The sequence below is a fragment of the Vombatus ursinus genome, unplaced genomic scaffold (genome assembly GCF_900497805.2).
Source record: "Vombatus ursinus unplaced genomic scaffold, bare-nosed wombat genome assembly UNPS02014798.1, whole genome shotgun sequence".
NCBI classification, from domain to species: Eukaryota; Metazoa; Chordata; class Mammalia; order Diprotodontia; family Vombatidae; genus Vombatus; species Vombatus ursinus.
The window spans coordinates 27,277,644-27,421,822 of record NW_020954576.1 but is presented as its reverse complement, the minus strand read 5'-3'; the positions used below and the strand labels follow the sequence as shown (position 1 = coordinate 27,421,822).

The 144,179-nt window shown below is 38.1% G+C and overlaps 2 protein-coding genes across 2 annotated transcripts; both read left to right on the top strand.

Annotated features, from left to right (window-relative positions):
* The first annotated feature begins 50,573 nt into the window (after window positions 1-50,573).
* On the top strand, window positions 50,574-112,385 carry LOC114050031 (F-box only protein 28). Its single transcript, XM_027871558.1, has 5 exons — window positions 50,574-50,840; window positions 64,318-64,427; window positions 81,147-81,285; window positions 99,559-99,754; window positions 106,707-112,385. The coding sequence occupies exons 1-5, from the start codon at window positions 50,574-50,576 to the stop codon at window positions 107,099-107,101; spliced, it is 1,107 nt and encodes a 368-aa protein (XP_027727359.1). The 3' UTR covers window positions 107,102-112,385.
* An 11,938-nt stretch (window positions 112,386-124,323) lies between these two features.
* On the top strand, window positions 124,324-134,421 carry LOC114049868 (sphingolipid delta(4)-desaturase DES1). The gene is made up of 3 exons (XM_027871313.1): window positions 124,324-124,459; window positions 128,860-129,602; window positions 133,801-134,421. The coding sequence occupies exons 1-3, from the start codon at window positions 124,378-124,380 to the stop codon at window positions 133,945-133,947; spliced, it is 972 nt and encodes a 323-aa protein (XP_027727114.1). The 5' UTR covers window positions 124,324-124,377; the 3' UTR covers window positions 133,948-134,421.
* The last annotated feature ends 9,758 nt before the right edge of the window (window positions 134,422-144,179 follow it).

Genomic DNA, 144,179 nt, shown 5'->3' with positions numbered 1-144,179 from the left:
GGGGGGAGGCAGTGGGGTTAAGTGACTTGCCCAGGGTCACACAGTTATAAGTGTCTGAGGCCACATTTGAACTCAGGTCCTCCTGACTTCAGAGTTGGTCCTCTATCCACTGTGCCACCTAGCTGCTCCACCCTTTTTTCTCTAGTGAGACTATTTCAAACTTCTTCTCACTTGACATCTTCCAATGTATCCTCCATGTATTCTCTAAGTTGCCAAAGCTTGCCAGTTCTTCCTTCAAACATCTCTCATTTCCACCTTCACATCTGAGGACCTCATTTCATACTTTATTGAAAAAATAAGAGACTGTTTTATTATAAGTCTTCTCTTTTCCCCCTCTTTACATCTACCTTATCCAGCAGTCTTTTCTCCACTTGAGTCTCTGAAGAAGAGGTGGCCCTTCTCCACAAAGCCCACCACTCTACACATACCTGTGATTCCATCTCCAGCTTCTGTTGTTTCGTCGTTTTCAGTTGTATCTGACTCTCCATGACCCCATTTGGGGTTTTCTGGCCAGAGATGCTGGAGTGGTTTGCCATTTCCTTCTCCAGCTCATTTTACAGCTGAGGAAACTGAAGCAAACAGGACTTGCCCAGGGTCACCTAGCTAGTAAGTATCCGAAGCCAGATTTGAACTCATGAAGATGGGTCTTCTTGACTCTAGGTCTGGCGCTGTATTCACTGTGCCACCTAGCTGCTCCATCTCCAGCAGAGAGTCATGAAATAGCTACAGTCATTCCCTTTCTTATTCCAGTAATCTCTGGATTGCTAAAACTGATGGGGTTTTTTTTTACTCAATCCTAATCCTTTTTTATTTATCTACTGTATTTGACGCTGTTGACCGTACCCTTACTCCGAGACACTCTTTCTTCTCTAGGTTTTCACGATACTCCTCTCTTCTGGGTCACCTCCTACCTGTCTGACCATTTGTTCTCAGTCTCCTTTGCTGGCTCATCATTTCTATTATGCTCCCTAACTGTATGTGATCCCCAAGGTTCTGTCCTGGGCCCCTGTATGTGATCCCCAAGGTTCTGTCCTGGGCCCCTTTCTCTTCTCCCTCAATACTCTCAGTAACCTCCTCAGCTCCCATGAGTTTAGCTATGATCTCTAGGCACATACTCTCATATTTACATGTCGTGCTCTGATCTCTCCCCTGAGTTTCAGTCCTGTATTTACCTATTGGATATTTCAAACCAAATGTCCCAGAAGCAGACCTTAAATTCAAAATGTCCAAAAGTAAACTTGTTATTGTTTTTCCTAAACCCCTCTCTCCTTCCAACTTTCCTGTGCAACTCCGCCTCACTTAACTCCAATTCACATACAAGTCAAGACATCATCCTGTGATGTCATCGGTCCTCTTCAAAAATGAAGGACAAACAAACAACAACAATCATTTCTTTCAAAGGCACCACCATCCTTCCAGTGTCTCAGGTTTGTAATCTCAGAATTAAACTTTACACTCTGCTTTGCCCCATATATCTGATCATGTGCTGAATCTTGCCAATTCTTCCTTCAAACAACTCTCATACTAATATGGAAATAGGTTTGACATGATTGTACATGTATAACCTATATCAGATTGCTTACTGTCTCAGGGAGGAATGAGGAGAAGGAGGAAAAAATAGAATTTGGAGCTCAAAACTTGAGAAAAAAACCAAATGTTAAAAATTGGTTTTACATGTAATTGGAGAAAAAAATTATTTAAAAAAAAACCCTTGTATATGACCCTTATCTTTACTCACACAGCCCCACCTTAGTCTAGGCCATCATCACCTCTCACCTAAATTATTGCAGCAGCTTCCTAATTGATTTCCCTGTCTTAAGTCTCTCAATAGTTCAGTCCTTTCTATAGACTTCACCAAAGTAAGTTTCCTTAAGTACAGGTCTGACTATTTGACTTCCCTTCTCAGCCAACTCTCACAGTTTCCTCTTGCCTCTAAAATAAAATATAATTCCTATGTTTATCTTTTAAAGCTCTGTACAACATGGCCCCAATTTACCTTACCAATCTCATCACCCATTATTCTCTTTCCCACATTCTTGGATCCATCCAAATTAGCTTTGTTTCTATTCCTAATTCCTGACACTCCATTTCCTTACCTCCACAACTTTGCACTGGCCATTCCCCATTCTTGGATTGCACTCCTTCCTTGCCTCCACCTCAAAGACTGTCTCTCTCTTCCTTTAAGATGCAACTCAGATACCATCTGCTGCATAAAGCCTTTCCTGATTCCCCTCTTCCCAACAACTAATATCCTCTGTTCCATAGTACCTTTTATTTAACTACTGTATGTATTAGCTTTATATTTTTGTTGTATACATTTTAAGATGTACCTGTTGTCTCCCCATTGAAACAAGCTCATTGTGAATGGAATTTATTTCATTTTTTATACTTGTATCCCCAGTGCCTAGCACAATGTCTGGCACAAAGTTGGCACCTAATGAATAGTTATTCTTATTGTTGTACAAAGACAGTAAGTGAAACCATAGGTACCATGGTTATGACTCAACTTTATTGGGTGGAAATTAAAAGACATAAAACTTTCAGGGACAAACCAAATCTGCTAATCTTATACCAGGGACTACAGACTATGTTGTAACTTCTTTTGTTAGCAGATTTTAAAAAGAAAATATGAAGGAGAGGCAGAAATACAGAGAGATTATCACTTACCATCTCCATGTCCCTTTAAATCTGCATGGCAACTAATTTGTGAAATTACACAGAGAAAGAGAAGCTAAGCCACTGCTGTTCCCTTCAAGTCAATAACACTTAACCTCTTACCTTGACCTAGTTCTCACACGGTGTTCTCAAGATTTTGTTTTTTGTGACAGACTTATCCAAATGTTTGCCTGAGTCATTGTAAATCAATAAAAATAACAATTCTCAAAATGAATGTCCACAGTTTGACAGAGTATGCCCTCTTTTCACCTGTGCATTAAGTATCTCTAAATGACTCATTCTATCTAGATCCAGTACCCTGCACTCAACATGCTGCCTGCCTTAAAAGCCTGTATGCCCAACCACTCCACAATCAATTTACTTCCTCAGAAAGAATCAATTAAAAGGCCATTTGTTTCATTAACTTGTGCTTTCATCTCTGTCATTCTCTCTAGATTCACTTGATATGCTAGATTTGCAGTAGTTTCCAAAATGGACTCTATGTCTACAACAATCTGTCAGAAAACCTGCTTGGGACAAAAATAAGCTTACAAAAGGTACACAACATGGTGGGGATAAGGCTCCAAGAGTTCTGAGCTATTATCACCCTCTGATCAGGGGCTCCTGAAGAATGCCAAATCAGATGAAGTTAAGATGTCATAATGGAGTCCACAACCAAAAGAAATGCCTTGCTATTGGCCATCTCTGTGTTCCTTCAACGGATGGACATGTCAGGATAAAGCAAGGGTTCTTAGCCTGGAGTCTGTGAACTTGTGTTGTTTTTTTTAAAGAATTAGGACTATCTCAATGTAAATCATTTCCTTTGTTGTCATACTGTATTTTATTTCGTTTTTGAGATAGAATCTCCCTAAGTTTAGCATCCACTATGGGCTTGATCCCAGCACTGATCAGCTGAAAGCTTTAACTAGATCTCTTTTTTTTCAACCTGCATCAGTTCTCTTCTCCTTAGGCAGCTGGTGGCCTGCTACAGTGAGATCATCGTAATGATGCCAAACTTAGTACAAACACCTGATTAACTCAGAAATCCCAACCCAACAGTCTCCCTAGCAGCAGGCACTGTAACCAGGTGTGCACCAACATGACTGACCAATCTGTTTCATTTTATGCATTTATAGGGGCATCTGGAGGTACTGCATTTTGACCATGTTGGTTATATGTGTCCACATGAGTTGAGATGTGGCTTGTAGGGAGCTAAGAATCAATATCTCAATACCCTAACCCCACCCTTCTCCAAGGAAGAATTATTCCTTCTAGGAGGGGAAGCAGGAGGTTGGGGCCAGGGGTTGGCCACTCTATTCACATTAGAGAGAGGAGGTAGTGGGATAGAATTATATCTGTCTGACTCCTTAAATCTTGTTAGTCTAGGGGAAATATTTTTTAAATTCAAGCTATGCTCCTGATTACTATCCCTTAACAGGAAAAGAGTACCCCAAGCTATATATTCAAGACTTGACTCTCATCCCAACAGATGCCAGTTCCAAAATGAACACGTATAGCAAGTAACAAATAAATCAATTTATCCAAACAGATAGCATGCAGTCATCAAGAAAGTAATACATAAAGAATATATACCAGGCAAGATACAAAGTAAATAAGGTGTCTCTTTAGCAGTGAAATAGCTCAACTCAATCAAGACAGAGATTCTGATCTTACTGAAAGGGAAATTTCCAAAGTCTCTAGTGTAAACTGGGAATAGGGACATGATTAAAGCTTCTGGCTCCTCTACAAGACTCTCACAGTCTTTTTCTCCCTTCAAAGACCTGCAGAAAGTTTGGGACCAGGTGTCTTCTCTCTCAAAACTGGAAACCAGAAGACCAGGATCTTTCTTTTTTCAAACTTTCACCAGCATAGTCCTTCACACAGATACGGAGCATTGAGCAATGGAGCTGTACCAATCAGGAGAGTCTTATGCAAATGTCTTTGACCCAATGGCTACACATTTAAAAGATATTATTCTGAAAAGAGGAGTTAGAAGACTTCAACAGACTGTGAAACAGGGCCAAAATGTAACAAATTGTTATAGGCAACAGGGCCAAGGTTGTACAGTGGGCATGTTTTCATAACAACAGCCTGATTCCATGTTTTCATCCTACATTCCTCATTGGTGTAGTCAGGAGGACCTGAATTCTCAGTCGGTCACTTACTAGCTGTGTGAGCTGGTCGCTTTCCTCAGTTTCTTCAACTATAAAATGGGATAGTAATAGCACCTGATTCACAGGGTGGTTGTGAGAATCAAATGAGGTAATGTTTGTAAAGTGCTTAGCACAATATCTGGCATACAGTAGGTGCTTAATAAAACCTTTATTCCCCCTTGTTCCCTTCAATGCAACTTCAGAGAAGCAGTCAGTGTTGTAAAAACTATTAAGTCCCTAGTATGTATAAACAGTCTAGTGAACTTAGAAATTTTTCAGTGAAGCTGAAACTCTCCTCATATTTCTCAACAAATTCCTAAAGCTACTAGCATGCTTTTTTTAAAAAGTATGTTAAAAATAGGGCTGTGTATGTTACAGGTCGTACATGGAAAAACTTCCAGTTGTCCATGGGCTCTCTATCCCTTTCCACCTCTATCTTAGAGTTGTTTTTGTATATGCCAACACATAGATACACAAACATATTCACACACACACACACACTCCCTCCTTCCCTCTCCCTATTACGATTCTCCAGTGAACTTTTCAGGAATGACTTAATAGTGAATAGCAAAGTAGAGATCAGCTTAGTCTCACAGAATCTCAGTTAGAAGGGACCAAAGGGGCCATCTAGTCCAGCCCATCTCTTCTTACTCCAAGGGGTCCCAGTGTCTGCTGGGAATCTTTAATCCCTATTAGAATGTAATTTCTTTGAAGGCAAGGACGGTTTCACTTCTGTATTTGTATGCCCAGTACCTGGCATGCAGGAAGCACTTGTTAAATACTGTTTTATTCATGCATGAGGGCTACATAAGGTGGAGTAAGATGGTGTTAGCAGCGCATCATAATCCCAATGCCTAGCACAGCATCTGTTATAATAAGTACTTAATAAATGTTTATTGAAGTAAATTAAATGGAATCCCCTGGATTTCAGAACAGAAAGGAGGGCCTCTACTTTCTCCAGTAAACTTCAAGCAATTTTATACAATCAATTCATAGGTCATCTAGGTCTAATTTTAAAATCAGCAAAAGGTAAAATTATTCTATAAAGTGAGAAAAATGTGACAATAATAAGACATCATGGTTTAATATATCCTGATTGCTCTTTTACCTCTGACTTTGTTGTGTGCCCTAAGCCAGTACTTCTGTCTGTGTCTGTGAAACAGCGAATCCTCACCTTCTTCAGAAGGTTACTGAGTTTATGAAGTACTTTGCAAATTCAGAGTTAAGGGCAATTCTTATATTCAAAATGATCCTTTCCACAACAATGGCTATGTGTAGGGTTATTCTTTTGGGGCAGTGAAATGGAAAAGCAAATTCAGTAAAGGAAACCATAGAAAGAATTTTTCCACTGGTTAGAAAAAAACACAAACTCTAGCTCATTCATCTGCAAACATTATAATATGGCAACTAGGACCAGTTGGATGTAATAATGGGTCAGTATTTAGAAGGGGGCAGGCAGGTGAAGGGCAGGGTGCAGGGAGGTAAAAAGATGGCAGAATGCTTGCTGTAAATTAGAATTACAAGACCCACACCTGTGTAGTTAATTTCTGTGGAGTTAAAGGCCATCTTGTGGCCAGTAAAGATACAGACCACTGCTCCTGTGAATGAGGTTGGATGGACCAGACGATCATAAATTTAGAGCTGGAAGGAAACTTAAAGACTATCCAGCCAAGCCACCTTATTTTACAGCTGAGAAAACTGAGGCACAGAAAGATTACGTGACTTACCTATGGTTGCATTGTTATTAAGTGTTTAGGACAGTATTCAAACTCAGGTCTTCATAACCAATCCCAGCACTCTATCCACTGTCCCCTAGCCTACTTTAATGGCACCAAAAAGAAGCAAATAAAGAAAGCCCTAAATAGGATTTAATTTTACCACACTCTGGACCCACTTTGTTCCTGAATCATAATAAAATAAAACAAAACCCACCTTATTAATAGACTTGTTTTCCCCTACAACATCTCTAATTTAACATGTCTCAATCTGAGGCAATTTTTTTCCCTTTAAAACTACTCTTCTTTCTGATTTCACTATTTCTGTCAGTGTTACTTCCATTTGCCAAGTCTCTCCTGTTTAAAAACTGGGTATTATTTTGGGTAGCTACATGGTGCAGGACAGAGCGCCATTCAAATCTGGCCTCAGACACTTACTAGTAGTGTGACCCTGGGCAAGTCACGGAATGCTGTTTGCCTCAGTTTCCTCATCTGTAAAATGAACTGAAGAAGGAAATGGAAAACCACTCTAGTATATTTGCCATGAAAACCCCAAATGGGGTCAACAAAGAGTCAGAAACAACTGAACAACAAATTATTTTTTACTTTCTTCTCCCTAAACTCATATCCAACCAATTACCAAGTGTCAATTTTATTGTTAACAATATCTCACCTATCTGTCCTCTCTATTACCATCATCCTGCTATCACCCCAGTAGAGGCCCTTGTTACTACCCACCTGAGCTATTGCAATAGAAAGAATGAATGAAAGCTTTGGAGTCAGAGAATTCAGATTTAAAGCCTACCTCTGCCCTGCCACTTTTCCCTGTGTGGCTTTGGGCAAGTCACTTTCCCTCTCTGGGTCCTAAGATGACCACAAAAGGCCCCTCCAGACCAAATCTATAATCTGATGGTCTATGATCCTTCTTCCAGATCTTCTTGCCTCCATCTTCTCAGTACCCCAACACATCCTTCTCACCGCTACCAGATTTACTTTCCTTCTGTATGTAAATCACTCTATTTTCTGCCCCAAACTACTCAACAACCCTCCATTGTCTATCAAATAAAATTCAAATATCTTAGCATATTCTTTAAGATTCCTCACTATCCAGCACCACATTAACTCTCCAACCTTATCTCATTCTACTCCTCTCAACCTACTCTATAATGTAGCCAAACGGACCTGTTCTCTGACTGCACCACTGTCCCCTCCACACAAGTTATCCATTTTCCTATCAATGTGCTTTTTCTTTTTTGTTTGAATTCAATTTTACTTTATTTTCATTTTTGAATTCTTTCTCCCTCCTTCCCCTCCCCCAACCCTTGCTTGACAAAGTAACTAAAACAAAATGCATTATAAATATGTATAATCATGCAAATCAAAATTCCCATATTAGCTATGTTAAAAAAAGAAAGGAAAGAACTTTTAATAATAATTATTAATCATGCAAAACAAAATCCTGCATTAGCCATGTCAAAAAAAAAGAGAAAGGAAAGACCTTTTAATAATACTAATAATTTATTAATCATGTAAAACAAATTCCCACATTAGCCATGTCAAAAAGAAAGAGAGAAAAAGAAAGAGCAAGGAAATTATGCATCAATCTCTACTCTTGAGTCAATAATCTATCTATCAGGAGGTAGATAGCATGTTTTGCATCCCATCAGTTTCCAATTCTTTGCTATTGCTATTTGCTATGTATTTTTTTTGCACACATGGGTCCTCTTCCTCTTTCACTCATCCCTTTGGGGGTATTGACCTAGCAGTGGGATTGCTGGGTCAAAGGGTAAAAACAATTTAATAGCTTTTTGGACATAGTTTCAAATTGCTTTCTAGTATGGCTAGACAAGTGCACAGTTCCACCAACAGTGAAATAATAAGGTCTTTTTTTCCATGCCCTTCTAGCATTTGTCATTTTCCATTCTTGTCATTTTAGCCAATCTGATAGGTATGAGGTGATACCTCATATCAGCATGTTTTTCCCACACTATTCTCTAGGCCTAGAATACTTTGTCACCTCCTTTTATTCATTGAATTCCTACCCTAAAGCCCAACTCAAAAGCCAACTTCTCCAATGAACCTTTCTTAATTACCCTAGTCAGCCATGACCTTAGCACAATCCTTGGCATGAGGTATGTCTTAAGGAGATGGGAGATTTGAGTTCCAATAATAGAGTAGTCTAATTAACCAGTATATGAAGACAAATAGTATGAAATGTATGGGAAACCAGCTGGGAGGTAGGTACTTTATTATTATTATTATCCCCATTTTACATATGAAGAAATTGAGGCAAACAGGTTAAGTGACTTGCCCAGGGTCTCACAGCTAATAAATGTCTGAGGCCAGATTTGAACTCAAATCTTCCTGATTCCAAGCCTGGCACTTGATCCACTATGCCACCTAGATACTTCGTATGCCAAAAAGTCAGTTCACTGAGTCTAAGGTTATGAACCATTTAGTGATTTTTCTCACATAATTCCAAATTGTTTTCCAGGATAACTATATAAATTCACAGTCCCACCACCAGTGTGCCTGTCTTCCCACAGCCCCTCCAACATTGACTCTCCATTTTTTTCATCATCTTTACTAATTTGATAGGTGTGAGGTGAAACCTCAGAGTTTTAATTTTACATTTCTCTTATTAGTGAGCTTGCCTAGATTTTACCTAAGCAATTGAAAAGGTCTCTCGTGTTATTTTTGTGGAAAAGATGGACAGAAGTGAGAAACAATAGTTATGTGGCTTCAAAACTGGTTGAATGGCTATATCCAAAGCATAGTCATCAAGGGTTTAAGGGCAACTTAGAAGGAGGTCTTTAATGGAATTCATCAGGAATTTGTTCAGGGCCCTGTGAAATTTAACATTTTCATCAGTGATCTGGATGAAGACATACTGATATGCTTATCAAATTTGCAGATGACATAAAACTATTAAGACGAGCCACCACAGGGAATGACAGAATGAAGAATAAAAAAAAAAATCTGGACAGAATAGATTGCTGGGCTGAATCTAATAAGATACAGTTTAATAGGGGTGAATAAGGTAAAATTCAATAGACATAAAGTAGACTGGACAATTCCAGGTAAGTGTAAGTTCATTTGTAAAGTTTTATGGAGGACGGTGGAAGAGTATGAGCAGTATCACCTCATAAAACAAAATGTAGCAGTACCAGAGAAAATGAGCTTAAAGAAAACTTGGGAAGAGATCCAACTAAGCAAAGTCATCCAAAGGGCATTTAAAAATAAAACTGGAAGGAGAACAATAAACAGCAAAAATGGAAAAGTTCTGGTTGATTTCTGTCATCTTTTTCTCCTTCAATGACAGTGTTACTCATATTTAGATGCTAACAGTACCCCAAGGTGCTGTATGAGGAAGTAGAAATAACTCTAAAAAAACAAAGATGGGGAAAAGCATCTGGGAGCAACACAATTTTGAAGAAGTTAAGATCAGTTCTCAAGGTATTGAGAACCCATATTCCTAATTTCCAAACCCCACAAAAATTTTTATAATTATTATCTACTTATACATCATGGGCATCCTTGCCGAAGGTACAAAGAGGGAACGGATAGGTTTTCACAAATAATCTCTACAGCAGGTTACAACCATCACACAATTGACCGAAAGTTACAGGGAACTCAAGATACTACTGTGCCATTTGCTTGTTGCATATAAAAAAAGGCATTTGATTCTATAGGTCAAAATTCTCTCCTCCAACAAAGTGTCTCCTATGCATATTTTCAAAATTATAAAGAATACTTTGACAGATAGGATAAAGGTAATTTGCTACAATGGCCCTCTAACTGTTGTTATCAAGTGAGTCGTAAAAACAGGGAGAGATAAGCTCATCAAACAGGCTTGCCTCATTATGGAGGACACCAAGTGAAGTGTTCAAAGGTAAGAGGGATTCCCTGGAAATGGTCGCATCCTCCATGTATTCCTGTTTATAGATGGCATTGTGCTTAATGCAGCAAACCTCAGAACTACAGAACCTAAATGAGATCCACAATCACTTGAAAGAGTTTAGCCTTACAAAACTGTGAATACCATTTAACCCAGCAATACCACTACTAGGTTTGTATTCCAAAGAGATCAAAGGAAAAGAACCTATATATGCAAAGATATTTATAGCAGCCCTTTTTGTGGTGGCAAAAAATTGGAAATCTAGGGGATGCCCATCAATTGGGAAATGGCTGAACAAGCTGTGGTATATGATTGTGACAGAATATTGTGCTATGAGAAATGACGAGTAGGATGGTTCCAGAAAAACCTAGGAAGGAAGTCTTATATGAACTGATACAAAGTGAAGTGAGCAGAACCAAGAGAACATTATACACAATGACAACAATATTGCGACAACAATCAATTGTGAATGTCTTAGCTGTTCTGATTAATACCATGATTCAAGACAATTCTGAAGGACTCATGATGAAAAATGCTATCCATCTCCAGAGAGAACTGATGGAGTCTGAGTACGAATTGAGGTACAATTTTTTACCTTATTTTTATTCCCTTCTTTTGCAACATGGTTAATATGGAAACATGTTTTGCATAATTTCACATGTATAATTGACATCATATTGCATATAGGTAATGCGACGAATAGAGTGATAGACTTGGAGTCGGAAAAACCCGACTTCAAATCTGGCCTCAGACACTTATTACTGTGTGACCCAGGGCAAGTCACTTACCTATTCTGTGCCTCAGTTTTTTCATCTGCATAATGGGGATAATAATAGCACCTATATCACAGGGTTGTTGTGAATTAAAAAAAAAAAAGTAATAAAGGTATAAAAGAACTGCAGTGGTTCCCGTAAGGCTCAAATGAGATAATATTTACAAAATGCTTAGAAAACTTTGAAGTGCTATGTAAATGCTAGCTATTATTACTTTTATTATTATCATTATTAACATGGACAATGATGGGAAGGAAAATGGGCTGGATTGCCTTTGGGATATTGTGCAGCACTCATTAGTACTCCAAATTCTCCCTGAAACAAAAGGCCCTTTTAAACAACAATATTCTTCCAGTGATGCTAGATGCCTGAGTCATGGAATATCATAGTCTCCAAAGAATTAAAATTGTGGGTCGCCCAAAGGGCATGTATAGGACATGAGTAGGCTGTAACATATTATCAACCAAGAATTATGCAAGAGAAGTGACCTAAAGGATGTCATCAGAGTACTGTATGTCTTGAAAAGAAAATGGGTTGGTCATGTGTTAAGAACAAGGGATAATTGATGGGTAGCTGTGTCCTCCACAGGTAACCACAGAATATCAAGGAGAAAAGCCCCCAGCACACTAATTAGAGTATGCTGTGGAGGCTTTAAGGGAGGATGAAGGCGAGAGGTGCCCTGGATGACAGGTTGTGCATGGGTGTGACCTGTAGCCATGAAGACAGCAGCCACATCAATTGGGTCATAGATCAGTTGAAATAGTAAAAATAAACGTAAAGTTTTATCCTTAGCTTAAAAAAAAAAAGTCAACTGCACATGTACAAGATGTGGGAGGTTTGAGTGGGCAACAGTTGGTCTGGAAAAGAGGTGAGACTTTTAAAGGACTGTGTGCTTAATACAAAGTCAACAGTCACCATGATATGAAAGCCAAAAAATCTGTGATTTTAGCTGCATTAGAGGAATAGTATCCAGGACTAGAAAGGCAACAGTCTAGATATGATCTTCCCTGACCAGATCATATCTGGAGCTCAGCTCTGAGACTTACATTTTATAAACAAAACAAAACAAAATATTGATAAGGTAGAAAGTGTCCAGAGAATGGTAGCCAAGATAGCAAAGGGCAGCATGGCACACAGACCTGTGTTTAAATCATGGGTCTGATATTTACTATCTATGTGACCTTAGTTGAGTAAACAACCTCTTTAGGGTTCAGTTTTCTCATCTGTAAGATAAACGGCCAGACTAGATGACTTCTAAGGTTCCTTTCAATTCCAAACCTGTGTTCCTATAGGGGTTAATGGCCTTTGGATTATGCTACAATATAATCAGTAGAAGCAGTATTCAGCTTGGCAAAGTAAAGAATTGGAGAGTGAGTAGGGTGTGGTATGATGGCCATGTTAAAGTATTTGAAAGGCTGTCATATGGAAGAGGGATTAGACTTGTTCTTCTTGGTCCTTAAGGGCAGATTTAAGAGGGTAGACATTACAGAGGCAAAATAAGGTTTAATAGAAAGAAACTTTTCCTAGCAATTAAAACTTTTCAGAAGTTCAGTTGCCTCAAGATGTAGTAGACTCCCACTAAATGGAAGTCTTCAAGCAAAGGCTGGATGATTGCTTGTTGGGTGTGTTATAGAAGGTATTCTTGTTCAGGTATAGGTCAGACTTGGTGATCTTTGAGAACTCCTTCCAACTCTGAGATTCTGAAAAGGAAGGAAAGAAACAAGCATTTGTTAAGTACCTACTATGTGCCAGACACTATGTTAAGTGCTTTATAAATATTATCCTATTTAATCCTTACAACGTTACAACATGATGTATTTGCATTATGTATTTGTATCCCCAGTGCTTAGCACAATGCCTGGCACATAATTGGCACTTAATAATGTTTATTGACTGACTGACTGTTAGTGAACAAGTCACCTCTCTCCCTCAGACCTAAATACAGCCCAAAGTCATGGCTGGTACTAACTTATGTCCTTTGAAGATGCTGTCAGTTCTGACTATATGGCCAATGATAAAAGGCTCCTCCAAATATGGTAGGCCAATGCATATGCTAGTCCTCCAGTTTCCCAGAATCTGTTTCACAGCATCTTCCATGAGTATGATGACATGTTAAGGCATGTGGGAATGTGCAAGACCTCCATTACACAAGGAAGAGCTGAACCAATGAAGAAACCTCCTAATTGTGGTTGGGTGAAGTAACTATAGTGTAAGGGGCACGTCTGAATAGCTAGTAATCCTGAACTATGTTTTTCAGCGGCTGCCATTAGTGGATTCTTTTGGCATAGTTTCAGTGCCTATATGTTACAGGACTGGTCAACTTGTGATTGAATGGTGGTATAGGCTGGTGCAAACTTGTGTGATAAGATACAAGTATGGGAAGCTCCAAGGTAAGACAGAGAGTAGGAAGAAGAATGCAGAAATGGGAAGAAAGAAACATAACTGCTATTGTGCAGAAAGAAGCCCTGGGAGATGAATGCTATCCTTTTGGGGTACAATAGTTATTAATATTATTCCATTCCTGCCAATGATGGCCTTGAGGGCTGGTGAGGCAGAATGATGGCAAACCAGCGAGGCTTCTCTTGATCCTGTTGATATTAGAACTGACCACTTGATGCAGCCATGCAGCCCTTAAGAGCTTACTTTTCATGTGGGCTATTGTTGTTGTTTGTCCTTTATACTCAAAGAGGACCGATGACATCACAATGTTGGGGTCAAGGTCCTGTGTATTCGACTGTGGCTGATCAGTCCAGTACAAGCTCGGAAGGCTCTATCTTCATGTGGGACATTATGACAGAAGGACTGTAGGAGAGCTCACTTATCTAGTGGCAAGAGACAACGCCGGCCAAGGAATCACCATGTAGGACCTTGCTAATCATATGTTCAAAGTCTGACCTCATCTCCCCTACCTGAGAGATTGAGGGTAGCTGTAGTTTAGCTATTTGACTTAGAGACCCAGACTCAGAGAACAAGTCTGAGGGCTAGGAGTCAGAGGCACGGGAGAAAGTTGTTTGGGGCAATGAAATTAGATTTGTTTATTTCATTCCATTTGCCATTTGATGCTTTATATCACAATGCTTTCTACACTAAGTAAATTGTTCCTGTCAGAATATGAATCATGTGATAAATTGTGACAGGATCAAACAGGGAAGATTCAGTGGGTATGGGGGCCAGAGCATTATTGTGAGTAATATTGAACTTCAAACAAACAGTAATAGTTTGGAACCTGTTTAATAGCAAAAATGCCAATACTTCCTAAACTAATTTATAGATTTAGTAAAATACAATGAAATAAAATAGAATACTCTTCTATATAATCACATATTCACAACAAAATTCATATATGAAAGTAGACAAATAGTAATATAAAATAACTGTAAAAAAGAAAACAAGTGAAGGGAGATGAGTGCTACCAGATTTCAAAAAATACAATGAAGAAGTAATTTTTTAAAAAAACCACAACTGTCTGTTACTGGGATGAAAAAGAAATAACTCAATGGAACAGAACAGAAAACCCAGAAATTGTTAAAGGGGACCTTGGTGATCATCTTTTCCCTCTCTTTCACTTACCCTCAATCTCACCCTGTCTATTGGCTAATTCTCTATTGCCTACAAATATTGTCCATGTCGCTCCAATCCTCAAAAAACCCTCAGTCCATCCATCTGGCCCCACTAGCTATCCTCCCATATCTTTCCTTCCTTCTGTAACTAAACTTGAGAAGATCATTTCATCTGTGATAGGTGCTTCTACTTCCTTTCCTCTCATTCTCTTCTTAACGCTCTATAGTCTGGCTTCTGACCTCATCCTTCAACTCCTCTCTCCATTTAATCATGCAACAGTAAGATCAGATTTTACAAAATAATATTTACTTCAAGAGCACAGCAAGAACAAGCATATAAACATCCCCCTCCAGCATCTGAGGACATAATCCTCCATACACCCCGTCGGTCTCTGGAGAGGGGAAGAGGATTAGGTTCATAGTTTCAGTTCCTATATGGCACAGTCCCACCCAGTTCCAAGTCCAAAGTCCACCCTGGGCCTATGTTCTGATACTCTGGCTTCTCAGGGCATCCCTGCTGGGTTGGCAGCAACATCTGGCCTAAAATGCTAGCTCCAAGGTTACCATGGCTCACACGCCCAGATCTTGGATGCCACTGCCTGTGTCTAGAACCAAAAAGGACAAACAAAATAGATAAAAAAAATCCCAAGCCCATCTTGTGGGGCCACAGAATTTAAAGGGAGAGCACGGTGTCCATGCTGTAGGTGAACAACAGACCTTCACATCATGTGTGCTGCTATCAAGAGGGACCAGGACTGATCCAATCCTGTAATTTTAAAGATACAGTTATCCCTTCCATATCACAACTTTCCCCATCGTGGTTTTGATATATTATGGGTTGGCATAAGAAATTAAATGGGAATTTTGGGGGAATTTTGTGGAAGCTGCAGACGACATGCGAAGGCCAGCAGATGATACAGAAAAAGTTTAGAAACTCAGAAATGTATAAAAGATATGTATAGTACTGTATAATGTCAATATATTTTATCTCTTAATACCATAAATATACACAGTTTCTTTTTTAAAGTTAAAATAAGTAAAAAGTTAAAGTTTGCCAAAAGAACACAAAAGCCAGAAGTCAATATACAAAAGCTGGAAAATGTCTTTTGTAATAAATGCAGTATGTTCAATATTATTCTCCTCAAATTTGTTTCATTTTTAAAAATTTCTTTTTCATGCGGTATTTTTACTTAATATTGCTGAACATACAGCCTGTGACCAAATACTTTACCCAAATTTTACAATAAGGTACTGTAAACACTCCATGAAAGAAAAAGAAAAAAATCAGACTTCTTCTCTGGTACAAAGGGAAGGCCAAAAAATTTTACACAGATTTTCTAGATCAAGCTGGGGCACCGTGCTCCTAACTCCGACAATGTAGAAGGGATAACTAAATAACTTACAACAGCTATGTAACCAATGGAAAGCAGTTGTATCCATCCACATAGTAGAAGAACACAGAATGTCCTCTACTAGAAGTAGATCTCTCCCATCTCCCACTATGAGTGCCTCCATCTTAGGTGATCTGGGAATGCACAAAGCCCTATGGCGTTTCAAATACTACTGACAAGTGGCTCAGCAATGATATCTGCCAATCCGTTTAGTACCCAAGAATACAGTTCATCTGGGTCAGGGGGTTTGAATTCATCAAGGGCCTCTCTTACTATTTCTTTTCTCATCTTAGGCATCAACTCCATTAGCCATTTTTGTTGTCATTTCTTTTGCACATTCACGTTGGCAGAGAAAACTAGCAGAATTTTAAAAAATAAGGGTCACACAAAAGCAAGCCTATACCTGCCTCTGGTACTGTGTAACAAGTATAAGGTATTCTCTTTAGATACTATTTTTCCCATGAAGCTCCAGGCCCAAACCTGGGCCAGATGACAGATCAGCTAAGATTTCAAATTCCTGTGAGCCTTAGTGTAAGGGACTTTGGACTGTCATGATGGAGAAGAGACAAGGCAGACGTAGCAGCTGGGCCATGAAGGTCCCAAGTTATGAGGTCTACCAGTATTGGAACCAATGATACTGCTCAGATTTCTGGCTGATACATAAGAAGAATGTGAGCCAACAGATCAAACTGCCAGGGTCAGCCTGTGCTTTATGGAGGCTGAGTAGAAATGCATCTGGGGGTAAGGAAACAACTGAGAGATGTGAACTGTGGGTGGCTGAGAGCATGTAAGAGCAGAGAATTGTCTAGGTCCTGACTTTTGAGGTATGCAGCTGGGTCCTACGTGGGAATGCCCTAGGCTGCAGAGACTTTGCACTGTTCCTAGGTAGGAACCTAGAAGAAGGAAGCTTCCTGCCAAGATTATGCTAAGGAAAAGCGGAACAGAAGGGTCCTTATTTCAGAAATGGGTGCTAAGAATTGTTACATTGTTTACATTTCCATTTCTGTTCCAATTAAATGCTTTTATAGATTTTATGCTCATTTTCCTGGGTGTTTGTTAGCGGGGTAATAACCAAATATGTGCCCAAGTTGACTTTAAAAATCCTTAGTCCCTATTTTGTGGGGAAATAGCCAAGACAAGTAATTTACCAGACAAATCCTCCCTCAAATACAAACCATATCTGAGAAGCTATGTTGATTGGGCACATAGGTGGCATAGAAATGAACTAAACATACCTTCTTACCCCTACAGGTAATTTCTGTCTCTCTCACAAGACAGAGTCCTCCATGTTCAACATTATCATCATCAAATGGCATTTATCAAATATGTAATTGACTGGATATTATGCAATGTTGTAAAGCATTATCTTAACTGAACAGCAGATTTCATTACTATAATTATCAGTCATTTTATTAAATAATTTTCATTTGCTGATACTTTACAAGATACATCACTCACCATATAAAAGATGAAAAATCATTATCAATCTGATGCTTTTATTATGTTTGTTATGGTAGTGGGGGCTTTGGAATGTTGCTAATGGTCATGAAGGTGAATGAAGTAGGCAATATGGCGTGTTGAGATCTTGATCAGACATTAAAGATGCCATTGCCAGTCATCTTGACTTTTGCCTTGCATTGGAACTTCAGTGACTCTGGAAGAGAGAGTGAGACTGAGAACTTTGTGCAATTTTGTCTCACTTAAATCAAATTCACTCAATAGTCAAGACATCACCCTGTGATGTCACTGGTCCTCTTTGAAAACTAAGGATGCACAACAACAACATTGGCTGTTGTAGTCATTGTGCTTACCTATCTTACTTCATGTTACTCCCTTTAATATATTCCATGTTCCAGCCAAATTGTATCTCCCACAGAATGTAAACTCCTTGGGGGCAGGGACTCTTTCATATTTTTCTTTGTATCTATTATACGACAGGCACACAATGCCTGTCATGTAATAGGTCCTTAATGGATATGTTCATTTAATGATTGCCATATGCATTTGCACAAGTTGCCCCCTGTGCTAGGAATTCTCTCCTGGCTAATCATGATCTTTTGGAATCCTTTCACTTTAAGACTCAGTTCAGGGTCCACTTCTACCAGGAAACCTTTCCTGATCCTTCCAGTTATTAGTATCCTCATTCCCCAATATGCTTAGACTTTTTTTCTAATTTCTCCTTTACCCACTCCATTTTTAACACTGTATTATACTTTTACATATTCTTCTTGTATCCCCTTGTATTGTATCCTTGTATTGCCCCTTGAAGGCAAGGACTGTTTTTTTTTTAAATTTATATTTCCTTGGGAGTAGGAACGATATTGTATTTGTCTTTGTGTCCCCAGCACCTAGCACAGTGCTGATATTTGTAAAGCACTTAGCACAGTACCTGGTACATAGCAGATGCTTAATAAATGCTTATTCCCCTCTTTTCCCTTCATAATGGATGCCTGTTTATCGATTGTAGGATTGGGTCTTTTTCCAAAGCTTGCTGCAGTTTAGTTTTTCCCTACCTATTGGTTCCTTTCCTGCTTAGCACAAACACCCTGTATCTCCCTTATCTTTAAAAACCTTTGTTTTATCTTGTCATCCCCATTCTCTCTTCAAAGTTACCAGGGACTTTTCTCCAGATTACCCAGGTCCTAATAGGTCAAAGAACAAATTATAGAAACAATAGAAAATTTCATCAAAGAAAATGACAGTAATGATACTATATATTAAAACTGATGGGATTCAGCAAAAGCAGTTCTTAGGGGGAAATTAATATTTCTAAATGCTTTCATCAACAATAGAGAAAGAATAAATTGGTGAATTGAACATGCAACTAAGAAAAAAACTTGAATAACAAATTTAAAAACTCCAACTAAGCAACAAAGTAGAAACCTGAAAATGAAAAAATAGATTAATGGAACTGAAAGCAAAAAAATTATAAATAAAACTAGGAACTAGGGCTTTTTTTTAAAGCTAATAAACTAGATAAAGAATTGCCAAGTCTGATTTTTCTAAAAGAGAGAGAAGATAAACAAATTATATCAATATATAAAAAAGAATTCACAATTGAAAAGTAAATAAAGAAAATTAGCAGAAATAATCTTGCCTAATATGCTAACAAGACTGATAGCTTAGACAAAATGGATATTTAAGGGGCAGCTAGGTGGCATAGTGGATAGAGTTCCAGCCTTGGAATCAGGAGAACCTGAGTTCAAATCTGGCCTGACACATGACATTTACTAGCTGTGTGACCCTGGGCAAGTCACTTGACCCCGATTGCCTCAACAAAAAAAGAAAAAAAAATACATGGTGTTTCAAAATGGATATTTACAAATATATAAAATATGCCCTCCCCCCCAAAAATAGTCCCTTTTCTTAAGGAACTCACAGTCTAATGGGGGAGAATTTAAAGCTTTTCAGCACCTGGCTCTTTTCCTACTTTTTCAATTGTCTTACCCCTTATCCCTTCCATGTTATGATCTAATTATATACTGCACCAGGGCAGCTAGGTGGCATCAGGCCTGGGGATCAGGAAGACCTATGTTCCAACACTTACTAACTGTGTGACCCTGGGTAAGTCACTTAACCTCTGGGGATAGTAACAGTACCTATCTCCCAGGATTGTTGTGAGGATCCAATGAGAAAGCAATGTTAAAGTGCTCAGCACAGTGCCTGGCACATAGTAAGCTTTATGTAAATGTTAGCTATTATTATATACTGTCCTGTTTACATTTCTGCACACAGTACTGCAACTTCTGACTCAGTGTCTTAATTTCCTTATCTGTAAAATGAAGATAAAAATAGCTCTACCTCGCAGTGTTATTGTAAAGATCAAATAAGTTACCATATGTGAAGTGGATTGTAAACTTAAAGCACTACATAAATGTTAGTTGTCATCTGTTTACTACTTGTGTGACCTTGGGCAAGTCATCTAACTTCTCTAGGTCTCAGTTTCCTCATCTGTAAAATGAGGGAACTGGGCCAGATGGCCTCTAAGGTTCCTTCTCACTCAAAATCTATGATCCTATGTGGTTAGACATAGGGGAAGAATTCAGAAGGGAAAGGACAGAAACCATGATCCAAAAGTATTAATTGAGGGCTCAAGGCATTGTCCCAGGCTATGAACCCAGAGAAAAAAGTTGAGCCTTTAATCCTGTTATTTGGTGAAATATGATAGGTGGGTCTTTGAACAATGTGCAGAGAGACTGTGAAGTGTTATTATCACTATCATGAACAATAATCATCATCATTTCATGAACTATGGTGATGTACTATGCAAACTACAGAATTAGACACAAAGAAGAGGGGGAGCTTGCTGTATGCACCTCTTTTTTGAGTCTGCTAATGCTCAGAGAACAAATCAGGACTGAGCAAAGCAACAGCACCTTCACTCAAGGTTTGAAAAAATAATGTGAGGCAATTGCTGTTATAGTTTCTGCAGAAATCAAGCACAAAAGGCAATGACTCATCTTTTGTGCAGAGAAAATTGTTGAAGCCTAAACAATAGAGAAGCCAGAGAAATCTCAAAATGTCATCTTCCTGATGTGATATTTAAGGGAAGTAGAAGGTAAAAGAATGAAAAAGTGCTTATAAATGTTTAACCTAATCAAACCATATACCTGTTGCAAAACTAGCTGCAGTCTAACCAGAAAGCTATTATTGAAGCTTAGTTGTTCTCAAGGACAGCTTTCTTCTACTTCGTTTTTTCTCTCCCCCATGCCAACCTTATTTTTTTTCTTTTGGGTGAAGCAATTGGGATTAAGTGACTTGCCCAGGGTCACACAGCTAGCAAGTGTTAAGTATGTGAGGCCAGATTTGAACTCAGGTCCTCTTAACTCCAAGGTCGGAGCTTTATTCACTGCACCACCTAGCTGCCCCTCAACCTTATTTTTTAAAAACAAGAATTACTAACCTTACAAGTAAGGCCGACGAAAACAAGCAATTTTGTTCTAAGTGATGCATTATGTCAAACCAGGACAGGAAAGTCACAGCTAATGTTTTTTAAAAGTATGTGTAGATGGAAAGATAGACAGACAGACAGGCAGATAGATATTTGTATATTTTTAATATTTTCATTGGTAGTGAGAACACCCATTAGGAAATTCCCTTAACCAATGAAGATTGCCCCTTCTTTGCAACTCATGGTCTTAGTTTCCTAGGGCACTAAGGTTTAGTGACTTGCCCACAGTCACATGATCAATATACATCAGAGACTTGAAACCAAATCCTCCTGATTACAAAGCCAGTTTTCTATATTGCCTCTTTGCTGCCAAGTGTTTATCTCAGAATTGAACTATAGTGAATAGAAGAATGTAACCTGTACTCACTGAGGACAGCACAATCATCCACCTCTCTCACTGAACAGTTTTCCTTCTGTCTGCAAATATATGTCTGTCCCCAAGGAGGTCATTGATAAGAAAAAAAAAAAAAGAATGGTCTGATATACACTAAAATATTTATAGCAGTATTTTTTCTAGTAGCAAAGATCTGGAAATACATTAGATGCCCATCAATTAGAGAATGGCTAAGCCAGGGGTGGGGTAATCGGCAAATGATGGTATATAAGAAACAACAAATAAGATGAATAGAGAGAAGCATAGAAATACGCATATGAACTGATGAAAAGTGAAGTAAGCAGAGCAAAGAAAACAACATATACAGATGACAACAACAGAAATGGAAAGAGCAACTACTCCAAACTGCCAAAAATCACTGTCACAAAATTACAAAGAACAAGTGTGGTCCCAAAGAAGGTATATGACATGATACTCCTTTGCCTTGCTTTGCAGGTCCACAGGCATAGAGAATTGCATATATCATCAGATTTTTTAAAATGTACTGATAGTTTTCACCAAATTTTTGCTTAATTTTCTCCTTTTCTTTTTTCTTCTAAAAATTACTTGTTACATGGAATGTCTCTGTGGGAGAGGGAAAGGATACAGGGGAAAATTAAGACAATGTTAAAACAAAAGATATAAAAAATTTTTTAAAGAATATGTCTTAATGAATGTTCATGAAAAGTACATGAAAAGATATATTATATATAATGTTATATATTTATTATATGTATTTACATAATATAAACACACATATATATATGTGTGTGTACATACATATATATATGTGTGTGTACATACATATACATATATATATAAAAATATCTTTTTTTTAAAGCTAGTTGATGTTAGGAACTGGGGTGCTACTCACTGGCACTTCGGGTGTGTGTGGGGAGTATAGCCAGTGTGAGATCAACCTGATGGCATTAGAGAACGAATACCCACCAACCCCTCAGGATACTGCTAAAACTGAGGGGAAGATTCTGAGAGAGAGAGCCAGAGCACACTTACTGCATATGGGAGAGCAAATGGTGGCACAGAAGATTATGACAGGTGATAGGACTGGGATTGAAGCTGGATTGAAGCCAATAGTTATTGGTGGCTAAATGGTACAGTGGATAGAGTGCCAGGCCTGGAGTCAGGAAGACCCAAATTCAAATCTGACCTCAGACGCTTACTAGCCGTGTGACTCTGGGCAAGTCTCTTAACCCTTTTTGCCTCAGTTCCTCATCTTAAAATGAACTGGAGAAGGAAATAGCAAACGACTCCAGTATCTTTGCCAAGAAAACCCCAAAATGGGGTCATGAAGAATCAGATATAACTGAAATGACTAAGCAATAACAACAAACGTGCCAGGCACTTGGCTAAACACTAAGGATAGTTAGCTAGCTAGCTGCATGGATGGATGGATGGATGGACAATTAAATGAATGAATGAAAGCAAAAATAGTCCCTACCATGTAAAAACTCATAAAAAGCATCAAAGAAAATGGGGGAGGTATCAACTTATAAATAATTAGGTACATATTAGATATATACAGACTTGATGGAAGGTAATCTCAAAGAGGAAGGCACTAGTAGCTAGGGATTGGGAAAGGTCACCCCACGAAGGTTATGTGAGCTGAGTCTCGAATGAAGCAGGGGAAACTAAGAGGTGGAGATAAGGGGCAAAGTATTCCAGGCCCAGGGAGCAGTGAGTACAAAAGCACAGTCTGGAGTTGAAGCATCATGTGCAAGAAGCAGCACCTAAGAGGTGAAACTGGATTGTAAAGTACCTGCAGGAGTAAAGCGTAAGGATACTGAAAACATAAGGAAAGAGCCGAGTTCTAGAAGGCTTCAAATAGCAAACAGGGGACTTTACATTTGATCCTTGAAGCAACAGAGAGCAAGTGGAGTTTATTGAGCAGCAGACGGATATTGTAGAAAAATCATTTTGGCAAGAGTCCAGGCTAGAGGTACTGAGGACCTGAACTAGGGTGGTGGTTGTGTGAGTGCGAAGAAGGTCATGTAACAAGAGGCATTGCAAAAGTAGAAATGAAAACATTTGGTAACAGATTGTACATGTGGAGTAAGGGCAAATGTGGTGTTGAGGATGGCACTGAGGTTTTGGTCATGGGTGACTGAGAAAATAATGGTGCCCTAAATAGTATTAAGGAAATTTGGGGAAAGGGAGAGTTTGGGGAGTAAAGATAATGATTTTTGTTTTGGATATGTTGAGTTTGAGATGTTTATAGAACATCCAGTAACATGTTTATTATTTAGACATCAAGATATCTAAAAAGCAGGGCAGCTAGGTGGCACAGTGGATAAAAGCTCTGGCCTTGGAGTCAGGAGGACCTGAGTTCAAATCCAGACTCAGACACTTGACACTTACTAGCTGTGTGACTGTGAGCAAGTCACTTAACCCTGATTACCTCCCCCCCCCCCAAAAAAAAGATATCTAAAAAGCGATTGGTGGTATACAACTGGAGGAAAGGAGAGAGAATACAGCTGGATTGTATAGATCTGGGAATCATCTGTATAGAGATGATATTGAACCTATGAGAACTGATGAGATTACCAAGTGATATAGTATAGAAGGGAAGAGAGTGCAAGGACAGATCTTTGGGGGGATACTCATAGTTGGTGGATGTGACTTGAAAATCCAGCAAAGCAGTCTTGAGGAGCGGTCAGACAGTGAAGAGAAAAACCACTAGAGAACAGATTCACAAGAATCTAGAAAGATGCAATATCCAGGAGGAGGGAGAGTAGGTGTCAAAGCCTCAAGTGTCAAAGGCTATAGAAGGGTCAAAATACAGCAGGACTGAGAAAAGACCATTAGATTTAGCAATAGAAGTCATTGGTAAAGCTTAGTGAATCAGAGGGCCACAGGGCAGAGAGAAAGAATGAATTAATTAAAATCTTGTTTGATTCCATTTTGAACGAGTGACCAAAGGTTGTTATGAAATAATTTCCTCTGGCAGTGATTCTCACATGTTTTAGTTTCAGAATTACACTTTTAAAAATTATTGAGAACTCCCCTAAAGAGCCTTTGTTTATGAAAGTCCTATCTGTTGATATTCACCATATTAGAAATGAAAACATTTTAGTATTTTTTAAAAATAGTTCTAACCTCTCTTGAAAAGGTCTTGGGAACCCCCAGAGGTCCCCAGGCCACATTTGAGGACTTCTATGTGATGGACACCTTTAAGGATATGAAGGTACCTGAAACTTAGGACTTTAGGTGGAAAAGGGAATAAACTACATAGCCTCTGAAAACTACCTAGCCCTTCTGTACCTATGTTTTCTTGATTCTATTTTTTTCTCCAGAGTTTCTATAATAATCAGGAAGGATACTAGGAGGAAATAGTGATATTCAAGTTTTGCCAAAACTCTCATTTGCCAAGATCAAGAGGAAAAATTATACTTTCTAAAAATAAGATGAGCCTAAAGAGAGAAAATGAAAAGGTTCATAAAGAAGAAGGTTCATACTCCTTTATTCAATCTCCTTTCATCACCGTCTGATTTACTCTAATAATAATCTGGCTGTTGATGGGATGACTCAGGGAATTGGTCATGGGTTATAGAGCATTTTGCCTCTTGGCCACTAATCCTGTCTATGAAGAAATAGGTATTAAGTCACTGGAAAGACAGTACTCAATGAATCATATCCTCTTCCTTCCACTCCTGCTCTCTCCAAATGGTCGATAATCTTCGGCTCTCACCTCTACAGGAAAAGCAAGGAGAAAAAAATACTGGGTATATTAGAGGCATTGAGGATTTTTTTCTGATGTTCAGACAAGTTGTTTCATTTTTTTCTGCTTGTTTCTGAACTTATAAAATAGGTGTAATTATTTTTGACCTTGACCTATATCCCAAAAAGATTGAAAGTGCAAACTAAAAAAAGAATTCTACATGTGAAAATGAATTAGGGGATATTTCAGCAAGAACAATGTATAACTTAATAGAATAGATGTAAAGTATTAGATTATAATACCCAGGGCATCCCTCACATATGCGTCCTCTGGAGACTACCTGAAGTTCAAGGTACATTGTGACTTAGCATCCCCATAAACCCATAGCTTATGAGCCCCTACTGATGTGTTTCTTTTTACCAACTAACTAAAGAACTTGCTGGTTCAAAGCAAAAGACATTTAATTAAACAGCATAGCAAAAGAAGTGACAAAAAAGATTCCTATGCTCATAGAGGTACACTTACCTAAAGGTTACTACTGTGCCACCAGTAGAAGATACATAGAGAGAATGCATATTCTAGAAATCATGCATGGAAGGGGAATAGGGAACACACACAGCTAGGAAACACAGCCAACACAAGACATGCTCATGATCACAGAACTTGAGAGTTAAAAGGGACCTCATTGTTCATCTAGACCAACCCATACACCAAAAGATTACACCCCATAACATACCTGAAAAGTGGTCATCCAGTCTCTCCTTGAAAATCTCCAAGAAGGGGTGACTTGCTACCTCTCAAGGCAACCCATTCCACTTTTAGAGAACATTATTAGGAAATTTTTCCTAAAATCAAGCCTAAATTGGACTCTTTACAATTTCCATCCTTTTTCTCCTGATTCTGTCTTTTGGGGAAAAACAAGTCCAATCCCTCTTCTACATGACAGCTCTTAAAATACTTGAAGAGAGCTAGCCTATCTCTCATAAATCTTCTTTTTCCAGATTAAACATGCCCAGTTTCCTAAACCAATCCTCATATGTCATGAACCAGTTGTCCTTTGGACACTGCCCTATGACAGTTTAAGAACCATGGCACCCAGAACTGAACTCAGTAATCCAGATGAGGTCTGACATGAACAAAATATGCAGGAATATCATCTCTTTATTCCTGGAAGCTCTGCCCCCCTACCCCTATGCAGCTCAAGACCACATTAGCCTTTTAGTTGCTATATCACACTGCTGACATATGATAAGTTTTTAGTCCACTAAAACCCCAGAACTTTTCCAGAACTGCTGGCTATTCAAGCCTCCCATATCTTTTACTTGTGAATTTGATTTTTTGTTCCTAAGTAAAAGAATTTATATTTATCCTTATTGGATTTGACCAAAAGCTCTAGTCTGTTTTCTTTTATTTGTTCTCTTTTTTCATTATTTTTAAAATAATCTTGGCTGTCAACTTTTTCATATTGTTTGCTATTTTTTAATCTAATTCCATGAAGTAGTCTATTGATATTTGGGGGAGGTATTTTATTAAATCTGTAAGTTAAATTGAAAAATATTGACATTTTTTATTATTGTAGCGGGGTCCCAGACTGCTATCCCAGATATGTACCTTTATCCATTGAATCTACCCTTCCCCCAGTCACAATTTATCATATGGCTTCATCTTGTGTCAAAACAAAAGCAATTTATTTAAAATAGAATGCACTGTGATAGAGAAATGCAACTGTGTGACCCTGGATGAGTCATTTAAACTTTGTCTGCATCGGTTGCCTCAACTGTAAAATGAGGGTATTAGCACTTCCTATCTCCCAGGGTTATTGTGAGGATCAAATGAGATAATATTTGTAAAGTACTTACCACAGTGCCTGGCACATAGTAGATGCTCTATAAATGCGCATTGTCTCCTCCTCTCTTTGTTGTTTACCTACCTAAATCCCTAAGTGCGGCCCACTTAACCCTCATTTGGACTGCCTTAAGCCTTAACCTTCTTCCTATTATCAAGTATGTAACCTGGAGGACTCTCCTGGAGCCTGGTCTGGCTCCACCTGGGGCTCCCTGTTCCCCACAACCAGGACAGCACAGATAAGAAAAACTTTAGATCAAAGAAATCACAAAGAGAAGTTCATCCTTTTTTATGTGGGCCAGCATCAAAACCTTTAACACTCATCAAAAGCATATGTCCCTGTCTATTTCAAATGTTAGACCTAAATCTATGGAAAAATAGCCTCCCAATGTTAATGAGAAACTGTTACCAAAATCAGAGAGGCAAATCAGTTGATCTGTCAGGGAAGAAGGCAGTAACTGCTGCCTTCCTAACAAGGCTACCAGTTTTCTCCCTGCTTCAGGGCTGCCTATAGTCAGAAGATAAAAGTAGATACAGAACATCTGGGCTGGTATTTGTTTTTACCATAGTTGCCATGATGAAAGTAATGCTGGTGGAGTGTGAGCTCTGGTAGGTCTTGACAGACCACAAAAGCTTCAAGCACAAGCCCAGTGACAAACAATTGCAAATCAGACATGATGAAGAGTATAGAACCTGATGCTTAACAAGCCTGGTGTAGTCAGAAAAATGTTGCATTTGCAGTCAGGAAGACATAAGTTCAAATCACCTCTCTCTTACTTACTCTTCCTACCTAGGAAATTTAGCCTCACTGGGGCTCTGTTTCTTTATCTGAAAAAAGAGATAGTTGGACCCAGTGACTTCTGGGATTCATAGGTTCATAGACCAGAACTGGAAGAGACCTGAGTGGTCATCAAGTACAGTGTGACCCCATTTTGCAGATGAGAAAACCAAAACCTAAAGAGGGTAGGTGACTTGTCCAAGTCACCCTACTGGTAAGTGCCTAAGGTGAAATTTGAATTCAAACCCTCCTGACTTCAAGTCCAGTGCCCTTCCAATTCTAAATCTATTTATCCCAAGATTTCAAAAGAACCAATTTCAGGAGGTCAAAGTCAAGTCAGCATTAGACAAGGTCTTGTTTAGGCTTCAGGGAACATTAAAAATAATTCCCAGCTTTCTTGGAGAATACATAAAATAAGAGCAGAAGATGAGCAATTGATAGATATTAGAAGGATTAAAAAATTTTGTAACTAAGCCTGGAACAAAAGCTCACCCTGGGGGGCAGCTAGGTGGCACAGTGGATAGAGCACCAGCCCTGGATTCAGGAGGACCTGAGTTCAAATCCAGCTTCAGACACATAACACTTAACTAGCTGTGTGACCCTGGGCAAGTCACTTAACTCCACTGCCTAACCAAAAAAGAAAAAAAAGTTCATCCTGACTTAGATCATTAGTGTAGGTGTGTTTTCTTAAATGTCCAGAATGGTGGTGCTCCTTGTGAACTCACTGAGCTAAGAATAAAAAGTGGTCCATCATAGTGTGGTAGTTAAAAAGAAGAAATTATCTTCTGCAAGATCTTTCAGTTTTGCCTTAAATCTTTTCTCCTCCTCAGACATTCTGATGACTAGAGCCAAGGAGTGATAGAAGTAGTCTGGTATGCTGAAATAAACATTGAGAAAGCCTTTCTGTGTCATAGCAATGGCATTCAAAGAATGGGTCCTGAAACAAATATTTTGCAGGCAAGAATAAGTATGATGGGCTATGTAAGTGCCTACAGGCGTTTGGACTATTTTTTTCTTCTGTAGCTACAGAGATGAAGGTGATATCTCCAGGCATACCATTACACTATGAGAATGTCAGTTTTTATGACAAAACCCATTTATTGCCAGAGTTTAAAGTTTAGTCTTAAAACAACCCATGAATGGTTGGAAGCTTGACAAGCAACTGAGATTATATAATACTAAGAACAAATGACTATTTCACAAGGTTGGGTGGGGGTTTTTTTTAGTTCTTTTTTTTCCTAGATCATTAACTTGTATTAATCCTCAACAAAATTATATTTTTGTAAAAATATACTTGGGCCTTATGTGATCCCTTTCACTTGAAATTTATGTCTACTTCCATTCATCCTCAGCACAATTTTGGGAGGTAATTAAGTGAGAAGGATTCTTGGCCTCTTTTTATAGAATAGAAAACTAAAGCTCAGAATCATGAACCAAATTTCCAAAGGTCACTATTTGGGGGAATAGTTGGCAAAGTCCAGCAATGTCAGCAACTCTCACTTATGATCTCAGAGACTAGAAATGGAAGAGCAAATAAAAGTGCCTGAAATATTAACATTCCCAAGATTACTTCAGATCCTTTTGCACCTTTCAACATCAATACTGGACATTATCTTCTATGTTCAAAGATAAAGTTGCTGGTATTATTTCTAACTATATACGAGTCACTGAAAATACAATGAGTGATAATAATTCACATTTATATAACACTTTACAGTTTACAAAGCACTTTCCTAACAATTCTCTATTATTATTATTATTGCTATTTTACATTTTATAGATGAGGAAACTGAGATTCAGAAATTAAACAATTTCCTCAAGGCAAATCACACAGCTAGTAAATGGCAGAGTATTGTTCCTGGGATGACTTTTGGGAACCAGACTGGTAAGCAATGGTACGATCGAAATTAAGAGTAATTTTCTGACCATAACTTAAATCTAGGCACTGGGCTAGTGTTAGAATGATAAAAGTGAAACAATCCCAGCTCTCAAGGTGTTCACTTTAAATTTTTATTTTTATTCTAAACTTCCTAAACACATAATGGGCAATTCTATATACGCAGTAGAACAGAAAAAGAGGATTGTACATGAAACTGCAGGTCTTTATTATGTACAGATTGCTTTTCTTTTTAATTATATGTTATAGTGACTACCCTGCCCCCAACTGCCTGAAGATCAGGTATGTTACATTTCACCCCTCTCCCAGGGTTCTCTGGTACCAGTAAGGATGTTTGGGGGAGAGTGTCTGGTTTCTGTCATTGGTTCAATCCCTCACTGATTGAGTAACCTCAGTTTTAGGATTGCCCTCTACCTTAGTTCCATTTAACCACTTAATGGTCAGATTAGCTTTTACAAAGGAACACTTACTTTAAAGGTATAGCAAGAAAAAATATACAAAGGGGGGTGGTGGCACATAGTCCTCCCATGTATCACCTCAGCCTCTGGAGAGAGGAGGGGGATCAGGTCCATGGCTTAACGCAGTCTCACAGAGTATGGTCCTACAAAGCTTCAAGCCCAAACTCTCCTTGGGCTTGAGTCCTGGAACCATGGCTTCTCAGGACTTCGCTACTGGGCTAGCAACAACATCTGGACTGGAACTCTGGTGCCAAGGTCAACACAATGCAAGCTCCTAGGTCCAGGGACTCCAGTACCTTTGCCTTGAATTCAAAAGGACAAATAAAACAGAACAAAATTCAAGCTTATTCCTCAGCAGAACCTTCATCCCCTTAGATGTTGCCAGAAAGACTGTCCCTGACCGTAGTGTTTTTTTAAAATTTTTTAATTTTTTAAAAAAAATTTATTTTCTTTTTGCTTGGCAATCGGGGTTAAATGACTTGCCCAGGGTCACACAGCTAGTAAATGTCATGTATTGTGTGTTTGAGACCACATTTGAACTCAGGTCTTCCTGATTCCAAGGCTGCCCCCTGTCCAGTAGTGTTAAAGATGGAAATCTGTTCCAACTATGCAGTTACTGGGAAAAGGCTACATGCACCCACATGGTAGAGGAGTGCCAGCTCACTTCTCCCTGAAGCTGGCACCTGCCATCTCCCACATGGGTGCTTCCATTTTAGGTAATTTGGGTAAGCTCAGCAAATACAGCCCAAATACACTCTGAGGATTCTTATCCCAACTCTTCATGCTCACAGGATTGAGTCCCTCAGCAAAGCTGTATCTCTCCCTTCAGGGATGGGCATAAATGTAGCCTTGAAGGGTTGGGGTGATTCTTCTCTAATGCTCTCAATTCCTGTGTGTTTCCCCAGTGTTAAGTCCCTAGTGATTAATGTCCCAGTTTCACTTAACAAATTAAAATCAATTAGCTTTTACAAAGAAACATTGATTGTAAAGATATAGCAAGAACAGAAATTATAAAACATTTCCCTCCCAATACCTGGGGACAATTCTTCTTGCTAAGACCTCAAACCCTGGGAAGAGAGACCTCAAATTTAATGTAGTTTTTAAAAAGCATTTGCGCCAAAGGCCTCATGATGGAAAATACTATCCACATCCAAAGAAAGATCTATGGAGTTTGAATGCAGATCGAAGCATACTATTTGCTATTTTTTTTCTTCTTGTTGAGTTTTGTTTCTTCTTTCTGGTGGTTCCTCCTATTGGTTCTAATTCTTACTTACAACCTCACTAATGTGAAAATATGTTTAGCAGGAATGTATATGTATAGCCTATATCAGATTGTGTGCCGTCTTGGGGAGAGAGGGGAACAAAAATTTTAAACTCAAAAGCATATGGAAGTGATTGTTGATAAATCAAAATAAATTAATAAAATAAAAATAAATAAAAAGCATTTGCCCCTATCGAGTTCACTTTTAAATGTGTCATAGTCAACAAATTAATCTCTGTCACTCCTTCTTGTCTGTCTTCGATATATGTGAAGTCAAACAGGTTGCTCAACATTTCTTTCCCTGTGACTGGCTGCAAAATCTTTCATGAGCTCAGGCTCCCAGACTTCTTGGAGATCATCATTCCAACCCCTTCAAATCTCACAATGTAGCTGTCTCCAATAATCTACCTCAATAAAGGAAGAATACATACGACAGAGACAGAAACAGCAGCACAGCCACGTGTTCATAAGTCACATAGTAGCAGCCGTAGTGGAGAGATAAAGGCATAAGACTTTTACAAGGCCTTAGAGCAGGTCCTTGCCTCATCACTTGAACAGAGCTAATGCTGTTTTGAACGCATTCCAGTTCCAGCTTAGTGGTCAACCATCAGCCTATCTCTTCCCCTGGAACCAGTTATAGAAATAGGTAAAATTCCAAATTGGAGAGCAAGGCCCTTCCATCATACTTCATCATGCATTTCTGGAAGGAGGATCACCAGCTGGCAGCAGGCTGAGCATGCTGAGCACTGGAGATGGAGCTTCATTACCAGACCCCTATTACATATATAATTCAATCTATAGCTTTCAAAGCTGTCCTACTTGAGTGTGATTCTTTGTTCTCTTCTGTACACACAAAAAACATGCTCCACTTACTTTATTTTTGCTATCCTGTCCCAATGTCCCCTGTTCTTTTTGTTTCTTTGTTTGTTTCTATCTCATCTCTTCCTCCAATCACTCATCATTGGGAGAAAGAAAAAAACAAATATACATAGTCAAGCAAATCAAATTCCTAAATTGGCCATGCTGAAAAAAATGTAAATTATTATCATGCGCCTTGAGTCCAGCACCTCTTTGTCAAGAGGTGAATGGCATGCTTCCTTAGTCTTCTGGAATTGTATTGATCAGAGTTCTCAAGTTTTTCAAAGTTGTTTTTCATTATAATGTATTAAGTATTCACCTGTCCGCCCATTTCACTGCATCAGTTCATATAAGTCTTCCCAGGTTTCTCTGAAACTATCTCTTTCATCATTTCTTATGGAACAATATGATTCCATTACAGTCATATTACCATGATTTGTTTAGCCATTCTCCAATTGATGGGCAGTGCCTTAGTTTCCAGTTCTTTGCCACCTCACACATATACAAAAGCCACTATATACATTGTACATATGTTCCTTTTCATCTTTCTTTGATCTCCTTGGGATATGTCTAGTAGTGGTACCTGTTGGTCAAAGGGTATATATAGTTTAGTGATTTGGGGAGGCAACAGTTTGAATTGTTTTCCAGAATGGCTGAATCACTTGACAAGGAGCCTCGATTTTAATGAGGGGAAACACACACACATATATAGTTATATAAAACACATACAAGGTAACTTTGGATAGCAAAGCACTCATAGCTGGGAATGGGGTGTAGGAAATCCTTCCAGCTGTAGAAGGTTGCCCTTGAACTGAGTCTTAAAGGAAACAAGGGATTCCAAGAGAGGAGACAAGGAGGAAGGGCTTTTTAGTCATGGGTAACAGCCAGCACAAAAGCATGAGAGAGGAAATGGACTGCCATTTGTGAGGAATAGCAAGAAGGCAATTGTGCCTTGATCACAAAGTACATGAAAGGGAATAAAGTATGAGAAAACTAGAAAGATAGAAAGGAGCCAAGTTGTAAAGAACTTTACATACCAAACAGAAGAGTTTATATTTGATTTTAGATGTAGCAGGGAGCCTCTAGGTTTTATCAATTGGAGTAGGGTAGTAGAGGATAGCTACAATCTTGCAAGATTTTAAAGGTCGGAGTGATGACATCTGGGAGCCTGAGCTCACGGAAGATTTTGTAGCCAGCCACAAGGAAAGAAGAGATGGATGATATGGTCAGAATTGTACTTTAGGAAAATCATTTTGATGGCTATGCAGAGAATGGATTTGAGAAGAGAGATTAGAAGTCAGGAGACCAATTAGAAAGCTATTGAAATGGTTCAGGTGAGAGGTGATGAGGGCCTAAGCTAGTGTGACGGTCATGTGGGTGCAGAGAGAGAACTGATATAAGAGATATTGTTGAGGTAGAATTGACCAGATTTGATAGTGATTAGATATGTGGGGAGAGAGAAGAGTCAATTAAGACACCAGTCATCTACTATGTGCTAAGCCCTGTACCTAATGGTTTCTCTGGCTATCTACAACGAGGATTTGAATCACAAAGAGCTGAAATAAGCCCTTACGTTATAGACTCAAAAAAAAAAAAAAAAAGTAAATCTGACCTTCCCAGGGAAATGGCTACACAGCAACTGAACACCTGAAGACGGCAACAGAGCAACTCTGCAGACGGCAGCAGAGCTCACAACAGAGAGTAGTTCAGTGGAGAGAACAACACAAAAATATCCCCCTTCAGTGGAGAAAGTGTCTTGCATTCTAATGATACGGGCAGCTAAGAAGCACAGTGGATAGAGCACTGGGTTTACTAGTTGGATGACCATGGGCAAGTCACTTAACCTATTTGCCTCAGTTTCCTCATCTGTAAAATGAGCTGGAGAAGGAAATGGCAAACCACTCCAGTATCTTTGCCAAAAAACAACAACAACAACAACAAAAAAAAAAAAAAAACAAATGAGGTCACAGAGAGTTGGACAGGACAGAAACAACTCAACAACAACAAATGATACGGTCCCAAGGCATCAATAGCTCAGAGGCTCTACCTCACCAAGCCGCTCCCTGAGCATTGGTCAGTCCTGGGTTTATGACCAATCTACCTGCCAAGCAAGGCTGCCTTTATTTCCCTTTTGGTGGCTCAGTTCCTCCACCCGGCACAAGATTGCTGCCACTGTTGAAGCATGTGCTTTACCTCTTGGTGGCTAAAAATAAAACTAATGTAATTTCTGGAAAGAAATTTGCCCAGCATATCAGGTAAGAAGGCAAAGTGTAATAGAGAGTGATGTTAATCAACAAAAAGCCCCATCTACGTGTCTTCCTGATTGTAATTAGTCCTTTCTTTAAGTCATTCATTTGGAACAAGACCAAGGGTATAGCACCTAAATGTGGAATTAAAGGACTTGGGCAAATCTTGACTATACTTGTATAATCTTGGGCAAGTCACTTTCCCATTCTGGCCTCAGTTTCTCACTTTTTAAATGAGGGGATTGGGCTAGATCTGTGGTGTTAAATTCAAATAGAAAGGGATCCCTAACACCACATTTTGACTAAGAAAACATTATGTTTCATTGTATTTTTATTTATTTTGTTAAACATTTCTCAATTACATTTTAATCCTATCACCTGGCCTTTCATTGTGGCTACACCCAATGTCCCAATTCTGTTACCCTTAACCTAGCCTAGCCCTCCATTGTCTTACCTCCCTATAGCCCCAGGCCACTTCCCACCCTTAATCCTATCTAGGCTCCATTCTCCCTTGGCCACAGTGGTCCAGGTCCCTGGTGTACTTTTACCCCACAGAACCCCCCCCCCCCTTACTTGGCCACTCCTAGATCCCTCCCATAGTCTTTCTGTATATAAGGTTCATCTTGTCTCCATTAAAGTGCTCAGATTCTTAAAATCTAGCCAATAGCTCACTAATGTCCAGACTCCTTAAGAGTCTGCCCAATATGACAGATGTTCTAATAAACCTTGTTTTTGACTGAAAGAAGGCTTGGGTCTAATTCTTTCAGGCAGGATCCATGTGTTGTGAGTTTGGGGTCCCAGCACCCTTAAACCCCTAAACCTCAACAGGCACATGATAAATGCTTATTGCTTTGGATTGGAAATAAATTGCAGCTACTCTGGTTGCTTCTCAAAGTGCATAAACCTTTCTCTTGACCCACTGCTTAAATATTAGGATATTGGAAAGCATTAGGTTCCAGCCATTTGATCACTCTAGTGTTTTCTCATTTTGAAACAAAATGCTTTTAAGTCTGCTTTCACAATGAAACCTAAATCCTTGAACACTAAATTCAGAAACAAAGCTGGGAAAGCTGTATCATTGATGAAGAATCACTGGCCTATTTGAATGCTAATGACTTGTTAGGATTCCAATGACTTAGTAAATGAAGTCATTATATTATGATGATGGAATGATGGGGATGGGATCTGGGCCCCAGAAAAGAAAAGCCCTGGACTTTCCCACATGGCCAAATCTCTGGTGTTTGCCTGGCTATAATCCCATCAAGTGGCCTTTCATTGTGGCTATACTCAGTCTCCCCTCCATTGTCTTACCTGCCTATGCCCATCCCCCCCCCCCCATTTCCCTTCCCATCCAGATCTCCTTAGGCCCCTCCTCCTGTCACCCCAAACTACTTGGCCACTCCTAGATCCCTTCCACAGGCTTTCTGTATATAAGGTCCATCTTGTCTCCATTAAAATGCTGGGATTCTTATAATCTAGCCACTGGTCAGATACATATAATCTAGCCAATAGCTTACTAATGTTTAGACTCCTTAAGAGTCTGCCCAATATGACGGATGTTTTAATAAACCTTGTCTTTGACTGAAAGAAGGCTTGGGTTGAATTCTTTCGGGCAGGACCCACGTATTGTGATTTTGGGGTCCCAGCACCCCCAAACCTCTAAACCGCATCAGGAAGAAGTATTCAAAATAATTTTTGGAAGCCTAGAGACATGAAACAAAGGGCCTAGTAATTGCTTTGTTCTGGGATTGTTAAATGTTTGGTGTCTGTATTAGGCCAAGTACTTGAATTGTAAGAGTAAGATGAAGCAAAATGAGGGACAGCTAGGTGGCACAATGGATAAAGCACTGGCCCTGAAGTCAGGAAGACCTGAGTTCAAATCCGGCCTCAGACCAAACACCTGACACTTACTAGCTGTGTGACCCTGGGCAAGTCATTTAACCCCAATTGCCTAAAAGTAAAAAAGAAAAAAAAGATGAAGCAAAATGCTAGCCTCCTTTCTTGGAGCACCTAAAACCATATATAGGTATCATCAGTCCCTTTCCAGGGGTGGGGAACCTGTGGCCTCGAGGCCACATGTAACCCTCTAGGTCCTCAAGTGTGGCCCTTTGACTGAGTCCAAACTTCACTTTCAAAGGCCCACACTTGAGGACCTAGAGGGCCACATGTGGCCTTAAGACCCTGGGTTCCCCACACCTGGTTTAAACCATGTCACTATCCTAGTTTTCTAACTGAAGTGTTACAGAAACCATTTTGCTCTTTGATCATTTCAATTGTTTTTAAAATCTTGTTGAGATTCAAAGGTACCTCAAAATGTTGGGGTGCAAGATCGTCTTGAAAGATTTCATACAGGCTGTCTCCAAATCAAGTAAAAGAATTTATTGGGGTAACACAATACAACACAACTCAACACAACACACCAAGCAGGTTCCTTCGTGCCTGAAGGGAAACACAGCTTAAAGGGAGAGTGTGTGGCAGTGGGGGATACCCTTTAAGGGAGACCCTCGCTTAAGGGGGATGCCATCCCATTAAGGAAGATGTCCACTAGCCAGAAGAGGCTAGGGATTCTTATAGAGTAAAATCTACTGGGGGCAGGATGATAAGGTGACCAGGGAGTTTAGGGCATTATCTATTCCACTATTCACCCCAGGGCAGAGGGGTCCAGTGAGTTTCAGTATTTCATTGACCAGCCTAGTTGAATCTCATTGTCTCCTAAAGTGGCTTTAAGTGGTACTTGAGATAATGTGCTTCTCATTGACCATTCCATCGGAATCTCTTCATTGTTGTATAGCATAAACTTTTCAACATAAAGAAGAAAATATACTTTCAAACATAGGAATAAGAACTAGACCTGATATTTCATTGGTATTAGGAAACTCCTACCAGTGCAGGTCAACACCTTCTCTGCAGCTTATAGCCTTAGAGAATTGCCTAGGGCACAGAGGATAAGGGGGGGGGGGAGATAAGTGACTTGTCCAGGGTCATACAGTATATATCAGAGGTTTGCTTGTCTATCTATTCCACCATATTGCTTCTCATCATTTGAGATACATAGGGATTAAAAAGATGACTTTTAATATATTGTATATTTTTACATGAGACTAGTTTATTCAACAAGCATTTATTAAGCAACTACTACATACTGGGTACTTGACACACAAATGTAGCAAGGTACTAGAATTACATTCCTAACCCATATGTGTAAGAGGCTAGGAATCTAGAGTAAAGCTACCCTTCAGGATCCTAGGGGTACCTCAGAGGGACAGTACAATTTTAAAAATAAATTGGCTTAAGCCCACATTCTAGTGTGTTTTTCTCAATATCAACTGTCAATTATCTCTTTTGTGTCATTAATACCATTGATTGCCCTCTACTATCAATTTAACCAATTAACATCAATTTGCTTTTACACAAAGATATTCACTGAAAAGATATATCAAGAACCAAAGTATAAAAAGCTCTCTTACACCCCAAAAAGGTGGGGGCATACTCTCTACCTTCTATCATGCCTATCCCTATATTCTCAATAGTACCTTTTGTGCTAACAAGAAAGTGGATAACCATCGATTGGGGGATGGTTGAACACATTGTGGTACGTTAACATAATGGTATATTATTGTGCCATAACAAAAATGAAGATTTCAGAGAAACATGGGAAAATCTGTATAAACTGATGCAGAGTGAAGCAAGCAAAAACAGTAGAACAATACATACAATGACTATAATATTATAAATGAAAACAAAGAAGGCAGTCAAATGGATTGATGGTTATTACCAGTCTTGGTCCCAGAGGACAGAGGATGAAACATATTTTCTTCCTCTTGGTAGAGAGATGGAAGGCAGTTAACAAGCATTTATTAAGCACTTACCACCGGCCAGGCACTGTGCTAAGTGCTGGAGATACAAAGATAGGCAAAATAGTCTCTCCCTTCAAGGAGTTCACATTTTAATATTCAAGATACATACAGGATAGCTTGGAAATAATCTCATTGGGAAGTCACTATGATGAGGATGGGAGCTAAATCCCAAAAAGGAAAAACTCTGGACTTTTCCATTTGGCCAAATCTCTGGCATTTGCCTGAGGCTATAATCCCATCAACTGGCCTTTCTCTGTGGCTATACCCAATCTCTTAATTCTGTCACCCTTAACCTAGCCTAGCACTCCCCAAGGCCCCCAGCCATTTCCCACACTTAATCCTAGCTAGGCTCCATTGTCCAGGTCCCAGGAGTCCTGTTCACCCCAGTTTACTGGCCACTCCCATTCATATCTTCCTTAGACACCTCCTCCAGTCACCCCACACTACTTGGCCATTCCTAGATCCCTCCCACAGTCTTTCTGTATATGAAGTCCATCTTGTCTCCATTAAGGTGCTCAGATTCCTAAAATCTAGCCGTTGCTCAGATTCTTAGAATCTAGCCAATACCTGTGGACTCTTAGATTCCTCTAGAGGCTGGCAATACAGCGGATCTTTAATAAACCTTGTCTTTGGCTGAAAGAAGGTTTGGGTCAAATTCTTTCAGGCAGACTCATGTGTCATGATCTTGGGATTCCAGCACCCCTAACCTCTAGACCTCATCAACTAGCATTAAAGAGAAGCCAGAAAGGCTCCTTTAAGAAGGTGGGTCTTTGACTATGACTTGAAGGAAGCCAGGTGGTAGAAACTGACAATCATATACCAAAGTTTGGTCCAAAGAAACAAACAGAATCAGTTTCCCCTTTAACCAAAGACTTGCTCAAAAACCAACACAATGGGGTCCCCCCCTTAACCAAAGGTTTGTCCAAAGAACAAACAGAATGGGGTTCCCCCTTACCAAAGGTTTGTTCGAGAACAGGCAGAAGGGGGTTCACCTTACCAAAGGTTTGATCAAAAGAACAAACAGAATCAGGTTGTACGAGTGCTATAATACACTTATTTATTCTCATTAAGTCAGAGAATCATGCATGCATGGGAGGTCAGACTAATTCTGATCTCTCTGAAGGAATCATTTGTAGGAACATTTATACCCTCAAAGCAAAGTCAATAAGTTTCCCCTCCTTCCTGACTCAGGATGCCTAGGTCAGTCAAAATTACAGTTCCCATATATTTAATTATACTATGAGAAAGAAATTTCTTAATGTGATAATTTTGTAAAACAATAAGAGAGATGTCAAAGTGTCAATTGAAATTTTAGTTCCAGGATGTCTGTGTTTCTTCTATCATAAACATAACACAACACAATGTAACACAACAGTGCTCATAAACAAATGTAAAGAAAGAGGCTGCTACCCAAGATAGAGGCTAACAAAGGAGAGTTATAGAACTTAAGACAAGAAAAATGTCTGGTGGGCCAAGTTCTTGGCAGAAGAATGTTCCTAGTCAACAAAGTCCAGTGGGACAGCTTGGGTTCACTCAGAGCAAAGTAAAGCACATCTGTTATGCCAGAGCACACAAAGCATTATGATACGTTAAGCTCAGAGTGGGCCAAAAATGTCTTTCTCCTGATTTGCCAATCCAGGTTTTAGGTCTTTCTCAGGTGAGAGGGGCTTAAGCTGGTTGACAAGACAAATATTGTCTAGAACTCAGAACTGCTAAAACTGCAACTTTTGTTTTGTCAACCATTTCCAAAATAAACATTGGCTTCAATTGTTGAAAGAAAGTGTCTTTTGAAACATTCTGGTGGGGGAAAAATTAAATTCTGATCTCTTTGGGAAACAGAAAGCCCAAATCCTTTTAGCCTAGAACACAAAGACAGAACAGCTGAAGAAATTGAATTGTAGGAAGTTATTCAAATTGTTTGGGTTTTTTGAAGTTATATTACATTGTTTAGAGCAGCATAGACGCTAACTAATGGAAAATATTGCTTTCTGAAGGGCTAAGGATGAGACAGAGCACTCATTCAAGGCAATTTCCACTCCCAATTTTTAACTAACTCAATATTAGATATAAAAATCTGAATTTACTAAATAGAGAAATTAAGTTGTGATTTATTCACCCTACAAAAGTATTCTCCAAGAGACTCCACACAGAGAACTCCACTGGTTCATATAAAGCATGATTCTGTTTACAGAAATTTGATTCACCTGTTGTTATTCAGTTGTTTCAGTCACATCTGATGTGACCCCATTTGGGGTTTTCTTGGCAAAGATACTGGAGTAGTTTGTCATTTCCCTCTCCAGCTCATTTTACAGATGAGGAAACTGAGGCAAATAGGGTGAACAGTGCCTGGCCCAGGGTCACACAGCTAGTAAGTGTCTAAGGCTGTATTTGAACTCATGAAGATGTCTTCCTGATTCCCAGTGCTCTTTCCACTATGCCACTTAGCTGCTCCAATTTACCTACAACTTTTCAAATTTGCACTTACATTCAAAACTGCTCAAAAGAGTCAAACCTCATGAATCCTACTAGAAAAACAAAGTGGATGAAGAATGTACACTGTGCAGATCACAAGCATGCTGGCTGATGGGCAGCACTGAGTCAGTCTATCCACATTTATCTTACAAGATCATAGATTTAGAAGTAAAATGGACCTCAGAGGCCACATAATCCAATCCTCCCATGTTACAGATTAGGAAAATGAGGCAGACTTAGGCTCATAGATCTAGAGTTAGAAAAAACCTCAGAAACTTTTTATAGATGAAGAAACTGAAACTTGGGGAGGCTATGACTTGCCCAAGATCAAGGAGGCAGTAAGTGGCATAAGGTGGAATATGATCCCAGGACTTCTAACTCCAAAAGCAGGGATCTTTCCGCCACACTGCCTCTTAGTGCTTCCCTTGAATGGGTATTGCAGATGAACAATGAGGTGAACCCAGAAGTGACTAATAGGAAGAAAAGAGAGGGCTAGGTTATCTTTGAAAAATGATGTAGTTGGGGGCAGCTAGGTGGCGCAGTGGATAGAGCAGAAGCAGTAGATAGTCAGGAGGACCTGAGTTCAAATCTTGCCTCAGACCAAACACTTGACACTTACTAGCTGTGTGACCCTGGGCAAGTCACTTAACCCCAACTGCCTTAAAAAAAATGATGTAGTACTTTCAATAATCTCAAGTTTTACCCTGACACAAAAGCCATTTTTTAAAAATGCTGATATTCTCCTGATGGAGGGCACAAGAAGATATAGTGAAGAAAGTGCTGAATTTGCAGTCAGGAAGACCAGGATTCAAATCCTTCCTTAGACACTAGCTGTGTGTCCCTGGTAAATGGCTTTAATACTTTGAGCTTCAGTTTCCTTATGTGGAAAAAATGTGGACAATAATATCATCTACCTGACAGGATGCGGTGAGAATCAAAAGGTATGTTTGGATTCTATGTGTAAGACACTATTATAATGGATAGAGAGCTAGCCTGCAAGCCAGAAAGACCTGGGTTCCAGTTCTGCCTCTTGATCATACTATGTGACCAAGGGAAAAGGATTTCACTTCTAAGAGCTCTGAGGCAATTTTCTAAGATTATAAATTACAGAGTAGTTGAAGATCTACATTGGTAAGGTAGTTTCCATGGGGGGGGGGGTGTGGAGGAGAGGGGTCTCCTATGATGATGAAATCACATCTAAGCAAACAAAAAATTCTCCTAATGATGGTAAATAGCTATGAATTATGAAATACCATAATCTCTGAAGAATCAAAATTACAAATAACCTAAAGGGCAATGGAGAAAAGCATAGTGGGGGGTAAATAAACTTTTACCAGAATATTATTAATTAAACACATAAGAACAAATAATCAAGGTAGAAAGCTTACTATGGATTTTTGCAACAGTTCAAGTCTAAGAGAGCCTTGACTATTTGCCCAGTCAATGGAGTTGTTACTGTTTAATCGTTTCAGTTATGTCCCACTATTTGTGACCCCATTTGGGGTTTTCTTAGCAAAAATACTGTAGTGGTTTGCCATTTCCTTCCCTAGCTCACTTTACAGATGAGGAAACTGAGGCAAACAGTGACTTGCTCAGAGGCACATAGCTAATAAGTGTCTGAGGCTAGATTTGCACTCAGGTCTTCCTGAATCCAGGCCCAGTACTCTAGCCACTGCACCACCTTGCTGCCCCCCAGTCAATGGAAAAAGAATACCAAATCTCTGAACCCAATCTTAGTTAAGTCCCTTTACTTCCCAACCTTCCTTCACCTTGCCACCTCAAATTAATTTCTCTGCCCATTTTTTCACTTGCTCTTTTCTCCCATAAGTGTTTCAATGTTCTATTCCTCTTTCATTACTTTTATGGCTTTTTTGCTTACTTCTTTTGTGAGCCTTCAGACACTATGCTTTTCTGATACTATTCCAGGAATCCAAAATGAACACCTTACAAGCAAAAGCTGTATTATACTTTTCCCAGAGGAGAACACGGTTGTGTCTAATTGCATTTTGTTACTGCTTTGCAAACTTTTTTTCATAATAAGATACAAAGAAGCAAAACAGTTGAGAACATTTAGCAAAATAATTAAACCCAATACATACCTGAGGTATCATCATTATTATTTATTGAACATCTGTTGACAAGAAGCGAAGTAGGAATAAAGTTAATTAACAGGAAATTATGCCTGGCCTCAAGGAATTTTAATCTAAAAACCAAGGACTTTGCAATCTACAGCCTGCTGACCTAGAGACTACCACAAAGGGAAATAGAAGACACAATTTTTATACATATGCACAACTTTCATGACAAAAAATTCTCTGTGACACGTAGGCATTTCTTTTGTGATAAATCTAATCAAGTATTGAAATAAGGGCCAAAAGCCTTCAATGGACACATAAACAATATAATGTCTAAGTCTTGCTTAAGGTGCACAGATTCTTTGTCCCTATTCTATTCCAAGTTTAGAAAAAGTGATATATGATGATCATCAGTTTAGTTTCTTCTTCATAGGTAAGGAAGATTTAGCGATTGCCTTTCATTCATTTGCCATGGGGGCAAGGGGTGCAAAACTGTCCTTTCAAAAGTGTGCCCTCCCACCCCCACCTGCCATGGAAACTTTCTTCATTGATACAGATCAGCACCTCTTTTGCAACTTAGCCTTATGTAAGGGGACTGGCATGCAGAGGTATTAGGAAAAGTGACACAAGGCAAGAATCAAGACAATGCTGCTGAAGAACTCAAGTTCCAGTGCCCAGAAGATATCCTGCTATTGACACAATGGCAGAGGTTGGAGTTGTGTAATGGAGTACTACACTGGACCATCACTGGTGACACTCACAGCATCAGGAAGCAGTTGGTATTACCCTGAGTCTACTGCCCTGTAGCTGAAAAGGCTTTTTAAGGTGGCTCTGGATATACGGCATAAGATAAGAGAGCCTGCTAGAGCTGCTAAAGGACAGATTTTACCGGTCCAGGATTCAAATATCACTAAGAAGTGCAAGACTTGCTCTTATGTGAAAAATAAAGTGCTGCCAAATTGTACTTGGAGGATATAAGCACCAGTAAATTTTAGAAACCTGTCTATATCAACTTTCTATCTTTAGCAGGTGATAGTACATATGTACCAGTACATAGTAAAGCTGGGGAAAGCCAGGTGGTAAAGCGGACAGAATACCAGACTGGAATAGGAAGATCTAAGTTCAAATCCAGCCTCAGACACATATTAGCTGTGTGACCCTGGGCCAGTCACGTCACCCTGTTTGCCTCATTTTCCTCATCTATAAAATGAATTGGAGAAGGAAATAGTAAACCACTCCAGTATCTTTGCCAAGAAAACCTCAAATGGGGACAAAAAGAGTAGGACAAGACTGAAACGATTCAACAATAACAACATTAGTACATAGTACGTATCTTTGGTTGCTTATAGAACATACGCCACATTTTGATGGTAACAATTCAGTAAGAGTGCACAGGCATACCCAATTAGGAACCAGAAAACCTTCATGGTTGCTAAAGTATCTTGGAAGAAGGATTTCTCAGTATATGGACTTTCAGGATCCATTTTGACCGTGATTGAGACTTTAAAAACATACCATTCAGAGATATTAGTTTTGACTGGCATTGAGGAGTCTAAAACTACACTTTATCAGCCTGAAGAAGACTCACAGCCTGAGTGTTAGACAATGGACAACGAATGGACACATGACATGCCTTGTACAGTCTTTTTAAAAATTCATTTTAAACAAATACAAAAGGAAAAAAGGAAAAAAAATTCCCATGTACACAGCAGAACATAGAGGATTCAATATAAAACAATAAATTACCATTTCAAATGGTTTACTTTTTTAAAAACCTACATAATAAATATTACACATTGTTTTCAAAGCTACCCAGATTTTCTGTGCTTCCTTCTAAATTTTATTTTATTCTCTGCTGAGCATTATTTTATTTTATTTTATTTTATTCTCCTTCCTTCCCTAAAAGGGAAGGCTTGCCCTAGGGAAGGCTACAATTAAACAAGAATACACACACACACACACACATATACATTTATATCTATTTGCATACATATATACATAAACATGCATATACATATGCATAAAACCATACTATCAATCTTTCTATTTGTTAATTCCTTCTCTGAAGGTGGATAGCATCTTTCTTCATAGGTCCACATCATTCCATGTTTTTCTAAAATCCACCAGCTCATCATTTCTTATGTCACAGTAGGATTCCATCATAATCATATATCAAAATTTATTTAGCCATTCCCCAACTGAACAGCACCTACCATTTTAGCCTGATAGGTGTAAGATGATATCTCAAAGTTGTTTTCATTTGCATTTCTCTATTCAAAAAGGATTTGTAGCATTTTTTCATATGACTGTATATAATTTTCATTTCTTCATCAAAAAACTGCCTGTTCACGTCCTTTGATAAATATCAACTGGGGAATGATTTGTATTCTTACAAATTTGACAAAGTTCTTTATATATTTGAGAAATGAGATCTTTATCTGAGAGATGGTCTATGAAAGTTTTTCCCCAGTTTTCTGCTTTCTTTCTAATCTTGTCTACTACATTGGTTTTATTTGTATAAGAACATTTTAATTTAACATATTCAAAATTATCCATTTTACATAATACTATCTCTTGTTTCTTCATATATTATTCTCCTATCCATGAGTCTGATAGGTAATATGTTTCATGTTCTTCTACTTTCCTGTAATATCTCCCTTTATATATAGGTCGTGTTATCTATTTTACCTTTATCTCGGTGCGGTTTAAAATACTGGTCTATACCCAATTTCTGCTAAACTGCTTCCCAGCTGTCCCAACAATTTTTACCAAATAATGAATTCTTATCCCCAAAACTTAAATTTTTACATTTGTCAAACACAAGGTTACTATAGTCCTTTACTACTGTGTATTATATGTCTACTCAGTTCCACTGATCTACTTTTCTATTTCTTAGCCTGTACCAGATAGTTTTAATATTTACTGCCTTATAGTTTAAGGTCTGGTATTGCTGAATCTCCTTCCTTTACATTTTTTTTCATTAGTATCTTTGAAATTCTTGAACTTTTGTTCTCCCAAATGAATTTTGTTATTACTTTTTCTAACTCAGTGAAATATTTTTAAGTAATTTAATTGAGATGGCATTGAATAAATAGATTAATTAGGTAAAATCGTCATTTTTACTATATTGGCTTTGCCTACCCATGAACAATTAGTATTTCTTCAATTATTTAATCAGACTTTATTTGCATAAAGTAGTTTATAATTATGTTCATGTAGTTCCTGGAGTTTTTTTTTTTTTTTTGGCAGGTATACTCTCAGCTATTTTACACTATTTACAGTTATTTTAAATGGTCATGTCAACTGGACCAGAACCAGTCCCAAACCTATAGGTGACCAAAACCAAAACACAGCAGGCCAGAGACAGTTGTATCAGGACACACACAGAAGTTTAATTAATTTCAGAGTGAGGAAGATGACACCTGCAGGCTGAAGCCACTCCTCCTAAGAAGAAGAGCTTAACATGCTGGACCAAAGGTAGGTCTTACATATGTAAAAACCACAAGTGGGCTGGAGTATGACATAATCATTTTTAGGTCTTGAGTTACTGTTCCCATGGCTGGCATTTCTTGGGACAATACAGGTGTTCGTGGGTCCTGTGGGAATAGTCATGGTCTCAAGTCTTGGGGGTTTTGATTACTCTTGGGTTCAGAACCAGAGCTCTGTGACAGGAACAGGAGTACAGTACAAGGAATAGGGACTGTGATATATTTAATATATTATAATATATTTAATACTCCCCCTGATTTCCCAGAACCATCCATTATATGGGCACATTTTGCTTAAGTCAGGATGTTTTGATTCAAAATGGCGACGAAGATTGTATTCCTTTGGAACAACTATTACTTCTCAGCAAACAAAGCACAATATTTTGTCTCTTGTGTAAGTAAACAAGTTATCTATTTGTCCACTCCAGATTAAACACTCTATGTTCTGCTTGGATCTTCCATTTCTTTTCATCACCCATTTTACAAAGTCACCCCAAAAACTTTAATGTTAGAACCAAAATATCTCCAAGGCAACTGCTCACATACAAAGAAGTACTGAACTGAGTGTGTGACCTTGGAGAAAGTGCCAGACATTCAGGTAATGTGGAGGGCAGCCATGCAGTGAGGGAGGGGAAGAAGCCCTTGCATTGTGGCTGCTCTTTGCATCGCAAGGGTCAGCTGTGTTGGTGCCTGGCTGCATTCACTTTGTCTCTGTTCAACACCAGTAATGACGGAAAACACATCGAAAAGATAAACTCTCACTCCTCTGAGTCTAGAGACAGACTGATGATGGTTGGTTGCCTTGGGTCATGTGACAAACAGGAGCGAGGGCACACTCGCCAAGTTCCATGATGGCCACAGCAGTGACTAGTGGTAGGTGAGTTAAGTGGGGCATGGACAAAGCATTCGTTATAGCTTTACTTTCTTTTACGTCCTCTACATTTTTCGCAGGCAGCCTGAAATCCTTTGGCCCAAGGGCTACATGTGGTGCAGGCCTGTTCTGGACATTGTGCTAAGCACTGAAGATTTTTGTTGTTGTTCACTTGCTTTCGGTCACATCTGACTCTTTGTGACCCCATTTGAGGTTTTCTTGACAAAGACACTGGAGTGGTTTGCCATTTACTTCTCCAGCTCATTTTACTGATGAGGCACTGAGGCAAACAGGGTGAAGTGACTTGCCCAGGGTCACACAGCTAACAAGTGTCTGAGGCCAGATTTAAACTCAGGAAGATGAGTCTTCTGACTCCAGGCCCAGCCCTCTAGTCACTGCACCTCCTAGTTGCCCCAAAGCACTGTGGGTACAAATAGGCACAAAACAAAACAAAAACAGTGTCTGCTCTCAAGGAGCTCAGTCTAATGGGAGGCATGATATGAAAACAATTATGTACAAATAAGGTACAAGATAAATTGCAGGTAATTTCAGAGGGAGAGCACTGAGAAGAAAAGACTAAGAAAGACTTCTTGCAGCATATGGACTTTTAGCTGAGAATTGAACTAAGCCAGGAAAGTTAGGAGACAAAAATGAAGAGGAAGAGAAATCCAGCCATGAGGCATGGCTATTAAAAATTCACATAGTCAGATGATGGAGTGTCTTGTGTAAGGAATAGCAAAGAAGCCAGGTCACTGGATCACAGTGTAAGGTGTAAGAAGATTGCAAAGGTAGAAGAGGCTAGGTTATGAAGCGCTTTAAAGCCAAACAGAGGATTTTAAGATCAATTTGACAGTTGAGTGGAAGATGCGTTGGAATGAGGAGAGACTTGAAGCTGGGAGACCAACCAGCAAGCTATTGTAATAGTTTAGGCATGAAGTGATGAGGGCCTGCACTAGAATGGTTGCAGTATAAGAGGAGAGAAGAGATGTATACAAGAAATGTTACTAACGTCAAAACAACAGGATTTGACAATTGACTGGCTGGGTGAGATGAGACAGTGAGGAATAGAGGAGGATAGCAAGGTTGGGAGCCTGGGCAACTAGGAAGATGCTGGCACCCTTGACAGGAAAAGAAAAGTTGGGAAGTGGGGAGAGAGAGTGAGTGTGTGTGTGTGTGTGTGTGTGTGTGTGCGCGCGCACGCGCACAGTGTGTGCAGGTAATGAGTTCAGCTTTCCACCTGTTGAGTTTAAGACGTCTAGCGGACATTTAGGTCAGGATGTCTAGGCAGCTGAAGATATGTCTGGAAATCTGAGTCATCTGTATAGAGGTAATTGAAACCAGATGACAATACAGTGTTTAACTATGAAAGATATGTCTTGCATGTAATTGAATATGTTCATTGATGAACATGGTAATTATTGCATATTTACATACCTTAGATAATTTGCCTTTTATCCATGAATAATTTTTCTGCTTGCATATTTGATTATATGTACTATTATTTATGCATATCTCGTCATATAAAACTACTCATGTTGTTACATTGCTTTGTTTTACTGATCATATGTATTTGCTTATGGAAATAAATGTACTACTATAACATGTACATGTGAAATGTCCTGCATGTCATTTAGATCTTCAATCACTAGAGCTATCCAGGATTTAGTACTACATACAAATATATCCAAATGTATCCCAAATGATTTGCTAGGGACTAGGGAGAGTTAAAAGAGTTAATATTTAAAAGCCTAAGACCTAACAAAATAAAAAGGAGCTAATAATGAAATAGTAAACTAACTTTACGTGGCCACTTCAGGACATCTTTTTATTAGGGGATTACTTAAGTCTCTGGAGTGAATTAGAGGGTAATATCAAAGGACAAATGATGATTAGCCATGCCCCTAGGTGACCCTTAAGAGATGATCCAATTCAAGAGTCAATCAGTTCTAGTACTTTCAGGCAGAAGCAAATCTTAAGGAACCCATTTCCTGATGAGATGTATGATAGATGTATGGAGCTAGAGGAGGGAAAGCCCCAAGAAGCAAGGAAAGCAGAAACAGAGGTGAGGCAGCCTCCTCAGGAGTGGGTCCGTGGGTCCATGGCTCCGGGAGAAAGGCTGTGTAAACCAAATAGTCAAGAACAGTGTCAGACAGACAACTAACACCACCGACAGCAAAGTGGTCATTCTGATTCTTCTTTCCCTCCTTGGGCTCCCTCATGGGACCCTGAAGCTTTTTCCTCTTGTAGAAGGAGAGTCTATTTGCCTCTGTTTTAAGAATTTACTTTGTCTTTATAAACAGTTATCCACAAACATTTGCTATTCTGAGTATACTTACTGGGAGAAGGCAATGGGTGTGGGGCGAGGTATGAGGGGGATAGCATCCCCAGAGAAGAGAGACACTTTAATCAAGAGGTGTTCTGCCAGAGCATAAGTGGCATATATACTAGGAAATCCATACTTACCACCCCATCTCTCCTAGGATTAAACTCAAGAGAATCACCTGGTTAAGTGACTTGCCCATGGATATACAGCTAGGATGTATCAGCGAGGACTTGAACCAAGGTCTTCCTTACTCTAATGCCAGGCCCTCATCCACAATTCCACACACAGTCTCTCAAACATAACAGGTCACTGAATAACTTTTTGTTTCATGAATGAGTGGCCTTACAGTTTAATGTCCTCCATGCACGGAATGTTCTCCCTGATCTTCTCTGACTCCTGATCTCCCTGGCTTCAAGTCCCAAGTAACACCCTGCCTTCTCCAGGAAGTCTTCCCCAGCCCAGCTTAATTCCAGGCTTACTATTATTTCCTATTTATCCTGTATATAGTTACTTTGTACACATTTGTTTGCAGGTTGTCTTCCTCCATTGAATTGTAAGCTCCTTGAGGGCAGGTGCTGTCTTTTGCTTCTTTTTGTATCCCCAGGGCTTAGCACAGTGCCTGGCACACAGTAGGCGCTTAATAATTGTTCTGAACTGAACTGAAGCTGGAGGCAGAGGATCTAGGTTCAAATCCTGGCTCTGCCCCTTACAGTGCGGGCGAGCTAGGGCAGATGGCTCCTTTTCTCCGGGCGGGTCCTCGCCTGTCAAACGAAGGGAGTGGCTCGGACCTCGAGGGTCCCTTCCATCCCAGAAAGAGTCCCACCCACCCAAAGTAACCTCGCCTTCTGGGGGAACCCCCCTTTCTGGGCTCCTGGCTCTCACTGCAGTGCGCCCCCACCCTCGGAGGAGGCGAAGAGGGAAAAGGTGCAGGAAGTGACGTACAGGAAGTGTCCCTTTTCCCCTTGCAGCAGGGGGAAGGCATCAAGCCCTCCCCCCAAGATGGCGGCGGTGACGGAGGAGTGGATGGCGGAGGAAGGAGGCGGTGGCAGCTGCGGCGGCGGCTCTTCTCTGGCCGCTGGGGCGTCCCAGCGACTGTCGCCGCTGCCCCCGCCGCAGCCGGCGCTGCTGGGACCCCAGTCGCCGGCCTCCCCGGCCCTGGCCTTGGACCAGCTTCCTCACAACAACACGCTGGTGGCGCTGCCCATCGTGGCCATCGAGAACATCCTCAGCTTCATGTCCTACGACGAGATCAGCCAGCTCCGCCTGGTGAGGCTCTCCCCTCCCCCCCTCCGGCCCTCCTCTCTCCCAACCCCCTCCCCCAACGCCGTCCTTGCCTCCGCGGGGCAGGCAGTGGGGGAGGGACGCCAACCCCCCACACACCCCCGGCCCAGCGTCCAACCACCGAGAGCTCGGAGGGAGGGGCGTGTCCGGCTCCCCCTCCACTCTGGGCCCACCCCTACCTGGGGAGGTGGCGAACCCCTCCTGGACAGCCGCGGGGACGTCCCCTGTACCCCCCTCCTCCAGCTCCCAGGAAGGGGAGACCCAGTCGTCTGCACCCCACACTCCTGCAGTCTAGTCCCTACCACGTCAGGGGGTCCAGGCTCTAAGACCAGTGCCCCCATTTTCATCCACCCCCCCTAAGGTTGTTTGTTAAAAAAGAGATACTGTGATTGGCTGGCTTCATCTTGCTAGAATGTGAGGTATTGTTCCCCACCTCAACTCCCCATCCTAGAGTATCACAGTACTCTAGCGAGAGTGGGTTAAAGCACCTCTGTCATTTCCCAAGAACCTTGTGAAAGGGTCAAGACACGACTCTCAGCAGCTTGAGTCTGTTTTCTTACCCCAACACCCAGTGTCCTCTTGACCCATAAAAACATCCCTGGAAAACAGGCTTTGAGACATCTGCTGTCACCCTTGACACTTTCTCCTTGCCCCCAACCAACTTGCCGTTTGTCGATCTTGCTCTCCCTTGCAATATCTTCTAACTAGAGTAATTTACTTCTACCCCTCTGGCTTTGGAATCTTTTATATCCCGTAATTGTGTCTAGCTTCGTCCATGAGTTTCATAAATAGAATCTGTCATTAGAACTTGACTTCACCCAAGGGGCTTGGCTCGAGATTTGACAGTGATTCAGTTCACTCATGTTTTGCTTCTTTTCAGTGATTTTCTCTTTGAATGGAATAAGGAAAAGATTAAAGAAGGTGGGCATTTTGATGTGTGGTTTGAAAAAACCACATATGAGTAGAAGCTAAAACTGCAGTCTGTTTTCAAGAAGACAAAGACATCACACTTGAGTGTGCATAGTGCCTTTTCTTTCGAAGAGATAGAATAGATTAAGTTGTATATTTATTAGAATTTTGTCTTTATGGAAATCATACCAATTTGAGGAAGAAAGCTCATGAAGTCACAGAAAAAATACTAATTTGAAATGATAGCCAGGTTTCTAGTCAGCAAAATTATCAAGCTGTGCCAATCTCTGCATGATACAAAATTCTTCAACATTAGAATAATTTTTAAAGTAGGTTGTCCTTGTATTTCAAGTAAATGTCACTGTAAATTTATAATATTTAAATATTCCTTATTTTCCCCCCAAAATAAGAATTCTTGCCTGAGATCATGTACTTTTGTGATTTCTGAAAATGGGCATAACAGTACTTTTGTTCAGTGGCTTTGGAATTTGTGTTACTGTCAATTTTCAATGTGGGGGGAGGAATTTTTGAAGTTTAGAATGATTTTAAGATAGCTTTTCTCTAGAGGGGAAAACCAGTTTGTTTTGAGGTTAATATTAAAACATCTCATAATCACTGGAAATGAGTAGTCTTATATAAAACCTATAGATTCATACTCTCTTAATTTTTTAATTGGTAAGTTTAGTCTTTATTTCAGGCATTAATATACAGGTCTGCATATAAGGATTCTCCCCTCCCCCATCCCATAAAATTCTGCATCCATTTTCTCTCATCTTTCTGCAAAAGTGTTTTTTCCCTAGATCTTCACAGTGCACATTCTTATTCACATATATAAAATATGACATAATGCTCATGTTGTTTATCTTTTGTGAGGAAGTTGAGGTGAATCATATAAGCCTTTACTCTGAAGCCTCTAATATGGTCCATGATCCCATACCATTTTCAAAGAGGTTTTCTCCTGCCAGTAGATGTCAGCACTGCCTTGATTATTATCTCTTTCTTTTTGTGGAAATCGGCAGGAAAATACACCTAGTTGGTGGTAGGGCTTTATTTGCCTTTGAAGCTAAAGTAACAATTTATACAATAAGCTTAGTTTACAAAAGATAAAAAATTGATTATATATATTAGTACATAAGTTTCCTTGTATTGTAAACTAGGGGTTTTTGAGAAGAATTAAGTCTATTTAAAATATATAATATTTTGCCTGTTTCTGAATACATTCCTTATAATTATTGTTCTGTCGGTTTAACAGTCTTTTATGGGTTATTATGACCTCTTTCTTCTTTTGCCATTTTTTTTAGAAATTTTACTATAGCACCCTAATTAGGTGGTAATCAGATATAGGTCACAGGGGCCACATTCAAATTCTTATTCATGTCTATGTTCTTTAGATGATCTGATAGAAGAAGTTGAAATTGCTAAAATGAGGTTTTTGCATTATTTGTATAATTTAACAAGTTGACAGACTTTTCTTTGTTTCTCCATACCACGGATTATTGAGATTTGACTATTTATGCAATGAATTCCAAAAAATTGTCAAGACTCTTTAGTTATCTTGGGATTTTGTTGTATTTGTGTGCTTGTTCTCCCCTCCTCTAGAACCTTGCTTTAGTAATCATGTTTTTTCACATATGTTCAATCTCTCCCTTTCTGGTTTCTTATCTATTACATGTTTCTGATTCCCTAATCCTAAAAAAGCATTTCCTTAACTCTTCTGACCTATCAAGCTACCATCCCATCTCTTTCCCTTTGAATACCAACCTTCTTGGAAAAAGCTATTTATACTAGATACTTCATTGTTCCTCCACCACCCTCACTCTACTGAAACCATTCTCTCTAATGTCAGCAATGACCTGCGCATTGCCAGATCCAAAAGCATTTTTTCCTTCCCTTTTTATCCCTCATCCCTTTGCACTATTGGCAGATTTTGAGTCTATTGAACAACCATTTCCCCAAATATTTTCTTTTTCCCTTGGATTTTGGGACAGTATGCTCTTCCTGGTTCTTCTACTGTCTCTGTAACCATTCTGTCTCCACTATCTCTTCCCTGCTCCTTTAATCTTGGTATTTCCCAAATTTGTACTCAGTCTTCTTTATTTTCCCCATTCATTCATTGCTTTCCAGGTCTCTCTAGCTTTGACTTTTCATCTAAACTTTGTACATGTCTCAGACTCTATATGAAATCATCGTGTGGATATGCCATTAGTAACTCAAAATCCCCAGTGTCCAAAACTGAACATGTTTCTCCAAAAACTTGTTTTTCTTCTTACTTGACTCTCTGTCAGTGATACCACCATTCACCCAGTTGCATATGTTTGAAACTTTGTTATAACTGTTGATTTTACCCCTTCCCTCAGATGGACCTCCAGTCATTGTCAAGTCCTGTTGATTTTCTCTCTACATCTCTCAAGTCCTTCTCATCTGTATTCCTAGTGCCAATACCCCAGTAGTGGCCCTCATTACCTAACACTTCAACAACAATTGTACACTTCCCATTTCTGCTCTCCCCTCCAACATATCCTGCTGCCAGTTTAATTTTCCTTGTGGACATATCCTAACATATCACTCTCCTCTGCTGAAAACAATCCATAGGCTTCTTGCTACATACTAAATAAATTCCAAACTATTTAAATTGTCATTCAGAGCCTCCCGTAATGCTTTTTGAGCCTTATCTCATACTATTGCAAGTATGCCAAACTGGAGTAGCCGCTGTTTCCCATATATCACTATCCATGCTATTGTTTTGCCCGAAATTCCCTCTCCTGCCTCTTTATTTGAAATTGGAACCTTCCTTTAATTCTCAGTTGAAAAGCTATCTTCTCTCTTTTCTCTCTCCCACATTCCCATCAGTAATAATTCTTCCTTCCTTTGAACCTCAAATAGCACTTGTTTGAACCTCTCTTTTGTTTCTTGCATATATCTTTTTGTAAAGGATGGAGGAACAAGTATTTATTAAACACCTTCTATGTACCAGCCACTGTGCTACCATGTGCATCTACACTGTGCCAGGCACATAGTCTCACTTGAGATAACATTTGTATTACAATTGCTTGTGAATCTTTACTACTCTATGAAGTTATAAATACCACAGAGACTGTTACTACTTTATTTGATCTTTGTACTTTCCCTAGCTCAGTGTTCTGTACATAATAAACACTGAATAACTGTCTGTTGATGTTAAGCCATAATGGATGTTGATTCATTAACTGCACCTAGTCCTTGGAAATCTTGGCTATACAAACATTTTGTTTCTTGTCATATAGATATCCCTTGTTTTAAACATATTCAAAGTGTGCCTCATAGCATTCTTTTGAATAGTGTTTCTCTTCCCCCCACCTTCCTACTCTCAATGCATTTAATGTTATTTGTCTTACAGATTTTTTGGATGACCCATTATCCGTAGGACATGTACTTTGAATTGCTTTTCTAATAGAGCTAATAGATTTTGTGCTGCCCAGTTCTCTTGAGATGGGGGACAGAACAGGGCTATGAGGGCTACATAGAATCTCTTAGTTAAAAGTGACCATAAAATCAATGTAGTCCAACCTGGAACGTAACAGTGGTTGGTCATCCGTTTTTGAAACAATTGACTGAGGCCCATGGCCATAGAAAAGATGAAAACTACTTTGAATCTGTAATCTTGAATCAAATGTACCATGCTTTGACCCATTTAAGAGTATAGCAAATGTGGAAAGTTTATTTCATAGAAATGTCCTATAGAGAATTTCTTCTAGACCTCCATTTTTTAACGTAGTCTTTTTTGTTTTTGTATATGGAGGAACGAGCAGGCATAGCACAAAGCATTGGGAAATATAAAGATAATTTATGTTTGGCTTTGAAAAATGTAGACAGCTTGATACTTCATTCCCTTCTTGTCTTCGACTATTGGTGGCCTAAAATCCAGTTAAGACAATATATGGGAAGAGCAGATTTCAAATTGCTATAGATAATTAAATTCTACAGGTTGTGTGTGTATGGTGTGTGTCTATGTGTGTGTGCATGCGTGCATACATGTGCCTACCATATGAATGTCACTCTATTAGAAATTCACAGATATTTGAGGGTTGACTGTACTTTTCTCTCTCTTTTTTTTTTTTCTTGGCTATGCAGTGGGATTAAGTGATTTGCCCAGGGTCACACAGCTAGTAATTGTTGTGTGTCTGAGGCTAGATTTGAACTCAGATTCTTCTGACTCCAAGGCCAGTGCTCTATCCACTGCACCACCTAGCCGCCTCGGGTTGATTGTACTTTGCTATTATAAAAATTATTTTCTTTGAAGTTGAATAAGTGTAATTAGATCAGTCCCACATTTCAGTTGTGGTCTTTAAGAACTTTAATTCTGCAGTAAAGATTATTCAAGTATATTCATGTAATAGAAGAATTTAAAAATTTTTGAAGTTCAGACTTCTCGCTTCTTACTTGTGAGTTTGGGTCAGTATCTGAACATCTATAGGAAATGGTTTTGACCACATTCAGTGCAGTTCAACAAAAAGTCCATACTTGAAGCCTTTCCAGCTTGGAAAGATTTAACAGTGTTTATGCTCTTTTGAGAATCCAAGGCCACTTGCACTGCACAATAAAGTATCTGGGTAGAACTTTAGGGTCTTATTAATAGCATTATTTGTATGCTAATAATATACATATGCAACAGACATTCTTCATGTTATGCTTATTTACAGTGTTAATGGATAGTGCTTCTACATCTGTTCTTTTTTCGCATGAATTATATATCAAATACAAGCATTCATACCTTTTTTTTGGTATCCTCAGCGATTTGCATGGTGTCTGGCACATAGTAAGTTAGTAAATGCTTGTTGATTTGACTTGTTCAGGCACAGCTAGTGAGTGATAGAATCAGGACTAGAATCCAGGACTCCTACCTCATAATCCCATACTTTTTTTCTAGTATTTTCAGTGCCAGTATCAACAGGACTTAGGTCAAAGAAGTACATACTGCTCTTTTCAGTGATAAAACGATTTTCATTCTAATCTTTGAAAAATGTAAACAAAATACAGTGATCTTGACTAACTAGGTGGGAGTTAGTTGTAAATTTTCCATAGGAGTTACTGTAAATTCTTGAACAGGAGGAGAGAACATAGAAATTTGTTTTTCTACTGTTTAGAAGGGGAGATTAAGGAGAGCGAGAGTGCTATTGTAAACTAGGTATGAGATAATGTCACTACCTGGAATAAATGTAATCAAGAAATGAGATATTATCACTACCTGGACTAAAGTGGTATGATTGTAGACATATTAGAAGCAGCTCTATCTCAAATGCTTCTTGAAAGAATTGGGAAATGGTAGATTGAATGTGGGTAGCAAAGAAGAGAAATTAATTGAAGTTGGCTCCAAAGTGTTAGTCTGGGGTATCTCTACATTTATTTCTTAGGTTACAGAATCCAAATTATAAATTTTTGCTATAAAAATATTCTATTACCTTTAATCTTGATTTATGAAGAAAATTTTTGTTACAATGAAATTTCTTCATTGGTGAATTATTTATTGTTTATAGACATAGAATTTCTCTGCATCTGAGAAAATAGTGCGAGTAATGTATCATAAGTTTATATCCTATTATCCAGTGAAGTGTTCTCAATGCTGAAAGGTTTGAAGCCAGCCTTCCTGTACTCCCTAAAAAACTCGCAAACTGTGGTGTTAAAGCTAGAAAAGGTGTTAGGGATCATCTGGTCCAGCTCGTTGGTTTTACAGAGAAAAAAACAGACTCTCGAGAGGGAAAGTGACCTGCCCAAGCTCACCAATAAAAAGGAAGGCTTATTCAACACTTACTGAAAGTGGAGCTAAAGTACAAACAAGTAGGACCCAGATTCGGACTCATGAGACATTAGAACCAACTTTGTTCAACTCCTTCATTTTACAGAGGAGGAAATAGAGACCTCCAGTTAGTGTCAGAGCAGGTACTGGCATTTCTCCTGACTTCTGTGTCAATACACTTTTAAGCCAGAATGTTGAAAGGGACTTGGCCTCCCACTGTTTGGGTCACAGGCACTTCCAGAGCATCAGACCTTAGTTGTGTTACTTAGAACAAACAACTTCATCTGCAAAATAATGTCAAGGCCTAGATTAGCGAAGTGGCTCACCCCAGATAGTAGAACTGGGATTTATTTATCCTTAGATACTCTGAATTTAAATCCCGCCATTTTCCCCAGTGTCATACTGCCTCACCCATTTATCATCCCATTTCAGGCAAATTCTTTTGGAGAGAAGAGTTATGAATTGAACTGGCTATAAGTTTTTTGTTTTTGATCTTTCCTCCATTGGAATTTAGGAAGTACCTATATTGGCATTACTCCCTTATTTTGCTGAGGTATTTTTCTCCCTCATGTGAGTTTTATATTTTCAACCTGATCCTCCTGCTTAGCTGCCAAGCTCTAAGATTTCTGGGGGAGAAAAATTCAAGGGGGAAAAAAAGCTTTAGGTTGGGGGAAGCCTCTGTGACTTTTCCCTTCTGCGTGAGCTCCTTTCCTACTCCCTCTGCTTCTAGTACCCTCTTCCCAAAACTACTTTGTATTCATTTTGTAGGTAATATGCATACTTATATGTATGCACATTGTTTCTCCCTGTAGTAAGTTGCCTAATAAGTATGTGTTGAATGATCCTACAACTTCTTCCTAACCAAAAGGGATCCATCTCCCTTACTACTATGGGCCAGTTGTGGAAGTGGGAGGTGGGTTTCCTGGTCTGTGTGGCTGCTGGGCTGTGAGAAGGATTTGGAAGGGGCTCCTGAATCAACCAACCATTTTATCATGTGCTTTCTATGTGCCAGGAACTATGCTAAATCCTAAAGATACTAAGACAAAAAAGAAATAGTACCTTTTCTCGAGGAGTTTATATTCTGTTGGGCAAAATAACATATCCTCATATAAATAGTGACAATACATACAAAGTAAATGCATAGTAATTTCATAAGGAGGGCAGCTAGGTGGTTCAGTGGATAGAATGCCAGACCTGGAGTCAGAAAGACTTATCTTCCTGAGTTCAAATTCAGCCCCAAAAACTAGTTGTGAATCCCTGGGCAAGTCACTTAACCTTGTTTGCCTCAGTTTCTTTATCTGTAAAATGAGCTGGAGAAGGAAACGGTGAACCACTCCAATATCTCTGCCAAGAAAATCCCAAATGGGGTCATCAAGAGTCAGATGTGACTGAAATGACTAAACAACAACAACAAATTTCACAGGGAGCGTGGTGCAGTAAGAGCTAGAGAAATCAGTAAAGGTCTCATTAGGAGGTGGCATTTCAGCTGAGTTTTAAATAGACTTTAGATTCTAGGAGGCAGAGGTGAGAAGGGAATACATTGTAAGCATGGAAGACTTCCTGTGTGAAGGTGTAGAGACTGGAAACAGTGTACAGTGTAAAGGAACAGCTTGTTTGTTTTCTATGTTTGGGCCAGCTGGTGGCACAGTGGGTAGAGTGCTAGGACTGGAGTCAAGAAAGCCTGAATTCAAATCCAGCCTCAGGTACTTACTAGCTTTGTGACCCTGGGCAAGTCACTTAACTTCTATTTGCCTCAGTTTCCTCAAATGTAAAATGAAGATAATAATAGCACCTATTTCCCGGGGTGGTTGTGAGGATCAAATGAGATGAAAATTGTAAAGCACTTAGCATAGTGCTTTATAAATGTTTTTTATAAACTGTTGGCCAGTTTGGCTGAATCTTATAGTGCATGAGGGAGAGTAACACATAATAAGTCTGGAAAGGAAGGCTTCAAATATATTGTGAAGGGCTTTAAATGTCAAACAGAGGAGTTTATATTTAATCCAAAAGGCAAGAGGAGCCACTGGAATTTCTTGAGCAGGAAAGTGACATGATCAAACCTATGCTTTAGAAATAACCATCGAAGTGATAATTAAACCAATGGAGCTGATGAAATCACTGAGAGCATAGAGAGGGAAGTGGAGAGATCCCAGGACAGAGACGGGGTGAGACATGGACGATGATCAAGAAACAGAGACTGTAAAGGAATAGTCAGACAGGCATGGAGAGAACGAGAGAGAGTCACAAAAATCCAGGGAGACGAGAGTGTCCAGCATGATGGTCAGTATTGCCAAATGTTGCAGATAGGTTTAGAAGGTCTAGGACTGAGAAAGGCCATTGAATTGGTCATTAGGTGATCACTTGTAATTTTAGAGAGAGTAGTTTCAGTTGAGTGGTAAGGTCAGAAGCCAAATTGCAAGGATTTAAGTAGTCAGTGAGAGGAGAGGAGAGGTAGATAGCTTTTCCTAGTGGTTTGGCTGAGAAAAGAAGTAAAAGTGTAGAACAAAACAATGAGGTGGTTTGTTTTGTTTTTTTAAAGAGGAAGATCTGAATGCGTTTGTAGGCAGGATGGAAGAATCCAGTAGCTAGCAGGAGACTGAAGAAGATTATACAAAAAGAGACTCAAAAGCAATCAAACATAGTAGCAATGTTAGGTAAATCTAAGAATTACAACTACTCTGGTAAGGATTCATGATTTGACAAAAAATGTTGAGAAAACTGGAAAGCAGTCTGACAGAAATTATTTTTAGACTAACATCTGACACATTATGCCATAATAAGCTCCAAATGGATACATAACCTAGATAGAAAAAGTTATATCAAAACAAATTCCAGAAACAAGGAAAGTGATCCCTTTCACTATCATGGATAGAAGAACTCTTGACCAAACAAGGGATGGAAATGATCAGAAGAGATAAAATGGATGATTTTATTCACAAATTTTTGCACAAACACAATGCAGTTAGAAGAGAAACAGTGAACTGGGAAAATTTTCTTGCAGCAAATTTTTCTGACAAAGGTCTGTTGTGGAAAATGGAAGTAGCTTAGCTGTCTCTTATAGGTCTGATATTTAAAATACATAAGGAATTGATAAAATATATAAAAACAAGAGCTATCCCCATTAGATCAGTAGTCAAGAGCTATGAATAGGCAGTTCTAAAGAGAAGAAAAGCAAATTATCAATAATCATTTGAAAAAATTGTTCCACATCACTAATAATAGAAATGCAAATTAAAACGTCTTTGAGGTGGAAACCTCAAACTCATTAGATTGACAAAGATGACAAAAAACAGAAACTGACAATTTTGGGAGAGATTATAGGAAGATAGGCATACTAATACATTGTTAGTGAAGCTGTGAATTGCTCCAACCTTTGAAAGCAAATTGGAACCATACCCAAAAAGTTAGTGAACTATAAATACCTTTTAACCCAGTGATACCACTACTACTAGGTCAGTGCTCCAAAGAGATCAAAGAAAGAGGGAAAGGACTCCACGTTTTTGGTTTTGTTTTGTTTTGATGATGATGATGATGATGATGATGATGATGATGATGATGATGATGATGATAGTAGCTCTTTTTTTTGTGGCAAAAGAAAAAAAAAGACCCTGAAATCTAAGAGGATGTGAGGAATGTCTGAACACATTATGGTATATGAATGTAACAATGTTGTGCTATTAGAAATGATAAAAGGAACAGTTTACTAGAAATATAAGAAGACTTCATCAAGTAGTGAGGGTACAGTGATGAGAAGCAGAATTTATGCAGTGACTACATTGTAATGGAGAACAGCTGTGAAAGACTCAAGACCTGTAATCAATGCAGTCACAAGTCATGGCTGCAGAATACTGATGCTGTGTCATGCTTCCCATGGAGCATCCAAGGACTAAAGGTGCAAACTGTGACTTATATTTTCAGACACAGTCAATGTATGGATTTGGGGTTTGTTTTTTTGTTTTGTTTTGTTTTGTTTTTTTACTATACTTAACTTTCTACCAGGTAGTACTTTGGGGAGAGAGGAGTTAATAGAGAGCAATCGCAGATGGTGATAGTGAGACTAAAAAAGTGTCAGTGAAACATTTTAAAAATATACATACACAGAAGAGTAAAAGGAAGTTGAGAAGGGGACACAATCAGGACAGTGTTGTAGGAGTCAGGAGAATCTAGGAGTTAATTTAATTTATACTTTTAAAAAAACAGGATTTTTTTAAATGTGTATATTAGAGGATCACAATGTTGCATGCAGTCCTCATTTCCTGTTCTTTATGTAAGGAAATGTTCCTATTTGTTGATGTTTGACAAGTCCATAATAACAAAAAGGGAGTGTGGAGGGGGAGGAGGATTGTTTGTTGTTTTTTGTTGTTTTTTTTTTGGTTAGGCAATGGGGTTAAGTGACTTGCCCAGGATCACATAGCTAGTAAGTGTTATGTGTGTCTGAGGCTGGATTTGAACTCAGATCCTCCTGACTCCAAGGCCAGAGCTCTATCCACTATACCACCTGGCTGCCCCTGATTGTTTTATAATAGAAAGAGGGGATGATTCGGGAGGGGACAATCTGCTAGAGAAGACTGGGAGGGGATGGGTTCACGGGCACTGGTAAAGAGATTGACCTTGTTGAGAGGAAAAGCCACCTCTGCATCAGAGATTGAATTAAAAGGGGAAAGGATGGAAGATGTTGTCAAGGAGGTTGAGATGTAGAATGGGGGAAAGACAGGGAATTCTGGGGGAATGACTTCTGTTTTCTCAGTAAAGTATGTGGCTAAGTCCTTTTCCAACACTGGGGGAGGTGGGAAACTTGAGAAGACATTTGAAATTATTTCTTAGAAGAATGCAGTAGCCAGTTAGCAAAAAAGTAAAAGAATTGCCTGGCAGTGAGGATCTAGTTGAGATTGGGAAACATAAATTTATAATGATCCTTGAAATGCCTCCCTCCCTACTCCTAGGCTGGCGGAGTGTTTCCTTAGGACTTCCACAAAGTAATCAAGCTGCTTGATCTCCCTAACTTCTTCCTTAGGCATAGATGTTGACAGAAGTTCTTGAAATTACCTACCCAAATTTACCTGTCCTGGAGCAAGGCCCCAATCTCCTCTTGTTTGATATGTCACTAATGTTCATTATTATAATGTCATTTCATTTCACTTTTTTCCTTCTATCTAATGAGTTTTTTCCCTTAATTTACTCAATTACCCTAAGACTTCTGGCTAGAGGAATTGAGTTTGAATACTAGCTTTGTTACTTACTAGTCTAATTTTCAGCTATAGGCAAATAAGTTAGCCTCTCAGAATTTCAGTTTCCTTAACCACAAAAGGAGGATGATATCCCACAGGATTCTTTTGAGGAAAGAAGTTTACAAATTTTAAATGATTATGTAAATGTGAATTATTGTTTTCCAAGCAAAGGGTGAAACAAAGGACATCTCAGCTAATTTCTAAGTTAAGAAAACTGAATTAACTGGAACATACTGTTCTTCCACGTCTGATGGTTAATTAAGGCTCTGCTGTAACCTGATAGTATGTTAGGACTTGGGGTCAGAAGACCTGAGTTTAAGTCCTTTCTCTGTGACTTTGGGCTTGCCGCTTAATCTCTGAGCGTCAGTTTCCTCATATATAAATTGGCGTTAATGATAATTACACAACTTTCGTCACAGGGTTGTCATGGGGCCCCAAGGGGATGAGAAGAAAAAGCTGTTTAAAGTTCTATGTAAATATATAATTGTGTTACTCAGTAATAATATCCCTAATAATTATAATAATAGTGATTAAGAGAAGTGATAAATAAGATCTTATTTTTAATGTGAAACTGCATTTTAAAATTTTTTATTGATTTTTTTCCTTACATTGTATATATTTCCAAATATATAAAAAAGAGGGGGGAGGAAAGTTCAGCAAAACTAACCAAGACAGTTAATTCCATCATTATATATAATGTTTGACATATAATCTTCACATAGTTTCCCATCTATGCAAAGAGCGGGAGATATATTCTCATATGTCTTTCTTGGAGCTGGGCTTGGTCATTTTAATTTCTGTGTAATTTCTATGCTTATAAGACTTAGAATAGACTCAAATATAAGTTCATAGTATTTAGAGTTGGAAGAGACCAACGCAATGAGAAAAGTACTGAACTTGAAGTTAGGAGACCAGAGTTTGAATCCTGCTGTCCAGGTCCTTGGGCAAAAAATTTTTCCTCAGTTTCTTCATCTCTAAAATAAGAGACTTGGACCACGTGAGCTCTAGGGTCACTTCCAGTTCTAAACCTATGATTTCATGATCTAGTTCAATCCTATTAGAACCTGTGACTAAATTTAGGACTTTTTAATCAAAGCATTTAGCAACCACTTATTTGTATATCACCATATCTCCACATGTATAAAGGAGCTACTCCTCTTTTACAAGGATTTTATCTGTGCCACAAAATTCCATCAAAGACACATTCAGGATATTACAGTAGAAAACTGTAAATTCCCTGAGGGGCAAGGATTGTTTCATTTTTGTCTTTGTATCTCCAATATAGCACGTAGTACTTAATTATTTGGTGAATTGAACTGAGATATAAAGACTGATTTTATCTTAACCTTATTTGCAAACAAACGGAAAGTATATTTGGAGTGTTATGAGGAGAGTATATGGCAGAGGATTTGCTTAATTGGTAAAGAACCAGACTGGGAAGCTAGTGGAAGTGGTAAAGAGGAGACTGGAAAAGTGCGAGAGAACTTTTTGTCCAGTATTGTATCTGAACTAATAACATGTGGTTTTTCTTTATCCCTCCTCCATCTTGTAGGTTTGTAAGCGAATGGACTTAGTCTGCCAGAGAATGTTGAATCAGGGATTTCTGAAAGTGGAAAGATATCACAACCTGTGTCAAAAACAAGTTAAAGCACAACTTCCAAGGTATGTAGAGAGTAGAGCAAAGAATTAATGTTATTTTTTATTTTCTTTTAGCCTTGGCAAAGGTCCATTTGTTTAAGGAGTGGTGTCTAAAGGTTTTCTAACAAAGGCTATATTAGTAATTTTTGCTGTTGTTTGGCCTTCTTTTTCTCTTTTTTCTTAATTAAATTTAATCTTTTTCAATTAACAATTTTTTCTCTTTCCCAAATTAAAAAGAAAAACCCCTTGTAACAAATATGCTTAGTCGAGCAAAAATAATTCCGACATTGGGTATGTCCAAAAAAATATATCTCTGTCTGCACCCTGAATCCATCACCTACTTCTTTCATTAGGTGATGGGAAGAGTGTTTATGGGTCCTGTGGAAATGTGGTTGGTCATTGTGTTGATCAGAGTTTTTATGTGGACTTCTTTTTCAATATATTTTTAACAGTTAATCATGGTCCAACATGATTAAGGAAAAACTTTAATCATTTGACTATATTTTTTCATTTTTCTCCTAACTCAGGATATTTGATCTTTGATCATTAAGGATTTTATTAAGTAGTAAATAGGCAACCAAAAGTTGGTTTGTATATATTTTCCCATATATGTACATTATTTTAGTAGGCTAAATAGGCTAAAAAAACAAACAAACAAACGAAAAACAGACCTCTGTAGTTTTTTGTTTTAAACACCTTATAAATTATCCCACTACAGGTACCTTTTTCCTGTTTAAGAGCTGTGTATCCATTTTTGGACTGTGCTTGTCTTTTGTCTTTTTTTTCTTTATGTTGTCTGTCAGTTAACTGTTAGCAACTCTTCTAGTTAGTTAAGGGAAGAGCAAATGGATTTATTTTTCCACAATTATCAGTGGATTTTAGTCACTTTGATTCGTTATGATGGGTTGTTGTAGCTAATGAGGTAGAAAAACAAAAAAAATAGGTAGGAATATATTGGTTTCCAATAGCCTATATGAATGTTAATAACAACAGCCTGCACTGCTGTATCACCGAATCTTAGAAGAAGAGAGAAGGAACCAGTGAAAAAAATAAGAGAAAACAGCAAGGGGGAGTTTAAATGGAGACCAAAAGAACTGGCAGAAAGAAAATCATACCTTCATCTACTGCAGGAACTTCTATAATTTATTCCCTATTTCAAAGGAAAGGTTCAGGAAACTATAGACAGTGTAGTTCCTCGATGTCCCTTTCTACTACGGCAGTGACTGTTGGTTCTTAAGTCATCAGGAGCTCGGGTCTTACATTTCCCTCATTCATAACTTTTTTCATGAGTTAGAAAAGGTAGCAAGAAAGAGGATGGAATGAAAAGATAACCCTGGGAAGGACAAGAATAAAATTTATTGAGCAATGAATAAATTAAGTAAAAATGCTGGTAACATAAAGAAATTGCAAGATAAAAGGTCAAGGGATAAAATTTCTTCAGTGATGTAGACTGAAACATCAGTAGGAGCGTTGCAAGTAATATGAGTGGAAGAAACAAATCTAATAGTAGGTTTGTTGATATAATAATCCCATCCATGGTACTTAACTTACAGGATTGATACAGATAAAAGGGAGATCTTCTATGGAGAGTATTTCATAAAATTTTAAAGCCCTACACGTAGACGTAAAAAAAAAAATAGACTAAGACTAATTCAATCAAAGGCATGGGAAGAGATTATAAAAGAATGATTATAAAAATAGAAATAAGAATATGAATAGAAACAATGAAAAAGCAGAATAAATGTACTTAAGCAAAAAATCAGTAGAAAATTCAAGTAAAAGAAAAATCCCAGAATGTAACAGATTAAGAGCAATTAATGGATGAACAGTCCAAAATAAGACCTGAAAGACGAAACAAAAAGATCAAACCTGAGATCACTATGAATTCCTTTTTTCAAGAAAAAGAATTAAACATGGTATTAAAAGAACTACCGTATTTCATCGCATAATTGTCACACACTGTTTTTAGGTCCAAAAATTAGTCTATAACCTTTCATCACATAATCGTCGTATGCTATAATTCTGTTTCTCATGTCTCTTAAAAGGTAAACAGAGCAGCAATATATTCACCAGTGGCATATGGCTAGGCATTTATCTCTCAGCTTATTGCCAGCCATGAACCTAGAATTCTCAGTTCATGTGCATTGTTAGTATATTTCCAAAAGCTGACTTGCTGGTTTGTTTAGAGTTTTGCAGACTAATGGTATTGTCACTCAACCCAATGAAGAGTCATAGGCACAAGGGGAACAGGCAGGTGGGCAGGCGAAGCAGCTATGAGTAAGTCACATGATATGGTAAGACTTGCATCTTCCAGATTTTAACACATATTCACAAGTATTCTATGCATCCTAATCTTGCACCGTAGACAATTTAGTAATAAATGATTTTAAAGTAACACTTGCACAATTTTAAAAATGCTTCACATGATGGTCTCTCCCCACTTTTTTTTTTTTGCAAAAAATTGTCATAAAATCTGTAACAATTATGTTGTGACATACGGTAATTGGAGAAAGAGCAAATGAATAGAAAATATGCTACAATTAGAAATAGTTCATAAGACTACAGTGTGAAAAGATCCAAAATACAAATTTCTTGGGAATGTAATTGTTAAATTTTAGAGTTATAAGAACAAAGAAACCTTAAGCATTGAGAAAGACAAAGAAAATTACCTATTAAAACCACCAATTGAAGTGTCATCATAAATAAGTCTAAAAGGCATGATAGTTTTTAAAGTTATTTTTGATGCAAATTTGAGCGTGTCAGTTTGAAGATAAGAGTATAACATTCAAAAACTATCCTCAATAAGTTCAGTAGAAATCCAAATTGAAAAAATACTTTGATATTTAAGCATTTATTAATATTTAGTCCCTAGTACTAAATCAGTTCAGTGATGATATTAAAAATAATAGTATATGTTAATACTGTTATTACCTATAGTTAAAAATCACTAGAGATATATATATATATATATATATATAAGCCTTTGTAAATGAAATAGAAGCAAATTAGTGTCTGTGAATTAACAAAAAATAGAATTAAACACCCTTACTTGTAAATAAAAGCAATTTGTAATTGACAGGCAATAATAATAACTAACATTTATATAACACAGTAACGTTTGCAGAGCACTTTCCATGTTGTCTCATTTGATTCTCACAGTCAAGGAAACTGAGGCATAGAGAAGTTAAGTGACGTGTGCAGAGCTGGAGCTGAGTCTTCTGGGTTCTAAGTCTAGCACTCTTTTCACTGTACCACCTAGCCACTTAGAAACAACAAATAAAGAAGAATAAAATAATAAAAGAAGTATAAAAAGAAAGGTCTTGGTCATCCCCAAAACAAACTTCCTGCCATTAACTAAAAAAGAAGTAAAACATCAAAGAATTATAAAGCAGCCATAGTATTCTAAAAGACAAGAGTTTTGTTAAAGTTAATTAACTTTAATATAAAATAGTTATGATAGAAAAAAATAAGTTAAATTACATTTCCCCTTGACATTGAGGAAAAAATAGGTAAAAAGAAAAAATCAATAAGATAAAATTGATGTTAACGTTTTAGATATTATATTTGAATGACCTGAATTGCCCTTTTTTTTTTTTTTTGAGGCAATTGAGATTAGATGACTTGCCTAGGGTCACACAGCTAGTGAGTGTTATGTGTCTGAGTCCGGATTTGAACTCAGGTCCTCCTAACTCTAGGTGAATTGCCTTTTAAAAGTTGTGTCATAGGGGCAGCTAGGTGGTGCAATGGATAGAGCAACAGCCCTAGAGTCAGGAGGACCTGAGTTTAAATCCAGCCTCGCACACCTGCTAGCTGTGTGACCCTGGGCAAGTCCCTTAACCCTAGTTGCCTCCAAAAAAAAAAGTGCCATAGATTAAAATAAACCCATCAATTTACTACCTACAATAAACACTTTTAACATGAAAATATAGACAAATAGATTTAAATTAAGAGGTTGGTCTAAAGTATACTATGCAACTTCTAGTGAAGGAAGACCTACTACCTCCTGAGATAGCCCATTGCACTTTTGGATAGCTCTGATGGTTAGTAAAGTTGTCCTTTTATCAAACTTTAATATTGTTCTTTGCAGCTTCTACCCTTTACTCCTTTTTCTTCCCAGTTGGAGTCAGTACAGTGAGTCTAATATCTCTTTCACATGATAGTTTTTCATTTACTTGAGGACAACGATCATCTTCCTCATAAATCTACTCTTCTCTGGGATAAACATCTCAATCAGTTCCTTAAACTAATCCTTCTATGGCATGAACCTCAACCCTGCAGTCATCCTGATTGCCTTCCTCTGGACACCACCCAGCTTATCAGTGTTCTTCCTTTGTTGTCAAACTATGACAAATCTAATGAAAAGACTAACAAAGAAATCACCTATCTGAATTCATTAAATAAACTGATAACAGATATATATAGACATAGATATAGATATATGTGTGTGTATGTATATATGTGTGTGTTTGTGCATGTGACTAAAAAGAAAAAAAGGAAAGTAGAAAAAGTGATGATAAAGTTAAGACAGAAATAAAGTAAAAAATTGAAATGATAAATACATTTGAGCTCAATTTTAAAAAAGACTGATAATATTTATAAACCATTAACAAAAGTAATTTTTAAAAGGAGAAAGAAAACATGATCACCAACATTAGAAAAGAAACACAAAAGAGGCTAATATCACCAGGAAATATTAAGTACAGGTATATTCTCTTAAATTTCTTTAGATCTGTGATCTCATTGACTTGTACACAGTTTTCACCAGAATATCAAGACTTACTCATGGCTTCTCATCCTATGTGACTCTTGTCCATGTTTTCTTATAAATCTTCTATAAGAGTTCACAAATATGCTGCCTCTCCTCCTCCTCCTTTTAACATTTCATGAATATAAATGGAGAATTTTACTTATCCATTGGTAACTGCTTATTCTTACTACATGATCAGTCCTCTTCCTTTTTTAGTCATGTGTCTCTGATGACATCTTTTATTTTATATAATTCAACAAGCATTTATTAAGCACCTACAGTGTACAAAACTTTAGGCACTAGAGATAGTGATTAAAAACACAACATTCTCTGCCTTTAAGGAGCCGTGTTCTACCGAGGAGAAACACATGCAAATAAATAAAATGAATACAAAGTAAATTCAAGGAAACAAGGAGGAAAACAAAACAACTGAGCAGGGGGGACGATCAGAATGGCTGAGTCTAGAAAGTGACAGTTGAGCTGAGCCTTAAAGGAAGCTAAGGATTCCAAGACTCAGAAGTGAGAAGGGAGAACATGACATATGCAGGGAAAAAAAACCTCTGCAAAGGCACAGATGTGTGTACAGGGAATAGCAAATAGGCATATTTGACTGAACACAGAATATATGATGGGGAGTAATGTGAAACATGAACCAGATTGTGAAAGGCTCTATGCACCAAACTTGTATTTTATCCTAGAGAGAATAGGGAACCAGTAAAGCTTCTTGATCGGAGTAGGAAGATGGTCAGGCCTTGCTTTAAAAATACCAGCAGCTGTGTGAAGTATAGATTGAGGGTTGGGGGGTAGTTGGAGCCGGGGGCAGGGATACCACTTAAGATGCATATAGTAAAGATGGCCACTGGTTGGTTATGTGAGATTGGAGTTTGGGAGCAAGATAAGAGCTGGATATGTAGATTTGGAAGTCATCACAAAAATGATAAATTAGCTCTTGGTGATAAAATTACGAAGAGAGAATAGTTTATGGAGAAAGAAGAGAACCCTAGGACACATGTGGGATATACTTGCACATAGAGACTGGAACATAGATGATGCTGCAAATGAGGGTACTGATAAAAGAGTGGTCTGACAGGTAGAAGGAAAACCAGGAAGGGAAGAGAAAGGAATAAGCATTTGTATAGTGCTATGTGCTAGGCACTGCATTAAGTACTTTTACAAATATTATCTCATTTGACCTCCACAACAATCCTGTGAGGTAGGTACTATCATTATCCCCATTTTACATTTGAGGAAACTGAGGCAGAGGTTAAGTGACTTAGCCAAGGTCACACAGTAAATGTCTGAGGCTGGATTTGAACTTAGATTTTCCTGACTCTTGAGCCCAGTGCTCTCTCCAGTGTGCCACCTAATTGTCCCAAACATGGAAAAAGGAATTTGCTGTCAAAAATGATGGCTAAGAAAAGTCAGTCCTTATACCTTTAAGCTGCTTCTCCCTTGCAATTCTTTGTTGGTAATGAGTTGCAACTTATTTAGGCCTACCATTGTCCTTTGGGTGATTCTCAACTATAATTTCTCTGAAGTTAGCATTCCATAACTCGAAACCATAATCCTAATAAATTAGACAAATCAAATGGATGATTATTTATAAGACTATTACTTACCAAAACTAACACAAATAGATATTTATAACTTAAGTATTCCAATCTCTGAGGAAGAAATAAGACATTATCAATAAATTTTTCCTTGGCTCTGATCTCATCCATATGGTATTCCCTATGCTAGTATAGACTGCAAACTCTCTTTGCCTTCACATTGTGAGCAATTCTTGTCCATATTTTCCCATTATCTCCAAAAAAGAACCATCCATCAAGTTGAAGTACTTCTAGGCATTAAAATTTCTTGGGTATCAGAATATAAGTAAGTACCTCGGCTATCCATCAGCTATGCCACCATCTTTACCAATCACACATTTTCTTAGTGTTGGCCTTTATGCCACTTTTTGCATCAAAGTGGTTCTTGATACTATGCTGTAGCCCACTTATGTTCTCCATTGCCCTTAGGCTTGTGAGGTCATGCTATTGTGTGATTTACAACAGTAAAGAACCACTGGGAAAATATTGATGTTGTTAAAAGCTGAAAAATGTTTTCTTTACTTTTCTGTTCTTTTATTTGTTTCTGCCTTGCTAAATACTAAAAGTTTTAGTATTTAGGGGTGAGATTTTACCACTTTTCTCTTTATTTGATTATTTTCTTTGGTAGTTTATAATTTTTAAAAAATTGTTTAAATGGGCTTTTGTATCAAAGAGTACCTTGGTGTCATTGAAAGTACTGTAGTTGCCCAAATACAGTCTAGCCTGCTTTTCTCCTGCTCAATTTTTTGGGCCCTGCTCATTGTCAATTTGCTGTACCTGCAAAACATTAATGTACTGATGGATTAACTCTATAGGCTGCAAATCAGCTGCATTGCATAGTCTGGGCAATAGGCATCCCTAATTCACTTTGTTTTTATTTTGAGGATTGTTAGACCTGTCTCTTTTGAGTGGCTATGGATCTCATTGAAGTAGCTCTGTAGTATGCTTAGTGAAATTAGCACAATTTCATGAAATAGGATCAAATAGGAGTGCCTAGAGGAATTTACCATCCATAGAGAAAATGTCTTTTCAGTTTGAGTTCTGCAAAGAACATCCTCATGTTTCCTTGTTTTATACTACTTTGATATGAATAATTATATGGTCATTGAACAAAGTTATTTCTGGAATTGTACCTATCAAGGAGTCTTCAATGATCTTAACATGTCCATGGTAGATGTTTTGTTGGAGAAGACCCTTTAAGGTTGCTTTTTGCTCTGCTGAATAAAGATACTTTAAATGAACAATTAACACTCTCTATACCCTTCAGTCATTGTGCCTTTAAAGTTGTCTTCTCCTGTAGAAAGTCATCTTCAGTGGTGAGACAGTACAATGTAAATGGAAAAAACCCTGGGAACTGGGAAAAAAAACTGGGAACTGATTTCAAGTCCCAGTTCTCTACTTACTACTTGTGTGACCTTGGGTAAGTCACTTAAACTCTGTGAACCTCAGTTTCCTCATCTGTAAAATGAAGGGGTTGACCTACATGAAATCCAAGATCAATTCCAGCTTCAGATCTGTAATATTACTATCCTGTGTCCTGTCTCATATTTTCATTAAGGCTGTCCCTGATATGTGCATAGCTTATTCTCATAAAGATTTTATAGAGAGGAGAAAGTAGGCAATGTGGGTTGGTAGTTGCTGATGTTTTCTTCATCACTTTTTTTGTTCATCATAATGCCATTCATGATTGTTTTCCCATCCATTTGATATCTTCCCCTTTGAGATAGCTTGAAAATCAATCTTTTTGCTATTTTATGAGTTAGTACTGCTAATAATTTTCCATTCTCCTTCATAATGTTCTAAAAATGAACTTTAAACTAGCACTACCCTTGGCTTCAACATTTCTCTTCTTGGCAGGGAACTCAAATATTTCCCTGCCAAAGTTTTCTGTAGAATCTTTGGGCATCTTTGCTGTAGAGATTGCTTTGCATCATTCAAATTTCTATATGAAATGGTGGTAAACAGAGATTTAAACCTTATCCTTGTCTTAATTTTCAGTGTTAGCATCTTAATTAAACATATAATATTAGACTTGTTAAAATTATGTGTAGTGCCTTCTCCTCTTTGATCCTTTCTTCTGGTTTGGTATTGACTTTGACCTTTTCTCTAACTAGTCAATTATCTAACTACATACCAATGATTGACTCAGAAATAAATCCAGTATTACTAACCAGTCATTTCTTATCTGTTGAGATATATAGTTAGTTTCATTTTTTTATGATATTCTTTAATATGTTCCAGCACCTTCCATCTTTCTCTACTGAAGAAGCTATTTATGATATATGGATAGGAAGATTCTGCATAATCTGCAGCTGTTTGGCTCTTTGATTTTTGATCTAACACATTTTTCACTGACCTGTTATATGCCCACCTTTGCATTAACATAAACAAGTGTCAAGATTATCTCTTGCTTTGATTTGTAGAAGTTTTTGAAATTCTTTATAGAATTTCTCTTTTCTCTTCATTAAATGTGAGTGCACAAGCTGCAGTCGTCTTTCATGGTAGTCTTTTTGCTTATGCTCAGCATAAGCACTGCAAATCAGGATACCCATTTGTCCCATAAACTATTTATGTTCCCCTGGGCACGTGATTGTTCTAAGTGATTTATTTGCCTCTTCAAGGAGAGTCTGAGCCATCTTTCCATTTGGATATAACTTCTTTATCTCTTGGTTTCATTTATTGTGAGAGGGGTGATATTAATGTTCTTCAGTTTGTTTAGTAGTCTGTTGTTAATTGTTAGGCAAAGATCTCACATTTAGACTGCCAAGAGGTATGTGTATTCTTATAATTAGTTTACACACTATTCTGCCTTAGCATCTTCTGCCCTCCTATATTGCTGTTCTCCATTCTAAGGACTGAAGGCCATTTATTTCTCTGTTTTTTCTTTCATGGGCTGCCGTGGCCAAAGAATTCAGTACCTAGTGGTTAACATGATAGTTATGAGCCTATATGTTCTTATAGCTAGGCTGGTCTTTAAAAAGTAGGCATGGTCTGTTGCTAGAACTAAAACCAAAGCTTTTGTATATCCTATGAGAGCTTTCACCTTGATGGCATCTTTGTGAAGGTATCAGTGAATTCCCTTGCATACAAAGTACCCAATCCAAAGTACTGGAGGTATCAAACATTTAAAACTAAATAATTCCTTTAATAAGTAGATTATTCATAAACATAGAGAAGTATAGAAGGCTACTACCTAATACCCTTTACAAAGCAAATAAATCCATTGTTTTTTAAACCTGCAAAAACAATTGAAAAAGAAATTTGAGAAAATTTGTCTAGTAAATAAATAGGCACTGCTGCTATTTAAAAAAAAATCAGCTAACAGAATAATATAGTACATAAAAATTTTATGTCATGTCTAAGAGAGATTTGTATGAGGTATGTAAGGCCATTTTAATATCCAAGTCCTTAATTTTACAAATCAGAAAATTGAGGCATAAATCTTTTAAGTGACTTGGTCGAGGCCACACAGGTAGGTAATATGTGGCTGACCTGGGATTCAAACCCCGGTCTTGTGTTTCCAAACCCAGTGCTCCTTCCACTACCATAGGTTCCAACAGTAGGCCATGCCGGCCCCCAGGGGAGCACGGGAACAATGAGGGAAGAGGAAGACAGTAGTAGCTTCAGGTACAATTGGGGGGCGTTGGATAAAAATAAGGGTTAACCTAACCTAACGTCAGGGGGGCACTGGGTAATTTTTTTTCAAAGGGGGTGGTAAGCCAACTAAGTTAGGAAACCTCTGTACCCATGCTACATATTGTTCTATTATATTAAAAAGAAAACTCAGAAAAATATTATGATGTAAAAATAGTCTTTGAAAAAATCAAACATTCATTGATAATTTTAAAAGAATAGAATGACTTTCCTTCACACAATAAAAAGAATCTGCTTGAAACAGACAGCTTGGTGATTGAACTGATTAATTCCCACTAAAATCAAGCATAAAACAAGGGTGTCTTTGTTCAAATAGAAGTTACCATATTGATTTGACATAGTGTTGAAAATGCTAGTGATTATAACTTTAGGAAAAATACGGGTCCCAGATTGTACATTGGCATAATAAATTACTTAGAAAATCTACTGTTTTCAAAAAAGAAAAAGAAAAAAACAAGTTCCTCAGGGTTGTAGCTGTTTGTTTGTTTTGAAGAAACTCAGTTTGCAACCTAGAACGTTAAATATTTGGTAGTTAACTTGACCCTTATAAAGGAAACCATAAAACTTTTTGACCAAAAAAAAGGTCCAAGTAATAGAGAACTTTCATTGTTCATAGTTGAACCAGAAAAATAGAGTAAGAGTGACAATATAGTTCACATTAATAAACAAATTGAATGATACCAATAAAATTATTAGTGGACTTCTTTATAGAATTGTAAAAGTTATAAGTGTTCATAAAAAACCAAGCTGTTAATGGAATATTATTGTGCTTTACAAAATCACAATGACAAGGAATTCAGAGTAACCAAGGAAGATTTGTGTGCATGAGTACAGAGCAGAACCAAGAACACACATACACAGTGACCACCACCATGTAAATGAAAAGATCACTAAAAAGATGTTAAACTCAGAATAACAGAAAAGCCAGTGAAGATTCTAAAGAAAAGGACTTCCTTCCTCATGATAGAGATGTGGGGAACTAGTAGGACAGCATTGTGTATAAACTGACAATACAATTTCTGTATCAAGATATTTTTGCTTAACTTTTTTTTTTTTCCCAAAAAGTTTAGTCTAGAGAAGGGTAAGAAATGACTGATGTAAAGACAAAAAAGGCATCAATAAAATACTTTAAAAAAAAAAAAGAAAGAAAGAAAAGAAAAACCAAGTAGGTAAGAATATAGAGAAGGTAAAAAATAAATAAATAAATAAAGGTGGGCTCATACTTCCAAACCTGAAAAAAAAATTCCAGGACACAATCGTAATCAAAACTTGCTGTTGCTGGGGAGGGAGGGAAATGGCTAATTAGTGGGAAAAGAAATATCCCAGGGGCAGGTAGGTGGCACAGTGGATAGAGCTCCAGCTTTGGAGTCAGGGGGACCTGAGTTCAAATCCAGTCTTAGACACATGACACTTAGAGCTGTGTGACCCTGGGCAAGTCACTTAACCCTGATTGCCTCACCAAAAAAAAAAAAAGAAAAAGAAATATCCCAGAAATAAAATCAAATGGTGAGTGTTTAATAAATCTTTAGAAAATAGAAATCAGGAAAAAAAGGGATAACCTGTTAGTAAATATAGCTGTGGAAAGGGGTTGCGAATGTGGTAGAAGATAAATTTAGATACATTCCTCATCCATCAGACCATCCATTCAGTTCTTGTCATTTTCTCACCCTTAATAAATCTGGATTATGGACTTAAACATAGGAAAGATGGAAGAAAATGGAATGTGTATGGAGATATAAATATATACATACACACACATATATACATATACACATACATATACATACACACATCTATATATACATTTATACATATGCACATATATATGTCTTATAAAGGACAGATTTTTATCTATTAAAGATATAATTTTGTTTAGGACAAGTTAGATGAATTACATAAAAACAGCTTTTTAATAACAGAAAACAATAAAAAGCAGATTCAGAAAAATAATTTGTGGCAAATAAAACACATAAAAGCTTGAGTATCTAATATTTAAAAGGGAACCCATAATAATGAAGAGTACCATTCAGCCCCTAGTAAATAAGTGGTCAAAGTATATGAACAGACAATTTAAAAAGGAAAAAACACAAATTGTAAATAGTGACCTGAAAAAACATTCAAGCTCACTAATAATCAAAAGAACCAGTGTAAAAAAAGTGAGGTACCACTTCTCATCCATTACATTAGCAAAAACCACTAGAAGCAGCAAAACTTAATGCTAGCAAGATGTAGAAAAAAAGAGTACTTTAATGAATATAGCTGGTGAAATATTTTTGGAGAGCAATATGGGGGTACACTACAAGACTTAGAAAATATTGCTTTTACTTATTTGCCAAGTCTTGTTTATTGATTTTATTTCCACAACATCTCATACATCTATCTCATTTTCTTTCCTTAAACAGCCACCACTCTGGTTCAAACCATCATCTCTTGCCTGGACTACTATAACAGGCTTGCTAATTGTGAGGAAATTTTTCTTTACATCGAGCTAGAATTTACCTCTCCAGATTTCCCCAGTTGCTTTTTCTTTCCTTCCTAACCAAGCAGAAAAAGTTCGATCCTTCTTCCACATGACGAATCAAATCAACAAGCATTTATTAAGCTCTTATTATGTGCTAGGCACTGTGCTAAGCAAAAATATAGACTGTCCTTGCCATCAAGGAGCTTACCCTCTTAATGGGGGAAGACAACACATAAAAGGGACTTGATAAGTCAGGACAGGGCTACTCACATGGGAGCATGATGGTGAAATCTGGAGAGTCAGAAGCAGAACCAGGAGAGGAATGAAGGATGGCTGGCCTCAGCCCTTCTCTAAAATGGGGTTCCAAAAAGAACTCACCAGTAGGAGAAGGGGGCTGCAAGGGTAGTGATTTTCCAGGATAAGAAGGCTACAGGGGATAAGGAAACTTCTAAGATGAGAATGCAGCTGGGGCATAGTGATGAAGTCCAGGGAGTCGGAAACAGAGCTTGGAGAGGATAGTGATTCAAGTACTTGAAGACAGCTTTCACCCCTAAAAAAATTGATAAGGATACGAAGGGAGTAACTAATAAGCTGTTGTTGACAGTTGACCTCCCTGCCTCACATCTCTGCCCTCTCCTATCCACCCTTCACATAACTGCTAAAGTGATGTTCCTAAAGTGTAGGCCTAACCATATCACATCTTCCCCTCTCGCCTGTAAATTAATTCCAGTAGTTCTTTGTTACCTTTATCACAAAGCTTCTTAACTTTTTTTGTATGATAGACCTCTTTGGCAATCAGGTGAAGCCTATGGACCCCTTCTCAGAAGAATGTTTTAAAAGCATAAAAGACTAGGATTACAAAGGAAACTAATTATATTGAAATACAGTTAGCAAAATATTCAAAAACTAAGTCCACACAGGCCAAATTAAGAATCCCTGTTCCAGAATCAAATGCAAACTTGTCTTATTGGTACCTAAAATCCTTTATAACCAGGATCCAACTTTCCTTTCTAGCCATAAGATACATTATTTTCTTCCATGAAATCTATAAGATAACAAAATTGACCATGTTATAGTTCCTCATGTACATCATCTCACACAGACTGTGCCCTGTGCTTTTAATGTACTCTGTCCTTACTTCTGCCTCTTAGAATCACTAGTTGCTCTCAAAGCTCAGCTTAAGCACTACCTTCTACATAAGGCTTTTCCTGATTACCCCAGGTGCTAATGCCTTCCCCTACCAAAAGTTAACCTTCTATTTATTTTGCATTTAACTTACATACCCTTATACGTGCACATGTTACTTCTGATAAAATATAAACTCTCTGAAGTCAAGGACCTTTATTTTTATCTTTATATCTATAGGTTCTAACACAGTGCCTAGTGCTTAATAAATGCTGTTGATTGAATAATAAAATTAGCATTATTAAAAAATTAGGCACATGCCTAAAGAGAAGTTTCTAATAATTAGGGAGTATCTTTTAAAAATGGTACATCAATGTAATATAGAGTGTCACAGTGCCATTAAGATAAATAAATATGAGTGAGGATAGAAAACCATATGAAATAATGCAAAGCAAAAAAATTGGAACCAGTAGACTGTAAGACATGTGAACTCCATCTATGTAGAAGGAAAAGCATAAACACACATATAAAGATTAATAGACAGTGACCCAAAGAATCTCCGAATTGAAAAAGGCTTCAGGGGCCATCTAGTTCAACCTATACCTGACTTTGTACAATATCCCCAAAGAATTGGTATATGTTTGGAGACCTCTACTGATTGGTAATCTGTTGCTTTCTTGTACTCCAAAATTTTTCCTTAAGCAGATTCTAGAATCTGCCTCTGCAAATGTTTCCTATTGCTTCTACTTCTTTCCCTAAAGCTAAGGAGAGTAAATATGATTTTTCTTCCACATGATAGTGATTCCACATGAAATATTTGAAGACAGATATCCTGTCACATTCTAAGAACATCGATGAATATACAGAGGGAGTAACTGTTAAGTTGTTAATGGACATTTTATGTGATGAAATCCAATTTAAAGATGTAAATAGGTACAAAGTTTTAAAATAGTGGTTTCATCTATTAATTTCTAGTGATTAAAAATTATCTGTGGTTTCATTGGTGTGGGTTCTCTCTCATACCATTGTAGATCACCACCTGTCCACAAAACTTGCCATAGTCAGAAAATTCAAGACCATCATGGACTCCCTCACCTTACCATAGCCTAAAAATCAGTATGCCCAGTGCTCCCTAGGGACATCCAGGATTCTGTCCAGTGGCCATGATCTTAGAGTCAGCTGCCTTAATTTGTAGATGTCAGCCGCTACTCAGTTTGGGCATTATAGGTGCTGGATTTGGAGTCAGAGGACCTGGGTTCAGATTCTAGTTCTGCCATTTACTACTCTTTGTGACCATACACAAATCACTTAACCTCCCACATGACAAATGAAGGTGTTAGACTAGAGAGACAGTGACATAGTGGATAGAAATCTGGCCTTGAAGCCAGGAAGGCAACTGATATTCCTTTCAACGCCAAACCTATGATCTTGTTATCAATCTAGTGATGCATCTCTCTGAATTTAGAAATATTGGTTCTCGGATGAATGGGTCACATAGCCTGTATGTGTCAGAGACAGGAGGACCTGAGTACAAATCTCTTAATCTCTCAGTGTTTTAGGTAGCTCTCTAAGACTATCTGTTGCCAAGAAAGCACCAGTATGCATTGGTAGGAATTTTCTCACTTGGGAGTTCCTTATACTGGGTAAAATTACCAGTCCAGTCCCTATCTTTATCTCTAGACTAGATGACAACTAAGGTCCCTTCCAACTCCGTATCTCTGATCCCTTGATCACACTTTTGACTGACCTGGAATAAGCTTCTCTGAATTTAGCTAGATTGATGCTGAAATGATAGATATGAAGTCTGTACCAAGGCCATATTCAAAACTAGAGTTAGACTTTGAGAACTCAGGACCACCTCCATTCTAGTATAAGGCATTAAAGTCCACTAAGAGGACTTTAGTGGAATAGAGGCAATACAATTCTTTTTTTAGTTGTGGGTTTTTTTTTTAACCTCTTCCAAACATTCAGTATGCACTTATTAAGTATCTGCTTATGTGCCAGTCTTTTTAGGTGCTGAGGATACAAAGACAAAAGTGAAAATAGTTCCTTCAAGGAATTTTACAATTTAACGAGGGAAACAATATGTACATATATAAGTAAATACAAAAAAGATGCAAGATGATTGGACCTAGGGTTGTGGGGAAGTATTAGCAGCTTCGGGGATGAAGGAAGGGCCTTCTAGAGAAGATAGTGCTTAAACTGAGCCTTGGGGGAAACCAGGGATTTTGAGAGATGGGTGTGAGGTAGGTAAGGGGAATAGCCTTTTCAAAGACATGTAATTGTGACAGACTAGTTTAACTAGACCACAGTGTATGTAGAGAGGAAACAGTATACAATAAGACTGGAAGGTAGGTTGGGCACATGTTGTGAAGAGATTTAAATAACAGAGTTTATATTTGATCTTGAGGTAATAAGGAGTCACTGGAATTTATTAAGTAAGAGAGTAATGGGGTCAGATTATAGGAAAATCAGTTTGGCAGCTGTGGGAAGGATGGTTTGAGGAAACAAGAAACTTGACCCAGAGAGACCAATTGGGAAGCTACTCTAAGAGTCCAGGCCGAAGGTACTAGGGGCCTAAACTGAGCCGGTAGCTATTTGGGTGCAGGGAAGGGAACAGATGCAAGGGATAGAAACAAGATTTGGCAACTGAGTGTATGAGAGTGAGGAGTCAAGGATGATATCAGAGTAATCATTTAGCAATGAATGCTAGCACATATTAGGATATATGGATGTAGTAAAACTTTATTTATTTATTTATTTATTTATTTTAGTGAGGACCTATGATTTGACACGCGTAGGCACTCTGATAAGGAAACCCCCTCTGCTAAAGCAGATCAGCAGTTCTGTAGCTTACAGTCTTAGAAATGCTTGGGCCATTGAGATACATGGTAGTTTGTCCAATGGCACACAGTCCATATATGTCACTCAGGACTTGAATTTAGGTCTTCCTGACTCTGAGGCCATCTCTCTTAACTTCGAGGCCACTGTACCTCTCCACACTAACCATTTGTTTACAGTAACACATTAACCATTACCTAATAATAATTTAAACCATTATTCTTTAAATAACATGGCATGTAGTAGTAAGGTTGTTTCATTAAAGCACTTAGGCTGCTTGAAATTTTAGTCTGTAGTGCTATTGATGGTTGCCTTTTCTGTTATAGGAGAGAGTCAGAAAGGAGAAATCATTCATTAGCTCGTCATGCGGACATCCTTGCTGCTGTAGAAACAAGGCTCTCACTGTTGAATATGACTTTCATGAAGTATGTGGATTCCAATCTCTGTTGCTTCATTCCAGGAAAGGTAAAATAATGGCTTACCCTAGAACTGGGAGACTTAAGTCCTGCCAAATGGTGGATCCTGTTTTTGTAAAACTGTTTTGACAAAATGCAGGATTTTACCATTTTCATCAGAAATTTCCTTTGTCACTCAACGAGTTTCTGTTAATTGGTTTGTGTGTACACACACACACACACACACACATATCACTATCCAAATATATAATCTTTCAACTAACAAAACGTTTAATGATGTCCCTAAATTTATCAATGTTCCTATCAATAGAACTTGTGTTATGTTTTTCATATTGTAGTAGAAGGAAAAGTGTTTCAGAAAGACACACTATAGAGTTCCAAACCTGGAGTTGTGGAGGGAAAAATGCTTTATTGAGACACTTTCAAAACTAAGTCCAGCTAATATTTAACATAGAAATAGGCATACCATGTCCCTTTCATTAATATATTTTTAAAACGTCCCAGGAGTCAAAGTATCTTATGTATGCCTCAATTGTCCCACTTAGATCAAATAAGATAATATTTATAAACCACTTAGCATAGTGCTTCACACGTAGTAGAAGTATATAGATGTTAGCTGTTATTATTATTATTATTATTATTATCATCATTATTACTTTGTGACTTTAAGTCTACATGATCTAAAGTCAGGTAGACTTTAGAGAAAAGGAGAGGTTGTGAAGTTGAAGTTTATTTTGCCACTTATTGTAATTTTTGCAAAAAGCTTTAATAAGGAAAAAGGTTAAAACTAGTAGTTGATGAGGTTTAGGGATTATATATATGTAAATTGTCTCTGCTACCGTTTTTCTCTTATGACCCATGGATAAGTGACAATACAACTTGTTAAATTCCACTCAGACATTTACTTTCTGCATGACCCTGTGTGATTTGCCCAAAATCACACAGATGGTAAGTGTGAGGCAGCTACTTGAACCAGGACCTTTGATTTCAAATCCAGTGTTCGTACAATTTTATTATGGTGTTCAGCAGTAAAACCTATGGCCTCAGGTGCTTATATACAAATGCACAAAATATACATAACAAAGTTAACTCTAGTGACTTAAGTAAATTTGACCTTACGCATATCCATTAAAATTGGTGGAATATGGGGGCAGCTAAGTGGCCCAGTGGATAGAGCTCCAGCTTCCAAGTTAGGATTACCTAAGTTCATATCTGGCCTCAGACACTTGACACTTACTAGCTGTGTGACCCTGAGCAAGTCACTTAACCCTGATTGCCTCACCAAAAAAACAAAAAACAAAAAAATTGGTGTATGGGTTTGGATGGTAGGTGGGATGATGACTGGAATACAGCTTTAGCAGGCTATATCTTATTCAAAAGAAATAGAATAAATAAAATAGAATGGATGGGAGGGACCAAAAAGCATTGTATGGTAAAAAGATATATATATATATTTAAATGAGAAAACCTGGAGTGGGGTAGAAATGGGAAGGAGAAGCATGGTGACACACCTTTTGGTGAGCATTAATAGAGAAAGGAGAAAAAAAACACCAGGAAAAATGTGTGATTGAAGCAACAACCAAATCAGGGCGAGAAAACCGAAGAGATAAGGTCAGCTGGATAATAGACATCCACTGTCTGAAAATTAAAGAATCAGATTCATTTTTTAAAAGACCCAAGAAAAATAATTAGGAAGATATCAGTACAACCAAATGCATTTTTGTGAGGCAACATTGAAAAAATGATAAAAATGGAAAATGCCTAAAAGACGTTGAAACTTTATGGAAGGCAGCAAAGAGCAGAATAATTGTGAAAAAGAAAACTGAAGATAATGCAAGTATATTGGAAGAATGACCTCATTTCACTGTAGTACAAAAAAAATTTAGAAAAAATACATAAAGTCACAGATCAAATTTCAGTACATCAGTACATCCTTAACACAACAAAAAAGAAAATAAATCTGGCCATTGTATCTCAAGAAATTTTCAAGTAACATTTATTTCAAGCAATACATTTATTCCTTAAATAAATATATTTCAAGGAATTATTCAAGAAAACCTTCCAGAACTACCAAGAACATATGATACTCCAAAAAGAAAGAATTCACAGAAGTCTTCCAAGGAGAAATTTAAAATTGAACTCACCCAGACATGTCATTGTCAAATGTCCCATAGATAGTGTTAATTCAGCATGCCTAAAACTGAACTAATCATCTGTCCCCACCCTCACCCCATACCCTGACTTCCCTATTACTGTCTAGGGCACCACCACCGTTCTCCAGTCAACCAGGCTTACATTTGAAGTGTCATCCGCAAGTCCTTACTCTCTCTCATCATTTATATCCAAACTGTTGCCAAGTCATGTTCATTCTGCTTTCAAAGCCTCTCTTGTATATGTCACTGCCTTTGTTTGGCTCTCGAAGTCCTCATAACCTTGCCCCTTCCTACCTTTCCAGGTTCCTTACACTGTTTCCCACCGTGCACTTTACAGTCCTGTGATATGGGCCTACTTGCTGTTCCTTCCGTAAAACACTGTATCTCATAACTCTGGATTTTCACAGGCTCCCCATGCCTAGAATGTCTCCCTCCTTATCTTCACCTCCTAGCTTTCCTGGGTTCCTTCAGATTTCCACTAAAATCCAACTTCCTACAACAGTCCTTTCCTGGTCCCTCTAATGCTAATGCCTTTCCTTTGAAATTACCTCCATTTACCCTGTATATATCTTGTATGTACATAGTTCTTTGCATGTTTTCTCCTCATTAGAATATGAACTCTGTGATAGAGATCTTTTTTACTTTTTTTTTTTTTTTTTGTATTCCTAGACCTGAACACAGGACATAAGACAGAGTAAGCGCTTAATAAATATTTATTGACTTGGACAAATAAAAAGTCCTTAAAGATGCTAAGAAGAAGAATTAAATTAATTATATACCACCAACTGTTATTCATTATCACCAGATTTGTCCACTCTTTCAAAAATAGAAAAAGCTACAGAAATTGGAATGTGACATAATTTATCAAAAAAGTTTGGTTACAGACACAGTTATGAAATTAAGTTATGTTACTTCCTGCTAAATATAGCAAAAAGTAGAAGAGAAGTGAAATATAATATTTGTAATAAAGACTAAGTTTTACTGTTAATGAAAAAAAGATTGAGGTATTTCATTTGAAATGCTAGTCATGTAATAGTCAACTAAAAAATGACTATAACGATGATATTCAGTAAAGTTGAATTCAAATCAAACTGCATTGAGAAATAGGAGTATTTAATATCTTAAAAAGGAACAATTATGAATATTTTTCTATTTTTAATTTATATATAAAAGTCACATTCATAAAATACCTTACACATTTACAAGATACAAGAATAGAATATTAATCATTATTAGCAATGTCAACATGTAATGGGTTCTCCCCACACACAATGTTAGTGCCTTTCCCCTCAGATTACCTCCCATTTATATATACCTTGTATGAACATAATTGTTTGCATGTTGCTTTCCATGAGAATGTGATCTCTTTTGAGGGCAGAGGTTGTGTTTTTACCTTTCTTTAGATCCTCACAGTTTTAGCACAGCACCTGGAACATTGTAAGTGCTTAATAAATGCTTATTGAATGATGGAATTTGTTTTGCTCTACTGACTATGCATATTTGTAACAAGAGTTTTGTTTTTCTTTTTTTCATTGGAAGAGGAGAACATACATTTTTGTTCATTGAAAAAATTTTAATTTAAAAAATAAATACTTGTTTCTTATAGAACTTTATCAAAATATAATCATCAAGCAAAAGGATAAACACAGGTTACAAAGTTAAACAGATTAATGAATAAGCTGTACCATACAAATATAGTGGAGATGTAATGGAAAAATCAGGAAAAATTCCTTTTTCTTAAATAAACACTGGGGGATTATAGGAAGATATCAGTATGACAGAATTCAGAGATTCTCTGATCCCATGAAAATACTCCATCAAGGCTTAAAGATAGGCTAATCTAAGGGATGTAAAGAATCACCAGTAGACTTCCCTGTCTAACCCAAGAATCTACAGAGAAGACCACAGAGTCCTACAGAGGGATCCTGATATAGACACATTTGGGTAGATTGAGGACATAACACAGAGAGTGGAGCATAAGCAACCTCTGGAGCCTTTGAGGGAAGTCCCAGGATTCTTTGCTCACACTCTGTGGCACCAAAGCTCAGTCTAAGGCATGCCCTCTGGCTGCTGGAGAACAACTTTGAGGCATTCTATATGTGGGTCCAGCAAATCACTGCCTGCCTGAAGCAAACAGCATCAGAGCCTAACATTCCCCAAGTCAGTGGCTGGTTATCTGAGCCCAGCTCTGGAGAGAGCAGCCTCTGGGCATTCTGGACAGGTCCAAGTATAGCACTCCTGGACTGAGCCAAACAGATCCTGAGGCTGGCCCAGTTACAGTAGCACCTAAACTCAGTCCTAGCCTAGCAAAGAGAACATTCCAGTTAGGGTTTATTGGGGTTTTTTTGTTTGTTTGTTTTTGTTTTTGTTTGTTTTTGTCTGTTTTGTTTTGTTTTGGTTTTTTTGGTGGTACAATTGGGGTTAAGTGACTTGCCCAGAGTCACACAGCTAGTGAATGTTATGTGTCCAAGGCCAAATTTGAACTCAGGTCCTCCTGACTCCAGGGCCAGTACTCTATCCACTGTGCCACCTAGCTGCCCCCAGTTAGGGTTTATTGTGGCACCAGTGGCCTGAACCTAGCTGTAAGAGAAAGAAACATAGACAGCATACAGTCCTTGAAGCCTGTGACTAGGACCTAACACAACAGTACCGTTTGATCCCCTATCATCTTGGGGAAGCACCGGCTTCTAGTATTGTATATAATATGTAACATGATTCAGCAGGGAGAGTCCGAGAACCCTCAGGCAGAACTCAACACCAGAGTAGCCCTGGAGCCCCTTGAAGGAAGGATCTAATCTAGCCCATTATAATTAGCATGAGGCAGGCCCTACCCACCTCAACTCAGTTTCAGAACTTGACCCAACGTTGGCATTATGGCCACAGGAACTGTTGGAATTGCTGGAGGAAATTAAACAAGAGAGACTGAATGGGGAAACTAAGGAGTAAAGAATGGCAAGGGGGCAGCTAGGTGGCGCAGTGGATAGAGCACCGGCCCTGAAGTCAGGAGGACCTGAGTTCAAATCCGGCCTCAGACCAAACACTTGACACTTACTAGCTGTGTGACCCTGGGCAAGTCACTTAACCCCAATTGCCTAAAAAAAAAGAATGGCAAGGAAAATTGACATTTTAGAACAGATGATGGAACACCTTACTAAAGAAATGGATGTCCTGAAAAGTAGAATGGACCAGACACAAAATACTGACTCAATAAAACAACAAGAAGTATGACAAAATGAAGAAATAGAAGAAAATATGCATCAGTCTTCACTCTTGAGTCTATCATTTCTCTTTCTGGAAATGGATAGCATGTTTCATCATGAGTCTTTTAGAATTATGGTTGGTTCTTATGTTGATCAGAGTTACTAAGTCTTTCACAATTGACTATCATTTTTTTTTAATTTTTATTTTTTTTATATAGACTTTCCTTTTTCAGTTCCAAATTCTGTCCTCTTGCCTCCTTCCCTATCCAATGAAAAGGCAGAAAAACCCAAAACCTATTACAGATATGTATATTTATGCAAAACATTTCCAGATTAGCCATGCTCCCCACCCCCCTAAAAGAAAAAAAGCAGGAAAAAACATGTACTTCAATCTACACTCTGAGTTCATGAGTTCTCTAACTGGAGGTGGATGGCATGTTTCATCATGAGTTCTTTGGAATTGTGGTAAGTCATTGTGTTGATCAGTTACTAAGTCTTTCAAAGTTGATTATATTTTTACGATATTGCTGTTAAAGTATAAATGGTTCTGGTTCTGTTCACTTCATTTTGTATTAGTTCATACAGGTCTTCCTAGGTTTTTCTGAAACTATCCCTTTTATCATTTCTTATAGCATAGTACTAGTCTGTCACCCTTATATATTATAATTTGTTCAGCCATTCCCCAATTGATGGGCATCCCTTCAGTTTCCAATTATTTGTGAAGAGCTCTTGTACATAGTTTTGTACATAGAAGTCCTTTTCCTCTTTCTTTGATCTATTTGAGATAAACACCTTGTAGCAGTATCACTGGATCAAAGGGAAAGTACAACTTAATAGCTTTTAGAGCACAGTTCCAAATTGCTTTCCAGAATGTTAGACTAATCCACAATTCCACCAGTAGTGCATTAGTGCACCTATTTTCCCATATCCCCTACAGTATTTGTCTTTTTCCTTTTTTGTCATCTTATTAATGTGATGGGTATGAAGTTGTTTTAATTTGCATTTCTCTAATTATTACTGACTGAGAGTATTTTTTCATATGGCTATTAATAGCTTGGATTTCTTCCTCTGAAAATTGCTCATTCACATGCTTTGACAGTTTATCAGTTGGGAAATGGCTCTTACTGTAAATTAGATGCAGTTCTGTATATGTTGTAGAAATGAGACCTTTGTCAGAGAAACCCTATTTATGCAAAAACTTTTTAATTTTATATAATCAAAATTATCCATTTCATTTCCTGTGAACCTCTCTTTCTCCCTTTTCCTTTGTCAATTCTGTCCATAGATCTGATAGGTAATTTCTTCCATGTTATATTAAATTACATATATGTATACAAATACTCACATACACATATATATCGCCCTTTATGTCTGAATCATGCACCCATTTTGAGCTCATTTGATACGTGTTAGGAGATATTGGTCTATGCCTACTTTTTGCCAGACTGCTTTCAAGTTTTCCTAGCAGTTTTTGTCAATTAGTGAGTTCTTGCCCTACTAGCTGGAATCTTTAGGTTTATCAAACATTAGGTTATTGTGCTCATTTGCTTCTATATAGAGTATACCTAACGTGTTCTACTGATTAAACTCTGTTTCTTACCCAGTACCAAATTGTTTTGATGATTATAGATGTGAACCCTGGTTTAGTTTGAGCCCTGGTACTTCTAGTCCTTCCTTCCCTTTTTTTTCATTGATTCCCTTGATATTACTACTCCAAATGAATTTTGTTATGATTTTTTTCTAACTCTATAAAGTAATTCTTTAGTTATTTGATTGGTATGGCACTGAATAAGTAAATTAATTTAGGTAGTATTGTCATTTTTATTATATTAGCTCAGCCAATTCATGAGCAATTAATATTTGCCAATTACTTAGATGTCTTTTATTTGTATGAACAGTATTTTGTAATTCTGTTTACATATAGTTCCTCTGTTTGTCTTGCAGGAAGACTCCAAAGTATTTTATACTATCTGTAGTTATTTTAAATGGATTTTCTCTATCTCTGCTGACTTTTGTTGGAAATATACAGAAATATGGGTGGTTTGTGTGGGTTTATTTTATATCCTGTAACTTCATTGAAGTTGACTCCCTAGGACTCTCAAAATAAACCATCATATCATCTGCAAAAAGTAATAGTTTTGTTTCTTCATTGTCTATGCTTATTCCTTCAATATCTTTATCTTACTCTATTGCAATAACTACCATTTCTTGTATTATATTGAATAATAGTGATGATGGACATCCTTGCTTTACCCCCACTCTTACTGGAAAAGATTCTAGATTATCTTATTACTACTTATTATTTTAAGGAAAGTTCCATTTAGACCTATGTTTCCTAGTGTTAACAGAAATGAATGTTGTATTTTGTCAAAAGTTTTTTCTGTATCTATAGAAATAATTGTGTGATTTTTGTTATTAATATGGTCAATTATGCTTATAGTTTAACTAATACTAAATCAGCCCTACATTCTTTGCATAAATTCACCCTGGTTATAGTATGTGATTTTTGTCATCTATTGCTATAATCTTCTTGCTATTATTTTATTTAAAATTTTTCCATCAGTATTCATTAGGGAAATTGGTCTATGTTTTTTTTTGGTTTTGGTTTTTTTTTCTGTTTTGAGTCTCCCTGGTTTAGTTGTCAGGACCATATCTGTGACAAAGAAGGAATTTGGTAGGATTCCTTCTTTACCTATTTCTTCAAACAGTTTATGTAGTATTGGAATTAATTGTTCTTTAAATGTTTGGTAGAGTTTGCTTGTAAATCCATCTGGTGCTGGGTCCTTATGGAGTTTATTTATGGCATATACAATATCTTTTTCTAAGATAGGGTTATTTAAGTATTCTGTTTACTCTTCTGTTAGTCTATGGACAATTCATATTTTTGTAAATATTCATCTATTTCATTAAGATTGTCAATTGTATTGGCATATAGTTGGGCAGAATAGCTCCTAATTGCTTTTATTTCTTCTTCGTTGGTTATGAATTTACTTTTTTCATTTTTGATACTGATAATTTTTTATTTTTTAAAAAATCAAATTAGGTAATGGTTTATCTATTTTATTAGTTGTTTTTTTTCCCCCAGAAAACTAGCTCCTAGTTTAATTTTTGTTTTTACTTTCAATTTTGTTAATTTCTCCTTTGATTTTCAGGATTTCTGTTTTGGTGTTTAATTGGGAGTTTTTAATTAGTTGGTATTCTAATTTTTTTAGTTGCATGCCTGATTTTCTGATCTGTTCTTTCTCTTTTTTATTGATATAAGTGTTTGTAGAGATACAGGTTTTCCCTTAAGTTCTGCTTTGGCTTTATCCCACAAATTTTGACAAGTTGTCTCATTGTCATTATCTTTAATGAAATCATTATTTCTATGATTGTTCTTTGACCTACTCATTTTTTAAAAATTTTTAATTAGTTTATTTTGAATTATCAACAATCACTTCCATAAGCTTTTGAGTTTTAAATTTTTCTCTCTTCCCCTCCCTACCTCCCTCCCCAAGATGGTGCGCAATCTGATATAGGCTATACATATGTATATTCCTGTTAAACATATTTTCACATTAGTGATGTTGTAAGTAAGAATTAGAACCATTAGCCACTCATTCTTTAGGATTAGATTATTTAGTTTCCAATTAATCTTTAGTCTATGCTTCAAAGGCTGTTTCCTTGTTGAATAATTTTTATTGCGTTATGGGCAGAAAAAAAGGTGTTTTTAAGCTGCTGCTTTTCTAAATTTGCTTGTGAGATTTTTATGCCATAATCCATGGTCAGTTCTTGTGAAGGTGCCATGCCCAGTTGAGGTAAACTCCTTTCTGCTCCTATTCATTATTCTCCAAAGGTCTATCATACCTAACGTTTCTGAAATTCTGTTTACCTCCTTAACTTCTCTCTTATTTATTTCATGTATGTCTAAGAAGGATAAAATGAGGTCTCCCATGGTTATGTTTCTACTTTCTATTTCCTCCTATAATTCAAGTTTTCCTTTAAGAATTTAGATGCTGTGGCATTTGGTATGTATATGTTCAGTATTGATATTAATTCATTATCTGGGGCAGCAAGGTGTCACAGGGAATAGAGCTCTAGCCTTGGAGTCAGGAGGACGTGAGTTCAAACCCGGCTACAGACGATTAACACTTATTAGCTGTGTGACTCTGGGCAGGTCACTTAACCCTGATTGCCTCACCAAAAAGCAAAAAAAAAAAAAAATTCATTAGCTATGGTGCCTTTTAATAAAATGTAATTTTCCTGTTTATCTCTTAATTAGATTTGCTTTTGTTTGAGATCATGCCCACCTTTTTTTTACTTCAACAGAATCATAATAGATTCTGCTTTGGCCCCTTTTTTTAGCTCCGTGTGTATCTTTTTCTTTCAAGTGTATCTCTTGTAAACAGCATATTGCTGGATTCTGGTTTTAATCCCTTCTGATATCCTCTTCCATTGTGGGTGAGTTCATCCCATTCATGCTCATAGTTAGGATTGCTACATCCTTTTCTGTTATACATATCCTTTTCTTTTTAACCATGTACCCCTTTAAAAATCTGTTTTATTCTGACCACTGTCTCCCTTTATCTACCCATCTTTTTATCTCCACACACCTTTCTCTAAACCCCTTTCCCTCCTACTTCCCTGTTGGGTAAAATGAATTTCTGTACCCAACTGTGTGTATATGTGTATTCTCCACTCCTTGAACCAGTTTAGATGAGAATGGGCTTCATGTGTTGTCCATTCCCCTACACACACCTATGCCTTCCCCATTGTATAATCTCTTCCTTGCCTATCCCAATTATGTGAGATAATTTTCTCCATTTTTCCTCTCCTTTCCCCTTTCTCCCAGTGCATCTATCTTTCTCACCTTTCTATTCTTCTTTTGAGATCATGCAAACAGAATCATACCTAGGTTCTTTGTTTAGTTAGGGTCCCTCTACACCCCCTGGTTATGATAAAGTTTATAGAGAATACATGTATCATCTCCTCATATAATAATGAAAACAGTTTAACTTTTTTTTTGTCCCTTATGATTTCTCACTCATATTTACCTTTTTATGCTTCTCTTGAGTGCTGCCCTTGAACATCAGATTTTCTATTTGGCTCTGGTCTTTTTATCCAGAATGCTTTAGAAGTCCTCTGTTTCATTAAATGCCTATTTTTACCCCTATAGGTTTATACTCAGTTTTGCTGGGTAGTTTATTCTTGGTTGTAATCCTAGATCTGTTGCCTTCTGGAATATCATATCCTTTATAGTGGTGGCTGCTAAATATTGTGTGATTCTGATGATGGGTCCATGATTATTGGATTCTTTCTTTCTGGCTTCTTGTAATATTTCTCCTTGACTTGAGGGTTTGGGATTTTGGCTAAAATATTCCTGGGAGTTTTCATTTTGCAGTTTCTTTTAAGTGGTGACCAGTGAATTCTTTCATTTTCTGTGTTGCCCTTTGGTTAGTTCTAAGATATCTGGACAACTTTCCTTTGTAGTTTCATGAAATACGATGTCTAGACTCTTTTTTTCCCCGTAGCTTTCAGGTAGACCAGTGATTCTTAAATTTTCTTTTCTCAACCTATTTTCCAAGTCAGTTGTTTTTCCTATCAGATATTTCATATTTTCTTTTAATTTTTTTTCCAGTCTTTTGACTTTTATTATTTCCTAATGTCTCATGAATTCCTTAGCTTCCATTTGGCCGATTCTAATTTTTAAGAAATTACTTTCTTTAGTGAGGTTTTGTACATATTATTTTCAAACTGTTCATTCTCATAACTTTCTTGGATAATTCTCATTACTTTTCCCATCTTTCCTCTATCACTCTTGCATGGCTTAAATCAATTTTTTGCCTTTTTTTTTTTTTTTTAGCACTTTAACTTTTCTAAGAATTTTTGATGGGCTTGTGTCTAATCTGCATTTTTTTTTTCGGCTTTTGCTTGTACATATTTTCAAGCCTTCTGTTTGAGTCTTGAGCTCCCCTGTCACCATAGTACCTCTTTATAGTTGGGTTTTGTTTTGTTTTGGCCATTTTCTTTGCCATTCTTCCAGCTTCCTTCTTGAATTGAATTTTATATTAGTATTGGACTCTGCTCACTTCTAGGGGGATATCTGGCCTGAGTTTCTTGTGCTTTCACAACTCACTCTGAGAAGCTTCACGTTTTCAGTGCTTCCATAGCGGTGTAATCTAGGGAGAAGTCTTTTCACAGCTCCCCTGATCTGAGCTCTGTAAGTTCCTGACCTAGGTTTGAATCTATAGGTTTGTGTGTGGCTGTGTTTCAGTAAGCTGTTGCTGGACTCAGTCACGGTTAGGCTGCTGGGAGCTTTTGCAGAGCAACCAAACTGCTGGCTCCCATTGGAAAGTCTCTTGCCCTGGTTTTTCCACTGCAGGCTTACGAGCTAGGCTAAAGGTTAGAACTAAGTTATTGCTCTGCTCTCGTACTCAGAGCCACACAGCTAAGTTTCTAGAATTTATGTACAACACTCAACTAGCACTCCATGCTCAGTTATACCCACACCTCTTCACCTAAATCTGTGACCCAGAACTGAGTAATAAGTGAGTGTATTTCAGTAACCAATTTGTGTGTGTGTGTGTATGTGTGTGTGTTAGTTCAGATGAGAGTGAGGTTCACTCAGGTGTCAGCCACTCCTTCCTACCCCCTCCTTGTATAGATGTTTACCTATGGACTCTTACTATGTGATATTAGGAGATAATTATGAGATGATTTTCCTTCCTCTTCTCTAGTATATTCCTCTTCTCTTCTCTTTCCAATCTTATGGTAATCAAGACATAACAGAACTACTACCAGGCTTTGTCTAAGTGAATCTCTCTGTGACCCTTGATGATTATAGGTTTCAGAGGGGACCCATATTTCATCTCCTCACGTTAGAATGTCAGCAGTTTATCCTCATTGTTCATTCTTATTTACCTTTTTAATGTTTCCTCTTTGTCTTTTATGTTTCTCTGTGTTTGAACTTCAAAGTTTGTATGCAGCTCTGGTATCTACATCAGAAATGCTTGAAAGTCCTCTTTTCATTAAAGGTCTGTTTTTCCGCTATAGAATTATACTTAGTTTTGCTGGGTAATTTATCCTTGGCTAGAATCTATATACTTTGCCTTTTGGAATATCACATTCCAAGCTCTCTGCTTCTTTGCATTGGTGGCTGCCAAACTGTGTATAATTCTGACTATAGTTCTTCAGTACTTTAATTCTTTCCTTGTGGCTGCTTGTAACATATATATATATATATATATATTTTTTTTTTTTTTAACCTGAAAGCTCAGGATTTTGGCTATAATGTTTCTGGGAGTTTTTATTGGGGGATTTCTTTTGGAACATAACTGGTGGATTCTTCCTATTTCGCCTTTAGTCTCTGATTTTGAGAGATCTGGTCAGTTTTGTTTTTTTTAAGATTTCTTGAAAGATAATATCTAGGCTCTTTTTTTGGTCATGGTTTCAAGTAGTCCATTGATTCTTCAATTTTTTTTCCTCCATCTATTTTCTAGGTTATTTCTTTTTGCTATGAGACACCTTACATTTTCTTCTATTTTTTCAGTCTTTTTATTTTGTTTTAATATTTCTTGTTATCTCATGGAGTCCTTGACTTCTCTTTTAATCAGTCAATAAACATTTATTAAACAGGTACCAGGCACTCCAAAACTGAAACTATCCCCTTTATCATTTCTTACAGAACAATACTATCCTATCACCTTCATATACTATAATTTGTTCAGCCATTCCCTAGTTGATGGACATCCCTTCAATTTCAAATTCTTTGTGAAGAGCTGCTATAAATACTTTGTACTATGGGTCTTTTTCTTCTTTCTTTGATTTCTGGTCTGTGAAAATGACTCATTGTAATTTTTTTTTTCTCTCATATTTCCCCATCAGGATTCTGTCTGGTGCATTTTCTAGATCTGTTTGGAGGAGTTTTGTGTGGGGAACTCACTATACTGCTTCCTGCTATTCTGTCATTTTAGCTCTACCTCCAGAGCCTTACTGTGTTCACTTCTCTAATGATAATACAGATGTATGTTATAACAATTTTAAGATACCACTTCATACATATCGAAGAGGGAAAAATTTTAATTTAATTTTAAATAACTTAAAGTAATGAAACTGTGTTGGCAAAGCTGTGTGAAACTAGTATTCAGTTAGGTCTTTGGTAGGACTATAAATTAATATTTTTCAAGATCAATAAGATTATAAAACTAATTGTAGATCCATTGATCCTAAGGGTATAATTAAAAATCAGAAAAGATTTACTGTGTTCCAAAGTAGTCATAACTGCTTTATTTGTGATAGAGGAAAAATAGAAAACAATCAGCATGTCAAATGAGAAGTGGACAAATTAATTGTCATATATCAATGTAAAGGAATATTATTAGGCAATTTAAAAATGACAAATTTGGGGGGCAGCTAGTTGGCGCCGTGGATAGAGCACTAGCTCTGAAGTCAGGAGGACCTGGGTTCAAATATGGCCTCAGGCAAATAACACTCACTAGCTGTGTGACTCTGGGCAAGTCACTTAACCCTAATTGCCTCACCCCCCCCCCCAAAAAAAATGACAGATTCAAAGTACATAAAGGAATGAAAAAGCACAAAAAGAGCAGAACTGGAAATAGCAACATACTCAGTGACTACAATCATTTAAAGGGAAGAAATGTTATAGGCATACAGTTAAAAAAGGACAAACCAGAATAGGACATCAAGATGTTTTCAAAGTGCTAGATATGTTTATTACTAAATAGTTCTGATTATATTATTATAAGAGGATTTGTTTTTGTTTCATTGTTGTGCTGTGATATATTTCAAAATATTATTTAAATAGTCAGTGCTCTTAACATGTCCTCTAGGTGTTAACTGGTTTAGAAGTGTCCGTCTTTCCTTAACTAGGTGTCAACAAGGAGACATTCTAATCTTTCTCTCCCACCCCTTCAGGGTTAGCTTTTCCCTTAAGAGATATTGAAACTGGGGCAGTGAGGTGGCGCCGTGGATAGAGCACCAGCTCTGAAGTCAGGAGGACCTGGGTTCAAATATGGCCTCAGACACTTGACACTTACTAGCTGGGTGACCTTGGGCAAGTCACTTAACCCCGATTGCCCACCAAAAAGCAAAAAAAAAATAAAAGAGAGATTGAAACCATCCAATCAATACTTGATTGACTCCGGAAACTGAAGGCTTAGGTTATTTACATTACTTCCTGGTCTCCTGAGTATAAAACAGCCCCAGAGGAGCTCCTGGCACTTTAAATGATTGTAGTCACTGAATATGTTGCTATTTCCAGTTCTGCTCTTTTTGTGCTTTTTCATTTCTTTATGTACTTTGAATCTGTCATTTTGGGGGGGGGGGGGTGAGGCAATTAGGGTTAAGTGACTTGCCCAGAGTCACACAGCTAGTGAGTGTTATTTGCCTGAGGCCATATTTGAACCCAGGTCCTCCTGACTTCAGAGCTAGTGCTCTATCCACGGCGCCAACTAGCTGCCCCCCAAATTTGTCATTTTTAAATTGCCTAATAATATTCCTTTACATTGATATATGACAATTAATTTGTCCACTTCTCATTTGACATACTGATTGTTTTCTGTTTTTCCTCTATCACAAATAAAGCAGTTATGACTACTTTGGAACACAGTAAATCTTTTCTGATTTTTTAATTATACCCTTAGGATCAATAGATCTACAATTAGTTTTATAATCTTATTGATCTTGAAAAATATTAATTTATAGTCCTACCAAAGACCTAACTGAATACTAGTTTCACACTAGTTGGCTGGCCAACTGACCAGGATGGGCAGCTTGGGCAGGAGAGCTTCGTTCAGCTGAATCTCAACTCAAGGTGTCCACAATGCATAGCCTTGTGTAATACCGTTCTCCTGCTATGGCTAAGTAAATCTACTTTTGTTGACTACTGAATTTTATTCCAGTATCAAACATGAACTACCCACCCAGAGACTGTCCTGAATCAGGCCCACCCAAGAACAGCTAAATGGGATGCAAAGACACTTCTGATACAAAATGCAAGAGTGGCCAGAGCAATGACCAGGGAAAAGATAGCAGGAACTGAGGAGACAGCACCCAAGTCAGAAATTAGACTGGCATAAAAGGAAACTCACTCTAAAAAACTTTTATCTTGAGGTCTTCAGATAAAATTAGTATTTTGAAATCACAACTCCCAGAAGAATATATGGGAATCTCTTGTACTTTAAGGTTATAGTAAGCTTTCTGAGGAATTTACCATTCTCATCTTTCTATTTTTAGTTTGTTATAATTTTGTTGTTGTGAAACTGATTAGTCATGTCTGATTCTTTGTGACCCCATTTGGGGTTTTCTTGGCAAAGATACTGGAGTGGTTTGCTATTCCTTTTTCCAGTTCATTTTAAAGATGAGGAACTAAGGCAGACAAAGTTAAGTGACTTGCCCAGGGTGACACAGCTAATAAGCGTTTGAGACAGGATTCGAACTCAGGTCCTGCTGACTCCAGCACCTGCACTCTATCCAGTGCTACCTAGCTGCCCCCTTGTTGTAATACCTCTGTCTGATTTATTTTTGTCCAGCTGATTACAAGTATAGAATTGATACGAGTTTTCTAGGCTGTCCAGTATAGAATTGTGGGGTTCTGGGTGGGGCCCCTGCTCACATAGAGATAAATCTACATGAGGTGACAATAAACTGTTTGTGCCCCTGTTGCCCTGACATAACCATTAGGTGGAAAAAGAATGAGGGAGATGCAGAACTTCAGACAGTCTATACCCTATGTGGCCACCAGAGGGCTCTACCCCAAGAGATGACCTGCAGGGATAAGATTTGCGGGCTTAGTGAATTCAGGAAAGAAAGATAGGCTATGTAAGTTTTTAATGCACTAGACCAGCATTATTTACTCTCTGCCTTTAGGCTCCTCACTTCTTTGAAGATGCCAGAGACATGAATGGGGAGGAAATCTCAAAAGTTTAGGTGAAAGACAAGGTCACCCAAATCTGTTTCCTTTTCCTAAGACTAGTAGTCTTATGCTGAGAAAGGAGTGTTTTTAATTATTTTGCCCTTCCCCTACATACAAATGTTGTTTTGACTGTATTCTAACTGAAGTGGTAAAGTTGAATTTCCATTTTATTGTTTTTGCCTATTTTGCATGCTAAATTCAAACCTATGAAATTAGCTATGTTGCTATCTTACTTTGAATTATAAAATATTTCATAAAATGTTCTCCAGTAGAATGAAGGAAACTGTAAACAGGAGGAAAGCTAAAGTAAACGAATGATAACCCAGAGTAGAATAGTGTAATAAATTAAATTTCAGGTTATGTGGGATCCAGCCAGTGAACACAAATAATTATTTTTTCCCCCATACTCTACTTTTATGCGAGGTGAAAGACCATAGTCTCCCCCCACTAATGCCAAGAAAAGTCTGATTTAGAAACTTAGTATTTTTAAATTCTTAACTTAAAGTCTAAGGAACAGACTATAAGATCTTGAAATATTTTTTGAAAGAAAGATTATATTATATGTGTGGTATAGTTTGTATTTTAAGGTATCATATATGTAGTATCTTATGATATTTAGATAAAGTACTCTGGTTAACTATTTCCCCATCTTTAATTGTATGTTTAAGATACTGTTTTAAAGCCTTTGGATATACTTTAGATTTGAAGTAAAAACAGAAGTAGATGTCAATTTTCTTCCTTTGTTCTACCTTTATACTTCCTGATTCTTTGCCATATACCCCTCCTAGCAGCCATACCTTCCTTCCAAAATCTACTCTCAGTTACTGCTCTGGAAGAGTCAGTGCTTCTTTGAGTGGTAAGAACATAAAAACGTAAGAACCATCACAGTGGGTCAAGATTCAGTGGTCCCTATAGTCCAAGATTCAGTCTCAGGTGGGGAGTCTATTAAAAAAAAAGATATCTGCTCTTCTAAATCTTTAAGTCTTTTCCTTTCCCTCCACATTAAAACTGAGCATCTGCTGCTCTCCCGAAGGACAGAAACATGGAACACCTATAAATACCTGCCAATAAATTAGTAAGCTCCATATGTCTAATGATTTTGTGGGTTATGTTTAATTTTTGTTAATACTTATACACTGGCTGATACTTCTAAACCTGGCTTAGTTTCTTCTACACTCTGCTAATTTGCATAGCTTCCATAAATATAAAATGTTCATTTTGAAAATCAAAAAGTAGGAATATCATTCGATTGTAAGGTCAGGAACATTTGAATGATCTCTAATACTCCTTCCCATATGATCCCTGGATGATTGACAGTATTTATACATGAAGTATACCCATTTTTAATGTTTGTATAAAACTTGCTTTGGGCACTGAGTAAGTAGGGAAGGATAAATAGCTTATGCATCTGATAAGTTTCTTGGAACTTTATCTAAAATTTATTTTTGTTCACATTCAGTTTTTCTCACATTCATTTTAAATGCCTTTGTAAAATATTGCAAAACAGGATTCTTAATCTTTTGTGTCAGATCCTTTTGGCAATCTAGTAAAGCCTGGTGTCCCTTCTCAGAATAATAAATAATAAATGCATAACATAAAATACATATCATTACAAAAGAAGCCAATTATATTGCAATTCTCAGATTATTTTTGAAAAACCATTTCACAGAACCCCTGCTATAAAAGAATAATCTTGGCTCAGTGACTTACTATCTCTTAACCTCTCTGGTCCACATTTTCTTCATCTGTAAAATAAGGGAACTAGATTACATGAACTCTGAGGTTCCTTCCAACTTTAAATCTGTGATCCTCTGATTCTTTGATATATACTTCCTAATTTTGAATACTTATAACTGGTTTGTGCTGCCAGCACAAATTAATTTAAAAGTATAAATTTATCATAGTCTTATGATAATGTACCTGAAGGAAACTAGCAGGTGACAGTGTGATAAATGGCCAATCCATTAATCACATTAGCAGTTCTGGAGCAAATTTCTCTTTCAATTTAATTATTTTTTTTTTTAATTTAGAAAACTAATGAAAATTCATTATTTTAGGTAATTGATGAAATTTATCGTGTGCTGAGATATGTAAATTCTACCAGAGCCCCACAACGGGCTCATGAAGTCCTCCAAGAGTTAAGGGATATTTCCTCCATGGCAATGGAATACTTTGATGAGAAGATTGTCCCAATTCTAAAGAAGAAGTTACCAGGATCAGATGTGTCTGGGCGACTCATAGGCTCTCCTCCAGGTATATACTATTTATATTGTATCAAATTTTCCACTAATATTTAATTGTAAAATTTCACTTAAAAGCAGCCTTTTCAAACCAAAATGGATGCTGTGTAATTATAATGACTAAGCTTGGCCCCAGAAAAGAGAAAATGAACTTCCCTCCTTTCTTTGGAGGAGGGGGGAAGATACTATGGATGTGGAACACTACAAATACTATGAGACTTGGTTGATATGCTAATTTTGCTGAACTGCCTTTTTATATCTTTTTTTTTTTTAATTCTATGTAGGGGAGTGGGAAGGGATATTCTTGAAAATAAGTGATGTGAATCCAGCCTGGGAGGTTTCGCGCCAAATTTGAATGTATAAAAGTATTTGTACCTTAACACTCAGGGGCCCATCCCTCCTGAAGAGGGGTGGAGCCCACTTCTGGCCAGAAACGTCTAAATCCTCTGGACTTTCTCTGTAATAAACTTTCTTGATACTAAAAAAAAAAGAAAAAAAAAATAAGTGATGTGCTGTTTATGATCTCTCCTTCTCTTCATCTCAAAACCACTTGACATCATCCCTTATTTTCTCCTCCTTTCTACTGGTTTTTGATAATGAGATAACCTCTCACCTTGCCAGGGCCAACCCCAAAATGTATACCTTTGATCCTACCCCCTCCTGTCTTTTCCAGCAGATTGCCTTCTCAAACATCTCCCTTCTCTCTCTAACTTATCTCCCATTCTACTGGGTCCTTCCATGTGACCATCAAACATGCCTAAGTCTTCCCCACCTTAAAAACCTTTACTATATCCTATTATTCTTTTATGCTATCATCCTATATCTCTCCTCCATTCTCACCCACACTCCTTGAAAATCTTGTCTATGCTCATTGTTTCCACTTCCTTTTCTCTCACTTATCAGTCCTTTGTAGTCTAGCTTCTAAGCTTATCACTTAACTGAAATTGCTCTTTTCAAAATTATCATTGATTTCTCAGTTGCCAAATTTGACAATCCTTTCCCTAATCCTCATCTTTTATCTTGTTGTCATGTAACACTGGATATTCTATCCTTACTGTCATCAACTGTGGGTTTCCCCAAGGCTCGGACCTGGGCTCTCTTGTCTATTCTGATTACGCTCTCACTCTTGGTGACCAAATTTGCTCCTGTGGGGTTTAATTATCACCTTTAAGATAAAATTCAGACTTAGGTAGGCAGCCCTCATTTTTCCCTTGAGCTTTAATCTTGGGTATCATTAACTACCTGTTGGACATTGGATAGTCACATAAGTATCTCAAACTCAATTATGTCCAAAACAGAACTCATGATCTTTCCTATCAAACCTCTCCTTCTTCCAAATTTCCCTGTTCTTTTCTTAAAGATTTGTAATTTTAATGGTGTCTTTAACTCCTTGCCCTCCCCTGATATCCTGTTTCTCAATCCACTTGACAACTCTTGCCATTTTTCATCCACAACATCTCTTATTTCAGACCCTTTCCCAGCCACCACCTTAGTTCAGTCTCTTATCACCTCCTCTGTAGACTGTTGCAATGGTTTCCTAATTGAACTCCCTGCCTCAACGGATTCTCACCATTTTAGTTCATTCTCTACATAATTGTCACAATAATTTTACTTTCAGGCAGATCTGACCATATCACTCCCTACTCAGTCAACTTCAATGGTTCCCTGTTGCCTAGAGGATAAAATATCAGTTCCTCTGTTTATCTTTTAAAGCCTTTGGCTATGGTCTATCTTTCCAGCCTTACTGTATATTCTGTTTAACTACCTTGTAGATATTTGCATTTATCCTCTTTATATTTATCCCATGTATACTTATCTATGTAACTTGTCTTTTCCATTCAAATATAAACTTCTTGAGATTTGGGATTATTTATTGTATTCTTAGAGCCTACTAGCAGTGCCTGGCACATAGTAAGGACTTAATAAATACTTGTTGTTTGATTGATGTAAAAATAAAATATATCAACAAAAATTTTACTGATTCAGCAACAAAACCCTATTCTTTAATTTCAGTGTTTTCCCTAGAGACTCCCTATGAGTCAGTTCCATTCTAAAGCAAATCAACTTGGAACCTTTTGGACATTAGTTATGAATATTAGACTAGAGACTGAGTAAGGACTAGACCTATGATTTCATTGGTATAAGGAACTCCCAGGAGAGAAAACTCCCTCTACCCAGTAGAGGAGTTGCCTAGAACACTGAAAGGTTAAGTGACTTGCTGAGAGTCACACACCAATACATAATAGCCAGGATTTAAACCAGGTCTTCCAGACTCCAAGGTCAGCTCTCAGTCCACTAAGCCACACTGCCTTTGTATTAAGCATCAACAATAATAACAATATGGGTTGGTAATTGTTTTGAATAGTTTAGAATTTAATTATGATTGGGGGAGAGGCAGGGCAGAGAGCTAAATGGTATTTTAATGTAACCACTGGCCATATGGTCATAACCTAGCCTTTTTTTACCTTTCCAGTCTCCTTATACTTTATTCTCCTCCACATCGTCTACAATCTAGTGACACTGGCCTTTGTTCAAGACACTCCATCTTTCAACTCTACATTTTCATTGGATGGTATCCCATATCTGGAATGCTCTTCTTACTCATCTCTGCTCTGCCTCCTAGTTTCCTTGGCTTTCTTCAAATCCCAGCTAAAATCACACTTACTAGAAGAAGCCTTTCCTGATCCCTCTTAAAGCTAGTGCCTTCCTTATGAGATTATACCTAATTTACCCTGTATATATCTTGTACATACATAATCGTTTGCATTTTGTCTTTGCCCATTAAAATTTGAGCTCCTTGAGAGAAGGGACTGTTTTTGCCTTTCTTTGTATCCCAGTACTTAACAACAGTGCTCAAGATATACAAGCTTGATAGGTGTGTGACCCTGGGCAAGTCACTTAACCCCAATTGCCTTTAAAAAAAAAAAAAAGATATCCAAGATTGAGATATATAGTAAATGCGTAGTGATTTGTCTGATTAAAGAAAAACTATCATGGTGTTGATTTTTGGTCAATATTTGACATGACAGGTCAAAGTCCTAAAGGTATGTTGGACTGATTTTAACAGCATGAAAAATGTTTATGATTGCTATTTTTACTTCAGTGCTTTTATAAATTTGTTAAGATGAAGTTTTTGGAAGAGAAGGGAAGTAGACCATAGGCTCAGAGAAAAGACTTAAAGAAATACCATTAGGGTGCAGCTAGATGGTGCAGTGGATAGAGCACTGGCCCTGGATTCAGGAAGATCTGAGTTCAAATGTGACCTCAGACACTTGACATTTACTAGCTGTGTGACCCTGAGCAAGTCACTTCACCCCGTTGCCTCGAGCAAAAAAAAAAAAAAAAAAGATACCATTAAGGAAAAGGAAAGAAAGTTGGTGCTACCCTTAATATGCCTCACAAATGATTAATCCTGATGTGGAAAATCAAGATGATAATAATAATAGCTCTTGCTAGCAAGTGGTATTAACATACAAATGGTTTCATTCTCAAGCATCTGGCTAGAAAAGGACACCAAATTAACCTCATTCTCTTGATGATTCCTCACAGGTTCAGCTATTATGTTGATAATAGATCACCACCAAATCTCCATACAGAAGCCTTGCCTGTCTCCTAAACTCCACTCCCACAATACTGTCTGTTGGACACCCACAATTGAATTGTTCCATAAGTATCTCAAATTAACATTTCAAAAAAGAGAACTCATTCTTTTTTCCCCAAAACTCTTATTTTTTTCCTATTTTCGCCATTTGGTGGAGGGTATCTCTATTCTTCTTGCCACCCAGGTTCATAATTCTGGGGTCATCCTCAACTCTTTTCTCCCCCCCCCTTTCACATTCTGTCAGTTGCCTAGTCTCGTCCGTTCAACTTCCACATTAATATCTCATATCCACCCCTTCTGTCAGTTCACAAAGACAATGCCCTAGGTAAAGCCCTCATTCCTTTTCACCTGGAACAATCCAGTAGGCTCCTAATTATTCTCTCAGCCTTTAATCTATTCCTTTCTAGTCCATCCTCTGCATAACTATAAAAGTTAAATTCCTTTTCTTCTTAAATATTTATTTTTACAAACATTTATTACCTTTCCCTCCCACTCCTCCTAGTTGAATTTTTTTTAAAAAAGAAACCCTCATCAAAAATATTAATAGTCCAACAAAACAAAAACCTACATTGGCCATATCTAAAAATGCATTTTAAGTCAGTCATCACTTTGATAAGAAGTAGGAGGTGTGTTTCATTGCAGAGTTCTAAAGTCTTTTGAGGTTTGTTTTTTTTTTTTTAATGTTATTGTATAAATTGCTGTAGTTCTGTTCACTTCACTCTGCCTTATTTCACAGGGATCTTCCCAGATTCCTCTGAAACTATCCATTTAATCATTTTTTGTGTTACAGTAATATTCCATTATGTTCATATGCCATAATTTGTTTATTCATTCCCCATAGGTGAAATTCCCTAGTTTCCAGCTTGAGGCTTCTATGAAAAAAACCTTCTATGAGTATATAGATAGGTCCTTTTCCTCTTTATTTGATCTCTCTGTGGTATAAGCTTAGTAGTGATATAGCTGGGTCAAAGGGTATGTACAGTTTAGTAACTTTTTGGGCATAGTTCCAAATTGCTTTCTAGAATAGCTGGACCAATTTACAGGTCCACTAACAATGTACTAGTGTGCCTGTTTTCCTGTAGCCCCTCCAACATCTGTCAATTTCTTCTTTTGTCAGTTTTGTCCATCTAATAGATATTAGGTAGAACCTCAGGGTTGCATTAAGGTTCTCTGATTATTAGTGATTTGTAGCATTTTTATATGGTGGATGACAACTTTGGTTTCTACTTTTGAAAACTGCATCTTCATATCCTTTGATCTTCTATCTATTGAAAAATGTCTCTTAGTCTTACAAATTTGAATTAGTTCCTTATATATCTTGGATATGAGGCCTTTATGAAGAAACTTGCTAAAGAGATTTTTTTCCCCTTTTACCTATTTCCCATCAAATTTTAACTGTTAGATTTTTTTGTGCAAAAACTTTTAAATTTTATGTAATCAAAATTGTTGATTTCATCTTCTCTAATGTTTGTTTAATCATGAATTCTTCCCCTATCCAAAAATCCTTGCCCCTCTAATTTGATTGATGTCACCTTTTATGTCTAAGTCATGTATCCTTTTGTAATTTACCTTGTTTTACAGTGTGAGATGTTGGTCTGTACCTAATTTCTGCCCATTTTCTCAGAAATTTTTGTCAGAGTGAGCCCTTCCCCCAGTAACTGGGGTCTTTGGGTTTATGCTCCCATGTTTGTTTGCTTTAGTATGTTGTATATCTAATCTGTTTCACTTATTGATCTCTCTTTTTTAACCAGTACTAAATCACTTCAATAATTACTGCTTTGTACTATATTTTGCAATCTAGTGCTAGTGTCCTCCCCTCCCCTCTTTCCCACTATTTCTCTTGAGATTTTTTTACCTTTTTTTCCCACCAAATGAATTTCATTATTTTTCTAGTTCTACAAAATGGTAGTTTGATTGGTATAACTAAAGTGAAATTTCTGAATCACAGCTCTAACCATATTACTCTCTTGCCCAAGAAATTTCCATGGCTTCCTATTGCCATTAAGATAAAATGCAAATATCTCAGTTTGCCTTTTAAAACCCTTCCTAGTCTGCCCTCAGCCTACCTTTCCAAGTGTACTACACATCTTTCCCTTTCAGGTATTCTTAGGCTACAGCCAAGCTGGACTCCTTGCTCTTCCTACTGCTTTCCCATCTCCCCTCTATCTGTCTTGTCACAAGCTATCCCTATCTGTGGAATGTCTGCCCTCCCTCCACATCAATACCTCATTGAAAGCCTCAGCTTCCTTCCAAGCTCAGGTCAAGGGCACCTCCTAGAGGAACTCTATCATCCCTGAATTACTGGTGCCCATTCTTCCAGACTTTGTCTGTGATGTTTGTTTAATTGTTTGTATTTATGTTGTTGCACCCACTGTGCCCCCCCCCCAAAAAAGTAAAAAGCTCTTTGAAGACAGTGGCTGTTTGTATACCCAGCTCTTGGCATACAGTAGATGCTTAATAAATGCTTACTGAATTGAACATAATCTTATCCAGATCCAGAAAGGTGACATAAAGCATTCTCAGCCCTATGTGGTCTATATAAACAGCAATGTAGGAAAGCAGAAAAAGAGTACTAGGCTTAGAGAACTCCATTTTGGTCCCAGCTCCCTCACTAGCAGTGTGTCCTTAGATAAGTAACTTCACCTCTTGGGTCTCTGCTTCCATAAGAGGAATGGGTGAGGTATTTTATAAGGTCACTTCTAGCTCTAAGAGTCACTGATTCCATAAATGAAAAGTTTGTGTAAAATGTAGGCTTATAGTTTAATGGGATTTATATGTTAAATTGGATTATGTAGGATAAAAGTGGTATAATGTTTTTGTTATGGTATTCACCTATTATAACAACAATTGTAATGCTAAAATGTCTTCCCAGACCTCCCTAGACTGTTGTGGTCCAGTATGATTTGTCCATTACATATCCTTTCACTTGGCTTAGAAGTTGGCCGTAGTCTTCAGAGATAATGCTTATTGCATCCTGCAGACATCCCTAAAAGACCTGTGTGTCCATTTCAGCCAATCATTTTATTTTTTATCAAAGTTATTTCTCAGATTATTTCCCAGTTTTACTTGTATTTTTTATAATATTTAACAATTACTAAAGTAGTGAAAATGTTTACAATTTTTACTTTCACAAATATGTATCATTAAATGTTCTTCTATAATCTAAATATTGCCATGATAGTTTGGAGTTTGAGAATTAAAAATTAATTTACAAAATCAGGTTAACCAGCTTCTTTGTATTATATAGGCTAAGTACATTATAGAGTATTCAGAAAGTTTTGGTTATATCAGGTATTAGTTCTATGGAAACTAACTTTTTAAAAAATAATTAATTAGTGTCTCTTATAACTCTCTTTTGCCACAGTTCCAGGACCTTCTGCAGCCCTAACAACAATGCAGCTGTTCTCCAAACAAAACCCTTCAAGACAGGAGGTCACTAAACTTCAGCAGCAAGTGAAAACAAACGGTGCTGGTGTGACTGTACTGAGGCGTGAAATTTCTGAGCTTCGCACTAAAGTGCAAGAACAACAGAAACAGCTTCAAGATCAGGACCAGAAACTGCTAGAGCAAACCCAAATCATAGGGGAACAGAATGCTCGTTTGGCAGAGCTGGAACGAAAGCTTCGAGAAGTCATGGAAAGCGCAGTAGGAAATTCCTCAGGGTCTGGGCCAAATGAGGAGTCTCCTCGGAAACGGAGAAAGGCAGTGGATGCCATAGACTCCCTTAGAAAATCTAAACGCCTTCGAAATAGAAAATAACTTGGAATTCAGTTATAGCTCCAAAAAGGCATGTAAGCTTAGCAGCCCATGCAGTCATGCTCACACGGATACTTGGATTTAGCAGCACGGTGTCCTTTAGGCTGCTTGGTCTTCAGAACACAACATAGACTTTGACATTTACTCATTGCTGGGACATTTTCCCCCTTCCGTCTGGGTGGACTGATGCACAGGATGTTTTTAATTTGCAATAGATTTGTAATAACTAGACCCACACTCTATCATGTTTTGAGGAGTTGATCTTTTTTTCTGTGCAGATGATGTGTTAAAGTAAATTTATTTGTGTTTCTGCGTATATGCACATTAAATAAGGATCTTAAATAAACCCTATCTTGACAGACTAGAAATTAAGTTTAAGTACAGAAAATGTCCTGTTCACTTGAAAGAAAAGACCTACTTTTTAAATGGACGCTATCTTGTATAAAAAACAAGTTGACTTTTTGTTACAAGTGACCTTTGTCTGGAATGTCTGAAAAGTAGTTAATGCTTTTTGGTATTGAAGTAATGGGTGATTGAAAAGGACTTCTACAGTATTGACTATATATTTTTGTAGACTACTGGCAAGGGACTCATCCAGCTATTATATACACAATTTCAATTCCCTGTTGGAACCAGGTCCTACATTTGCATGGATAGATGCATGCACCGCCTTTTTAGCTCACTCAAGAGCACTTGCACTGGCATTGACCTTGAACCTCTAGATTTCCCATTGATAAAGAAAGAAGCTTCTATGTTCTTAGTACCCTAGTTAACATCTTTCATTACAGCAGGCAGAGGTGAGCTTGAGCCTTTAATGGGGAAATAGACTAGTTCATTTGATCTCTTTTGACATGGGGGTTGAACAGTGCTGATGCCTGTTGCATTATTCATTCCCTGGAGAGTTCAGGTACTCTGACTAAGGCAGAAATCCAACTTTCAAGGCTCTTTCTGTATATGTAGGATCTCTGGTTACTAGTACTGTCTTATCACACTACTATGTCAGCCCATAGGTCAAAATGTGATGACTGAGTAGTGGACACTGCTTATCTGTATAACTCTTTAATCAGTGAAGCAAAGTCCATTCAAGAAAATGGTTGTACGATGAAAAGACATTACATCCTTTCATTGGGGGAGGGGAGAATAGTCAGGGGAAGCTTTTTAATACTATGACTATATTCAAGCTTTCCTTATCCTAAAACTTTAAACAAAAGCTTTAATTTCTTTTGCACTCCTGTTTTAAACTTGTAACTGGAAAAGCATGTCTTGCACTGTTCAATCTTCTGATTGGTCACTTTAACAACCTCTAAGTTGTTGTGTACAGTGATTATTTTTCCCAGTTGTATATTTTTGAAACATTATACAGATATCACTGTCCTTGTTTTATTTTTTAATGTACTATATAGCTATCATTTGACCGTTAAAAATTCTTTTAAGCAACTGTTGCCTTGGGCTTCAGTGAAATTAAAGTACATTTAGGTGAAATTAAAGTACATTTAGGTGTAGCATGGAAAAATATCTATTTCCTTGTGGGAGTTTGACATCTAAGTTAAGTCTAAGGTATGAGTAAGAATCTTAGCTTAATAAAGCACAAGGTTACCACCTTTTTGCATCCGTCCAATATGATGAGGTTATACTTCTTAGTAATTAACCCAACAAAAGGAAAATTTTTCCTACCCATTCATAATTGTCCTTAAATTTATATCAGTAGTACCTAACTTGGAAAGCCCATTTACAATGTATGTTTTAAGTAAGGATCTTTAATAGCTATCCTCATAATTTGTTTTGGGGAGAGATAAACTAACAATTCCCATAAAACATATTTATCAATACAGGTAAAAGTCCCAGGTTGGAATTCATCTCAGCTATAGTTTTCTTTTTTGTTATCAAATTATCTATAATGTCATAGCTGGGGTGGAGGCCTGTTGGAATACTTTATGGCCTTTACTAAAGACTGCTTTTCTAGAATTCAGGAGACAGAATACATATTTATCTATTATGATGATTATGCATTTAACAGTCTTAGTTTATTATTAAGATGAATACTTTAACAGGTCTTAATGAATTATAAAAAGTCTGTACTCCTAGGAAAGGTTTTTTGGTACACTATCCACTTAAGGTTTCACTCTGATTTCATTTTAATTTCTTAAATCACCTCCATTCTAACCTTCCTTTCTTATGTTTCTTCATAATGTCCCTAGTATCTGGGTTGTTTGACTATTAGAGTCTCTCTCTGGTGGATATGAACAGATGGTTTTTATAATAAGCAGTCAGCATATTAGAAAATAATTGATGATCAACAACAAAAAACAATTTCTAACATTAAGCACATTAAAACCAGATCAAACCAGTTTACTATTTACAAATTACCCTTCCATAGTGTTTCCATCATATTACAGAAAAAATGTTCTTTAACTTCAGAACAAATGGGACATACTTTAATTCTAAGGAAACTAGCTCTTATATGCTGTTTATAATTTTTTTGTTGGATGCTACTTGTTTTGAGCAAAAAGTCCTTCCCTTAAAAGGAATTAAAAATTTTTTTTCTCATATATTGGGATTTTGGACATCCAAATTTAGCACTTTCTAAATTGCATTTGTTAACAGACTTTCACGTAAGGAAAAAGGAGGGGGGTAGGCACTGCAGACATCATTGCTTATTTTTTTAATTGCAAAAATTGTAGGAAACTAAAAAAAAAATAAGATGGGAGATTTTTATTTAAGTTTCTGGTAGACACTAATTACTTTGATCCACTAAAAGTTGATGATACATATACAGTAATTTCAAGAAAGCTACCATATTGTCCTGAATTGTCATTAACTTGAATGTTGATGTAAGTATATTGTACTAGGAAATCACTCAACAGAATAAGTAAGTTTGTACTGCAGTATCACAGCTGTTTTCGGAGCCTTTTCCAGGAGAGCTTGCTTCTCATTGAAATTGCTTTGTTTTTATGAACCATACTCATTAGTAAGTTTATTATGATAAAATGGATTTTAAGCTATAATATGGAAAAGGCACTCACAAGGAATTTAGGATTTTCAACCCCTAGGATCCTTTCTTTTTTTGTGTTTTCCTATGTGAACATTATTTAATTCCTTATAAAGTAGTTCACAAATTTCATGTTATGAAATCTATCTGCATTATTTTTTGGTTGGGAGAGGCTGGATTTAGAGTCAGAGCACCTGGTTTCAAATCCTAATGGCTACCTATGTTACTTTGGGCAAGTCACTTCACCTTTTAGCCTTAGTTTCCTCATATGTAAAGTGAAGGATTTTGACTAGTCTTTAAAATCCTTTCCTGCTCTGAAGCCTGAGTTCTCTGTTCCTAGATGACAGAACAGACACTTGAACATGTTATTAACCATACTTTTTAAAGGAACCTTGTAGGATTCCCTGAAACTCACTTGATAGCCACTGTTGGAAGCAACTTTTTCTATAATCATGTTATTGTTTTTATAGTATTGAACTTTTACAGAAGCTGGCCTTAAACTACTTAGTAGCTCCAAAACAGATATGCTTTTGACCTATATGTTAAAATGCTAAAAGAAATAATCTGTTTGGCTCCCAGTATGGGTAAGGCAAGGAAGGAAAGTAATGCTTAAATCCAGTAAGCTAAAAGAAATGTTACAACTTAATTATCAAGTGAAAATAGATGAATGGCACATGAAAAGACTTTGTAATGTGCATTACGTCTGGTTATGGATCATTAAGTCAATGATACTGTTTGACTGCATTATTTATGCCATTTCACAACCTGCACTTTAATCTCCAAAGAAACTAAATGCACAATATGTTGGCCAATTAAATTAGTTTTTTGGAGGTGACTTCCTTTTTTAAGTTTTTATTCAATAGTTATAGTAATTTGAGAATACTTGTATATTGCCCTATTTCAAACAGCATGTAAGTTTGTGGTGTTAGGAAAGTGAAAACAACATAAATCTTAAGACTTAGTGCACAACATAGTATCTTTATATCCAGTTCTGCCTATTCTTGCGTACCCTATTAACAGGCACCTTTAAAAATCAATGCTATAAATAACAGTTGAGGTTAGAAATAAAAAATTCCCTGAAAAACAACTTTCTGTACAGGGAGGAAGCTCAGAAGTCTGGTCGTGCTATGGAACTCCTTGGATTTGGAAACCATCTGAATTAGCTTCTAATGATAAAAGTGTAGCTTTTTCAACCCTGCCAATTGTCTTTATCATTTTGGTCCAATTTCCTCAAACAAGAAATGTTTTCTTTGAAATCAAAGGGGTAGTAATGAAAATTACCCTATTAAAGCTGCACAGCAACTGACTGTTCTTAACTGATTAATAAAGGCTTTTCATAATAATAGTGTTGATAAAAATGAGTACATTGGTGATAAAACTTCAGGCTGGAGCTAGGTTATTTTTGATTGATCAATGTTGATATTGCCTCCACCTATGCAGAAAGCAACCCCTCCATGCCTTCTCAACCTGTGCAATTCTTGTCAATGTCTTTCCAGAAGATCCATCCATACAATGCACTGGAGGCTTTCTTCTAGGTTTTTTTTTTAATATCCTGCAATGTAGCACTCAGGCTATCCATTTCTTGTCTTTCCATCTTGCTACATGACTAAGCCCACTTTGTACATGTCGTCACTGATGTTTTTTATATCATTTTTCATGGGCAAGTCATTGTTGACAATATGCTGCAACCTACTTTATACTTATTCTGTATCTTTCCACTGCCTTTTTGGTTTTCTTATAATTTTGATTCTCCCAAGTCTGTTTCATGATCTACAGCCATATAACATCAATAGAAAATAGTGATGTTAAAAATATGGATTTTGGCAGCACCAGTTTGGGATCATTGAAAGTATTGCATGATTTCCCAAATGTGATCCAGCCGTGTCTCTTCTTCCTGCTCAATTCTGGGCTGAGCTCATTGGCCTTCTACACCCCCTAAAATATTTAAAAGTTCCTATGTCCCAAAAGTTTGTACTGAGTTCCTAATGTATGGTGAATATTAAATCTAAACTTCATCAGAAAGAACATGTCAGATATTTTATAAGTATTGGTGTGTTTTTTAAGTTCTTTGACCTTAGAGAATATGTGGTCCTTATTCAAAGTCATACCAAAGGACATTACTGGTCATTAGAGTATAATATTTTCATGTGGTACCATTTCTGTTTACCTATGTTAAAATGAACTAGAGGTTTAGTTTCTGGCATTTTAAATATTTATGACCTAATGCAATCATTAGAAAAGTGAAAAACACCTCCCAGTCATACATCAGGGTACTTCAATAAATGTGTTATTACCAGTTATAGTTGTATTTTTATTTTGTACACAAAAGAAAATGGAGATAAACTGACCCTCTAGATACCTTATTGTTAAAAGTCTGTGACCTAAGACTCTACAAATGGAGGGAAGAGGGGAAGAAGGGGAGGGAAGGGAAGGGAAGAAGTGGATAATAAACATTTGAAAAATGAATAGCAATAAACTTAATGACAATACATTCGAATTCCCTAGAGTCATTCCTGGCTCAGAAAAGCTGTCAGGTTCCCTAATGCTAAAAGTAGCAAGACATATACACTTAACATAAAACCAAGAAATAACAGTTTTGTGAATTGGAGCAACCAACTCCAAATATATTTAATGGGATTTTCATCTTGATGGTGGGTTACTTGGGAATAAGGTCCATGAGAGAAAGAAAAAGCAATACTCCAGCAGCAACTATACTTCGGGATGTGCTTTTCCTAGTTGCCTAACTAGATGTTCTAAATAGAGCCCAGGAATGTCTAGCACTATTGCTTTATTTAGTTATTTGAACTTCTGAGAAAGTATGGAAATGGAGTAGCAACTGCTGTTACTTGAATTTCAGGAGGCTCAGAATGGATTCTATTTCTCCATGTATAAGGTGGATAGAGAGTGATCCAATGAATTTTTCATTGGGAAACCAAACAGCTTACCCTTTTTTACCTTTCTTTAAAAAAAAAGAATTTTGTGTTCCCAAAAAAAGTTCCTATGCTGAATTAGACTCCAACATTTTAAATTAATACATTATTGAAGATCCTGTAGAAAAAAAAACTGTACTTTTCAGCTGTTTTGTATGAATTCTTTATAATTTCAGCAAAGCATTTCCTCAAAAAAAAAAAAAAAGAAGAAATGCCAAAGGGGAAAGTGAAATAATAACTGAGGTAATAGTTGTGAAGAGTTAAAGAAGTATAAATCAAGAATGATGGGACCTAAATTCAGTAACTATTTTATCAGAAATATCTAAATGGCCAGAGATCCCAGATTTCTCAACTTTTCTGTTGTCCATTTTTTGTTTTGACATTTTAAACTTTTTATGGAGGTTCAATAGAATTTAAATCTATTTTCCCCCTTTCGACTGTGGTAAAACATCTGTTATTTCTAATGATTATGACCTAACTTGTCAACATGAAGTGTAACTGTGAAAAGAATAATAATAGCAAGTATGTTAAGAAATGAAGTCCTGAATATGCTGTATCTACACCTAAACTTACAAGCTTTCTACTTTTATCAGGGTCTACTTTGAATTTACCATTTCAAGAGCTTTCTTATATTCATAAAACTGGAAGTTACCTTAGAGATTAAAAAAGGAAACAGGTTCATTGATTTACCAAAGATTGCACAGCTATTAAGTATAAAGCTAGAATGAGAACTCGTTTCCTTACTCCCCTCATTCACAACTCTTTCTTACCTCCTGCTTCAAACTTGCTAAAAAGCACCACTTAGACACTGAACCAAGTCAGAATTTGAGGAATCAGAGAAGCTCAGTCTTGGAGTGGGAAGGGACCTCATGCCGCTTAATCCAAGCTATACCTTTACAAACATTTCCTCTATAAAAGATCCTAAGGTGGTCATCCAATCTTTGCTGAAGATCTAGTGAGTGAAAATCTACAACCTAACAAGGCAACCCCTTCCACTTGGGGATAACTTTATTGGTTAAGTAACTTCTCATTATATAAAACTTACAGCTATCTCTGGTACTTTTACACACTGCCTCCCAGTTAGGCTGCCTGGGGTAAAGCGAAAGAAGTCTAATCTCCTTTCCAAGTGAGTCCTTCAGAAACTTGGAAAACTTTCGGTAGGTCTGACCATGGCAGTCTCCTGCTCAATAAACTCCACTGGCTACTTCCCTGTTGTCTCTAAGATCAAACACAAACTCTTCCTCTTGGCACTTAAAGCCCTTGATAGCCTGGATATACTTAACCATTCCAGGCCTATGATGTAATATTTCCAAGCATTAACCCTGTGGTCCAATCAAATTGACCTTCTTGCTATTTCTCACACATAATGTTCCATCTCCATTGCCATACTTTTGTAGAGGTTGTCCTCCAAGCCTGGAATGAACTCACTCTTCATCACCACCTTTTAGTATTGCTTTCTTCTTTCAGGACTCAGGTCAAGTGCTACCTCCTTGAAGTTCTGTTGGTCTGAACCATCAGAACTTCCCAACTGGCTGACAGTGGCTGAGTCCAGCAACAGTTTACTGTTGCTCAGACCCAAACACAGGTCAAAAAGTTGCAGAGCTCACACCAGGCAAGGCATAGATAAGAAGCTGTTCTGGATCAGACCATTTTGGCAGCACTGAAAGGTTGCAAGTCCCTAGCTTGAGCTGTCCCTAAAAGCCTGAAATAACACAGCACTACCCCCTAGAACATCAACAACAGGACCAGCCTAGACCTTCCCTCTAGAACTGCACAGAGCCCGGCCCTAACCCAAAGTCCAAAGAAGTCAGACTGGAAGAATGAGAAAAAAAACAAAACCTCATCATAAAAAGCTATTACAACTATAAGGTCACTGAAGACATAAACTCAGAAGTGAATGATTCCAGAACATCTACAAGCAAAGCGTCAAAAAACATTGTAGGCAAAAATTCAACTACATTTCCTACAAAATATGAAATAAGAGTTTTTAAAAGTTTAAAAAATGTTTTTATCAATGAAATGAAAGCATTGGAGGAAAATATTGGAAAAGAAATGAGAACTATTTTAAATGAGAACTAGAGTAAGAATTGGAAAGGTTAATGAACAGCTTAGCCCAAGAAGTACAAAACATTATCTCCAAGCATTAAACTCCCTGAAAATCAGAATGGATCAGCTAGAAGTCAGTGACTCCACGACAAAATAAAAATATTAAAACAAAGTAAAAAAGACTGAAAAATAAAAGAAAATGTATGTAAGGTATCTTATAGTAAAAACAACTGATCTGGAAAATAGATGAAGGGGAAAAAATGTTAAGAATCATTGAACTATCTGAAAGCCATGACCAAAAAAAGAACCTGGATATCATCTTCAGGAAATCTTAAAATAAAACTGCCTAGATCTTTTAGAACCAGAGGGCAAAGGGGAAATAGAAGGAATCCTCTAGTTAATTCCTGAAAGAAACCCCCAAATGAAAACTCCTAAGAACATTACAGCCAAAATCCAGAGCTTCCAGGTCAAACAAAAAATACTGCAAGTACCCAGAAAGAAAGAATTCAAGTAATGAAAAATTGTAATCAGAATCACACATAATTTAGCAGCCACCTCTACAAAAGAATGGAGAGTTTGGGATATGATATTCCAGAAGACAAAGGATACATATAGGATTCTAGTCAAGAATAATTTACCCAGGGGCAGCTAGGTGGTGCAGTGGACAGAGCGCTGGCCCTGGACTTAGGGGGACCTGAGTTCAAATGCGGCCTCAGACACATGAAAGTCACTAGCTGTGTGACTCTGCAAGTCACTTAACCCCAACTGTTTCACCAAAAAAAAAAAAGGATAACTTATCCAGCAAAATTGAGTATAATCCTACAGGGGAGGAAAACTGGAACTATAATGGTAATAGAGAACTTTGAAGCATTCCTGATGAAATGACCATGGCTGTGTAGAAACTGTGAAGTTCAAACACAGGAGTTAAGAGAAACAAAAAAAAGTAAATATGAATAAACAATGATAAAGGACTAAATAAGGAAAAACTGATTACATTCTAATATGGAGAGATGATACATGTGTCCCCTCTGAGCCCTATCATCATCAGCTGCCATACAGGATGTCTAATCAGATAGAACACCTAAGAGTTTTTCTGTTATGTCTTGATCTTGAAGAATGGAAAGAAAAAGAGGAATACATTGGTCTGTGGGGAAGGAAGGAAAGAAAGATCTGAGAAAATTATCTCAAATAATTGAGGTCAAAGCCTATACAAAAAAGGAGGAAGGAGTGGGGATAGCAGCTAATACTTGAACGTCATTCTCATTTGAATTGTGGATGCAGGAGAGAAGAATATACTTAAACATACACAGAATTGGGTATAGAAATACATTTCACTCAACAGAGAAATAGGAAGGAAAGGGGAAATTAGAGGAAGAATAGATTAAAGGAGGGATTAATCTCAAAGAAACTAACCATAAGGATCTACAAAATGTATTTATAGTCCTTTTTGGCAGAGAATCAGAATCTGAGGGGTAGTCCATCAATTTGGAATAACTCAACAGTTTATGGCATGTAAATGTGAAGAAATACTATTGTGCCACAAGAAATGATGAAAGGGATAGTTTCAGAGAAAACTCAGGAGATTAGTATGAATTGATGATGAGTGAAGTGAGCAGAATCAGGAGAACAATTTATATCATGTCAATAACATTGTAAAAACAACTTTGAAAGACTTAGGAACTCTTATCAGTGTAATGACTAACCTGGATTCCACAGGACTATCATTGAAACATGCTACATACCTCCTGATAAAGATAAGATATATGTGTATACACATATATGTATGTGTGCACATGGGTACGTATTTATATATTAATATATTACACACATGATTATCCAGTACATATAACATACATAAATTGAGTGTATGTATGTACATATACATATATACATATACATACATGTGTATATACCTATGTATCTAAACTTTAGACATGGCCAACACAGACGTTTGTTTTGCTTAACTAAACATGTTTGTAAAAGGGATTTTGTTTTTTTTTTTTCATTCTCAATCGGAGTGGGACAGGGAAAGAGAAGGTGAATTTTTGTTAAATGGCTTCTTGCAAAAGGTAGGCCTTTAGTTGACAGTTGAAGAAAGCCAGAGAAACTGGGAGGGAGAGATGAGGAGGAAGAGAGTTTCAGGCATGGGAGACAGTCAGTGAAATGAAAAGTTGGGAGATGGAATGTCTTGTTTGAGGAACTGCAAGAAGGCCAGTGTCACTGGATTTTGGGGTGGAGGATGGCAAGGTGTAAGAAAATTGGAAGGTTAAGAAGTACCTAGGTGATGAAATTCTTTAAGAGCCCAATAGGTTCTATTTGATCCTGGAAGTCATAGGGAACCACTGGAATTCACTGAATAAAGGAATGACAAGGTCAGATCTGAGTTTAACAAGATCAATTTGACAGCTGAGTGGAGGATGGACTGACTTTGGGGGAGACACTTGAGACTCAGAGACCAACCAACAGGCTATTACAATAGTCCAGACATAAGGACGTGAGGAGGGCCTGCACCAGAGTGATGGCAGTGTCAGAGGACAGAAGGGGATATATAAGAAAAAGTATTGAAAAGGAAGAAATGACAGGGCTTAACAACTTACTTGATATGAAGGGTGAGAGTGAGGAATTCAGGATGACCCCCTGAGTGACTGGGAGGCTAGTAGTGCCCTGAACAGTAACAAGGAAGTTAGGAAGAGGGTTTAAGAGGAAAGATAATGAGTTCTGCTTTGGCTATGATAAGTTCAACCATCTGGTTAGAGATTTCTAGTAGGCAGTTAGAGATATGAGACTGGGGGTTAGCAGAGAGGTTAGAACTAGACAAGTAGATATGTTATCTGCATAGAGATCACTGAAACCATCGAAGCTTATGATATCACCAACAAAAATAGTAGAGATCAGAAGAGGGCCCAGGAGAGAGCCTCAGGGGACCCCAAAGGTTAGTGGGCATGACCCAGATGAAGATACCGCCAAGGAGACAGAAGAATTGGTCAGATAGGAAGGAGGAGAACCTGGAAAGAGCATTATCACTAAAACCTTAAGAGAAGAGAGTATCAAGGGGGCAGCTAGGTGGCGCAGTGGATAGAGCACCGGCTCTGGAGTCAGGAAGACCTGAGTTCAAATCTGAATTCAGACACTCCATCACTTCCTACTTACTAGCTGTGTGACTCAGGGCATATCACTTAACCCCAACTTTCGCAAAAAAAAAAAAAGAAGAAGAAGAAAGAGAAAGAAGAGAGTATCAAGGAGAAGAGTAATCCACATTTGAATGATGTTTGAAAATCTGACTCCAAAGAGTTAATAAGAGATTAAGACGACCACCCCAAGTCTTTTCTTTAAGCTGCATATCCTCCAATTCCCTCCCCCAGTCCTGGTATGACCGAAGGATGTTGGACTAGATAACTTCTGAGACTCTTCAAGGTCTAGATTGATGGTTCCATCACTTCAGGCCCTTAACCATGCTGGTCACTTTCCTGAGGATGCTGTCCAGTTTATAAATATCCTTCCAAAAACAGTGCCCAGAATTGAATACAATACTCTAGATATGTTCTGACAAAGGTGTAGGATAACAAGACCATCACTTTCCTAGTCCTAGATACAATCCAAATGTAAAATACAGCCTAAGACTAAATTAATTTGGTCTGCCATGTCACAATGTGAATTACACTGAGCTCATAAAACCCCTAAATCCTTTTCCTATGAATTGCTATCTGGTCTTACCTCCCTCATCTTATACTTGTGAAACTGATTTTTGTAATCCTCCTGTAAGACTTTGCTATTAAGTCGTTTTTTCAGTCATGTTCCACTCTCCATGACTCCATATGGGGTTTTCTTGGTTCTGGAATGGTTTGCCATTTCCTTCTCCAGCTCATTTTACAGATGAGGAAACTGAGGCAGAGTAAAGTGACTTTTGCCCAAGGTCACACAGCTAGTAAGTGTCTGAGGCCAGATTTGAACTGAGGTCTTCCTGACTCCAGGCCCAGCTCTCTATCCACTGTGCCACCTATTAAATTTCATATTATTCAACTCATCCCAGCATTATAGACTACTTTTCAGATCTTGATTCTCTCATCCAATGTGTAAGCCATACATCCTAACTTTACATCTCCTGCAAATTTGATAAACATGTCATCAATCCAAGTCATTGATAAAAAACGTTAAAACCAGCCAGAGCCAAGAACAAATTGACCCCCAAAGCAGCATACCAATAGGTAACTCTGTCAAAGTTGAAAATGAAACACTAATGACCACTCTTTGGGTCTGGGCATTTAAATGATTCTGATTCTATCTATCACTCTTGCCTAGTCCATATTTCTTTATCTTATACATAAGAATATGGGGAATTTGTCAGATGTTTTGTAAAAATCTAGGTATGCTGTTGTCTCTAGGATTCCCCTGATTACCAGTCTGGAAAACCTGTTAAAAAAAAAAGTTAAGTTAATCTGGCATGCAGCCATGCAGGCTCTTACTGTTCACCACTTCCCATTCTAGAAGTTTACTATTCCTTTCTAATATAATCTAAATTTTAATATGGACCTGGGTTCAAATTCCAACTCTGGCACTTGTTTCCTGTATAACTTCACTTCTGGGGGCCTCTTAATTTTCCTTCCAGGACTTACTAGATGTGTGACTCTGGGCAAGTCACTTAACCCCAACTGCCTAAAAAAAAAATACTTCTGATTTTTCCTTCCAGGGTTAAATCTATGATCTTATAGCTCTTTTACGAGTGAACATCAGGATTCTCTGTTTATATTGTTGGCAGCTGTGTTATTAAGGAAGAAAAATGTGGTTTGGATTCGTTCCTACAATAAGACACACTCCTAGAGAGAGAAGTGAAGGTAGCTTTAATTAAGATTATAATATAGGAACAGAAAAGCTAGATTTACAGCAACATACGATTAGCAATATGACTATAGTCAGGCTAAGAATATAAAGGATAGCAATAATATAAGACAACATCACCAATTCAGGGAAGCACCAACACCTGAAGTCCAAGCTGGGGATTCCCGGGGTACAGCTTTCAGGGTCGCAATTGGGAAAGTCCCAGGCACAGCGTGCTCTCCATGGGTGAGAATCCAAAGATGGCTTTCCCAATTAAGATTTAAATAGGACCTCTAACAAAGAATGCCCCGTGCCAGAGGCGTCCATGATTCTAGTAGATATTTTTACTTGGTCCAGCAACTGGCCAAGTTCCTGGAGCAAGCAAAACATCTTAGAATATTAATTAACTTGATATGTTCTGATGAACTGGCCAGGTTCCCAGAGCACATCTCCTGAGAACTGGCTAAATTCTCAGGTCAACATAAATAACCACACTCTGGCTTACAACCCAATGCTTAGAGTCATACAGGGGACATGGAAGATCTTTCCTTGTAAGATTTATCAATCAGCAGCTAGGTGGTGAAGTGGATAGAGTGCCTGGCACTCATCTTTGTGAGTTCAAATCTGGCCTCAGGCACTTACTAACTATGTGAGCCTAGGCAAGTCACTTAACTCTTTGCCTCAGTTTCCTCATGTGTAAATGAGCTGGAGAAGGCAATGGCAAACCACTCCAGCATCTCTGCCAAGAAAATCCCAAATGGGGTCACAAAAAGTCAGACATGACTGAAAAAAAATGACAACTATTTAGATCCTCAATATCCATAAAGCATCAGAGTTGCCACAGACATCTGCTAGGATCACAGATTCAGAGTAGGAAGAGAATTCAGTGGTTATCTAGACCAACCTTTTCATCTCAGATGAGGAAACTGAAGCCCAGAGAGATTAAATTATTTGTCCTATGTCACATAACTAGAAAATCAGAGTAAGATATCATGGTGATTGTTTTTCTCCTTATATCATTAAATGTTTTCTATATACTTGAAGCTTAGTATATATATGTATATATATATATACACACATATATAATTGAATGTGTAATATGTTAAAACACATATATACATATGTATATAAATGCATATACATATGTATATAAATGCATATACATATGTATATAAATTGAAGTGCAACTAGGCAGCTAGGTGGCTCAATGGATAGAGTATGGACTAGGCATCAGAACTCTAGTTCAAATTCTGCCTCAGATGGCACTTGGCAAATCACTTCACCTCTCAACTTCAGTTACTTTATATGTAAAATACAGATAATAACAACACCTTTACAAGGTTACTGTGAGAACTGAACGAGTTAGTATTTGTAAAGCTCTTTGCAAATCTTGAAGCACCATTTAAATGCTAGTTGTTTATTATTATATTATTATTATATCTGATAGGAATAATGTATGGGGAAAAGGAGAGAATTAACTTCACAAGAGAAAAGGAAATATTTCAAAGCAATCTGGTCTATTATCCATCATTATTTGATCATTATTGGAGGAAATGTCCTATTTAGATGCCTTTGTGAAATTTTATACAGTCTGGATGAAACAGTTTCTATCCTCAGGAGCATAAAATTTAAAAAAAAACAATACTACTAAAATGGAACTGATTCATATTTTCGTGGGAATACTCCAGGTTGTTTAATCAGCACAGAACAATGACTTTATCAGGTGAATTACAACTTTGAAATTCCTCCTCCCTGGCAGGCAGATTCCAAGTGTAAGAGTGAAATCTATAATGTAAATTCCATTTGTCCAGTGAAGAATTTCTTATGAAAAAGTAAATGAGATTAATATTCTTTACTTTCATGATTAGTGATCCTGGGCAAGTCACTTGATCCTGTTTGCCTCAGTTTCCTCATCTGTAAAATGAGCTGGAGAAGGAAATGGCAAACCACTCCAGTATCTTTGCCAAGAAAAACCCAAATGGAGTCACAAAAGAGTTGGATACAACTAATCAACTAAACAAGGTCAAAGATTTGTATTTGTGTGTAATGAAGTTCAGCTGGGGTGAAAGGACAAAAGAAAATTTAAAACTTGCAGTTAATTATCTGATAGATCCACCCACCTACTTTGAGTGACAAGGTTGTATTGCCAAAAGAGCATGGGGAAAATTTAAAAAAAAAAAAAAAAAAAGAAAGAGCATGAGACCTTGAGTCAGAGGTGACCTCAGAGAAGACATGGCTTTGAATCTAGCCTTACAAAACCACCATCAGATTCTTCATCTGTACAACGAGAACCAGCAGTAGCTAACTCACAAGGGCATATTGAGGATATAAGGAGATGACATAAATACAACACTTTTTTGTAAGCCTTTTGTTGTGCAGTCATTTCTGTCATGTCTGACTCTTTGTGATCCCATATGGGGTCATCTTGGCAAAAAAAATGAAGCAGTTTGTCATTTCCTTCTCCAGCTCATTTTACAGATGAGGAAACTGAGGCAAACAGGGTGAAGTGACTTGCCCAGGGCCACACAGTTAGGAAGTGTCTACATTTGAACTCAGGAAGATAAGTCTTCCTGACTCCAAGCCCAGCACTCTATCCTCTTCACCACCCAGCTGCACTGGGTACCTTTAAAAGCCTAAATTTAATACAATGCAGTCATCTCTCTAGCACTGTCATTAAAAGGTTTATGGACTTCTGTAACAATCCCATAACTCAAAGAATGGTAAGATTATGAAAGAAAATGTCTACTTTTAGAAGTCTGTGAGGAAGCCTTCCTTAAAAAAAAAAAAGGAAGAAAGGAGAAAATGAAAAAAAGTGAAAGAAAGAAAAAGATAAAGGAAAAGCCAATCTGTATAACTCTGGGGAAACTGCCCTGCAGATCCCATAGTTAGAAATTAACAAAAGAACACAAAATGGGCTGGTTTTCCCAGAACATTATCTGAAATGTCTGTCTCAATTGTCTACATTTTTTCCTGAGCTGATCCAGCCTGAGTCATTGCCTTTTTCGTGAGTAGAGTTTTCAGTAAACTGCCATTATGACTCAGTAAAATCTTTACAAAGAGTACACTAAGGGGAAAAAAAGGCGTGGACAGTTTAGATACAGTAGCTAGTTATCCAAATTACATTAACCATTCATTCCCTCCACACCCCACCAGCCTTGGCCCAGGTTACCTCCAACCCACGGCTTTGCTACATCAGCAACATTATCAAATTCTTGATCTTCCGTTTCCCAAAGTGCCGTATCTGGAGGGCCCAAGAATCCAAGAACTTTCCAACGTGTTCACCCTTCCTGCGTGAAGGGCCATGTGAGTGTGTACAGAAAACGAAAATGCGTTCATCTTTGAGCTTGACGCAAAGTGTGTGTGTGGAGGGGCTGGGGCTGAGGTGAAGAGGAGAGGTCTGTGTTTATTAACAAGCATTTATTAGGTGCTTCCTATGTGCCAGGCACTGTGCTAAGTCAAAAAGCATTTATTAAGCACAAGTACCCTCGGGCTTACCACTGTACTAAACGCCGAGTAAACCAAAAAAAGACAAGGGTCTCTGCCCTTAAGGAGCCAGCGTTCTAATAAACCAGAGGAAATCGAGGCAATCCTGCCGCTCCCCTGGCGAAGGGAGTCGTGCAGCTGAGTGGTGCAGTGGTAGAACTCTGCATCTGCAGTTCTGATACGACTTCGGACACCCTCCCCCACCTCCCGCCCCGCAACTCGCCTTGGCTTGCATCAGTTTCCTCATCTGTAAAATGGAGATAATAATAGCACCTACGTCCCAGGGTGGTATACTCATAAAGCGATCCCTGAAGCACTAAATACGAGGTAAGATGGGTGACTGTGGTAGAGAAAGGACGTCGTGAGAGTCCTGGGGCTGAGGCGATGGACCAGGACGCAGTCTTGGGCCCCGAACCTTCCAGTTCAGCCCGAGCCCAGACAGAGGGCTGAGGGGCGGGGCGAGGAGTGCAGAGGGGAGGGGGGAGGAGGAGGGGGGAGAGGAGGAGGAGGAGGAGGAGGGGTGGAGCGGGGAGGGGGAGAAGAGGAGGGGCGGGACGAAGAGGGACGGGGCGAGAGGGGGCGAAGAGGAGGAGTGGAGCGGGAAGCGGGGGAACCAGGAGGGGCGGGGCGAGGGGGTGCGAGGAGGAGGAGGAGGGGTGGAGCGGGGAGGGGGCACCAGGAGGGGCGTGGCGAGGGGAGGAGGGGCGGAGCGGGGAGGTGGAAGGGGATAGGGTGGGGCGGGGCCGCACGCGCTCCTCCCGGGGGCGGGCCTCAGCGCCTGCCAGTCAGCCCCGGCTGCCGGCGCTGCGTGCCCGGGCTGGGGCCCCACCTCCGCCCCCCTTTCTTCTCCAGGTCCTTATCCTCCGCCCCCTGCCCGCCATCGGAGACGAGCCCGTCGGCTCGCTGGAGGTGCCTCATCCGTCTCTGGCCCGCGGACCGCCGGGGTCCGAGGGAGTGGCGCGCAGGCGCGGGAGCAGCCCCTGCCTGGAGAGAGGCCGCGTGCCGCCGCCGCCGCTATGGGAGCCCGAGTGTCGCGGCAGGACTTCGAATGGGTCTACACGGACCAGCCGCACGCAGACCGCCGCAAAGAGATCCTGGGTGAGAAGGCCGGCCGCCCCGGCCCGTTATGTAGGAGCCTCCTTCGCGCCTCCTCTCGCCCCCGGGATCGATTCGGCTCAAACCGCGGAGCCTGGGCGGCGGCGAGCACCGAGCGCTTCCCTCCGGGGCTGGAGCCCGTTACCAGCCGCGCCCCAGGCCCTGCGCGGGGCCCTTCCCCCGCTTCCCGACCGTCCCCATCCTGCCTGCCGGGGGAGGGAAGGGGCGTCGTCCGGGGCCCGCCCACCGTCTCCCCCCGGGGCTTGGCTGGGTCCGCGGCCCTGGCGCCCGCCCAACCATCCCTTTCCCCTCCCCCTCTGGCAGAGAGCGTGGCCCCGGGAGGCCGCGGGCCCTGGCCGCAAGCTTCCTTCCCCCCATCCCACACATCCTTTTGTGCCCTGCCCGAGATTAGTGATGAGGCCTGGGGAGGAAATGAGAGGGAGCTGAACCTCCAAGCCAGCCTCCAAGGCCGATGTTCTGGCGCTGGAGTCATCCCGCTGCCCGAAACGTATTAGTCATCCCTCCCCTTCCCTGCTGCAGAGCTCCTGGGGTGGAACCTAAGGTCCAGCTGCCTCCCTCCTGTCAGTTAGCAAATCGATCTTCTGGGAGCTTCAAAATAGGTGCAGAGATGAGAGATCGGTGAATTGACAAGTTCCAACCCAGAGAGACTTAATGGTCAAAGCAAACTGGTGATGTATTTTGCTTTTATCAGCATCTCACAGGCGTGCTAGGACCTGAATTTGGGCTTGCTTTCGTGTCATTTACTGACCAGATAACATGAAGATGCCTGTCTTAGAACAGAACTTTTAGCTCAGTATCCTTTCATACATGTTAGGATTATTGGATGGCCCCATGTAGGCGAATTCCTTCATCTTACAGAGGAAAGAAACTGGAAACCCAGAGAGGAAATCAGTCACTCAATGAAGAAACATTTATTGTGTACCAGGCATTGTACTAAGCAGTAGAGATACAAAAAAAAAGGCGCAGAAGACATCTCCTGCCTTCAAGAAGCTTACAATCTAATGGGGGAGACAACATGCAAACAGTTATATACAAAGCAAACTATATACAGGATAAGTCGGAAATAACTAAGAGGGAAAGCACTGGAATTAAAAGGGGTTAGGGAAGGCTTCCTGTAAAAGGTGGCATTAAATGAAGTCATCAAGGTAACAAGCATTTATTAAGCACTATGTGCTGAGCACTGTGCTAAATTGAGAAATAAATTGGGTAAGTTTGGACCAAATCTGGCCTAGAAGCCACTTCCTCCGTTTTCAAAAGTGATCTTTTGCCCTTCACTAGCTCTTGCTTAACTTTCAAGAGTAGAATAAGGGAAGCAGTATGCCACAGTTGGGACCACAGCTATGTGGGCACTGTGCTAAATTGAGAAATAAATTGGGTTAAGTTTGGACAAAATCTGACCTAGAAGCCAGTTCCTCTGTTTTCGAAAGTGATATTTTGCCCTTCACTAGCTTTGCTTAACTTTCAAGAGTAAAATAAGAGAAGCAGCATGACACATTTGGGACCACAGCTATGTTTGGAGTCATTGGAGGACCTCTATTCAAATTCCAGCTTTGCCACTCTATTGCCACGCCACCTTAAGAAAGTAATTTCGTTTCTCTGCACCTAAGTTTCCTCTTCTGTCAAAATGGTGGGGTTGGACACAGTGGCCTTTGAGGTTCTTTCCAGCTCTAAATATTAAGTTGATCTGCGTGTGTTTGTTTGACTAGTGGTGGCCGTTAAGATGTGTATAGAGTATTTTTTGTCCAAGAGTTTTTTCTACAGTTAACCTGTATTAAAAAAATTAATGGATGAGAAATTGACATGGACAATTTCTGTCCCTGACAATAATTTAGTTTTGTTTTATTTTTTCCCCTAGACTTTCCCCTCAATGTTACCACCAAGGACGTACATATAACATATCCACCCTTAAGTGCTTCAGATCCCTAAGAATCCTACTTAGGATTATAATTATGTTTGCAGTTGGGTTTTTTCCTTTTTCCTTTTCATTAAAAACAGTTTGGAGAAGATTTTAGACCCTCATTTAGAATGTATTTTGCATGTTTTTTTAAACAAATTTTAATGATATCTTTTGTTTTTATTATCACTTTGTTCAACTAAATGAATGTATTGGGTTAAGCATCTGTCAGTTTAAAAACCATAGAGGAGGTAAATGCAACAAAGCTTCATATTTTATATATTTGGTAAGGATTTTCCAAATATTGGGAATTGGCTACCTGTTTGATAAAATACTTAGAGAACACATGTACAAGACATATGTGGGATCAAATAAAAGTGAATAAGGCATGGTTTTTACCCTCAAAGAAACTGAAATGTAGCTAGGAAGATAAGACAGATACCTAACTTTTAAAAAATTGTGTAGATTTAATATTAACAAAAGGGAACTATCACAATAAGGTATAAGATAGACAATAAACCTGAAAAATCAAAATTGTTTTTTTTCCTTGTTAAAATGTTGACTTAAAGATAGTTTCAACAAGTCTAAAACAGAACTCCTCTTCACACTCCCTTCCCTCATCACATGCCATTCTTCTTAATTTTCTCTTTTTTGGGCTATGGTTAAACCGTCATCTCTTCCCTCACCCTAACTCCACTACAACTAATTGCCAAATTCTCACCTCAGTTGAACCTCTACATAGTCTCTGGATTCTCCCACTACTCTGTATACTTCCCACCTGGGTCAGATCTTTCCACTTCTTGGCTGAGCTCTGCCAGATATTTCCTGTATAACCTTAAGCAGGTCACTTCAGCACTCCCAAGTCTCAGCTTCTTCAACTAAATTAAGGTGTTAAACTGGATGTTTTCTAAGCGTAGCCCTTCCAACTTTAAATCTATGATCCTTTTGTATTCGCCTTCTGATCTCTCAGCCTCCAGCCTCTACCTCTCCATTATACTCAAAATAGTATTTCTAATGTTCTGCTATGGTCATCTTCCATGTTCAGGGGCAAAAAAAAAGCTAGTTTTTCCACTTGGGTTGTCTGGAACACTCTGAAAGACTTGTTTTATCAGAAAGATCCAGTCTCTTGAGAAAATCCTGTTGTCATCCCAAGACAAATACAGTCACTGCTTTCAGCCTTGAAGCAATTTTCTTTTGTTCAGGTAGTGCTTTTGTGCATAGAAGAGAGTAAAGCATATCAATATCACAAATTATAGGATGATAATTTAGAGCTGTAAGACACCTTAGAGCTCATTAAGGCCATCCCTTTCACTCTAAAGTTGAAAGAACTTGCCCTGGGTAACACAGGTAGGATGCCACAGTCTTTGAACTCACTTTCTCTGACTCCATATCCAACATACAGCTAGATCCAGATTATTGTGAATAATGTTTTTCCATTAGTGGTTAAATGTATTCTCCTTTGAACATTTTGGTGACTTAGAAGAAAAGTGTGGACCATATAAGAGTAGAGTCAGAGGCAATGATAGGGATGATGGGGCCCAGGGTAGGGGGCTAGAAAGTGGAAATGGAGGAGGAGGAGTACAGAGTCTGTTCTAGTCTTTACAATTCTCATTCTTCTCATCTGCAGAAGTTGACTTTTTCTACTAGTATACCCATCTTGAAATACAGAGGGTTTTTTTGTTTTGCTTTGTTTACTTTAAACATTTTTTTCAAAATTTACTGTTTTGTATGTTGAACACCAAAGACAAGAATAAAACAGATCAAATTACAGTGTCATGCCAAAATCTTAAATAAATATGATTTTAGAATCAACATTTTAGAGCTGCAGGTATTTTTAAAAATCAAAAGTCACCTATTCCAATTCCATTCATTTTGCAGATATGGAAACTAAGGTTCAGAGAATTTGATTGATTTGCTTAAAGTTGCACAGCCATTTAGTAGAATTCCATGTAGTGAGAAGAGCATTGAGTCAGGAGAAGCCTGGGTTCAAATCTCACCTCTAACTGGCACCACCCCAGTTTCCTCTTCTGTAACTCATTACAATTTTGCTTTTAAGAGGCAGACATTTGAGACCTCTATGACCCTGGGCAAGTCACTTAATCTCTGCCTACTACAGTTTGATATCTTCTAAAATGAGGATAATAATAGTACTTAACTTTCCAGTGTTGTTGTGAGGATCAAATGAGAAAATATTCGAAGGGCTTGGCAAACCTTAAGCACTATGTAAATACTAGCTATAAGGATCAAATCAGGTAGTGTTTTAAGTACAATAAAGCACTACATAAATGTCAGGCATTGTTTTATTTATCTCGGTTATTAGTATTGTAGAACAAAGACTCTCTGACACCAGGCCAGGCTGTGTGCACTACATTGAGTCTAAAGTTTGTTCTGAAAATTCAAATGTGAGAGTTCATTTAGTTTGGAGCGCTGATCTATTTTTAGTATTTTTTCTCTTGTTCCTAACTTTTTTTTTTCCTTCTCTTCGCAGCCAAGTATCCAGAAATAAAATCTTTGATGAAACCGGATTACAACTTGATCTGGATTGTGATTTTGATGGTTCTTGCACAGTTAGTTGCATTTTACTTAGTAAAAGACTTGGACTGGAAATGGGTTATGTTCTGGGCTTACGCCTTTGGCAGCTGCATTAGTCATTCAATGACCTTAGCTATTCATGAGATCTCTCATAACCTGGCATTTGGCCACTGCAATGCTCTTTGGAACCGGTATTTTGGAATATTCGCAAATCTTCCTTTTGGCGTTCCATACTCTATTTCCTTCAAGAGGTACCACATGGATCATCATCGATACCTAGGAGGGGATGGCGTTGATGTGGATATTCCCACCAATTTCGAGGGCTGGTTTTTCTGTACTCGTTTTAGAAAATTTTTATGGGTTATTCTTCAGCCACTCATTTATGCTTTTCGACCAATGTGCATCAACCCCAAACCAATTACTTATTTAGAAGTTATCAATCTGTTGACTCAGTTGAGTTTTGACATTTTTATTTACTATTTTTTTGGAATCAAATCTCTTGTATACGTGTTTGCAGGTTCAGTACTTGGCCTAGGTTTGCACCCAATTTCTGGACATTTCATAGCTGAACATTACATGTTTTTAAAAGGACATGAAACTTTTTCTTATTATGGACCTCTTAATTTAATAACCTTCAATGTAGGTTATCATAATGAACATCATGACTTTCCCAACATTCCTGGAAAGAACCTTCCATTGGTAAGTCTTTGCTCATTTGTTAAGGCTGTTTGTTTCTATGTGTAACTAGGAGCATTTAGAATGATTACTCCTGATTTACCTAATTTGGACAGGAATAGTGTCAAATAGGTTTTTATAATCTTAGCTACTTATTTTAAGAATCCCAAATTGTGTATGAAGAAAAGAGTACTTCAATAAAGGTCAGTGAGGAATAAATTTCCATCTTTCCAGTTTGGTTTATGCAGTTGTTTTGTGTTTAGCTTTCTCTCTGACTAGTTGATGAGTAAGACAAAAAAAGCCTTTGCCACTAGCAGGAGAGTACTCAATGAGATTTAAAGAGGGACTCTGGTAAGACAAATCAGTTTTTCTGAACAATTGTCAAAAGCCAGAGTTTCCCATTCTTAAAGTACTAATAGTATACAGGCCTTTAGAGAGGCCAACATAGGCTTGTAGGATTGAGAACTGGAAGTGACTTTACTGATCATGGAGCCCAGCTCCCTCCTTTTGCTGATAAGGAAACTGAGGCTCACAAGTGAAGTGACTTGCACAAGGTCATCATTTTGTCCTTTGACTTGAAGAGGATCAGTGATATCTTGATTGTTGTGTGAATTTGATTTGAGTGAGGCAGAGTTGCACAAAGTTGACTTGCCCAAGCTCACACAACTACTAAATAGCAGGCTGCAGTTTGAACCCTTAGTTAGGCGTTTGGCTCCAAATCTAGCACTTTTGCCACTACACCACAACGCCTTTCCTCTGCTGGCATCTTGTGGTCAGAAGTGATTGAGAAATTCCTAGGCTCCACTAATCATAACCACCTCTAACTAGATAAGACAGTTTGAAGAACTTTGAGAGCTGTTATTATGGGTTTAAATATAACCATGCAAAAAGTTTTGAGTTCTGAGCCTTCCAGGCAAAAGTCCAAAAACTACCGCCTAACTGAAAGGAAATAAATACCTGTAGATTAGAAGAATTTAGAACATCTAAAGAATCTACTCCTGTATGCCAAACTTTCTTGGAGAAGACTAGACAATTCAGAAATGTAAAGTCTGGATTAGCAATCGTTACTTCACTTTACCACCTAATCAGCCTCCGTTTAAGAAGGGGGAGCTGTCCTTCATAATTGGGCTCCCTGGAAGCAACTTAAATATTTGTCTCCATTTGGTAGGATCTAGCTTGGTTTTCTCTTTTCTCTCCAGAGTGATTTATTTTCTGCCTAATAGATTCCATTGCTTTAAAGACATTAAAGGAGGTTTCTATCATTTGGATGAGTAATTAGGTCAATTTTTTTTGTTTTGTTTAGTTTGTTTTACTGCTGGTGAAATCTTAAAACAGCAAAGCAGTTGTGGTGTAATCTAAAACCATTATGCAGCTACTCTGTCATTATAGCCATGTGCAAGTCTGAATAGCAAATGTGTGAGGCCAGTCTTTCAGCTTTGTACTTTTGTTTCCTCTTCTCTAATGAGTGAAATGAATTCTTTTTTTTTTCTTTATGGTTCAACTAGAAAAGCTCAGCACATTTTGAATTGAAAATTTCTGAGAGATATCACTTTTCTCATAATCTACCGACCTTGTATACTGTGGAAACTTGGTCTAGTTTAGGTAGAATTAGCATTTTGATCAGTGTTAATTGTCACCAAATGCAGTGATACCAACAAAGATTCCTAACTTCCTACTCTGCCCTGTCTTCTCTGTCCTAATTAAAGTGGATGACTTCCTAGGAATTTTCTGATCTTCCCCACAAATAAAAGAACATAGTCTCTGGCTCTATGGATAGAATGCTGGACCTGGAGCCAGGAAGACCTGAAGTCAAATAGAACCCTGGGCAAGTAAAGTAGCTTCTGTTTGCCTTAGTTTCCTCATCTGAAAAATGAAGACATCAATAGTACCTACTTTCTAGAGTTGTTATAAGGATCAAATAAAATAATATTTGTAAAGCACTTAGCACAATGCCTGGCACATAGTAAGCATCATGTAAATGTTAGCTATTATTGTTATTAGTTCTCCTGGACTTGTTGCAGCTAGCAGTTCTCTCATTTGAATTAGAAAAGAAGAAACAAGTTTATAGAGTTAAAAGACTTGCCCAAAGTCTTGGCTCCATTAGACCTAGGATCCGGATCTTCTTAGTCTTAGCCCATATTTTAAAAAGTGTTGTGAAAAAAGCACTGAGCTTAAAGGTACAAAATGGGGTTCAATGATAATTTTAATTTAGTATTTTGGCTTATTGTCATAATTTTAAAGTTCCACAGATGTTTTGGGAGTTATTTTGTATAATATTAGGTCACTAATATTTGAAACTCAATTGAGGGGCTAAAATTAAGAATTAGATAGAGTAACATCTTGCTACCTTTTGCAGACTTTCATCACATAATCAAAATTTTGCTATTCTTGCATTCCTAGGGAATTTCAGAGTATAAATGTCATTTTATCTTTATTTTTTTGATCCTCAGTTCTTTTAATGAACGATTGGGAATCACCTAGATCAGATTTGTTTATGCTTAAAATTGCAGAATTGTGTGATTTACTGTTTGTTAAGATTTTGAATTTATTCAGGATTGATGTAGGGACTATTTTCTGACCCCAGCACTGCCTACTTAGCATGGTACCTTGCACTTAGAAGGTACGTGTTACTTTTCTAATAAGTCTTTCTTCAACAAACATTTATTGTGAGTTTACTAGGTACTGTACTAAGTTTTTGGGATACAAAGAGAGGCAGAAGCATGGTCCCTGCCCTCAAGAAGCTCACATTCTAATGAAAGAGACAACATGCTGTTAACTGTTCATACAACATATATATACATTGTAAATGGATGGTAATCTCAGTGGGAGGGCACTTTGGGGAAAGGGAACTCTACGTGTGACCTTTTGATGAGGGTAGATCACTGAATCTTAAGAGTAACTACTCTAAGACTTGTGGTTCTCAAAGTGTGGTCCAGGCCTTTCAGGAGGAGGGTCCATGAGATCAACACAATTTTCATAATAATATAAAGTTTCCAGTTATTTTTTAAAAGTTTTGTTTGTTTTTAAAATTTATTAAATTTTAATAATATGCTAAATGTTGATAGACATGAACCACATAAACAAAAGCTCTTTAAAGGTCCTCAGTTAATTTCACAAGTATAAGGGATCCTGAGACCTAAAAGTTTGAGTACCACTGCTCTAAGACACTCTAAGCTGCTTACTTCCTTCCCAAAGAGAAGGTAACTTCTGTTGCACCTTTGTAGAAAAAAAAATTTTATAGGACTTTTGGATAGTTAGGAGAATAAAACTGAAGCAGGAGCCTTCTGAAGGGTGTTGGAAGGACCTTAGTAGTGCCTGAATTTGTGCCTTGGGGGTATGTATTAATCTTCCAGCCACCTACCAGGAAGTATTGTGAATAAAAATAAACATTTACATTATGATAATCTCTCTTTTCCATGCAACTTATTGTCCCTGCCTTACTTAATTTCCTTGGTGCACCTTTTATTTGCTTTGTTGGTGTTTATTTGTGGATCCAAATCTAATTCTAGGAAATTGAAATTATATTAAATGGTCCAGCAGCCAAATCTTCTTCATCCTACTCAGTCCCATGAGTTTTCAAATTAACCACAAGAAGTATTTCTTAAGGCCTATGGTATGAAAGGCACTATGCTAGGGACACAAAAATAAAATGAAAAATAGTCCATTGTACCCCAAATGTTGACTAGGCTTGGGGCAGGGGACTGAGTTATGTCTGTCTGTGCAAAGACTGGTAGTGAAATTACTGAAAATGATTGCTCATTTTCTAAGAAGAGATATTCGAAACTTCAGAAACTCCAGACCTGACCATTGCCCAGTTTCTTTTTTCTTCTAGGTGCTTACTGGTAACTTAGTTTGAAGTCATAGTAGTAACACCAGTAACTAACTAGCTAATTTTTGGTGCCACCACTCCCCTCGACAACCTCCACATTCCTCCATTTTGCTAAAGAGGCTGTCTGAGTCTTTCTGGACAGATTTACTATTGTAATGCAAACCACTTTGAATTTAGCTTTGTGTTCTGAAGTTAACTTTAGCTTTGAGACTGTCTAGCCTGCCCTACAATGTATTTGAGCCTTTAATCCCTAAAACAAGTGAAAACATTTTAATATTTTGATCAAGACCTGTTAATCATATAAAATGTTGGTACTGTATATAATGCCTTATCTTTTAAATATATATGTTGGGGTTTTTTGTGTTTTTTTTTGTTTGTTTTTTTTTACTGCAGGTGAAAAAAATAGCAGCAGAATATTATGACAACTTGCCCCAGTACAACTCCTGGATAAGAGTGCTCTATGATTTTGTGATGGATGATTCTATCAGTCCCTATTCTAGAGTGAAGAGACATCTAAAGGGAGAGGTGAAACAGGATTAATATACCAAACAAAGGAGAACTCTTCATGGTAGCTTTAAAAATGGCTTACACATATGTATATTACTTCCCCTCATATTTATATTTTGAATTATTAAACTTAAGACTAAGGAGATTTGGAAGCTGCCCGTGTACAGTTTCCAAATAGGAGCTCTACAAGAATTTTCAAAACTCTAACTTGATTTAAACTAATTAACATGCTTCTCCTGTGTCAAATTTTCACCTGTGTGACCTAAATAAAACCATGATTCAACTTGCTTCTGTGCCGTTACATGTAGTTTTTAAAAACTGTATTTAGCAGTGTTAACATTTTTGGGGAAGCATATTGTAAAGAAAAAAAAAACTTTTAAGAAGCTCTGTTTCTATTAACTCACTGCCCATTTCATTCATCTGTTTATTGCCTTCATTGTGTGCAGGGAATGGTCATTATAAAGTTGAGCTTAAACGCACATTTAATAAACTGGATTATTAATCATACCTATTTCTTCACTTCTTGCTTTTACATTGCTCAGTAAAGGGGTGGGGGAGGGGACTAAAATCATAGCTCACTAAGTCACAAATAACAGTAATTGGAACTTTAGAAATACTAAAAGAGAGGTCCTTAGTGTAAGGAAAAAAGCAGATTGAAAATAGTTTTAATGTATGTTTTGCTGAATCAGTGCCTTTAAAAGGTTTAGGGCTGGGCTAATCATTTTTGCATTCATGTTAAGGCAACATTCATCAGTCAATAAATATTAAGTACCTACTATATGCCAGCCACTATGCTAAGCTCTTTGGATACGAAAAGAGGCAAATAACAGTCCTTGCCCTTAATGAGCTTAAAATCTAATGGGGGAGATAACATATTTGGCTGCTGAAAGGTGCATTTAATATGATAATTTCGTTTTCCTAGAATTACATTTGGATCCACAGATAAACAACAAAGCAAATAAAAAGGAATCCAATAAGGTAGTATGGAAAAGTAAAATTATCATAATGTGAATGAGTATTCTTGGGAACTGTGACAAAATACTTCCTGGTTTGTGGTGGGATATTAATCCATATCCACAGGGCACAACTTTAGGCACTACTGAGATCCTTCAAACACAGAAAGCAAGCTATGTACTGTGAACCATGAACCCCACGAATCCCAATTTGAAACATAGTCTGCTTTAAGAAAGAGACAAATGAAATTGGGGTACATGCGTCCACAGTTTAATTTCTCAAAGTGGCTTGACATACATTGGGATTTCAGTCCAAACCTGGGTCTCCCTAAGGGGACCAGTTCAGAACTGGCTCAGTTTAGGATTTTGGGGTACAGCTTTATATGCCCTTTAAAGAAGAAGTGTTCCCAAAGGATGCAAATCAACCGTGATTGGTCAACATAGTAGGAAGTAGGTCATAATGAAAATGGCGTCTTGAGTACGTGCTTTAGATCACAGTCCACAGGGAGTGTCGCTTGCCATCAAAGGGAATACCACCCCTAGTCTTGGAAGTCTGTCCACCCAAACCTGAGTAGGATAAAATCAGTTCAGGACTGGGTTGAAGTTTGACCAAAATAAGAAGATTCGATGCAATCTCATTATCAGAGATGTCCTGGAGAACTTTGATCAGAAGGCTGACAGGGAGCTCTGAGTCTCCAGTACACAGACTACCAAGAGAAATAATTTTTAACAGTACAGAATAAGTAGGATATAATTAACAGAAATAAGGCCCTAGAATTGATGAGTTGGGAAAGCTTCTTATAAAAGATGAGGTTTTAGTTGGGACTTAAAGGAAGCCCAGTAAATTAGTAGATGAAGTTGAGGAGGGAGAGCATTCCAGGCATAGGGGACCACCAGAGAAAATGCCTATCAAGAGGTGGAATGTCTTGTTCCTGGATCAGCAAAGAGGCCAGTGTCACTGGATCAAAGACTATTTGGGAGTAAGGTGTAAGAAACCCAAAAGGTAGGAAGGAGCTGGTTACGAAGAACTTTGAATTTAATCCCAAAGTTACATGGAGTTATTTGAGTTTATTGAGTAAAGAGGTGGGCAATTGACTAAATCAGACTTGTGCCACAAGAAAATAATGTGACTGGAAGATAGATTGGAGTGGGAAGAGATTAGAGGTAGGCTAATCTGCCTGAGGGCTATGTGATAATCCAGGGTGGTAACAGTATTTGAAACCAGAAGGGTGTATTTGAGAGATGGTTGCAAAACTGGATATGAGGAGGTGATAGTGAGAAGAGTTAGATAGTTCCTAGCCTCTGTTTTAGGCATAAATTGAGTTTAAGGCATCTACTGGATATCTGAAAAGCAGTTAGGATGTGAGACTGGAGGCCTGCAGAGAGTTTGGGGCAGTGTAAGTAGATTGAGAATCCTCATCATAGAGATAGTAGTTAAATCCATGGGGGCTAAGAAGGTCACCAAGTGAAGGTAGTATAGGGGTAGAAGAGAAGAGGGTCCAGGAACAAAACCTAAAGGATACCTATGGTTAGAGGATGTGATCTACATGAGGTCCCAAGTCTTGAGAAGGAGTAGACTAAAAGGAGGAGAACCAGGAGAGAGTGTTGTTCAGAAAACTTAGCGAGAAGAGAGTGCCAAAAAGGAGGGTGATCAACCATATCAAAGGCTGCAGAGTCAAGGAGAATGGGAACGGCCATTGGATTTGGCATCTAAGAGATCATTGGTGACTGGACAGAAGTCTGGGTGAAATGATAAGGTGAAAAGCCTTATTGTAAGGGGTTAAGAAGAGAATGAGAGGAGAAAAAGTGGAAGAACCTATCCGAGATAGCCTTATCAATAGTTTGGCTATAGAAGGCAGAAGAGATAGAGGACAATAGTGAGCAGACATGGGTGGAGGAGGTATGAGCATTTGGGAATGAGCCAGCTATTAGAAAGCTTCAGTGAGAATGAGAAATGTCTTTTTGACCACCAATTTGTCTTAATAGTGTGGATAGAAAACGCATATTTCATTCCTCTGTCGATGTGTATTATTGGGTAAGTGACACACATGAATAGTCCAGGCCTGAAGTGGTAAGGGGCTGACACCAGAGTGGTGACAGTGTGAAAAGAGAGAAGGGACCATTTTGGAGAACAATCTAAAATTATTCCGAATGAATTATTAAACTGCCTAAACCTAGTCATGGTGTTGCTGGCTCAAAGGATATAGGCCCTATACCCTTTGATCCAGCAACACCATGACTAGGTCTGTTTCCTAAGATGAGTAAGGAAAAAACGAAATGAGCCTCTATGTTCTAAAATATGTATAGCTTCTCTCTATGTGGTGACAAAGAACTGGAAATCACAAAGCCCATCAAGTGGGGAATGGCCAAACAAGTTGTGGTATATGATTGTGATGGAATACTACTGTGCTATAAGAAATGATGAGCTTGTTGATTTTAGAAAAATATGAATAGATTTGCATGAAATAATGAAGAGCGAAATGAGTAGAACCAAGAGAACATTGTATATGGTAACAGCAATATTGTTTTAAGAACAACTTTGAATGACTAAGTCATTTTGATATTATAAATAGCCAAATTAACTACAAAAAACATATAAAGGAAAATGCTATCTGCATCCAGAGAAAGAACTGATACATCTAAGTATGTGTAGAATGATTTAACATGTACATATATATGTACATATGTGTGTGTATATGTATGTATACATATTTGTGTCTAATGGTAGCCATGGGGGGGAGAAATAAAGAAATGTACATGATAAATTTATTATTTATTCAAAAGAAATAGCAAATTGTACATATTAGAACTGCAGTTTCATGTGCAATCATCGTTTTATTATTCTACTATGTTATGGAAATGCTTGTTTTATTTCATAAATTAAAAATAAAATTTTTAAAAAGAGAAGGGAGCATAGACAATTCAATTCATTCGATGTTTATTAAGAGACTACTGTGTGTCCTGCACTGCGCTAAACATGATGATACAAATAGTAAAAAGACAGTTCCTGGGGCAGCTAGGTGGCGCAGTGGATAGAGTACCAGCCCTGGATTCAGGAGGACCTGAGTTCAAATCCGTCCTCAGACACATAACACTAGCTGTGTGACCCCGGGCAAGTCACTTAACCCCATTGCCCAGCCAAAAAAAAAAAAAAAGACAGTTCCTGCCCTCAAGGAGCTTATGATCTAATGGGGGAAGACAATACACAAGGGGAAGCTGGAAAGGGGGCAGGACACCAAGGGATAGGGGTAGAGGGTATCTTGTTCCATGGAGTAGAAAGAGCTGCAGATGGAAAGTGAGAGAGATGTTACAAAGGTAGAAATGATGGGAGGGAATAGGGAAGGGAATAAAGCATTTATGTGGTGTCTGCTATGTTATATACCAGGTGCTGTGCTAAGCACTTTGCAAATATTATTTCATTTGATCCTTTTGATTGAATGGTTTGATAGAACTTGACAATTGATTGGATATGGTAGAGGGAAGGGGGAGAGAGGGTGAGGAGTTAGGAAATTTGGGAACAGAAGAGGATTTGGGCAAAAAGAGAATGATGCAACTGACAGGGTATGGACCCTGGGAAACTCACACACACCTCCTGAACTTTCTTTGAATTTTCCCATATGGTCAAGTCTCTGGTGTTCCTCTAAGGCATCGACCCATCCCAACTGACCTTTCATTGTGGCCTACTCCCAATCTCCCAATATTCTGTTACCTTTAACCTAGCCCAGCCCTTCATTGTCTGTTACCTACAGATTGACTCTGGCTACTTCCCACCTTTGATTCTATCTAGACCACATTGTCCCTTGGTCACATGATCCAGGTGCCTGGTATTCTCTGTTATCTCACAGTCACTCTAGTCTACTGGCTACTCCCATCCAGATCCTTTTTCTATAAAAAAGAGTCAGTGTCATCTACCCAAGGTGGATTCTTAAAATCTCACCCATCCCTGACTGGTGTTCTTATAAACCTTGTCTTTGGCTGAAAAAAGACTTGAGTCAAATTCATTCGAGGCAGGACCTGCGTCTCTTGTCCTTGAATTTCAGGGTCCTAGCACCCCTAAACCTCAACACAATGACTTTAAAAAATGTACATGACATCCATTTGAAGATGATAAGAAGATAGTTGGAGATGTAAGGTAAAGTCAGCAGAGATGTTAGGGCTGGACAAGTAGAACTGAGAGACATATGCACGGAGATGATCACTGAATCCATGGGAGCTGCTGAGTGAAATAGAATGCATGGGGAAGAGAGGAGGACCCAGGACAGAACCTTGGGGAGTGCTCAGGATTAGTGGGCATGACCTGGATGGATAGATGGAAGGTTTCCTTGGCTGGATCTTCATCTCACACCCATCAAATTGGCTAACGTGACAGATAAGGGAAATGACAAATACTGGAAGAGATGCAGAAAAATTGGGACACTAATGCACTGCTGGTAGAGTTGTGAACTAGTCTAACCGTTCTGGAGAACAATTTGGAACTATGCTCAAAGGGAGAGGGCTATAAAGGATGTTGTGATAGGACCATTGTCTACCAGGGTTTCCCTGCAACATGGTTTAGGCTTGATCCTCTTTCTTCCCTCCTGGGCTTGGGAGTAGCTTACCTGAAAAGGAGACAAAGCTGACCTTCTCACTCAATTTGAACTACTCTCTTTACAATTACCATTGATCTCTTAATTACTAAATCCAATGTTTTGGATTTTTTTTTCTTTCCCTCAGGCCTCATCCTTCTTGATTTCTCTGTAGCATTTGACACCCTCCCTCATCCTGGATAGTCTCTTGCTCCTGGGTTTTCATGCTACTCTTCTCTCTTAGTTCCCTTTTCATTGAACTGGCCACTCCCCAGTCACTTTTGCTGAGTCATTGCCCATGTCCCACTTCCTAATTTTCAGTGTACTACTGTTAGAAAAATCTGAAACAAAAATCTACTACAGTGAGTGAGTGAAGGAAAGTCTTTATTACTCTTCTCGCAAGAGAAGTGGGCACAATGCACTTTAATAGCATGGGGGCACTGGTTCAGTGGTAGAATCAAGTTTTAAACTGTTAGTAAGATCCATAGACCACCCATCAGGCTCCTATTGGTCTAGTTCATCTGAGTTACACCCTTCCTGGACAGCCCATCGCATGTTCTTTCATGTTCTGTCAACTCTGCCCCCTTCATGGGTCCCATGCTTGAAAATGGCGGGCTATCTCTGCCCTTGTGGTGTGTCATTTCATATTCAATAAGCTTATTAAGCAAGCGCAGTGGAGAAAAGCCTTCGCCAGGTCGAGGCTCAGTCCTTGAATCCGGCTGCAACAGCAACTGGTTTAGCCTCTAGGGCTCTTTCTTAAGAACTAGTTGTTTACAGAAAAGTTTGGAGTACTTTCTGATTGGTTGAGGGACTATCCACAAGATCTTGGAATTTCTTATCCTGCTGTCTGAAGCCTAACCCCCTAAAATCTTTCTTACACTACAAAGCTGTCCTTGGTGATCTTTTCTTTCTTTCTATATATCTGCTTGGTGATCTCATTAGCTCCCATAAGAGAGCTATTATCTCTCTATTGATGACTTCAAAATCTATTTGAGGCTGAACTTCAGTCCCAAGTCACCAACTATCTACTGATCATTGCCATGGAGATGTCGAATTAGCATTTCGAACTCAACGTGTCTAAAACAGAACTCAGTATCTTCATCCCCAAACCCACCTTCCCTTCAAACATCCCCTTTTCTGTCAAGGATACCACGCTCCTCCCATTCACAAGGGTTTTCAGCCACCAAGTTATTCATGACTCTTCTCCCTCCCTTTTTCCCCCATATCTAATCAGTTACTAAGTAATGTTAATTCTGCATAATAATAACAGGATCTAGCATTTATATAGCACTTTAAGGTTTGTAAAATGATCTAATTTTATCTTTACAACAACCCTGAAATATAAGTGCTATTATTAATCTCTATTTTACAGATAAGGAACCTGAGGCAAACAGTTAAGTGACTTGTCTAAGCTCACACAGCTAGTAAGTATCTGAGACTGGATTTAAACTCAGGTCTTCCCTGCTCCAGGTCCAATGCCTTATCTACCGTACCACCTAGTTTCTTGTATCCACAATATCTCCCATCCATCCCTTTTTCTCCATTCACACAACTAGCATCCTAGTTTAGGCCTGGACTGTTATGATAGCTCCCTAATTAAACTATTTTCTTCTAGTACCTCCCCAGTCCAACTCATCCTCAACAGAGCTGTCAAAATCACCTTCCCAAAGCAAAAGTCTGAACATGTCATCCTCCTGCTCCACAGATGGCTCGACTCCCTGTGGCCTCTAGGATAAACAAACATCTCGGCTAGACCTTTAAAGCCTTTTGCCATCTAGCGCCCTTGGTTCATCCTTCTCACATTTACTGTAGCTCACTCCCCTTTGTGTGTTCTATGTTCCAGTCAAACCGGCCTCTTGACTGTTGCCTTGATTCCAGGCCTTGGCATAAGTAAGATGACTCCAGTTCCCTGAATGTTCTGTTTCCTCACCTCTGTGTCTTGAATCCCTAATTCCCTTACGATTCAGCACACGTGCCACCTCCTGCTGGGAGTTTTTCTGATCCTCTTCATCAGTCGTTCTTGCACCCTCCTCAGATGCTCAAGCATATCATATAGATTTCTGTTTCAATATTGTATCCCCTAGAAGATTGTAAGCTTCTTGAATGTAAACATTGTTCTTAATTTTGCCTTGTATCCCCACTGCTTTATTGGTCAGTCTTTTTTCAGTCGTATCAGACTCTTCAAGTCCCCATTTGTGTTTTCTTGGCAAAGATACTGGAGTGATTTATTGGTTCCTTCTCCAACCCATTTTACAGATAAGGAAACTGAGGCAAACAGGGTTGAGTGACTTGCCCAGGGTCACATATCTAGTAAGTGTCTAAGATCAGATTTGAACTCAGGAAAATAAGTCAGTCTTCCTGACTCCAGACCTGGGGCTGTATCTACTATGCAACCTAGCTGCTTTAGCTATCCCAGGAGGCATCTAAAAAGAAATGCTTGGTGGATTAGGTTAGACTGCCCTGAGCTCATTGAATAGGAATTATAATTTTGGGGCTGCGGAGACAATCATTGGCTGATAATCACAAGAGGATATGTGATTTGTAGAAGGGCTACCCTCCAGATTAGTAACACTACTTTGAGGGAGCCAAATTGGGAGGCTCAGGCTTTGGTGGGGAATGCAGTCAGCTTGCAAAAGATGAAGCTTCACTGGCCAGTTGATGTCCTCCTGGCTTCTTAAGTCTAGTTCAATTACTCAGAGGAATCAGAAAAAATAGTAAAAGGGAAGAGGACCTCCCATAGACAATCAAAGCAGAGTGGACCAACCAGTAAGACAAGTTTAGGTGTACTTCCCTAAATGGAATAAGACAGGAGACTAAGACCTCTCTGTTGATGCAGACACAAGAGATCTCTCTAAAGGCCAGCAAAAATCCTGGTCAAAGGGAAAGGAAGCAAATAAATGGGCCGTTCTAATGACGGCAAGGAAAGTTCCAATAGATTAAGATTAAGCATTTGGCAAAGTTCCTTCATAGGGAAGACTAAAGCCCACAGTGTTAAATAAGGTAATCATAAATATTTAACTGGTAAGGACCTCAGAGCACTGGACTTGGAATCAGGAAGATGAGTTTGAATCCTGCCTGACTGTAGGCAAGTTACATAGCCTCTTTCAGCCTCAATTTTCTCATCTGTAAAATAGGCATAAAAAAATAGCATCCACCCTTAAATCATAAGTTTGTTGCGAGTATCAATGAGATACTATGTGTAAAACACTTTTAAAACTTAGAGTGCCATATGAATATTAGCTAGTTAGCCAACTTGTCCAAATTCTTTATTTTACAAATAAGGAACCTCAAGTCCTGGGGGTGGGGTTGGATGATTTTTTGGGGGGGGGGCCCTTGAGGCAGTTGGGGTTAAGTTATTTGTCCATAGTCACACAGCTAGTAAAGCATAATGTGTCTGAGGCCGGATTTACACTCAGGTCCCCTTGACTCCAGGGCCAGTGCTCTACCCATTGTGCCACCTAGCTGCCCTTGGGTAATTTTTTTAAAACAATTTCAAATAGGTAATAGGCATCAGAGATGGAATATGAACTTTCATCTTATTACCAAGATCAATCAAATTAAATTTGCCTCTGTACCCCAAAAACGAACTCATAGGTAATGGGATCCTTGCCTCTCTCTGGAATCGGGAGAAATTTTAGTATCGGCTGTGGTTTGATGAGCCTTTGCTAAATCAGATGATAAACCCTCTCCTGCTGCCCAGGTTCTAATCCCACCTGCCATGTTGGGAGTAGCAATGGTGACCAGCAATGGTACCCATTATTCTGAAGGAAATGGTAAGCCCAGTGGCAAAATAGAAGCTAGGACTGCATGTTATACGAGGGAGGGTTCTTTCAAGAGATTAGCATCAGGGAATAAGAGCCCCTAATGTAGAGAGGTAAGCATATTGGACACCAGAGCGACGACACTATTTTTGGTGTTTCCTGACTAGAGAAATAACCACACAGTTTGTCTTTGGCCCCGTGGATTTTTTTATTCATTTGCACTGTTGCTTCCCTTATCCACCTAGAGTAATTCCATTCATGTCTATCACCTAGAGTATAGAAAAAGACTCAGTGACTGGGTGGGTACCAATTGGTCCCATCTCATGTCTATCATTTTCCACTGGATAACACAAGAATACCTCCTCTATAGGGAGGAAGGAAAACCAGCCTTTGTTTGAATACCTCCAATGAGGAGGAGCCCACTACTTCCTGAGAAAGCCTGTTCCAGTTGTAGATAGCTCTAATTTTTAGGAAGGGTTTCTTTACATCAAAACTAAATTTGTGTCATGGCAACTTCCTATCTTTCAGCCTTTGCTTCCTGTTCTGCCCTTTGGGACCAAGCAAAATATGCCTATTCTTTCTTTCATGTGATAGCACTTCAAATAACTGAAGACTGTTATCATGATCCTCCCCACTCCCACCTCACTCCCACCCCAAATCTCCTTTTCTCCAAACTGCATATCTTTGGCTCTTTTAACTAGCTCAAGATCATATGGCATAATCTGGAGGTCTCTCACTATCCTGGTTTTCCTCCCGTTTATCAATGTCCTTCCTAAAATGTAGTATCCAGAATTGAACATGGTATCGCAGATGTAGTCTCACCAGGGCAGAAGATACCAGACTATAACTTAGGCTTGGATGCTGTCAAAGATTGCATCACATTGTCCCAAGATTGAAATTCACCAAAACCCAGATCTTTTATAGAACTGCTTTTCAGTCATGCTTGTCTTATCTTGTCTTTGTCAAGTTGATTTTTTTGAACCCCA

Coding starts and splice junctions, on each gene's coding strand:
- LOC114050031 (XM_027871558.1), top strand. CDS start 50,574: ATGGCGGCGGTGACGGAGGAGTGGATGGCGGAGGAAGGAGGCGGTGGC. Junction 50,841..64,317: donor AGATCAGCCAGCTCCGCCTG/GTGAGGCTCTCC, acceptor TCCATCTTGTAG/GTTTGTAAGCGAATGGACTT. Junction 81,286..99,558: donor GTTGCTTCATTCCAGGAAAG/GTAAAATAATGG, acceptor TCATTATTTTAG/GTAATTGATGAAATTTATCG.
- LOC114049868 (XM_027871313.1), top strand. CDS start 124,378: ATGGGAGCCCGAGTGTCGCGGCAGGACTTCGAATGGGTCTACACGGAC. Junction 124,460..128,859: donor CCGCCGCAAAGAGATCCTGG/GTGAGAAGGCCG, acceptor TTCTCTTCGCAG/CCAAGTATCCAGAAATAAAA. Junction 129,603..133,800: donor CTGGAAAGAACCTTCCATTG/GTAAGTCTTTGC, acceptor TTTTTACTGCAG/GTGAAAAAAATAGCAGCAGA.